The sequence below is a fragment of the Centruroides vittatus genome, unplaced genomic scaffold (genome assembly GCF_030686945.1).
Source record: "Centruroides vittatus isolate TY-2023 unplaced genomic scaffold, ASM3068694v2 contig_1033, whole genome shotgun sequence".
NCBI classification, from domain to species: Eukaryota; Metazoa; Arthropoda; class Arachnida; order Scorpiones; family Buthidae; genus Centruroides; species Centruroides vittatus.
Window position 1 is genome coordinate 685324 of NW_027120671.1, and position 137232 is coordinate 822555.

The window sequence follows — 137232 nt, forward strand, 5'->3', positions numbered from 1 at the left end:
TTTATTGATACGACATTAGTAATCATAACTTGCAGGCAGATACTAGATATTTCTGCCTTCACTTATATCTCACGAATATGTAAATAAATATGCATAAAATTTAATTTTTTACGTTAAAAATACATACAATTATTATTAATATATATATATATATTTTCTGAAATTTATTATTATTTAATGAATTTGTAGAAAACAGCTTCGTATTTTCTCTCATCTTATTAAATTTAAATGCAGATGTGCTGATAAGCAAGTGCTTTAAACATTTCGATACATCCTATCGATCCGTTTAAATTTGAATAAACGAATCGAGATTAAAATAAATTGTTTGCATTTTATTGGATTTTTATGTTAGAAATTTTTAATAAAGTTAGTCTTTTATTATTATTATTATTATTTTTGTTGTTAAAGGAAAATTTAAATAATTGCTATGCTGTTTTCTGATAACATTTGTATAGTTTGAGGGGAAAATTTGACGATAATGATTAAGTCGTAACAGGAGGAGAAAGTGTTTAAATTTCACTGTTTTCTTATAAAAAATTTGTTTTATTTTTCTCAAAAATTTCCCCGTAAATAACTCATTAAAGTACAATTATTGGGAAATCGTAATTAAGTAATTGCTCGAATATACGTAATCATAGTAAAATTATTATCAATAAAACTGATTAATCATCTACAAATATATAACAATTTTACAGCATCAGACCGCTTTTAAGTCATAAAACGTTATCATTTTCACGTGAATTAAAGGCTTTATAATAGCGCACCCCTGTATAGCGCACGAAAAAATACCTCTATAACGCGACTACTCGAGAAGTTTTAAATATGGAAATTATACGCATCGAAGAAATTAATTCAACTAATAAAAATTCTTCAAATTTTACCGAAATTCTATATATAAACCCAACTTTAAAGCAATGCTTTGATGTAATAATGATTATTGTTTTAATCGTTATAATGTTATCAATGGGATGCGCTATATCCATTAAAGAAGTAAGTTTACTGATAATTTTAATATTTAAAAAAGATATTTTGATAATTAATTATAATTTTATTAAATAAGTAAGGTAAATAAGGTAAGATAAAAATGCATTAAAATTAATTATTTAATTAAACGAATCTGTAATCTTTTAGGATTTTCTTATTTGCGAGAGATATAAGAATTAATTTTAAATAAAATTAGTAAATTATTGTATAAAAACAATATATATACTATAATAATAATGATCTGATAAATCCCATTAGCTAAAACTATCATTAAAATGTCTGAGAATTTAATTAAATGTGTTTAATTCGTTTTACAAAATATCATTTTTAAGATTTAAAAATGTTTAAATTTATGAAGAATGTAATAATATTTCTATTTATTCAAGTCAACAAATTACACATAATTTTATAATATAAATTTTAGATTAAATACAGTTGAGTTTTGATCATCTGGATACTTAACACTCCAAAATGTTTGGTAATCCGGCAGAAGCAGGGCGATCCTCCAGTGGTTCTCTTCGGTGGCCGAGTGGTTTTATCCATCTGGCCACTGAAGAGTCGTGGGTTCACGCCTCTTTACGTGTCCAACACCTAAATAGAGACCAGTTTCCCACAGAGGACTCACTTCTTTTTGGCAGATTGCCCTTCTTTTCAAATAAATCCTTAACGGAGAAGAAAGTAAAAGTATTCCAAGTAACTTTCCTCTCTATATTAACTCTAGATTTTTTGATAATCCGACACACTTCCGATTACAAGCTTATCGGATTAGCAAGATTGTATTGTACACAAATATTTAATTTAAAAAGAAAAATTATTTAATTGTGACTGGTGTTATTATGATATAGTTAAATGTTAATGAACAGGAAACACTCTGGGAAATCCTAAATGGTCGATATTGATCAATAGTTTATTATATATTTGGTCCTACAGAGAGTAATTTAGGCCATTTGTATTCATTTACGAAAGTAAAAGAATGTATAAGAAAATTTTCAAACTTTCTATAGTTATTTTTAATGAAAATTTTAACGTATGACAATAATAATCCCTCTGCGTAACATTATACTTTAAATTTAACATTTAAATAGACTGTTCAGACTTTATATTTTTTCAAAAATATTTTTATATTAACTACAAAGGCAACAGTCTTAAATAACTGAAAAATAATTTATTAAATTTATATATCAATGACTTTCAGTCTGGACTGGAAGTTCATATATAGTTAATTGGGACTCCTATCCTTAAGCTTTCCATATCTGGCCTCGACTCTCGTGTATCTAACTACTTTCTGGAGATTAACAAAGGACAGACAAACGAACGGACGACATTGGGCATTTATATGCTTGCAATTTGAACTGCAACCCATTATGCTAGAGCTAATGGATGAGTATTTTCTACATAGACTTTGGATTAAATGGGCTTTTTTGCAGGATTTTTACTAGATTATTGAAAAATTGTAAGTTTTTTTAAGAAAAGGAAAGAATTTTGAAGCTTTATTTATAGAATACTATTTGCAAATAAATTGTAAATTTTGGTTAATGCTGAGCTTATGAGATATAGCGAAACCCATCATGGCATGAAGCCCTATCTTCAAAAGAAAAAGTTATGTATACGGCAAATTAAGTTGCGTGCATAATACACTCACCATTAATATAATTCAAAGGAGAATGTAGGCTTTCTGTATGCCACAATTTAGGGCCACAACTTGTTTTTTAAATCCAGCTTTAATTCGAGTCAGATGCCATAGATTAAAACTAAAATTGAAAAGTTTAGATTAAGAAATTAACAAATATTTATATTAAAATACTAAATTAAGGTATAAAATGTGATTAAAAAAACAAACAATATATTAATAGAAAGATATACACTGCATATCTGAATATATTTTATTTTTTAAAATCGAAGACATATAAAATTGGAAATTTCGAAGATATATGAGAAGATCGAAGTTATTTTATATTAAAAGAAAATTCTGCAAATATATCTTATCTGAAAATAATAAAAAAAATGTAAAAATGAAATTTTTGAAATGATAAACTTTTATAATAAACTAGGACACATCAGAAGCAAAGATGGATGGAAAAAAAATCGTTTGATACAACAAAACTGATTTTTACATTTCATATGGTAATATATTATTCTGTAAAGAATCGATGAAGCGTGTCATTCAATATGTAAGCTTATTACATCAGATTTAATATAGAACTGCATCAAATTTGATTGTTCGGTTCGATATGTTAGAAAAATAGATCAACTCATATTTGGTGATACAATGTATGAAGTCAAGGAATAGTTGTATATGACAACTGCTTTAACTGTCACACTTATCCACTACCAGATTACCTCTTTTGGAATTATAATACACCGTATCACCACGTTTATGTTCACTACATGGTCTGATGACAACGGTGTTCGATATATGGATCAAGCAGAAAATCCAAGAACATAAATCCTATTGATAGCTTGTGCAATGCTATACAAGGATTATAAACACGAAACGTCTTAGAATCAAAGCAAAACTGGTAGAAATAATATGTTATTTATTATCGTATATTGACATCGCAATCAGTTTATTTTGTGTATTATGTAAACTAAATAAATATTAAGATGATAATAATAATTTTAATTTTTTCTAAATATTTCTCACTAAAATACAAAAATAAAGTGTGAACATTATTGGAAACATTAAATCAGAAGTTAGGAATATTATTGGTAATATCTAAATAAATAATATTGGGAACATTATTTGGAACATGTAAATAATAAGTAAGAACATTGCTTGGAACATCTAAATAATAAGAAGGAACATTGCTTGGAACATGTAAATAATAAGAAGGAACATTGCTTGGAACATCTAAATAATAAGAAGGAACATTGCTTGGAACATCTAAATAATAAGAAGGAACATTGCTTGGAACATCTAAATAATAAGAAGGAACATTGCTTGGAACATCTAAATAATAAGAAGGAACATTGCTTGGAACATCTAAATAATAAGTAAGAACATTGCTTGGAACATGTAAATAATAAGAAGGAACATTGCCTGGAACATCTAAATAATAAGAAGGAACATTGCTTGGAACATCTAAATAATAAGTAAGAACATTGCTTGGAACATGTAAATAATAAGAAGGAACATTGCTTGGAACATCTAAATAATAAGTAAGGAACATTGCTTGGAACATGTAAATAATAAGAAGGAACATTGCCTGGAACATGTAAATAATAAGAAGGAACATTGCTTGGAAGATCTAAATAATAAGTAAGAACATTGCTTGGAACATGTAAATAATAAGAAGGAACATTGCTTGGAACATCTAAATAATAAGAAGGAACATTGCTTGGAACATCTAAATAATAAGGAGGAACATTGCTTGGAACATCTAAATAATAAGTAAGGAACATTGCCTTGGAACATCTAAATAATAAGAAGGAACATTGTTGGATCATCTAAATAAAAAATGTTGGTGACATCTAAGTAAATAATATTGGAACATTTTTAACTCTAATTTATTTAATTAAATTGTATAACTTTCTTATAGCTTTTTTAATTTTTATAAATTCTATAAGTTTCTTCAACTCTAATTAAAGTATATTATTACATTAATAAGCTTTAAAATTATTTAATTTTTACTTTTAAATCATGTAAAATGATAACTTACCTTTAAAACGTTTACATTTAATGAATATAAGGAAAAAAGAACTAAAATTAACATTTAATATTCATATAAAATAAAACAGTATGTTTAAATAAGTAGATTTTTATTTAATAATCTACGAGTGTGTGAATTTAACGGAAAAATTTACTTGACAAAAATGGAATTTTGCCAAATTCTTGAATAGCCAAGATTTAATTTTCGAAATTCAATTTAACATTTATTTTTCAAATATTCTACTGATCGAAAAATTTCATTTATCTTGACCTAGTATCTAGAAAATAAAAAGAAATGCATGCGTATTTATATCCGTTTGGAGATATAAAATCCGATATAAATTAGTTTTATAACTCTAAATTATTATTTTTTAAATGTTTTAAATGATTATAAATAAATTCTGGATTAATAAACCTATATTTTATTATCGATAAATGTATTTTAAGCCGAAAACAAAATTTAATTGTAAAAGTTGTTTAAATTCTGTTGTCGATTATTCTTATATGAATGAATGCATAACAAGAATTAAACAATATAAAATGAATTTATAGTATAATAAAGCGAAATTTAAAATGTAAATCTACAATATAAAAGGTATCGACGATAAAATGCGATTAGTTTAACAATAGCAAACAATGAGAGATGATCGATGAATCAAGAATAGAAGTAAATAATACAGTAGAACTGAACGTTTTTAATTCAAATTTCTGATTAATTCGGAGTAATATTTTCTCCAGATCCTTGAATTTTCAATAGAATTAATGTAAAAAAAATTTTCTTTTTAAATCGAACGTATTTTTGGTTAATTCAAATACAATTAGGAGTAGTTTAGGAAAAATCGCCTGTAATATTGAGGGAATAATAATGTGTGTTTTAGCCAATAATGTTCAGTAATGTTGATTTGGAAATTCCAGAGTACAATATTCCGCGTGTTTCTTAGTTTAAACTAACTTAAAAATTTACTTTTTGACTTTAAAACTGTTTGTTGAGGAAGATAAAAATGTGAAGAGGCTCTCAACCCCTTAATAAACTTGAAAAAAAACCTCAACATTAAAAATTTCAAGCTTTTAAAATAAATTGTGATAATAAAAAACAATTTATTACAGTACTTTTATTACATTATTATCCCTTCAACTTCAAATTATCCAAATTCTATTGTATTAACAATAGGAACAAACAATAAGACTTGATAATATTAACAATTCTATAATTATACAACCTGTAATGATTTAGAATGATATCTGTATCATATTGTAATTTTATACAACATTAATCGTTAGAATTTACAACATTACAATTCCTGTGTTGAATTGGCGAATTGTACAACCTCGCAAATACATCGATCACTAAAGAAAACTTTTCCAATAGCCACTCACAAGACTAAGAAGCAAGTTTCTCTTGTTGATCCGATTCAATTTATCTTTGTACATGAAAAACTTAAAAGTATATTTAGAATCCCTTAACATCATACGCAGTGTAAACTGTTATGTTGTTTCCTCTAGTTTCTTTTTTTTAAATAGAAGAATCGTTACAAATGTGAAACATCTGACATTAGAATGTTTTCGTTCCAACATCAGCAAACATTTCTTATCTACTTTTATTTGTATATAAATTTAAAAAAATTCACTTTACACACGACTTAAATGATAAAAGTTAAGAAACGAGCGTTAAAATTTATATAAGACTACAAATGTTTTTGAAATTTATACTTTTATTTTTATTCATTTCTTTTTTTTCATCTCTAATTTCCTTCCTATTCTGTCGTGTTTTATTCATTTATCCATTTATTAGAATTTAAAAAAATATATTATTATTATTATTTAGTATTAAAAATTACTTGACATTAAAAATATTATTTGTTAAAACAATAAAATTAAATTAATTATTGTTTAAAAACTGATTATTTTTTCCAGAAGCGTAACCTCAAAAATCATCTTGATTATTAATCAAACAATGACTTACTGTACCTTTAATGTTTTTTTTATAGAAAATAATAATAAAAAAAGGAAAATAATGAGAATGGGACACAGAAAAAACTAATAAAAACCGACTGATGGAAAGGGATTATAAGAAAAAAGTATATATATATATATATAATCATTTTTTGAAGATATATGTTTTTAAAGAAGATATAGACTTTAACTTTTAGAAAAATAAAAGTTATCCGGCTTACAAAGATTTTTTTTTTCTATATTTATCTGACTTTTAAGACATTACATCTTTAAAATATTAAAACAATATTACTCTAAATTGACCAGTTTATAATAATTAAAACGTTAAAAAAAATTCTAGTTTAAAGTAAAGACTTCATACGCTTTAAAAAATTAAGTAAATTGCTTTTTTTAAGGTATCTTAAAGATAAAATTAAGTTAAATTATCTTATTTTCGATCTTCAATTGGATGTCATAGGATAGAAAAAAATTATTATTATTATTTTTTTCCAATTTTCCATTAACTTAAAGAAAAAAAGTTAAACAATATTTTACTGTAAAATGACTTTTTGTTCTTCATCTAAAAATTAAGAAACAGACGAGTGAAGTCAACGCACCAACGCTTTTCGATTAAAAAAGATTTTTAAAAAAAGAGAAGAAAAAGATTAAATAAAATTCTATCCAAAATAAATTTCTTGGGGAATTTTTATTTATATATGTTGTACTAGATCTTATATAAATGTGAGAATATTTAGATTTTTGAAATGTAAACTTTTCATAGCAAAATATCCTTGGGGAATCTTAAGAATGTGTTTTTTTTTATTTATTTTTTATTTTTATTTTTCCTTTCTTCCTTCCCCTTCCTCTTCTTTCTTTTTCGAAAATATTCGAATGCATTCTTCCAAATGCATTGAATGAAAAAAGGTATCAGATATTTTTATTTTCTTTTCTTTCTTAAAAATTCTACAGTAAACAGTTGAAAAATGTTTAAAAATATTTTAATTTTTTTAAATTAAACTTTATCATTTATAACACTACAAAATTCAAAAACAATTATACATTTTAAAAAACAGATCTTTATGTATATTTAATACTAGTGTTTAACGTGGTATTAAGAGGCACTTTCGCCCCCTTCCACAGTTGGGATGCTTCTGAATTTTAAGCGCTCGTAAGGTTCTAAAATTTATATATGTAATTGCCGGTAGAGTAATAAATATTAAGAAATATTCACAAATTAGAAGAAAGTAAAAATTGTCCTCGTATCTTATCCTTGTCAACACATCATGAACACTGTTGTGTTGACAGGGACAAGATACGAGGACAATTTTTACTTTTTTCTAATTTGTGAATATTCTAAAATTTAGTTTAAAGGGATTCATTAGAGCCTCCTTCTTATTAATTCCCTTTTACTTCTAATTATCTCTCGATATTTTTCCTGAAAACTCCTCTCTAAAAGTTGGGATGCAAGAAGTGTTTCTTGAATTGTCACTCTTTCAGATTCTGTATGTAATTTTTTTTTTTTTTTTGTAGTATTTGCTTATTTATTTTATACTTTTTGTCAGTTATAAAATATATTATTAAAATTTTACTTCTTTAATAATTTTTTAAGCTATATTCATTTCTAATTATCACTCAATATTTATCATAAAAGTCCTCTCGTAGAGGTGGGGTGGTTCTTAAATACGCCGATATTCTTTGTTTATTTTATACTTTATGTTAATTATCTTTTTATATTTAACACATTATTAACCTGTTTGATTTAATAAATTCTTTTTTAACTTAGTTTATTTACTTTAAATTATATTATTTGTTTAATAAAAGCTGTTTTTTAGAGTCGAAGTTTATCTTAAGTTCGAAAAAATGTATAATATTACGTGATGAAACATTTCCAGATAAGGAATGAAAAATAAATTAATATTTACGTCATTTTATTCAATGTTTTTAGTCCAACGAAACTAAAATTATCCAATGATTTTAGTATTAATCTATAAAGTTAGGAAGAAAAGAGAGAGAGAGGGGAAAAAAATTTAATGACTTAAATCCTATTAAGGATAGATTGACAACTCATTAATATGAGAAAAATATGTTTACTTGTTAATTTTGTTGATCTTAACATATAAACTACAGCCATTACTAATCTGTTTTGATAAATTACAAGAGAGCGATAACTAATAAAAATTGTTTAACGACTTTAAAGATGAATTGATAATAATAACGAGCAATTTTAATTTATGGAAAAATTATCCTGTAATAAAGAATTTACGTCCAATTTTCTTAATATATATATATATTTAATTGTGGTTATAGAAACTTATTTTAAATCTTATTTAACGTACTGTACTACGTAACTTCGATTTGTCAATATTCACTTTTACTTAATTAAGTAGGATTTTTTTTAAATAATAAAATACTCAAAAATAATACCGTATATAAGTATAAATATTTCATTAAAGAATCTTCTAAAGTTAATAAATATTCAGGATTTAAAAACTAGATTTATCCTCGAAAGGTTGAAAGTCAAATTTATCCACATACGTTAAAGGTTAATTTGATATTACAGGGAAATTTTCCTGAATTGTGATAATGGTTTTTAAATGATTAAAATTGAAGGCAAGTATATAGAATACTTTATTAAATATTTTACGTAATTTACAGTAAAACCTGTCTAAACCGGACTCGTGCGGTACCGAATATTTTTTCCAGTTATGTCTCCGTTTTATTCAGGTTCCATTTCAAACAGGTTTTACTATACAGCACCGAGTTTCGTATGGAAAGTTTATAGAAGTACAGTACAACTAGAGTCTGAGTAAACAGGAAACGTACTGAAGATCAAATTGTAAAATGACAAACTGAATTAAAGATAAATAATAAAATCACTTATGAGTTATATGAAGTTACAAAGATGAAAATGGAGCATGAAAATGAAATTTTAAAGGAATAAAAAAAAAAAAAAATACTGAGAATTTACTTACTTTATACATGACAAGATATTGTCTAGTATATGGAAGAGCCAAATACAATTCCTGTCATTTTTATGCGTCTATTCTTCGAATTTTTCAGTATTCCATTTGTGTGTTTGCATCTTTGTAGTTTCCACCATTCTTAACACGGCTTTCCACACATTTTTTAATATTTTTTTTATTTTTTTTTATTCAGTTTGACTTTTTAGAAGTTGCCTTTAGACGTGTTTTTATATCCGGAGGCATTTTTGATAAAATTGCCTTCAGACTTTATCCATTTCTACATGTAAAATCACATACCATATTTAGTAAGAGCTTTTTACAATAAACAGAAAAATTTCCTATTACAAGTGACTTAAAACTAAGGAAAAAGTATTTTTGTGTTTTTATTTTTGAATCCTTTATATATATATATATATATATATAAGATGAAATATCAACTATATAAATCATTCTCAATAATAATAATAATAATAATAATACAATAAAACCTGTGTAAGCCGGAATCGTACGATACCGAATATTTTTACACTTTTGACAGGTTTTGGGCAGGTTTTACTGTAATAAAATTTAATTTAATTTTGTTAGCTACTTCAATGTATATGAAAAATAAATAAAATTCGCGAAATAAAATCGAGTTTAAAATACAAAAACATGCAAAGAATTCCTTTATAGTGCAGATTTTCAACACGTTTATTACTTCAATATCTCTGATAACAAAGTAAACATCTTCTAAAGATTAATAAAATTATTATATGATCCTATTTTCAAATAGAAAAATAATAATTTCATGTTGCGAAAATTGCAAAATCTTTTGTTTAAATATAGCATATAATTATACAAAATAATCTGTTGAATTTAAATATTTATTCTTTCTTCTTTCTAATAATAATAATAATAAATGGAATTTTTATTTACTTACATAATAATTGGAAATAGAGATTATCTCGATATTCAAATTGTTTTCACTCCTCGACAATATTAAAATTTTAAATCAGTTGAAAAGAGCTGAAGTAAATTTCATTGCTGCTGTATACTAAAATAATAGAAGTTATGTAACGATTTTGAATAGTTTCTTTGTATTGTTTATAAGAGTTTTAAGTGAGATTTTATATAAAATAAATATATGTAAACAACTATTTATGCCCAACATTCTAACGAGGATACTGCTAGAGTTACAACTTCGAACATGTTTAATGTAAAATCGCTTATATTTAAAATAATTATATTTAAACAATACTTTACTTTTAATATCTTAACAGTTAATACAGAGGTACAAGTGCTATAATTATATAAATTTAGCCATGTTACGTAATCCATCAGTAACTATTAACATTTTAATATATATCTTGTAATATAACGTTTTAATATAATACATAGAATCGAAAACATGATCATAACTAAGAAATTGTATTAAATAAAGATGCTGTATTTAAATACAGTACTTTTTACCTTCAATACCATAATAAACATATTGTTACAGTTACGCAGATGCAACTAGGTTACGCAACTCTCAACTATTTACGATTTTAATTTAAAACATAACAACTAAAACTTGACCATAATTAAGAAATTTATTTAAGATCATAAAAAAATCCCTATTAATTCAATATTATAAACAAACATAAGCGTAATACAGGGAGAGAGTCAAAAATTGCTTAACACCCTTATAAATGGGCAAGGAGAAATTCTGGCATGATAAAAAGATATTATGGCTAGTGGTATAACATGTTACTATGTCAAAATGTTCAATAATATGTTTCCATGCCAAAAAGCCCATTAACAAGTTACTTTACAAACAGGAAAACATTGGTAAAATGTTTTCCTGTTCAACTCAGTTCGATTTTACAAGGATGTTAAGCAGCTTTTGATTCATCCCGTACTTCAATATCCTAACAATAATACTGTCAATGTAGCTATAACTATGTAAAACAGCGTAAAATATAAAATAGGCCTATATACTTTTTTATATTATAATAAGCTATCAAATTTGAAAACTATTCGAAAGATTTGTTACGATTGTAAAGACAACTATTGTTTCCTAGTAGATCAATATTAATTTTACAATGAAATAATAAATGATTTTCGAGATTCTCACTACTGATTGGATGAAATATATCAATGTCAGTCACAGTTCGTTTCTTTGTCAGTCGACGTTCGATATATTATCTGAATAGGTCCTTCAAAAGGGAATTGAAAAATAATTAATTTTGCCACTCTCTCACTCTCTTCAGACATAAATAAATCATAAACTCGTTATTATCTAAGTTATTAATATATGAAAATTATATCATTTTCAATGTAACATAAAGAAAAAAGAAAGGAAAGGAAAGACATTTTAAATATTTATCGAATCAAAATTTTAAATATATTATCTTATCTAAAAGTATAAAATCTTATTTAAAAATATTCACTTCTACCATTTATAAATATCATCCTGATAAAATAATATTTTCATCGGTCAATTCCAAACATAAACAGTTTCCCCCTCCCCTCTTTTTTTCTATATTGTTCTATTGTATTTATTGATTTCTGTATAAACTGTCTAGTTACAGAATTGACAAGATAAATTCGCGAAAATTTTATTTGGAGAATTTCATTAAAGTTTAATTTTTCTAACTGAATAATATAATTTCAAATACAAATCAAATAAATATAGCAATATTTTATTCGATAATTCTTTTTACATAAATCAATGTGTAAAGAGTGTGTTCTTTCGAGCAATAAATAGTTTTATCGCTGCGGTTATGTATTATTTTCCTCCTTTTTTTTATTTTTTTCTCTCCCCTTCCTTCTAGTTGTAGCATTTTCCCTGTTGTATTCATTGATTTACACTAATTACACAACTTTGACGGTTTCGTGTAATGTTTCTATCAGTTTGACCTTTTTTTATTCTTGTTTTCTTCCTTTTTTATAGTATAAAATTTCCGTTCAATTCTCTTTTAAATAAGTCAGGAAATGAAAAAAAAAGAATCAATAGAAAAATTATATGTTAAGCTTTCAAAATCAACTGCTGTAAAGAATGCGTAAGTAGTAACTTTAATCCAATTAAATATATTTACATGGTTGAGTATGTTATTTATTCTTAAATAATTAAAAAAATCTAAATGAATAAAGTGTTTATTTTAATATATTTCAGTAATTTTATTCTTAATAATTAACTAATTTTAAAAAATTCAAAAGAACATAATCAACCATAAAATACTTCAAAGAATTATTATATATTCTAATAATTTTATTAAAATACTTTACTGAAATCTTCATTTTTTTACACTAAATTCACTGAAGTCGGAATTTTTTTTACACTAAATTTACTGAAATCGGCATTTTTTTACGCTAAATTCACTGAAATCGGCATTTTTTTTACACTAAATTCACTGAAATCGGAATTTTTTTTTACGCTAAATTCACTGAAATCGGCATTTTTTTACACTAAATTCACTGAAATCGGAATTTTTTTTACACTAAATTCACTGAAATATATGTTTAACAAGTTTAATAAATGTAACGAAATAAGTATTTAATCAATTTTACTGAAATATATTGAAATTTAATTAAAATTTTTATGTAAAAAAATTATTTTATAATTTTATAGGTATTACTTCACATAAAAAAACCTATAGGAGTGAGTTGTGGTATGATCAGCCAATTTGTTTTGATGCCACTCTCTGGATTTGGATTCAGTCAAGCCTTCAAACTAAGAGCTAGTTATGCTACAGGAGTATTAGTTATTTGCTGCTGCCCGGGAGGGGTACTATCTAATACCTTTACTTATTTTTGTGATGGAGATTTGGCACTTAGGTATTTATTTAGCTCCGTAATAAAGATTAATGATAGATAAAGTAATCTTTATTTCCGTAAGACGATTTTAGAAAAAGAAGAAAAAAAGCTTTTATTGGGTTATAACGTATATATATAAAAAAAAAAAAAAAAAAAAAAAAACACTAGAATTATACACTAGAATTATACTTTAAATGCCAATAATTTATTTTTGTATTAAGATGATTTACCTATTCCTAATTCACAGTTTAAGCTGAATTATTATAATTTATATATGGGCTAGATTGTGTATAATTTCGAGAGAAAAAATAAACGATAATATACTTCTTAAACTAATTAAATTATTTAAAAAATATTTATGCAGGGTGGCCTAACTGTGTTTTCTTTTGTATGTTCCAGGCAAAGCCGGATTTAGACTCGCTGCGAATTTAAGTTATAACACGTAAGAGGAGGCCCTTGCCTTCTACTAAATAATAAAAATGTGAGGCCCTAAACGTATTTTGGTAGCGTGAGACGGTTTGTTTAGCTTGCATATAAATCCCTCCTGCTTCCGAGAACACTTGTGAATATGGATCGTGAACAGAGTTTAGAAAAATGTATTTTTGGTGGAAACGTGACAAATAATATAATTAAGTATTTAAATATTTAAATTTAAAAAAAACCAGCAATTTAATCTTTACTTTTGGGCCACCCTCTTCATTATAATTTTAAAATATTATTATTATTTTTTTTTTTAACTTCGAACTGATTTAATTATTTCAAGTGTTAAAGTTTAAAGTAATATTAATCTAATTAAGAATTATAAAAATTTAATAAATGTTAAAGAATTTAATTTATAATTTATAAAAATCAAACTGATAGTTAATAAGTTTCATGAATAATAATTAAAATTTTTACGAATATTGATGATAATATAGAAAGAGGAAAAATAAATTTTGATATTATTTAATTGCTTCTCGTAACATATTTATGTTAATAATACATAAATTAAACATTAAAACGTCATCTCACCAATTATCTTAATCACTTCTTCACTCGAATTCAATTAAATTGACTAAAAGCATATTACGGATCTACATAATATACGATTCTTTATGCAAATACATTCAATTTTGTGAATGATTTATTCCAATATTCTATAAATTTTGAATAACTAGAGCTTCCTTAATCATATTACATCTGCTAAATACATATCGACTGTCAAATTAATTTTGGATTTAATTCCGATATGTCCACTATCACGATCAGTAACAGTTATTGATCAAAGTACACTCAAGTATAACATTTAACAGTTTATTAACGGTTACACTTAATTCTCTTAGCGATTACACCAACACTTGCAGATTTATTTCGGATTAGTAAATTGCCAATTAAAACACCAAATGTTATGGCAGTAATTAATTAATATGCCGAGAATTGAATATCAGATTTCAAGTTATGGATTTCCCATTAGCTATTAAATTTGAATTTATACAAACTTTATTCAAACTTCATGAAAATGGAAACTTTTCAACTACAATAAATTATAAATATATACGTATATAAACTATACTGTACTTAAGTACATTATCCAAATATAAACTAAACTTATAAGGAAATTGTATATTTACATATATATACTAATATTTAAATTAGCTTATTTTGTATATTAATTAGATTTAAATAGTTTCAATTAAACGGTAAGTTTTTGACAGAGATAATTTTCAATTTGGAAGTTTATATGTCAATCACTTTCTCATAATTTCATTTACATTTCAGTTTACTGTTTGCTGATGACAGTTGCAATTTACTAAAATAATTTAGCATTTACATCGAATATAGATAGAGCTTTAACATGTATAATAATACAATCAAACCTCTGAACAACGGCCACTGGACACACATAAAAATGGCGGCTGTTCGGAAATAGCCTTTGTAAGGAGGTTATTTTTGTAATTTATTTTAACAAAATGGCTGTTATTTAAAGGTTGCCGGTGTTGGGAGGTGTCCGTTGTATGGAGGCTATTTTTGTATGCATTTTTGTTGAGGAAACAAAAACATTCTCTAAGAAACTGTTTACAGGTTAACAATGTTGGCAGATGACTGTAATTTAATTTCCTATAAAATTCTATATAGAATATTAACTCTGTGAGGCAAATAAAATTAATATTTTAAATTTGCATCTTCCTTAACGAATCCTCCTCTTTTTTTTTTTTTTTTTTTTAATCAATAAAGTTAAGCTGGTTTAAGTAAGTTTAATTCTTTCAAATTTATTTTAATTTAACAAAAATATTTATTTTAAAAATTTTAAAACTTTCTAAATCTTAGAAGAATATGTTTAAAGTAGTATTTTCGAAAGTTTTCTATTAAAAAATAATAATAATAATAATAATTTTTTAAAACTTTTGCATGTGGATATTTACATTAGATGTGATGTAGAACAGTACTTTTATATTTCTGAAAATTCTATTTTCTACAGCGTTACGATGACGACAGCGAGTACATTATTAGCTTTAGGTTTTCTACCATTGAATATGTGGATTTATGGCCAAAATTTAGAAACGGATAATTTAATCATCCCCTACGATAAAATTGCACTGTCTCTGGTTTACATTGCATCTCCGGTATTGGTTGGAATGCTGTTACGTTGGAAAGTCCGAAGAATCGCTTATTACGTCACAAAGGTAATAAATGATCCATTAAAAGATTAATATTGTTAATAAATTAGCCGAATTGATTAAAATTTACAATCGATTAATTGTTACTAGTTTCAAGAGATGGCGCCACGAAACAGTTATAACTAATTGATTATTATTAAGATTTATTGTTAATAAATCATTATTTCTCAGTAATTAATTATTATATTCATAAATGAATAGTATAACACATTTTATTTATATTTACTTAATTATCAACTTTAATAATTGTTTAGACATTTTATGTAGAAATAAAAAAGATTAATTTGATTTGTTTCCATGAGTAAATTAAGTCAATTTAACCAAAATTTGAAATTATATATTTAATTTACAATTAGGAAATATCCGTTAAACCTATATAACGTCCCAAACAAACAATATACAAAAAAACAAGCTAAAAATACACATAAAAAGACAAAAATTTATGAATTATAAAGCATAAATTAACACGATTTTATTCATTATTAATTAATAAAATAATATTCTAAATTATATAAAATTTTAACGATTTTTTTCGGTATAAATAAATATGTAATATTTTTAGTAATAAGTTTACTGGTTGAATTTTTAAAATAATTGAAGGAATATTCCAACACGTTTCAATCAAAGTCTCATTCATATGTATAAGAATCATTGCATGATCACACACGTTTTCCTTCTATCAATAATCCTTCAATTTTATCCTGAGGGACCATCATCTTGACTGAAGAGTTCTCCAAATCGAATCTTTCTTTGATTTAGCAACCGTTATAATATGACAAAGGAAACTATTCAATGTCACGTACCGAGTCGTTGTTTGATCAATCAACAATATTATTTGCGGTTAATACACTCATCCGAATTAAATAACTAAAAGGTTTTAATTATTCTACAAAATAAAAGGAAATAGTAAAATAAGTTAATTTATTTAATGTATTTAATTAATTTTCAGAATAATACATTTGATTTATTCGATTTTTCTCTTTTAGTTCGGAAGTTATAGTGGTATAGGTTTAGTTTTTTTCTGCATTATTTTACAAATCGTCATGTTTCCGTCCATGTTCGATTTAGTGCCTTGGAAATTATATCTTGCTGTTGTGTTACTGCCAACATTGGGACTAGGTATCGGTTACGGTTTGGCTGCAATTTTTCGTCAATCTCTACCAGCAAGAAAGACTATAGCCTACGAATGTGGATTACAGAACGTTCCTTTGGCACTTAACATCATTTCCATATCTTTCAAGCATCACGTAAGTTTAAATATTAATTAATTAACAATTATAATAGAATATTCTTTCGTAAGTTTTATTAAACTAGTAACTAAAAATTATCGTGTTAATGTTAGAATATAAAAATAAGCAGGAAGAATTCTGAATGACTCCCTTGGTAATTGTACTTATGGGAGTTTAGCAGGAAAACATTGATACCACGGCTTTATTTTTCAGATCTTTTTTCATTCCTCGAAATATATATATATATATATAGAAGCATCTAAGTAGATAAACAAGAGTGTAAAATTCGCGTAAGATTTCCGTTCTAGTGTATAAGTCTGCACTTTCTTTCCTTTTTTTATTATTAGTGTGGCGTCAACGACGATACATGACTTGACAAATTCAGCAGTTTATTTCCCAGGCCTAAAGGCATTCAGTAGAATGTTTCATCTTGAATGTATTCGATCTGCCGCATTAGCAATTCCGGAAATTGAATGTCCCTTCCGATTTCTCGCAGTCGATCAATTCAGCACTTTCCATAGTTCGTTGGACGTCCGGTAGAGGGAAATAGTACGATTGGTCAAGCAAAGATGCTGACTTGTCAAATCAAAATTAAATTTTTCCTATAATGACTCAATTAATTAAATTTATAATTTAATAAAGTCGACGATACCTCTTTCGTATTACTGATATCTTAATGCTGTTGTAACTTATCGAATCGAGAAACAATTCTTTCGACTAGTACCGCAGATAATTCTAGACAAGAAGACATGATTCATGGTTGCAATATGTTTCCTGCTCTTGTTTATTGCACTAGACACAACCGCCGAGACAATGAAAACATATGAAGGGATCTGTAGGTGGTTAACTTGTCTTCTTGAACAAGTAAAATAATATCTTGATACTTCATGAAAATTTAATTCTTGTGTATTATCTTTATTCGCTCTAATAAATCAATAAATTGTAATTTTATTAATTTATTGATTAACTTAAATATTAAATTTATTAATTAAAATATTAAGTTGTAATATATATTAATAAGTTTAGTAACTTTAAAAATAAATAAATAAAAAAATTCTTAATAAACAAATTATTTTAAAAGTTAAAACATGTTAAGAGCCAAATTACCTTGTACGAAATTTATTTTCCTCTTTATTTATTAGCAACAAGTAGAAATCGTTGTATTTCCATCTCTGTATGGCTTCTCTATGGTGACTTCAGCGAGTATAGCGTGCGTATTTTATCAATGTTACAAAAAATGGATACAGACAAAAAAAGTGGAAGAAAAAGGTAAAAGAAAAAATACTTAAGAGTGTTAAAACATAAAATATAAACGTATAATATAGATACTTACCTAGTTTATTGATAGCTTATTTTATATCCTTTGTTGCATCCATTTCCATTAATCTTTTTTTTTATTGTTTAAATGTTTCACTTGGGGTTCATTCCTCACTCGAATGTGTTGAACTTTTTGCTCGACTAAGAGCCTTTCACTAATCGTTAGCCTTGAATGTAACATTTTGACGTCATCCTGGATATAAGTTAAAAGCTATCACACATGTCTCTGACAAGTAGAGATGCAATGTGTCTGAGAATTTTATCGAAAGGAAAATAGTGATTTCCTTTTACTCTCTCGCATCTCACGTATCTTCCATTATGTTATAAAAAGTAGAAAAAAATGAGAAAAATGCATATTATCAAGCGAAATTCTGAAAGCGTAATCAGGTTTCTTAATCCAACAGAATTTAAAGCAACATATTGTTTACTTAAATATAAATATTCATAATTTAAAGCTCTGCTTTAATTATTCGTTTAAGTTTACGCTTCGGTAAATTTTTTTTAAATCTGCGCGATATTTAATAAATACAAAAATCTTAAATAATTCATAGCTTGAAGTATGACCTGCCAAGTATAAAGTTATTGGAAAGGAAGAAAAATTCCATTAATATGAAGTGAAATTTTATTAGTAAATTAAATAATTGTCGCCTTCGCTTAATAAAGTTATCGGTTGATATAATCTACGTCAAGTTGACAATAGATGAGATGATGTTTCTAGATATGAGAAGGTGTAGATTTAATCTGAGATAAATACACTCATTCGTTTAAGTCGAGGAATTGTAGCCTCAGGACAATCAATATCTTATACTTGATAATTCTATAGACTCACACTAAATACTTTTCAAATATAAGTTTCAAATCGAGTTATCCGTTAATTTAATAATTATCATTAGTAGTAAAGAAATTGTAGAATAATTATACGTTTCACCTTTCTAATATAAGAATCGATCCGATAAAATTATAATAAGTTAGAAAAGTATAAATGAAACAAATTAAAATGATCTTATTAACATAGGTAGTTCGACTAACTGGAGATAAACTAAGATACAACGTCGTATTCGTTTGTGATTTTAATTAACGTGATTGGCTAATAGATTATTTTAAATTAACCAATCAGAGTAATGAAATTTACAATTTGAATTCATATCACAACTCTATATTTTCGATTAGTTTAACTTATTTAATTAAATATCATTTAAATTTAGTGCATGCATGAGGTTAGATTTTAAATATTTAAAAGGATAATAATTTTGTAATAAATATATTTTACTGAATTTAACAATAATAATAAAAAATACAATATACGTACAGATTTTTATTATCTTCCGTTTCATATTTTTGTAAACTTAGTGCAAAATTTATTACTTAATAAATATTCATAGCAACGGTTTGATAATTCAAATTCGATCGTTTTAATTATAGAATTTCAAAACACATCAATGAATAATAATAATTATCTTACATGGAAACGAACACAGCTTTAAACAATTTATTATTACTGCATGCATTGATAAGGATACAAAGATAGCTTTTCGAGTTAGTCTCACTGAATAATTTATAATATTAAAACTACTTAAACCGTAGCTACACTAGTATCATTTATGAAATATCATAACAGTTTCGCTCGCTTTCATAAATTTTCATGACGAAAAAAACAGGATAAAAAGTTTTGCATATTGAGAAGTAAATACAGGAAAGGAAAAACCATTAGCTTTATTGGCTTGATTGATATCTTCAACAGTCCCGAATTTGATCGGTTTGGAAAGTTTTTTAAGAAAGATCTTGAAAACTATTATTGAAAAAACTTTATTTGTTCTACCTTAGTGTGCAGACTGTTATCTCATTTTTACAGAAACGGTTTCGTTTAAACAGCTAAGAATTTATACAGTATCCAACGCTGTCGTAACACATAAAAAATGGTATACGACTTAAAGACTCAACTGTAAAAACTTTAGCAATTGTATCCAAATTTATGTTAAAATTTATATTAGCCCTTTCTTTAAAAAAAAATTCTTTCTTCTGTATTTTTACAAAATATTCGTCATTTAGACTGCAGTAAAAATTTCCTTTCTTATTCGAATGCGTTAAAAATTATTTCTGTATCAATAGAAAAGCTAAAGTTGGAAATTTCGCAGAACATTTTCAACAGAGCGTGAAATTGCGATATGGAGAGGTATCAACAGCATTAAATGTGCAAAGCAGACATTTTAAAGAAAGTTAAAAATTTACAGTTGTTGATTTTAACGCCTAAAAATAATATATATAGATTATTTTCAGCTATAAAAATTTATATGCATATATAAAATCCAAGATTTATAAAATTGCCGAAAGTTATTCTAATTCATCACAGATGAATTACTTCTCTTGTTTCACTTAAAAGAAATTAAATAATTATAAATGGAATAATTATTCTGATTTAAAAAAAGGAACAATTCTTATTAAAATTCCTTAAAAACATCATTAAATTGTTATTTTTTTAAATTAATTATTCTGCTTGTTATTTTAAGCTTATATATTTTAATATTCCCTACACAATTTATAAAACTTAAAAATTGTTTCTAGTAATTCTGCATAGAATAGGAGATTATATATTGATTTATTTATAAGAAAATAATATATAAATATATCTGTATTTTTTTTAAATTAATAAAATTCAATTCCTGTAAAAAGCGTTGAATAAATAAATATATTTAATAATATAAAATTTCAATTTTATATTATTAAAACCTTGTCTAAAAATTGAAAAAAATTAAATATAGTAAATATAAACTACAATAAAATTTTATTTAATATTTAACTTAGGATTTATTTATTGTATAAAAGATAAAATATAAAAAAACTAAAGAATAAATAATGGAAAATAAATTGATTTAATTTTAATTTATTACAATAAAGCGTTCGATAATACATACATAAAAACACGTTTAATATACAGTAAACAATTTTTTAATATATAAATATGTATACTTTTACTTATTTTAATTAAATTTAATAATAATACTTTATATACTAAACCTCTATACTAAATGGTTGAGTTGTAACTTGATACGGAATTATTAATTTATAAAAATAATATCAAGTGAAAATTAAGATAGAATAAATATAGAATATTCATTTTTATAAAGTGAAGTTGGAGTGTGATTTTGACACTTATTAATTTAACGATAATATTGATTTTTAATGATAGCTTATGCGAAACGAATTTATTAACTCGACAAAGTTTCTCCTCACTTATGTGTATAAGAATAACATCAGATTGAAAAATAATGTTTTGAATTAATTTAATTTTAATAATATATTTATTTTGTATATAATAATATTTTTTTATTTACGTGATAAGTAATACAAGTTAAAATTATTAAGGAATTAACAATATTGGTAAATTAATTAAAAGCCTAGTTAATTGTATTTTTGTTAAGTAAAGAGGTTTATAAAAAAAACGTATTTTTTAATATAATAATATTATCAGCATCAACTCCTGTTTAATATCCTTCAGAGAGTTCAGGTTAAAAAAAAAACAAACGAATTACCCAAGATTAATCTCCAATTTGCAATTCTTCTGTAGATTTTTAGGATTGTATGCCATATTAGCTATAATATATACTGTCGAACCTTTAAACAGCGACCATTTTAACAAAATAAATAATAGCCAACACCGAACAACAGCCAATTTTTATGTTCCTGTCCTTTGTTTACAGGTTTGATTGTTTATTAATGTTGATATAACACCATACACTTTAGAAACGCCTTTAATATATTCTCGTATCATTAAAGGATTAAATAATAATACTAAACTAGTTAAAAGCTTAATTAACTATATAATATTATTATAATAATTTCATAGACTTATTCTCATATTCACAATATTTTGATGAATTATCTAGCAACACGTCAGACATCAAAATGAATCAATCTCTCTTAGGATCAGTCATTCAGCTAATCGGATTTATTTATAGCCTTATAACTAAACTCAATTTTTTCTTGTCATTAAAGAGTATAGATTCCTTCAATTATATCTATAAATGAAGAATCACTCCAGTCATTGATACTGGAAACTTATATCGTATCTTAGTAAATACGTTTATAAACGTATAGAAATTAAGATTAACGCGTAGATTTAAGCTGAAAAATAAAATTTAATTAAAGTAATTTTGTATTCATTTACTATATTCAACAATAAACAGTTTCAATTTTCATTTAAAAAAAATAATTCTTTTCTTTTATGTCCTTTTATCTATATTAAACTTTTGCTTATAATTTATTTTCTTTTATATTTTTTGCTTATTTACTAATTTGTAAATATATATACAGTATTGTTTAATAAAATTAAAAGCTCTACATTTACGTGAAATGTTAAAACAATTCTTTACTTCAAACAAATTATTTCTCGTCACAAAAACAACTTAAATATATAATTTTTAAGATAAAAAAAATACCCTGATATATATTTATGAATTACTTAAAGCGTTTTTTATGTTAATTTAATTATCTTTGAAATTTTTCTTTTCTTAAAATTAATAAGGCTTTTTCATTGTTCTTGAGAGATGTAGAATAAAAAAAAAAATTACTACTGTAAAGCATTACTTATACCATTATTAAAATGTCCAGATGATAAATTAATCTTTATAATTGGCATATTTCTTTTTAAGAAAAATGAACTTTTATATAGTTTTTCAGCAAAACACGTTATTATAAATAATCACTTGTTAATAAATTATTAAATTAATATAAGAATTAAGAGCCACTCTTCATACACTGACTCATTTCACATGCATGACTTTAATCATTCTCATTTGTGGTAAAATATCTTTATCATCTAAACTATCATCTAAATTTTACATCAAAATGTAATAAATTTTAAAGATTTGTTCTCACAATCTCAATAATTGAATCCGCTGATTGAAACAACAAAATTTAAATTTAAATTGTTTATTTAAATTATGTTGTTTCTATCATCATTATCGCGTGATTAAATTTACAAAATACGAAAGTTTATAGTTTATACAACAAGATAATTAGAAATTATATTAATTTCTAAATCTATTATTTAAACATAATGTTAATGAAATTTGTTAAATTTATTGTGACAAATTTTTTTTCCCTGTTTTCCTCACGTGATTAGTGATAATGATAATACTTTTTCCTTTAGTTACGATCCTTTTATAAAATATCCTCTTCTTTTATAGTGAAAATAAATCTATAGTAAGTATAAACAACTTAGAATCTTCTATGATCCATACTTTCATAAAAGAGAAATCATTTTATGACTTTTTCAAACCCTCCCCATCTTTTTTTTTTAACAATATCCATTCAAGAAGAGGTTGCGACCCTATGGAAAAAAAGTAGCATATGAATCGAAAATTCATCGATTAGTTTCATATGGTTCTAAAGATAGCTGGCACACCTCACCCTTATTTATTATCCGTGCTTTAAAACTGTTTTAAACAGGAAACTATTCTGAATTTTCTTCTCTAATGTGTCACCTCCGAAACAACGATCCTCTTTTTTCCACTTTACGACATACTTGCGTTTAGAGCTGGACCAGTAGCATCGGCTTTTGGATTATTTACTAGAGTTAATGGTCATAAAACACCTCTAGCTTCTTTCTCTTAAAATTAGTATTAACATTTGTTACGATTTCTATTCCTACATTTATTATAGATAGAATTTTTTCCTGTTTTTTTTTTCTCTAGAACAGAAAACTGGAAACGTCTACCATATAAGAGCTAAATAATAAACATCTTCACAATGCCGGGCTGAAATTTTTAATCATATTCTTAATTTATTTAATTTAAAATATATGCTCTCAATCTCAAATTATTAGTGATTTACCGCTGTATATATCATACTTTTCCTAAGAACAACAGAGTCGTACCGGTCCGGGTTTTTGAATTGCTCGTCCCTAAGCTTTTCTTGACTTTTTATGTATCTAACTCAGTTTTCGAGATTCAGAAAGAACAGACAACCAGACAGACAGACAGAAAGACGATAGTGGGAATTTATAAGTCTACATTTTTTTTTTTTTTTTTTTTCAAATAGAATTCCAATCAATAATATTACGAATTATGTTCGTTTTTATTAATTATTTTTTCTTTGCTTTAATGCTTTTTGCCCCTTTCTTTATTTAGTTTCTAAATGTGTTGGTGTGTATTTTTGTGGTTGTATTGAAATTTTAAATGGGGCAAATTCTAACTGATCTTCTTTCCCTTCACGTTTTTTGTTTGTTTTTTCTAACATTTTGAGATCTGTACTAACATTCCTTTCTTCGTGGAAACTCTTCAAAACTTTTCGATCAATGAACAATGATGTATTGATCTCGAAACAGAGTAAATGCTCGATTCGACTTACTGTATACATGAATATGAAAATACCTATTAGAATTTGTTTGAAGAAATTTATTATTTTTTAAATAATATTTACATAATTACAATATAAATTTAATCAATCAAATTTAAAAATAAAATAAATTTTATTTCTCTTATCAATTTTGATCTCCGAATCCAATTTATAGTGTCATTTATTTATTTTTGATTTCTTATATTTTTATATATAGAAATTTTTATTTTTATTTGTCTTTTCTATACAAAACAAGGTAAATTTTTAGGACGAGAAGATTATAAAATGATCAGTTTTTTAAATAATATTTTTACTTAAAAATAATTATAAATAAAAAATAAATTGATTAGATATTCTAATTAGGTTTCCAGAAAGTAAACTTTATTTTTTTTATTTTGATTATAAAATATATATTTTAATATAATCAATATATTTTAATAAATTAAATTTAATATAGAGTTTTTAATATTTTTTGGCGAATAAAGTATTCTAGCCATACACAATTTTTTAATAAATGATCTAAGATGTTACTTTTTATCAATGGCTTTTTTTTTTTCCTCCTTGCTTAATCTGTAACTGTTCGAGCAAAGATCATTGTTCTATCAGCACACAAAGATGCTTCTATCGATTGTCTTTGCAATTAACGTTTCTGTATAGTTTAATAACGTCACTTGATGCTTTCAGACATTGCAGATGCTGAAGATGTAATTAAGGAGTTTATTCCTAAGACCAAGGAGAATGGAGTGATGTTGGAAACGTCCACACAAATATCTGATCATTCACAATTATATTAAGTGAAGTTTACAAATAAAGTACCTGAAAGTCGAAATATTTCACTAGTTGATAGAATTATTATAATTCTAAATAATTAATGTTGAATGTTCTTAAACGTGTTAGCTCTTTGTAACTTATGTGTTGGATTAAACTAATATTTACTTAAGGAGGATTTCAATGTAAATTAAAATATTTTTATTTTCTCTTATTTGGAATAAATGAATTTTTTTTAAAAAATTGCTTATTTTTCCCTTATTTTCATTTATTAATTCATAAAACTCAGTTTCAGTAAGTTAACATTTATTCCGTGAATAATTAATTCTTAAATAAGAAAAACAAAATACATAAATTCAAATATTTATCTATTAAATTATTAATATATTAAATAAAATTATTTTTATTTAGATAAATAAATAAATAAATAATTTATTAATTTTGAAAATTTAAATGAATTATTTAATGCGATTTTAGTATATGTCTATTATTATATATAATATGTTGAGAAGGGTTCATAAAGTTGTAAATTAAGCCAGGATTTATAGTTGGTAGAATCTGGGCTGGAAACATACCATCTGCTTCATCCTCTAACTGTAAAGGGCTATTTGTCTCTCCAAAATAGTCAGATAAACTATCTCTGCGACCAAAACATAGAAGTTTATACTCTACTAATAACTTTCGTGCTTTTGGTGGAATATAACGGTACTCAGTTTCCTCTTATAATCATAATTCTCGTTAACTCCAACGTTTGAACATGCATTAAAATGCCTGGAAAATATTAAGATAATTTATATATTTATATATATATTTTGATATCCAAAATCAAGAACAATAATTATAAAATCTACATAACAATATAACGAATATTTATTTATTTTTAACCAGATAAGAATTTAAAAAGTTGAAAATTGTGTTTAAGCAGTTATTTTAAGCTATTAATACTCTTTTTCCCCTTTATCGAATTCTTTTCTAAATTCAATAACGTGCTTATTGTGGAAGTATCCCAAACTTTCTTTATTAAATTTTGTATGTGAGACAAAAGCCCATTATTCCAAATAATTTATTTTGTAGACTATTTTTAATACTTCTTTCGTTAAACTTATTTAATAGATATAAATCGATAACAATTTACTATATATATACGAAGAAAAATTTCGATAACAGTAACACAGAATTGATATTGTTGCTACTTTATTTATATTTCTAATATCTTAACTTATATATATATATATATATATTATTTTTACATGTCATATTATGTTTATTATTCATATAAATTTTATATTATCTTCGTTTCCACGTAAAATATAAAAAAAATATATTAATTTAATTTAGTGATACATAACACTTTCTATTCTTTCTTCCTTGTTCTTCAGAATTTTTTAACTTATATCTTATTACTTTTTGTTTATGTTTACGAAAATATAATACATATCAAACTTTAAAAATTTGTAGACAAATGAATATATTTATGAACGTATTTATTAAATTCGCTATCTCTTTTTTTTAACTATAAAAAAGCAATTTTCAACGTGTAATTTATCTTTCTACTTAAAAAAAAACAATTGTTACATTAAAAAAAACAACTCTCAATAAAATTTAATAAAATTAAAATATCATTTCTAAATTAAGTAAATTTTTATATCAAATACTTTTATCATTTATGTATATATATATATATATATTCTATTTTTTCTCTTCCTTATTGTAATTCTAACCGGAAAAAACACTCAAAAGTAAAGCAAAGTGATGCTGCTTATTTAATAAACCAACACGAAAAAATGGAATTTATAATAATAATAATTCTAGTTTCTCTCCGATATATTTTTTTATACTTATTCCTTTATATAAATCGGATTTCATCCTTTTCTAGAGTATTTTTTTCCTTTATAACCGCTTTGTAGTATAAAGAAAAATCTGGATGAGGCTTTCTTCCACCTGAGTAAAACTACTTTCCTTTTCCTACTGTTTTTAAGAATGGAATAATATCATCAATACTTCCTGCGAAAATGGTAGGAATGACTATCATTAACTATCGGCATATTGTCAGAGAACGAGTGCTTCTAAATAAGATTATACACTTGATAGAAAAATTTATTTAAAAAAGAAAAAAAATATAATAATAATAAATAAAATAATAAAGTTTTGCTGATGTTTCAAAAATAATGATAGATTTTCTTTGTTGCATCCCGATACAAAATGATGCAACCCATTTTCAATTTACTCAATTAAATTCTTATCTTGATTCTAATTTTACTTTTATTATGATTTAATGTTGTTTATTTAAAGTAATTTTAATTTCTAATACTTATCCTTAGCGTAATTCATTATTAAATTATATAATTCACCCTCTTGCTCTACCTTCTCTTTATCTTTCACTCTTTCTTCATCCTTGATCCGCTATAAAGCTCTATACTATTCCTTTAAATATATTTATTAATTGTATATAAAGTAATTCATCTTCCTAATATTATAATGAATTACTATTTAAATTATAATTACAGTATTAGAAATTAACATGAAATAAATTTAATTGTTATCAATTTTGCTAATTATATAAGTTGTAAAAAAAGTAAGGAAAGTTTTAATAAATTAAATTTAATTAATAAGCTAAACGTTTTTGTTAATTACAATTTAAAAAATACGAGAATTAATAGTTAATTACGGTTTTATAAGAAGCATTATCATAAACTTAATTATATTCAATTACACTTAATTATAATACCAGAAAAAAAAATGCAAACTTAACGATTAAATAAAAGTTAAAATAAGTATAAAATTAATTATATTTTATATTTCCTCCCCCCGTTTAATTTGCATTATAATAAAGAAATTGATTACAATTATATTTTATTCTAATTACAATAATATAAAAAGATGTTTACTGTAAATTTCTTTTAGTTAAATTTAATCGTAATTCATTTCTTTTAATTATAATTAAAAAAGAAATAAATAAATTGAATTTATTTATTGCTTTTCTTATACATACAAGTTTTATTTAACTCCATTTACAATGCAGATTTGAATTAGCGTAATTTTCTGTAATTTATTTCATGAAATGTGGATCATTTTATTCATTTTTTAATTTAAAAATTGAATAAGAAAGAATGTTATTAAGTAACTTTCCACAAGTAAATATTGCACAAAATAGATTTACTTAGAACCATATATATATATATAGATATATATATATAGGTATGTATATATATATATTTCGAAAAACGGAAATCGATTTAGAAGCAGAAATTCCAATTTTCTTTCTGTGGATGGCGCAAGGTCATTTCATATCCTGATGACGATGGGATTCTTGCATGCCATAATAAACTAACAATAAACAAAAATAGTAACACGATGATACTATAAAATAGTTAGATTTGCTAACGATATTGTAAAATCATTCTATATTGAATCGTATAAATCATTTTTTAAAAAAAACCGTTAAAACGTCAAAAATTCTTCCAAATTAATAATAAATCAAAACGATTTTTTAAATATTTTTCCTCTTATAAACAAAAAACATGCATTGGTTTCGTCACAATACGCCATTACGTCAATTTGACGTCATTTTACACTTCACTGTAATAAAAAATGACGTAAGCTATTCTGGCAAAACGAATGGATCTAAAATCTCGTGTATAATTTTTGTTCCTTTTAAATGAATCTAAACACTTGAGATTTCTAGAATGAACTGCAAATATTGAAAAGTAGGACATACAGACGTTGAAAAAAATAACAGAACAAGATTACATTTTTTACTCAGACGTATTTTTTCGCTTCTATACTTCAGAATATGGTAAATTCAAAGATATTTTTTTCGATTTTCAAAAAAAGGACTATTTGAAAGAGCCATCAGTAGCTCAGATCCACCAAGAATTTAGAGAAGGCTCGATAATTCTATACATGTATCGCGAGCCACAAATTCAATATCTTACGAAGTTTAAATCCGTGTGAAAGAAAAAATCGATAGACCATTTAAGAAATATATTTTTAACAAATAAATTATATATATATGCTATATAATTTTAAAATTATCTATTATTTAAATTTTTAAAAAAAATTAATAATAATAATTTTAATGCGATGTTTTTAGTTTGTTAGTTGTATTATCTGACTTTCGTTTTATACAATTTAAGTAGAAACGAAACGTATTCATTTATTTACAACTAAGTAAATAGCATAAATACTGAATCATAGAAGTAATTCGGAAAAAGAAATTCTTAAATTATATATTTATTTAGAAATTTTCTGATTCTTTGACAGTTTGATACGAACTTTAATATGATTTTTTTTCACATTTAAAATGTCAATGATTGAATTCTGTAAACAAATAACATAAAAACAATTTTTTTATTGTTTACTTTATGAAAAAAATATTTACATGGTTTTTTTTTACTTTTTTGTATAAAAAAAACAAATTTATTCAGATTTTCTGTAAAGATAAATTTAAAAATAAAAGAGTAATCAACAAATTGCATCTAACCAACTTAAACATAACTGTTCTAGCTCTAAGTAATAGATAGTAATTGGCATTTTAATAAGGTTTTTCTATGCTATCTTTTAATTTATCACAAAAATAACCAAGAGAAAAAAAGATTTTTATGGTTCTTTTCTTAATGTGTCATATAATTACAACAAAGTAAAGTTTTTCTTACGTCCCTCTGAGAATTGTTCACATTCGATTAAACAGTAAGAATGTAATTTTTCTCTTAATTTTAATTTGCTGATTACGAAATTTTTTAACCATTTAATGTATTATTATTCAATTTATGAAAATATTTAACAGAAAAAGCCATTATATATATATTCTTTTACACTCGAGATCAAATACAATTTGACTAATTTGTTTTTTATCCATACAAAAATGTATTTTTGATAAGAATTTTTTAAAAATATTATACTCATTATTATATGTCAGTTGTAGGGGATTATATTAATAAATATCGAGTAAATTAATTTGCAATGTAATTAATTACAATGCTTTTAAAGAATTATTTCATTATAATTATGATTAAAATGAAATTAATTATATATCGTTTATAATTGTAAATATCACGATAGTGATTTATTTACTTACTTAACATATTCTGACTTATCTGTTTGTATATGAAAATAAGAATTCCTGCCACTAACAGAGTTTTATGAGTTAATCTATGTCGTAATAACAGACATTAAAAGTCATTTACATTATTTTAAAAAAATTTAAAAACAAAGTGTAATATTAAGCACTTGTTAATGGCTAACAATAATAGAAACAATAGATGCATGGGATTAAATTAAAGAAATTTTCAAATTTAATTTAAAATTCTCTTATTTTATCACATTTATTAGAAATAAAATGGATAAATTATCATAAAGCTAAAAAGATAGCTTCTAGAAATACATTTACAATGATTAAATCATTTTGATAAAGGCTTTACAGCAATATTTGATGGTGTTAATGCCATTTTTATAATTAATCTATCTTATGTAATATATACATCAAGGATTAATTACGAAAATAATTGAATATTCTTATTAAGTTACAGACAGACACAGAATTAAAGTTTTAAATTTACGATATATAAAGACCTTTTAATAGAAAATTAATTTTAAATTATATAAATATTGTATTAATTAAATGAATATAATAATTTTGGAAGATAACAGAAGAGATAAATTTAAATAATATATGCAATTTTATGGTCTAAACGTGATTTGCTTAAATATATTTACGTCTATTTTGAAAAGGATTAGTTAAGATATTGTAACGTCAAAATTGATCAGTTGAAACAATGAAAAATAAAGGAAAAAAATACGTAAATTTCAGATTTTCTTTACTTTTCCTCAAACAATTATCGTTAAGAACACCAATCAATTTTCATGAAACTATATTTTTAATGTATCTTACGTAAATCACAGAGGACTACCTATTTTCAAAAGAATGTTATTATTATTATTATTATTATTTTATTTAACATCCTAAAATAAATTCTATTTATTTTTAATAGTGATAATTATAAAACTTAGTTTCTTTTATAAATTTATAAAACAATTTTATTATATAATTTCATTTTGCTTTTTATGTCCTTAAAAGCATTTTAAATGAAGCCATACAAAAACATGTAGCAATCAAGATGTTCTTTGTTAAGAATAAAGAAAAACAAGTAGAAATAAACTTTCTTGCAACAGAATTCATATTATTTCAGCAAAAAACAAATTTAATTGGTACGAAACTGTAATCACACCCTACTCCCAAAACTCAACTTTTTCAGTATGAAAGAAGTTTTTTAGTAGCACCCAGCTGTGAAACAAACTGTAAAAAGAAAAAAATATATATATATACTGCTTTCAGGAAAAAGACTGATGTTCTCATTATAACTGTAAGTAAACGTAAGCCTTACTTTTTTCAAAAGGAACAAATTTCATGTGTTTGTTTAGGAGAATTTTATTTTATGACATTGTTTATCGAATCTCAATGCTTAGAGTTGAATAAATTCTGAACAATAAATAATTTTTTTCCAGTTTAATAAGGATTGTTAATCCCCTTAAGTTTCATTAATAAATACAAAATATATAATGACTATTTAATAAGATTTGCTCCTATCTCTAATTAAAAGAGATGCTCTAAACTTGGAAGATGAGGATATCAAATTTTTCAGACAATTACTACATCTTACTAAATTACATTAGCGTGTAATTTGGATATCAGAAGAAAACTAGAAGTAGACAATATGGTGGATAACATTAAATCCTTCCAGATAAAATGGAAAGAATCTGTAATTAGAGTGCTTATCGAAATTGGCCTTTGGATATAAATCTCTGGAAAGAGAGATGGATGTGGACCCTCGCTAAAGTAGGTCAAGAACATTCTAAATATAAATGGAGACTTAACCAGAATTGTTGATGAAGCAGATGATGATGAAGATAAGACTTGTCCATAGTTTCTTCAACTCAATATGCAATCTCACCTCAAACAAGTCACAAAATATGGATTCTTTCAAATAAAATAGCAATAATTTTATATACTATTTGTCAATTTAAGTAAATTTGCTTACTCTAGTGTAAAAATTACATTATAAAAAGCACGGTTCACATTTAATTCACACGAATTTTTCACAAAATTAACTCATAAAATATTAAATTAATAAAAATTCATTTTTTTGATTGAATGAGTGTGACATAAAATAGATTTTTTTTAAAAAAACTGATTAAAGAAGTAATTTAATAAAATAATATTTACTATTTTATAAAATCCAGGAGTGTGATTTAAAGGTTTGGTTCGAATAATAATAAAATTAACTTTATTTATAAATTCAATTATAATAAATTCCCATATTGAAATATATTAAATTATTCGAACGATTTTTTGATTTTTAAAGTTTCTTAATTAAAAATTAGATGTCAAAATACGTTAAAATAATAATAATAATTAAATGAATGCTGCATGTTTTTGTATAAACAATCATCCAACTTCCAACATAGCATCAATTGACGGAATTATTTAAAAATGTACACGTTGTATACATTAAAATTCCATAATTTTATGCTTATTAAAACTTAAAATTTATAAATGAATAAAAATCACATTGAATATGTTTTTTTTTTAAATATATAAGTTAGAATATTAAATTTTCATTTGCCATTTTTACCATATAAAGAAATGTTTTAAAAAAGCATTTTATTTGAAATTCTGGCATGTTTTAAGACAATGGAACTGAATAATTTTATGTTAAGATAAATAGTTAAAAAGGAACTAACATATCATTCAGAGAACCATTTACTCAAGAGTCGATCAATCATTTTTTTATTATTATTTTCCCTTTTTTTTCCCTTTTCCTTAAAATAATGTTTACCTCAAAGTAAATCCTACTTTATATAAGAGAAAGGAAATTATTTCTGTTTCTCTCTTACATACAAACAAAATCAAATTTGAACTTTAACTTTATTTTCTCGTTTATTTTTAAATTAAAAAAAAAATACTTAAAAACTTTTAAAACTTAATAGCATTTAAATTTAATTTTATTAATTCAAGTTGTTTAAGGGGGGTTCTGATAAAATATTTATTAAAACAGAGCTCTTAAAAATTATTTTGTTTATTCGTTTCCCTTGGTTTAGATTTAAGTACACGTGTATATTTAATTTATAAGCATGTACTGTACTTGATTATTTAATTTTATAAACATGCAAGTCTTTAATTATAAATTTTTAAACCTTAATTTTACTATCCTACATATTTTTATACAATTATATAAAATATCAAAAGACATAAATAAAGAAATTAATTAAATCTATACTTAAAATAATTTCTGTACGAGAAATATTGTACAGGCATTCCTTTAATTATATTACATATAACACAAAGCATGTATAATTAATTCTACTGTAATTAGCATATAAATATTGTTATGCAAATATGTAACATATATACCATAGCATAGCTTAATATATATTGTATATAAATATATGATTTAAATAATTAGCATGTAAATAGATCTAAACTTGTAAGGGAATTTTTTTTTGGAAGGGAAACTTCTTAAAGAGCAGACAATATTATATTCGTTCTTCCAATTGGCTGCACGTAAAGTTAAGTAACAATAATTACAATTTCGGATATGAGAATCAAGTTTCGATTGGTTGAATCTATATATACTATCGCTTCATTTCCTATCGCGTTACAACTCATAGAGGAAGCGATAAGTTATTACTATGCATGCAATTTTCTAAGCTTTCAAATCAAATTTCCCATTTCTAATTATACTTATAATTTAAAGAAATATAGGCCCTATATCACCAATTTTTTTTATCAATTTAAACACGTTAAATTAACCACAATGAAACGAAATTCCCCCATTAAATAAGATAAACAAACAAAAATAATTAATTATAATGATTAAGAATCGCTGTCCAGATGATATAATGTGAAGCTAATTTGAAGATATTAGCCTCTTATAATTGGAGATGATATTGAACCTCTATAATTGGTATCGTGTATACATGCGTATGAATTACATAGGCTAGATTGAAGATGTTATATATATATAAATTTAATTATATTAATACGTTTAATAGCGAAAATTATAACCTTGCGACATCTGTAACAGCGTGTTTCTTATAAGAAACATGGAAATTGAAATTTAAAATTATAAATATTAGAGAATTACACTAAAATTTATTAAAATATATTAACCATTTAAGAAAATTGTAATTTATAATTAAGATATAATTGATAAAATTTTGAATTGAATTGATTAAAACCTGAATATTCTTTCATAACGTCTTCGTATTTAAATAGGCGTTTATCTTAACAACGTTTTGCATTCATTTGTACAGTTTAATTCAAATTTAAATAATGAAATTTACAGCTAATTATGGAATCTATTATAGCAATTTCCATTAAAAAATATAATGTTAAATAATTGTAATAGTTAATTAACTGTTAATAATATTATTATATATTTTTTCCATAATGTATGTAAGTAAATGTTAATCTCTCAGTTGTCTACTTTTTATGCCCTGTATGCACTACAAGGGCTTTTTTTCTCCCGTAACCATCGTGAGTTCGGCCAGGCCACAATAAACAGTGGCAAAAGGGGAAGTTGCCTGGGGCCCCACCATTAGACCAATCTTTTATAAAAAATATTTCCCGAAAAAATTCCCCGGTAGAGAAATGTCTGGAGTCATCACTATACATGGAGCATCCTAATTCAAATTTACCTGAGCTCCATGAAGCTATAACGCGCCACTGACGAGGACCACAACATCTTCAGCATAGAACGTTCAAGAAAAATTTCTGGGGATTTGCCGCACAAATTCGATCCTGGAAAGGGACGGGTTTGGAGAGAGTGCGCAGCTACACCCTCTTCTAGGGTTTTTCTCAAATAAAGCCGGGTACTTTAGGTAGTAAAAATTATATAAGGCTTGTATTGTTCCCTCTCTGAATGCTTTCTGGATCCTCTATTAATCTTGAATCCCTCAGAGCAGCAGGCTGATGCCTTAGCCACTCTACCAAATTCATCCTTATAATATGTATTTTTGTCTTATATAATAAAATTATATTATTATTATTATTGAAAAATTTTAAAATGTTTCAACATCAAATTCTTGTTACATCTTTTAAAAAATAAATTTAAAGAATATAGTTTTATATCTGAATAAATGCTAAAATTAACTTGATACACAAAGTTGATTTTGAATTATTATTATTATTTATAAATTTATTAATTACAACACAGAAACTTATCATCCTTTACTTAAAGGAAGTTATAACATTTGATAAGATAAATGAAAGTTATAACGAATTTTAACGTATGTGAATTGCACATGTTATTTGGATTTATATACTTTGGTCAAAGAGTGACCATATAAATAAAATTTGTTGCTTCTAACCGATCGAACACCACTCCTAAAAATTCATTATTTGTCATTCATCTTTATTAATTTTGACACTGTTCAGTAGAAAATTGTTGTAAGACCAAGTTTATCTTGCTTATAACGAAAATAACCGCAGGCCATCATCGTTACATTGAATCAAACGAAGAATATAGACTATCGTAGACTTAAAACCAACAAATAATTCCCCAGAAAACGAAGGGAAAAAAATTATCATTAATAAAGTTATTAAACAAGATAGAAACTCGAGAGAATTGGGAATAACTTTAAATATATTAAGGAATAGATTTTTAATTTGAGACATAAAATACTGTGAAAGATCGGGTCAAACTTAAATGTCATCAATAGAAGCCGTTAATAGCACATTACTGTTCTTGATAATGGAAGCTAAACAATCAAGTTCTAACATTAAGATACATTCTTGGTTATTCTCACTAATAAGAAAGAATATTTCATCACGTAAATAACAATTTATTTATCTTATAGATGAAAAATATACAGTAAAACTTGCTTAAGGTGACCAGTTTGAGCTTGTCTCTTTAGCAGGTTTCACTGTAATTAATAAAAATTTAGCTAACAAATAATTTATATGTAGAGTATGGTGAAACCTGTCTAAAACGGAACCTGCGTAAAAGGGGAAAAATTCTCCGAAACGGAGCGATTTTCTATGTTTAAAAATACCTGCCAAACTGGTAAAAATGTACCGTGCGATTCCGGTTTACACAGGTTTTACTGTATATAAATTCTAATTATAATACAGGATCAATTATTAAATTTTCGGTAGATAAATTATTTAAAATATTTATTTTATTCGCATAAGTTTAATTACTAAAATAAAAATTCCACTTTTGAGAATAATTACTTTTCGTTCTCGATAATTAATTATCAAACTTAACAATTTTTACTTTAAAACTTTCCATTTCAAGTATTATATATATATATAACATAAGTATTAGCAGTTAATTAAACTTAAAAAATTAATTATATAAACAATATTTATTATCTTAATAATTCGTTTTAATTACGATTAACTTGTATATTTATGATATTCAAATTATAAAAATAATTATTTATGATAATATTCTGATGTATACGAGTCTTGTAAATGGCCCTTTATCAATAAGTGCTTGGCCCTTATGTAACCTTTCACACAGAGCAAGGGCCATAACATGTTATGGAAATAAAGGTTACATAGTACAAGTGTCTTCGTGGAATTCTTCGGGCCAATTATTTATTAATGAAGGAGCCATACAAGTCTCGGGTTTATAAGAATATTATTAAACTTCGAGATATATTTAAAATGCGATTCAATTATTTAAAAAACAGCGCTTAAATTTGTACGTTTATTGATTGAATTACGATTCTTTATCGCTTGGTTTCAAAATAATTTTTAATATATAAATTTTCTTATAAATAAAAGAAAAAATAATAAGCTTATAAATTTAATTAAAATCTAGAAATAATAATGATAAAAAATACGTAAAAAATGCTTTAAAAAACTAATTTTTTTTACTCTATTGTTTAGTGATGAATATTCGATTGATCGCATTAAAATATTTTTATTTTTTTTGAAAAAAATTACAATTTTTAATATATTTTATCTTAAGGGAAACATATAGATGAGAGAATTTTTCCAAAAAAAAGAAAATAGAAATTGTTTATTTGCTACATTTTCATATCGGATGCTTGAAGGGATCATCTACTTTTTCACTGTTTTAATTTTCATATTTTTTTCCCTATTCAATCATTCCACTCAAAATAATAAAAAATAATAATAAATAAACAAACAAATAAATAACAGAACTTTTATAGGCAAACGTAACTGTTTTCGTATTCCATTGATAAACATTATAAAATAATTCTGAAAGGAAACAAAGTATAAAAGTTAATATATAAATAATTATTTTCGTGTATCATTTATCAGTAAAATAAATTCATTTATTATTATATAATTTGTTTGCATATTTTAAATTTATATATTTTATTATTTTCTTGAAGAAATTTCCTTTAAAAAGTTAATTTATTTTTACATATATATATATATATTTTTTTTTTAATGTAAAATTTTATATATTTTATTAAATATTCGCTTATAAATTTAATTTTTTTTATTTTCCTATCCCTGCTTCGAATTTTTCTTAATTTAATTATATATAAAAGAGAGAGAGAGAGAGATTTAAAGTTTACATTAAATTAATTTCCAATCTCTAGCTTATTACCGTAAAATAAGTTATATATTAAAATATCGATTATTGTTTACACGTTCGAGATAATTATCCCTGTTAAATCATAATTATCCAAATCCTTTACTTGGCACCAAACTTTGTTGGTTTCGTTCAACTTGTAATTAAGCATTTTTCCTTCTTCTAAATGGAAATTAATGTTGGTAAGTAAAACAAATATTAAATAAAAATAAACATTTAATTAAGTTTTCTCGTCATCAGGTTTATACTAATTTCTTTTAATATATAAACATACACACCTTCTTTTTTGTATAAATCCAATTTAATTTTCCTTTAGGTGTTAAAACAATCAATTCTTTAGTATATTTCCGTGACCGATGCTATTAAACTGCGAATTATATTACGTTAAGGGACCGTCGAGAGGCGGAAGCTAGGGATTTTTCCCCAAGTTCGAAGAAAACTTAAGTTCCTACCCCAATAAAAGACTGTTATTATTAATAAAGAAACATTTCATGTATTTTATTTATTTAAAAAATATGACAATAGAGCATTCTAATGGACCCAGGCCCCATACAACTCGCGTAAATATGAGAGATTATAGGCTAATTTACAAAGAAACAAGCTTTAGTGTTTGGTATTTTGTCAGATTAATTTATTTATAGCACTATAAGATTTAAATTATAATCTCTATAGATCATAATTATTTAGAATGTAATGTGAATTTACTATAAACACATTCTAAAGATTTATAGGAAGACGTATAGCTTTGCTTATATTGATAGGGTGCAGTATATATATATCAAATATATATATTTTTCTCACATTTATGGAGTTATTTATTGAAGTTATAGGCTATCAAATTTACTAAGCATTTAATTTAATATATTTTAAAGTCGTAATATAATTAATACTATTAATATTTAAATATTTGATCTATATCTAGTATACACTTTTATAAGAGGGAATAATATCTTTTATGATTGAATCAACGTAACTTTTCAATGTTTAAATCGTATTTTCTTAATTAATTATTCAGATTTAACTATAATTGTGTATTAAATATCTAAAAATATAAATTTATCTGAATAATTTTGTTAGTAAATTGTTAATCTACATTTAAATTTTGCATAATTTGTAATAAATCAGCGTAAAATAACTTTCCCACGAATTAAACTAACTCATGAATGATGTATTACTTAAAAATATTGACGTGTATTTAATATAATAACTATTAAATAATAATCTATAGAATTCTACATAATATATTACAGAAAAATAAAGTTATATATATATATATTCTAGTTTATTTTTCGCTCGAAAATATAGCAATATATATATATATATATATGATACATTAAAAAATCAATAGCATATCGACAATACAAATTGCAAATAAAAGTGCATAAGAATGAAATATTTATAAATCAGGTATTAAATATTAAGTGAAAACAAACATATTTATATAAAATAACATTTTCAAACATAATTCAACCATTAAATTTTGAAATAAATATTAAAATATTGAAAGAAAATATCTACTTCACCACTGCAGTTTGCAATAAGCACTTCACTATCTCGTTGTGGGGTGTTGCATATTTCTTTCCTTTCTACTCACATAAAATAAGTAGAGACATAAAAAAATGTCTATTAATAAAAATAAAATTTTATATTTTTTCTTCTTCCGTAATAAAAGTTTTTTTAGATGTTCTTTTAAATGCTACGTCATATTTCTTTTTTAAAAAAAACAAAGTTCAAGTGTAGTGGGGAGTGTAATGTAGGGAGGAAACTTCTTATATCAAGGAAAGGTAATCAAGAACAGCATCTACACAGAGTAATATTCATTTATATAAATAAAAATACTCTGTAGACTCATTTAACCATTTATACTGAAAGGCAGAACAATCATCAAAATCATACTTCGTCGATAAAAATTTTTAATATCGAAATTCATAACAATATTTATCAGTTTAATAACTCTCGTTTATTATTATTGTCCTTTCCTTATTATTATTTTTTAACATTCCTAAACGTTATTACTTACAATAAATATTGTCTAGACATTTATTATAAATGACTTTCGGAAATTAATTACTATAAAGAAAGTGAAACTTGTACATTAACAGAATTTAAAGTAAAATTCTCTTTATTTCTCTTAATTATAATCACTTCTTAATTAACTGTATCAATTAGTTTTATTTGAAAGATGAATTAAACTGTGTTATTTATTTATTTATTTATTTTTTTCCTTATTATTTTGTATACATAATCGATTTTTTAAAAAAGTTTTTAATTAATATGCAAATTTTGTTATTAAATATAATAACTGTTTTTGAAACTAGATAATTATATTATCTATTTTTTTTTTTTAATTTATTATATTTCAATATCGTTAAGCTTATGAAAAGTTTCACACGTCGAAACGTAAATTTGTGTTTTTCTTCGTTGTTTTATCAGTAAAAAAATATTAATTAATTAATTATTTGATCTTAATTTATTTTTTAAATTTTTAATTGACTATTTTAGCTTATTGAAGATTATTTAAAACGGTTTTTTAAAATGTGAAAACAATTTAAAAATTAAGACAAAAATATGTAACAATATCAAATTCATTTGTGATGAATGAAAATGCAAGTATAAAATTACTTAAATCGCTGGAAAAATGATTAAAAATAACGAACAAAAAATTCATTTCTGCGTGAAAATCTTTCTTTAATACAGTTTTAAACATTCTTCCAAGTAGAATATAATTGTGTAAGTATCAGTTAAGTATTCTTCTATCACGCTATTTTTTAAAAATATTTTTCCATTTAAAAAAATAAATTAATTTTTTCTAATATTTTACGCACAATTCTCGGTTATTAACGCTCTTTAATTATTTATTTAATGCATTAATACACCCATGAGTTTGATTAAACAGAGAAGAACAACATAACAAAAGTGTAATTGAACTAATTTATTTTAAAAATCAGAAGATAGATAAAAATCTGTATTTACTTTTCTAAATGCTTCCTTCCTGTAAAATGTGGTCATTTGGAAAAAAGGAAGGAAAACCAGAAAAAAGAAAATTAAAAAAAAAGAAAGAAATTCCTTCTACAATATTCTTTCAATTCGAGACGGGATTTGCAATAAAACTCGGTAGTTCATCCACCTGAGTAACATACAGTGTGTTTGCCCAGAAATGTTTGCCATAGATGATGACTCCCGCGGGGAACACAACAAGACTGAGCATAGAAGTGAGCCATAGGCAGTATGTAAATATAGAGAACCATTAAGATAATAGATCTGCCAGGCTAACAAGAGTAGCTAAGCAATGCGCTTGTTGACTGACTACGAGTAAAGTGTCGTATCTTACGCTACAGGATAATGACTATTGTCTTGTTACCAAATGATCACAAAGTTTGAACACGGACCGCATTCAATCGCTTATTTTTCGGTTGTTAAACGATTTTTCAAATCTTGTAAGTTGAATGATGTACGTGTTTAATTAAAGAGTTGTTTCTTTGCTTGTTTCTTTATATATTTAAAATGACAAGATTAATATAATAAAATTATTGTCAGCTTTCCGTTCTTAGAGATGAATATAAATCACTTTTATAAATTTGTAACTATGCTACAGCTTCTCTCTCTCTCCTCTGTATGAGCTTTGTTTTCTCTTATGAATGTTTTGTGCTGTGGATTTTTACGTCCGAATGACAAATTACATCTAACGTATCATTTTTTTCCTTTTGTATTTTCATCCATAAAATACTTAATATGAATTTTGTACATTGTACACTGGTAAAAAATAAATTATTTTTTTGTTTTAATTTCTATAAAACAATCTCTCTAATGTCACACCATATTAATTTCTTATTTAACAATTAAATTTACTAAATTAACTAATGATTTAAATTATAGCTTTATAGTTACGGTGTTAATAATTTGTAATTTTAACTTATTAAAATTATAATTAATTATATACGAACGGTTCCGAATTAATCCGCAATTTTAGTTAAAAATAATAATAATAATAATAATGTCGTTAAATTATATACTCTTTTTTAAATTTCCATTTAAAATTTGGCGAAAAGGAATTAAATTATTGTTTCATTTAATTACAATTTTTAAATTTTGAGTCACCTTAATATTAAAAAATAATATATTTTATAATTTATTTTTAAAAATTCCGAAATTTTTTTTTTTTAAATTCGAAATACATTTTTAACATTCTAATAATGTGTATTTTTTGTATTTTTTTACAAAAAAAATATACAAAAATATCCAAACAAACAGATTTTCCTTTCCTCTCGGATTTATGCACGTTTTCTTTTTTTCTTCTTGTAAAGGAATTTTTGATTTCTTTCTAATGTACAGTAGAATATTAGTATAAAAAATAAAGAAGGAAAGAATATATATGTAAAAAAATTATGTAGTCGAGAAAATAAAAAAAGGAAGAAGAAGAAGAGTAACACTAGTTTTTCACCATCCGATTTATTCGCTACATAGTATGACATCTGTCAACTTCACATCTGTTCAAAGTAGGATTTTGCCGAAAAGTTGTCAACTTCCCACGCCACACGTCATTTTGTCGCTACAAGCTTCTCTTTTGTCTCTTTGGTAATACACGCCAGCAAAAATAAGAACATTTAAGATAAGAAGAGAACAACCGATAGCAATTGTGACACTCAAAGCAGTCGTATAGCGAGTTGGTTCACTTGTTACTGCAATAGAATCGGAGACAGGATTTCCACTCGTCAGGCTCTCTGTACTTGTTTCCAATACTGAGTAACTCGTTTCTGTTGCTGGACTGCTTGGCACGTAATAACTGACAGTTGGTGTTGCATCTGTGCTACCAGGAGAGCGTACTGTATCATCGGATGGTGCACGTCTCACTATTCCATCGTATGTTTCTTGATTGTCGTGATCCTCTAGCAAATGATGCTGGGGTTCGGATCCACTAGCTTTATGCAATTTTGGAATTAACGATAGCCAAAATGATAAGCGGTGAGCGTGGTAGTGATCCCGAACTTTTGATTTTGTTGCTGGAAAAAATAAAAATAAAAAATAAAAATAAAATGTATGAGAAAAATAAGAAAAAAAAAATGTTTTTAAGTTTTAGTTACTTCTAAACAAACTAGACACAATCCCGAATTAATGGCGTATTTGCATATCGTTAGCTTTGAAAATTCGTGATCTAGCTACTTAAACATAGCTCTTCCTTTTACTATTTTACTTTCGACTTCTACAGTTGAAGTTTGAATCTTTGATGTGTCAATGTTTGAATTTAGATATCCGAAAGATTTTTATATTCAGAAGGAATTTAATATATATACATACATATCTTTTTCCTTCTGCAATACAGAAATATTCACTTTGAATTCTTTACTACTTTACAATAAGAAATGGGAGCAATAACCAATATTAAATTTTAATAATAATGATTTTAAATCTTTTATACATTTTTAAACTATTTTATAATTTTATCGATTTAAAAATCTCAGAAAGTGGAGAAAAGAAAGAAACAGAGCTGAGTCGCAAAAATACTGAATATTGTTTTCGTTTCCTTGTGCATTGTAAAGAATTCAAAACGAATTATCAATTTCTTTGTTTTTTTTCCATTCTTATCGAAGTAAGGAAAATATGCATAAGTTAAATCAAGAAGTAGCCTATACAAATCATACGTCAAACAGAGATTTATATAAGGCTTAAACACACACACACATATATATATATATATATTCTATATATTCTTCTTAAAACTTTCGATTTTTTTAAACGTAGATACAACAATTTACAATTCTAATAAATTGAATAGCTAAACAGGGGAATTTTGCATATTTAACAAAATGTAAATTGCCTTGGAAAATAGAAAAGAAGTGGACCGATTTTAACAATTCGATCTGTATTGACTTGGAGACACGAAATAGATAAATAAGTAAAAAATAAAATACAGGGATCGAAATAATATTATTTCAGTATTCTGGATTTTTTTGTATCTAAGAAATAGGATCATAAACAGTAGTATATTCCACTTGTGCGAACAGATTTATGAAGGGAGAAAAATATTGCTATGTATTATTATCTATCTATCCTCACCGTTTCTAAGGATGCTTCCCCCTTTTCTTTATATATATAGCTTATATTTTTACACCCAGGATAATCCATTATATCAACACCTGGCATTTTTCTAACGGTCGTCCTTATCAATAACTAACAATAACGTTAGTAATTTATTTTACGGGATAATTTTATATAAAGGTAAAGGTCATTTTAGTCGCTTCGACACCATTTCTATAACAATAACGTAGTTAAAAATTGAAGGCAAAACGACGTGAAGATGAAAAGTTAAAAATATTCCATGCTGTAAAACAAAGAAGATCGTATCAACGGAGCCGTAAAAATAGCTGATACATTAAATTATTTTTCCGTAAATTAAACATTAATTATCGATATCCATTCACACTATTCAATAATGAGTTTAACGCAGTTTGTATAACCGTACATTAAGCAATGGGGGTATTTATCAGGCGACAAACAATGACAACTGATATTTAATGTCGGTTAATATATTATTTTGCCACGTTTCAGTCAATTAACAATAATGAAGTAGCAACTGCAATGTAATTACATTTACAACTGCAAGGAATTCAAACAGAACCAAATCATCTGTTTTCAGAAAAGACGACATGTAATATCATTCCGGAAAGAAGAGGACAAATAAATTAAATCCGTCTAGTTCTCTGCATTTAGAGAGAATAATATATTAAGTTAAAAGAAAGAAAAACTTGTTAAATTTTCTCTGTTTCCGCCCCCCTATTCTTGACTACTACTCATAAACTTGAATATTTCATTATTTTATTCCGAACAGAAATATTGATTTTGATAAGCCGCTTCATTTCTGTACGAAATCCTGAAATAATAAACAAGCTCTTGTTCTTTCTACTTATTATAGATCATAATTCCTCATAAATTACGACTAAACAGTTTCAAATTGTTAGAGTTTCTATAAATAAAAGAAGAAAAAAAGTTTTAAGTTTCGAGCTTTCTACTTTTACTAAAAATTAGAGCTTTCGTTTATTATTATTATTCTTTTTTCCTCTATTGGGAATTCTTAAGCTCAGAGAAAGTTCGATGTAATTTCGAATAAAATTCATTAATATACATAATAAAACTTTCTGATTTTTCTGTTTTAACTGTTTTATAACTCTTATCAAATTCTCTATTTTTATTCTTTTCTTATTTAAGATTTTGTTTATGTGCAATTTAAGCGTGAGAATGAATGGAGTAATTCGTATTGATGCATACAAAAATCATTGTTTCTTCATGAAAACAAAGCTCTAGGAGATCGTAATTTGACAGAATTGTTAGAGTTTAAATTGAAAAAGTTAAAAACAATTGCAAAATTTAATAACGATACGTTATTTAATATTTTGGGAGTAAAAATTTATCCTTATTCAACTGAAAATTCTACTTTTTTGCAGTTTTCTTCTTCTTCTTCTTCTTCTTCTTAGATAACTTTCTATCGAACGACTAAAATTCCTACATTATGCACATTTAAATAAATTTATTGATCGTATTTTAATATTTTTAACTGTAAAAATATAGAAATGTGTTTCTGATAAGTATAGGCTATCAATATCTTTAATATCACCTTCAAATTGAATAGCTCCAATACAGATGTGTATATAAACTCACTGTTTTTATATAAAACTTTAAAAATAAAGGAAAACTGTGAATGATTATAATTTAAATTAAGAAATAAACTTTAAAATATCAGTATATATATATTCAATTTTAAATGTTTATAAAGAATTTACTAACATTAAAACTTACTGTTAAAAAATACACGTTACATTTTTCCTATCTTAGGATTTTCTATCTAAAAATACTACATTAAAATTATGTAGTTTTAATAAAATTTATTGATTTTATACTAGAAAAAAGTTATACTTTTCCTGTGTTTTCTCATTTTAATGCTTTTATAACTCTTATAAAACGGTACACATATGTTTTTGATGTATGTATCTGCAATCTCAGCATTCGATTGGACATAACATAGTTTCGGTGTTGATGTGTGCACAAAGTCACTGTTTTCACGTAAAAAAAGCTCTTAAACTCAAAGTATCGTCAGAAAGAATAAAGTATCAGCAGTTCCATATTCTCATTTTATTCTTCGGGCAATAAAGTACAACAGAATGGAAGGGTCAATAAATAGAATCAATAGGTTCATCAACATCAAAATATTCTAGAATAAAACTTTATAGAAAGTGTTTTTTGACGCCCATTAAAGAAACTATTAATTAAAATTGTTTTTTAACTTTAGTATTAAAGTACTTTTTAGGTTGAAAAAAATAAAATACTTTATTATTTTTAATTCTTGGTGATCGAAATTCATTAAAGATTTTGATGTTAAATAAAATTAAATTTTTATTTTATTTATGAGCAACAACATTAATTATGTTTAAGTAAAAACAGCTTGAAATATAAAATATGCCGGCGAAAAGGGGAAAAAATGTGATTACCTTACCGTTAAAAAATATATAAATTAATTGCTTTTTCAGAAAGACTTTTTTGAGCTTTCCTGTCAACGTGTCAATTAACACTTAAGTAGACAATGTTTCTTTATTAATACTTAACTTTAAAAGCATTTTTACTCACCTAATGACATATATTTTTGTTGTAGATCTTTATACTGAGGCCAATATAAAGGTCCTTTGCCTTTATCGCTCGAATATTCTTGAGCATCTCCATTAACGTCTCTGAAAGTAAACATAAGAATGTAATAAATCAACTTTAAACGAGTTCTATATTTATAACCTTACCCAGTTTTGGCGAAATTAGTCCAATATGACATAACAGTCTCCGATAATGTCACTTCCGAGCGACTATAATCGGACTTGAAATGAGCAAGATTTCCCACGAGTGGAGCACCAAAAATATAAGGAACTTCTTCTCCATGGATACAACCCGAATCGTTATAGTAATCTCCTTTCTCTGTCTGATGAGTGAAGACGTAATAAAATGTTCTACCTATTCCTGACGAGTGAAAATTAACAGTTTCGGATAGTGACGAAACAATCAGAGCATCGCTCATGGCATCGGCTGTGGATAATAACGTGTCCATAGGTTCTTGTTTAGGTTTTGTCCAATCGGTGTATTCATTAACGACTGTTAAAAATATCTCCTGTAGATGATAACTAAAAAGATTCCTTACTAACGTTCGTAGTATTCTGTCTCGTCTTTTGGTATCGATTCCCGATCGCTCTTCTGTAGAGGAGAACCCAAAATACCATTCTATTCGACACACACCAGCCATCATATCGTACTGACCATATAAATTTCCTGGAGACGACATACTAGCAATCGGTACGCTAGGTACCACCACACCATCAACAGTAGGTCCAAACGATGTCAAGTGATCGGGTACAGTGAACGTACTTTGCATAATATCTGCTATAGGTCTTTGTCTTAAACATTCTAAAAGAGTCCTTTTCTCTTCCATTGGACATCCTAACTGTTTTACTAAGAACTTAGTATACGTATGAGCCTCTGTAGCGACCGCCCACGGGCTTAATGCTGATCCACTTTGCATGATTGCTCTCTGGAACAGACCTAAAAACATTTATACAACTCTTACAGATATCTCGAACCGTTATTAATATTTTGAAAAGAAAGATATCTAACCTTTTGTCATAGGTGATATCATCAATAGATTAACGCAAGCTGCACCGTGCCCGTGGCCAAATATGGTCACATTACTGTTATCGCCACCAAATCCTCCAATATTTTCTTGAATCCAATGAAGTGCGGCCACCTGATCCATAAGACCGTAGTTCCCACGAGAAGTACTGTCTAAGGCAGGAAGGAACCCTGTGTCGGTGATACTTATTGGATAAATTCTATCGAAACTTTATTAAGTATATCGAAAAATGTCAAGAAAAAAATATGATAAGACTATAAACTTTTGACTTCTAGCGAACTTCTCAAAAAATTCAAAAACGTAAATTGAATCAAACTTTAGCTTTTAGACTAGCATTATATTATGTAAGTGAGAAATAGTACATCAATCTGTCAAGCATTTCTTCTCATTATGGTTGAATAAATCTTAAATATATTGCTAGCTAACCTGAAACGATGCCACATTCTCTAAAATTATCGGTCCACTGGATCGCAATTCAATTCTGGCTACTATAGAATGGATGTTGAATGCATAAGCCAACCTTCCTTTGTAAGTTAGATGCGAAGTGAATAGCGTTTCAATTTCTTATACTGGATAAATCGCTCGAAGCAAGTTATCGATTTAGTAACAGAAAGGTTAAAAATTTCTTTAAATATAGAACTTCACATTATTCAAATTCATATTTAGTTATGAGGAAGGGAAGGTTGCGAGTCGAAAGCTTTGCATTTCTAGCATAAATCGTGACTTAACCCAGGCGAAAGTAAATTAATTTCCAAACGCAATAAATAAAAAAACAAATTTAAAAAAGAAATAATTCTTCTCTCAGTATCTTTTTCAATTTGCTCGTCAGTTTTCGTGATTACTATCTGATTCCTTTTTGCTACTACAGGAATAATCTTACGTAATTTATACGCGGTAGAGTTTATTTTAACATCCTTCCTATGTTATATTACACGCGATCAATATGTCACTTGCAGTTGCGTTTGGCTATTGTTGACAGATACTGTCCTAGTTTTGTAAATAACACTTTTTGAGAAGCAAATTTATTCTGTCGAAACTTTACTTGAAACTTCCAAAAAAGAAAAAAAAAATAGTCAGTCAATGTCTTTGGGAAATCTCTTATTCCCTGCTGATCATTTTTTCTGGATAAGTTAACTTAGAATTGCAGATTGTTTTGATATTCAAAGTAACGAAGGGTCAGGTATATAAGAAAGATGATATAGTTTCTATTTAGTTCGTCTTATCTAAAAAGAAAAAAATATTTTTGTATATATATATAATTTTTCGTCAGGACGTAATCATCTCTTAAGATAAACTTTACGCAACAATAACTCTGGAAAGTGTAATGGGAACGAAATGAAGTAAAAAAATTTCTTATGAATATATAAGCAGTCCTTTGTGTCAAATGTAAGATACATTTTTAACCTGTTTCAAATTTTAACGAAATACAGTTGGAGATATTATTTTCTCGACGATAATTGGTGGATTTATAAAAGTGGGCGGATGTACATTTCCTTCTAACAGTTTTTCCAACCAATAGTTTTTAAGCTAATAATTTTCACGCCAATTCCTAATAAAATCTATCGTATTTAATATCTGTAATAAAAAGCAGGGGACGTAAAATCATAAACGAATTTTTCCGCTGTCTAAAATTTCTCAAAACTTTAATTTTATCGTAATATATATTATCTAAGAAATAATTAAATTAATTTATTTTTCTGATAGACTTTTTTTTAATAAATAACTTACCCAAAACTCCTAGACGAAAATTGATTGTGACTACTACGACAGATCCAAAACTAGCCAGGATGCTACCATCGTATGGATTCCCAGAATTCCATTCGTAAGATTCGCCGTGGATGTACACCATGACAGGTAATTTGGATTTGCCTTCCTTAACTGAAAACATTTAAAATAAATTAGCTTTATGTTTAAATAATCCAGTATACAAATTATTTCAATTAGCTTTGAATGACTTTCTCGAATTAATTCTATCCGAAGTTCATTTATACTTCAAGATGTTTGAATGAATCGAATGATTTTATTGCTTAATTAGTAAACTTGGAGTGTCGTGATTGTTTCCTACACGAAAATTCTCACTGATATCACTTGGATTTACAAGTAAAATAAAAAAAACTTATATGTAAATAAAAATAGTCAAACGTTACAGATTCGTAATTATGGCTTAAATGAGTAAAAATATTCATTTGGAATTCACTTTTTCCTCCCCTCTTCTTTTTTATTTTATTTTATTTTTTCGTTCGCCTTCGGAAGAGAATTTAATCAGGAATGGAATCGTGTAGCAGAGCGGGACAAAAGATGTAAAAAGAAAAATATATAGAAAAATATCAATCTAGCAATATCAAAAGTTTTAATTTCATCCGGATCAATATAATGTTTTCTTAACTTTTTCCATACTTATATAAATATAACGGCAAGTAATTAATAAATTTAAATTAATATGATTGATAGATACGGATTCCTTCTTAAATGTGTAATTATGATAACTTTAAAACTCATTTTTAAGTATGTGTTATTGTTTCAAAATTCTATCCTCTATAATTAAATTTTCCATCTTTAAAAAGAACAGTGATCATTCTTCACGACTCAAAGAATTATTATTATTATTATTATTATTATTATTATTAAAATGGATTTTAAAGGAATTTCTACTCAATACTTTATTATCCCAAAGAATTCTAACACAATACTTCTCCCCCAAAAATATATATATTTAAAAAAGAATCCACGTTTTCGACATGTAAAAATTAACTTAATCAATAAATTCTTTCATGATAGAACTAATTGAAAATATTAGAAAAAAAAGAAATTAACCCAGATAGATCTACTCCAATGAGAACATCAATGTTAAAGATTCTTTTCCAATGTTAATAACAGCTTTAGAACTGGGAACATTTTCCATTGAATGGTTGCATTTTCCTAATGGATTTCGGTGACTAATGCCCTAATCTGTGTGGAATGAGACGTTGGTTTGCAATACGATTTTAACTTTAATCAAAAACCCTTATTGGAATTCAAACCGAGAAAAATACTCGTTTAAATATAGTAACAAGTGATTTCCCTATCATTATTCATTCAAAGGAAGTCACTCTTATTGTATCAGAGAGAAAAGAAAATAGAAAGTTTCAAATTTATGACCGTTTAGTAGTTCCTAAACTTGAAGAAATTGTTATATATATATTATTAAAAGTGAAGTGAGCTATAGATATCTTTCGTAATGTTAAAATTCTTCATACAACAATAAATATATATATATATATATTTTTTTTTTTCTTTAAAATTCTGAAAAACATATTGCAATATAAAGTTTAAATAATTAATATCCAATATCATAGAATTTTTATTTTATTTTTCCTGAGAATATTTTTACCTCTTTCGAGCAAACAAAACATTTTGAACGTTTTATTACTTCGGCAGCTGGGAAAAAAGGAAAAGATCCAGCTGCAGAAACTATATTATCTCTTTTTAAATTACAAGAAGGAACAGGATTTTATTGACTAAGGTTATAAGCGTAAGGAGTGAATGAATATTAATACTAATATCATCACTACTTATCGATTTTTCGATCTAACAAATAAAGGAGGGCAAAAGTTTCAATGAGTTCTATGCCAATAATAAAAATTTTTATTAGTAATATTATGAAATTTACTAGCATTTTTACAAATTAATTCGGATTTTACTCCTACTTGGACCAATTAAGAAACATTTGCACTTAATTAATCCTATCATTAAGTACTTTCAGCCATTTTAATTTTTAATTATTTAAAATAAAATTTTACCTTAATTAATCGAATAAATGAGTGATTTTAATTTTTATTTCCGTTGTAATGAAGTGTTAATTTGTGATAGTCATACTGCTTTAACTCGTTATTATTATCATCAATGATGATGATGATGATAATGCTTTTTTACTTAATAGAAAAAGTAATAGATTCCCGTAAGAGTTAGATTAGGGAAAGGAAAATAGATTTTTGTTTGATGATGAATAAATAAAATGTATTTATCATCATGGAAGCCATCAAATAAAAATTTATCATTATCAAGATTTTCCTTTAATGATAAATTTTTGCAGATTATTATTATACCCGAAGCATTTCATCGATCTATAAAAATGATTTATCATCATCAAATTTATTTATATGATATCATTGAAGATCATATTGAAGATGTTAATAATATTTTTGCTTATTTATTATTTAAAAAATGATATATATTCTTGTTGAGAGTTATATAAACCAAGTTTATGATTTATTTGTGCATTATCGTTTGAAACTTTTAAAATAATTTTACTTTTATCATAGAGAATAAACAAATAAAAACAATATAAATTTAAATAATGCATTATCAATATACTTAGTTATTATTTATGTAATAAGGAAAAACGTATTTTGTTCATTCAGATAATGTTTTTGTTTATTTGAGAAGAAAATATGTTATTTACAAGAGTGCTATTTATATAAATAGCACTCCTGTATATATCAGATTGGATGATGTTAAAGTGCTTTCCTTTCTCAATATTGATGATACTAAAATTCAAACTTTATGTAAATAATTCTTCTATTTCATAATATTCAATGATAATGATGATGATGATGATGATAAGAAATCATACAGATGATGCTCTTGTTTCTTGATACAACATATCATAATAATTCAGATCACGTGTGTAAACATAATGCTTCTGTTTCGTAGTATAAATGATGCTTTATATTATTAGTATTGGATGATAACTGATATTTTCTTTATACAGGTATCGCTTTGTTTGTTCATACAGATGATGATATGCATTATTTAAACTGATAATGCTTTTATCTCATCTTATAGATGATTTCGTTTGTTCATACAGATGATGTTGTAGCTTATTTATAAGGAGGTAATTCTTATTTTATAGAGATGATGCTTCCGTTTGCTTCTACAGTCGATGCTTTAGTTTATTTATAACATCGTTGCTGCAGTTTGTTGGTAGGAACCGTGCTTTACTTTGCAGATGCAAGTTTTTGCTAGAAGCTACTGTCATACCTGAATAATTAATCTTGTTGAATACTCTATAAGGGATAATGCGCTTGGATTACCTTTCAAGTCCATCAGTTTTGATTTGTGAAATTGCTGGACCAACATTATCGATAGTTCTAAAAACCAAAATCATTTATCTCTTCTGTTTCTTTTTTCTTTATTTCTTATCTCCTTTTTTTCCAAAGTTTGCAAAAGTTATTATAGGAGTTAAATAGCTTTAATATCTATACAGTTAATTAAAAGTTTTGTTTGTCATTTTGTTTTAACGATCGCTTTCAAAAGATCAATCGTTATTTTCTGATTTATATGATCAATACGTTAAACCTTAACTTCTTGTGATTTATTTCTTTAACAGTATAAAAATTCTATTAGATTCTTCTTTATTTTTTTTTATACTTTATTTTTCCTTTCTATATTCTTCTTTAAATGGAAGACGAATGATGATTTTTTAACTTTCAGTATGTTTTATTCCATATAAAATAGAATCGAAGCCAAGTTTCGAGAATAATTTTTATATTAAAATTAAATTTTTTTAATAAATCAAAAAAATATATATTTTTTTTTAAACAACATTTTAAAAGTTATAAATATATTAAAAATTTCATTCTGTTACTAAGAAGGCAAGAAAAATTAAGTAATATTTTTGCTGAAGAAAGATGAAATGTTTAAAATTCTTAATCTAAGGATTAAACTAATCGTGTCTTCATTTTTTCTTCTTTCTTTTAAATAAGCAAAAATTCTAGAAATGTAGAAAAAGAAAATTTTCGAAATAAGCAGAAATTCTAGAAAATTAGATTAAGAAAAGATTTAGAAAGCTAAGATTAGAAAGGGATTAACGAAAATCTACTAGAGATTAAGATTTGATTAGTAGAAAATTTGATTTATTTAATCTGATTGATATTTGCTTATTTTTTTTTCTTTTATATGTAATGAAAGAGCTAAACAGCTTTGATGTCAGCATAATTTTTTTTACCTTATGTCAGATGAAAGAACGTAATTAAGAAGAGTTAACAAAATTTATTCCTGAAAAAATTAAAGTTCGAATTTTATTAAAACTGTTATTAAATTTTATATAAAGTTCGTTTTTTTCCTTCTGAAAAAAAATACTTAAAAACTTTTAATAACAAGAAATTCTCTTTTAAATTTAAATATAAGATGTAATTAATAATAAATTCATTCAAATAAATGAAGCTTATGTTGAATTTATCTCGTTATTAAAACTGTTATGACTTAAAATTTTCCTGATAAACTATTTTAACTCTGTTATTTATACTCTGATAAATAACCAAGAAAGAATTCTTTTCTTGGTTATTTTTTTTTAACTTTTTAATATAAATATCGGTTTACAGCCTAACAACTAGAACTTATCCTTTCTTTAATCCTTTTTAATGAGTTAAATATATATATTTAACTCATTAATACAGCGTAGGGAGAGGGAGAGAGAGAGGCTATATTTGTAGAGAGAAATTATTTTCGGTTTATAAAGGAGGTTAAAAAAAAAACACTTTACTTTCTAATTATCTTTCTTATTTAAATACAGGATAGTATTATCGTACAATATTTGCATTGGAAATTTAAAAATATACAGTAAAACCTGTGTAAGCCGGAGGTTTTTCCAGTTTACACAAGTTTTAGTGTATATTTCCGATTCAACAGGTTTAACTTAACACAGAAAATCTCTGTGTTCCTAAGAATTTTTCCCGTTTAGGCAGGTTTCCGTTTTATAAAGGTTCCGTTTTGGATAGGTTTTACTGTACAGTACTTAGATTTATACAGTTGAACTGCAATAACGGCCCTCTAAACCCTTTGTTCCTGACAGTTAGGTGTTTGACAACATCAACTACTTATGTATAATTTATTATTAATTAATAATAAATTATATAAATTATTATTTTGTATGGCATAATATTATAGATTTATATCGATTAAAATAAACTTTTTATAAAATATTTTAAAAATTCGGGTGTTATTAATCAAATAATAGCCTGATTAAGCATAGAAAATTTGATTAATTTCCGATATTTTTATAAAGTAATTGCGTAAAATAACAATAATTTCTTGTGTAAGAAAGCATTCTAGCTACGAAATTTGTGTAAATTTCGAAATATTTTAGTAATAATTTTAATACGTAAAATAGAATTAAGTAGTAAGGTGTTTATAAACATTAAGAGTTAAACGGTTTTAAAATAAATTAGCAATTATAGCGAAGGAGAATAAGTTAATACTCTGCATAATTCTTAAGTGGATGATCTTAGATATGTTGATAATTTATCTGAATAAATAAAAAAAAGATATCTTCTTTCAGAGGCAGTATTGGTATAGATATAAGATGGATCAATAACCAGTAATGCCACTTCACAGAACTATCTAGAGGGTCTAGACATTATCCAAAGAGGTAACATTGAACCTAATCATTACATTTATCGAACCATTGCTAGGTCAACGACGAAACTCCAAGTAAAATGAACGAATTTTTTTTTTTTAATACTGGATATATAGTGTATAGTAATGCTACCTTGATAGCGAACTATAACGGAAAAAATACTTAATAAGAAAAAAATAACATTCTCGGTTATCTTATTGATGACATATCAGATATTGGAAAACGACTAAAGCTGTATTGGAGTGCTTCTACTTTCAGAAAGTTTTACGGAAGTTCACAAAAGAAATTTTTCCTTTATCTTCTACTGACATGTAAACCTTTTGTGGTATCCATTTGCAAGAGTTGTACCCATTTAAAGTAGATAAATAATGATAAATTTAAAAAAATAATCAAAAACAATTGCAAAAACGCAACAAAGATGTGATTTTTTCCCCTCCGTTTTAGAAAAGTTTCTTCTTTCATTATCAAAACTTTCTTGAAATCGAAAGTTTGGCATGAAGCTATTGCGCCCTCTTTTTTCTTCTTTTTCTAAAATGCTGTCTTAACTCGCAAGAAAGGAAGAAGATAAATAAATAAAAAAATCAGTGATAAAACGTTTTACCCAAATGTTATTCCCATTCACAAATAAAAAAAATAAAATAAAATAAATAAGAATCTTTATTCTGCGTTTTGCATTTTCATCAATTGTTTGTGTCTTTATTTTAACTCATTTCCCATTTTTCTTTTTTTTTCTGGAAAAACTAAAAAATAAAAAAGAATTTCTTCGTAAATTTTAAGCCTATTTCTCATTTCATTCTGTTGGAATAATAATATAATTTTAAATTTCAAATAGAAGTATGATACGAAAGCGACAAGATAAGGTACAATATGTAACAATCATTGTCTTTTTTTTTTTTTTGATATTGTTTTCTGATTGACAGATATTTTTATTTAGATATTATTTTTCAAAATTCCAATTCTGTTTTTCCCGTATCTAGAAAAATATATAAAATTTTCAATACATTTTTATTAAAGTTATTTATCGACGAAAGAAAAAAATATATATATATATATTAAATAAAATTCGGGAAATTCTTTTTCTGTCAAGTTCTTTTAAATATAAATAAAAAGGTATATATAAAAAAATTAAAATAATAAAGGATAGACTGCTATAGTACTTTGTCTCCTTTATACTTTCCAAACTGGAAAAGATATTTATAGACTAAAATTTAACCTGGCTATTGGAATTTAAAAATTTCTAGGATTTTTTTCGATTCTTTTTCTCGGAGTAAATCAACTGACAATTCCTTTAGGGTAATATAAAAAAAAAAAAAAAGTAAACTTAGAAAAGAGGACACTTAAAATTTTCGAGAACGATTTGTAGATTAATCATATCTAGTCTTTTACTTTTTTACAGCGTTTAATGCAGAAATATTGCATCATTGCATCCTTTCCAGGTAAATCAGTCATTCGATGCTTTTCCTTTCTTTGTGGAGTATTTCTATTGGAAAAATGAGGCTCTTTGGGAAAAGTGGCTTGGCAAAATGTGGTTGGTATGTTATTTTTGGAAAAATGCCCATTGGGGAAAAGGATTGAGAAGGAGTTGATGAAAGTAGCTTTGTTAAAACCGTGCAAATGCTATGTTTTATAATTAATTTTTTTAATACTCTATCTTGTAGCTTACTAAATTTCTTTTATATATTATTTTTATAAAATTAAAAACGTTAAAAAAGTTAATATCGTGTTACTCACTTTACATCGTATCTAATTGCGATCTATACTAAGACAAAGTATATATAGGCCTATACATATTTATTTTTTTTATTATTATTATCATTATAGAGTTTGTTTAAAAAAAAAACAACCTCGATAATTATAAAGACACTTCTCTCTATTAAAGCAATTGTAACGATTCTAATCAGCTTTAGTAAAACAAAGAAAATTCTTAAGTACACAATACTTTTGATAAAATTGTTTAATTAGTTGTTCAAACTCAGAAAATTAAAGCGATCTGATTGATGTATTTATTCTTTCTACTTTTTTCCTTTGTCTCATTTATTTACAATTACTTAATTTTTAATGAAAGTAATTTGATATACAAAATTTATTCATAGATATTAACTGTAAAAGCATACATTATTATTTTTAAAAAAGCCAGTAATCCAAAGAACAACGTAAGTCAAAAGCACAACATTCCATCTGTCATCTGATTAAATTTAACTTATCCAAACAAGAAATATTAAAAGATTTTTACAAAGCAACTTTTATAAGTACAAATTTTTTTCGATTATTATTTATTTAATCTCCGAACATGAAGAATTTATTAATAAGCTTTTTTTCCGTAAGAATCTATCGATTGTCAAAGGAAAGTAACAGATCAAGTCACAATCAGACAACTTCATCGATTCATACGGTCTATACTACGGTAAATTGCATGCAATTGTAAACTGAAAAAAAGCAGATAAAAAAAGAAAGCAGAAAATCTACTGAAAATACACATAGGCCTATCGGTTTACATCCCTTGGCGTCAAAACTTATCATTGCTAGATATAATCGTCTTAAAACGACTTTGGAATTGGAATAACTGTTGTTAAAAGTATTTTATTTAATGATTTGTCTTTTTTCCCCTTCTTTCTGTATAAACTTTGAGAGATAAATAAAGAAAAAATAACATTTAAGGATAAATTTCAATTCTCTTTGTGAATTATAACTTTCTAAAGTTTATGTTAATATAAAGAATAAAATATATATATATATATATATGCATTTTCTACCTTATAATGTTTTGAATAAGAGAAAAAAAACTGTATTAAATCAATTCTAAAAAAATAATAAAAATAAAAATTCAAAAAACCAGAAAAAAGAAATAAAGTTTTCTTCGTTTTTATTGTCTTTTTTATAATTTTTTTTCCTTTCGATTTTATTTTGAGAATTGCCTAAAGACAAGGTCTCAAGAATTTGATTTACGCAAAAGTAAAAATTAAATATATAAATTCTTTACTTCCTTTTTTCCCTTACTTATTAATAATTTATATTAAGTTTCTTTGTGCATTAAAATATTTTATTAGTTAAATAACGTATATCCACTTTAAATAATTAATCAAGTGTGTTTTAAATTGTAAATTTTATCTGTAAAATTCGTAAATTTAATTTCTAGAATCGAATTTTTTTTTCTTTTTAATTTTGCATTCTTCTCAAATTTGCGATAATTTTCAATCAGAGTTTTAGGTTAATAATTAAATTTGGATTTCAATTAAATATTTAAATATATAACAGAAATTCTGAGTTCGTTTAAATTAAATTTTTAATTTTTATTATTACTTTTATATATATTTATGCATTTATTTGATTACTACACAAATCATTTTGATCGTTTAAATTACATAACGCAAGTTTAAATGGATTTAACGAAATTTTGTTACATTTTCATTTTAAAATTAAAAACTGCCTACAATTCGTTTTAACCAATTAAGCACTCTGTCAGTTTGATTAAATTATTTATTATCTATCAATCAACATTGAAGTACTTACGCTGATTGGTCAGTAATAAAAGATCTAAGCTCTGATTCGTTAATTAAGTAAACGTCGTCGACACTTAAAGTTATTGGTCATATTTTATTGAATTTAGCACGTGATTTTATTATTATTTTTTTAATTTAAAATTGATCTCTCTATTTTTTTTTTTTTTTGTTTCGTTTTTCGAACTTTTAGATATTTAATTAATTCCCTGCTCGTGTTTCTGTTTAAGATATTTAAATTTATGCGCCGATTTCTATTATCTTAACATATTATTTTAGACGTTCAGTCAGTTTAATTCTGTTATTTCAAAAATATTTTAAATGAAGTAAAAATATATGAGACAACATCTGGTTTCGACATCCAAACGATGGGCCGTTTCCAAATGTTTCTTTTATTTTGCAAATGCCTCGGTGATGAGTATTAAGCTATTAAACGTTTAACAGTTTGTGACGATTACTCTGGGAATAATCAATGATAAGAGTAGTAAATCTGTTTGTTGTTTTCGATAAGTCGTAAGCATACTTTATACATAATACAATTGATGTATCAATCCATAAAAAAGAAAACAAATAAAAAACTAACATTATTAATGGCATTGAAAATGTAACTTGGCAGCATGCCTGTGTATTCTAACCAGAATTGTGAAGACAACTGTTTCAGTAGGAAATATCTTTTACCATGTTTTCTGTTTTTCTGACTAAATCATATTAGATTATATGGTGTTGATAGATTTAGCCTTATCTGTCAATACCCATTACTGTTAATGGCCAGCAAGAAAACCGAAACATTTTTATTTACTTATTGTACAATATCGTTAATTTGACTTTTCTTACTTTTATTTTATTTAGTCAATAAAATAAATTCTTTAAAATAAATTAATAATTATACCATTAAACGATTATCACAATAAGAAACATCAGTTTCAAACTTAACCAATTAGAGAAGTGAAAAAAATAAGAACTCGACTATTAACGCCCATCATTTTAACTAAACCAATTAGATTGTTTTATAACAATACCACAGCTACGTAAGGGACCAATCAGCGCAAAGGAAAATATTATATTTCAAGAATGCTTTCTTGGAGATGATTGGTTTGTTAGTGAAAGATTTAATTAAGATTATTATTTATTATTTTATTTTTTAAAGAAAATATTTTAGTGATTATCTTTAATGTTGTTTTCTTATTTAAACATTTATGATTAACAGCGTAAACGTTGAATGATGCATAATAAGAACATTAAGGACAAATCGAAAATTTTAATTACCGCCTTTTAAGTGTTTTGCTAAACATCATTCAAGAAACGGTACAATTTAAGCAATATTTTAAGATAAATTAGCCATTTAACTACTTTACTCTTTTCATTTTGTCAGAATTATAAATTATATATTTAAGCCCATACGAAATAACTAATATCTGTGAAAAAAAGTTGACCAAATTTAAAGCAATATAAACTTTAATTTCAAGCATTATAATTCTTCTAAACACTTCTGACAAGCTAGTTACTTAAGCACAATACGTTCTTTACAATTAACTCTTTAAAATTGATCCTTACACAAACAATTAATTCGATTACACATTATTCAATTTAAAAGTTTAAAAATTCCATTTAAATAAAATTAAATAAAGTCTTTCCTCTTGATGGTGTCTACACTGAATAAAATTCAAAAGAAGTTGCTTTTGTTTTTTTTTTACCACCATTTTTCCACATTTAAATAAATTATTTAAACTTTCCTATTTTTACAATTGATGTTTATAAGTTGTATGCATTTGTACTGTACTGTACGTGTATATAATTTTATATTTCACTTATAAACAAGATTTAATGCTTTTATAAATCATATAAACATAAGGGACTATAGAGAAAAATTTTTTTAAAAAGTAAGGAAAAATTTAAAATAATAAAAATTAACGCATAAATTACTAAAGTATTTAGAGGTTTTTATTTAAAATTCATCTCTTTTAAATCAAGAATGCATTTTTATATGAGAAAAATACTTTCATTCTTTTCCTGAAACTAAAATTTTCATCATAAAACTTCACTTTGAGCTAATTTACGCTTTTTAATTAATCCTGTAATTGAAACAATTTACAACTTAGTTGAAAGACTTTCGAACTTTTTTCTTTAAAAAAAAAATGTTTCCATTTGTTTTTAAAGTGCTTTCAGTAGCCAAAAGAATTTTTATTTTTTATTTTTTTCTCTTTTCTTTTTTCCTTTTAATTCTTGAAAGAAACAAAATTTAACATCAACTTTTTAAATAAATTAATTTTATTTTAAAAAATCAAACAGAATTGATTTAACAGAAATTTAAATTAATTAATATGCTACGGATCTATATAAAGTTTTAATTTAATTTCCTTTTTTTTTTTGTTTTAAATGTTGAAAGTATTCTAATTCGATCTGTATTTTACAGAAAATATTCTTCCATAGAAATATTGAAATAAAATAATAGTAATAATAAAAAAAACTAACTGGATTTATCTATTTGATCTACTCTGCAACGATTCTTAAACCGTGAAAGCTAGGATAGGGTCCATTTTTGTCATAAAATTTGCATAATTACTTTTAGTTCGGGAATGAAACATATACATTTTAATTAAAGTATCCCCCCCTTTTGCATTTCCTTATACCAAATAAAATTTACCATTTCTCATTCAGGCACGAGCTGTTTCTAAACACGTATAGCTTTACATCCGCTTGAAGAAGGATTAGTTTATTTGTTTAAGAAAGAAAAAGAAAAAAAAGAAAAATTAAAAATTAATTAAACGTTCATTTGCTTAACATTTGTAAAAATTTCGTTACGTACGGGAAATGCCTCGGAAGAGCGAAACTGTAATGGTTCCAAGAGTTAAGTTAGCGTTACTTTTCTGGCGATTAACATTTACATGCAGCTTTACTTGTCATCTAGAGGTTATAAGCCGAAAAGAGATAACATAAATTTCTTACAAAATGGAAGTGAATTTCCTACTATCACGCTCCATTGTACATAAGTATTACAGATAGATCTAAGTGCTAAAATACGACGCATATTACGACCGCCATTTGAAAGGTCGTTGGCCGGCACAGAACTGACATTGTCCCACAGAAGTACAATGGCTGCCAAGATATCAATAATTCAAGATATTTCTGCAAGAAATCTGACGATGTGAGGTATTTTGGACACAGCAGTTTATCTACTGTAAGCAGAATCTCAAGCTTGGTTGGTTAAGCTTCATTCGTATCGCTTTATGCACGAGAAATATCCCATTGAAAATATCAGCTTGTTTTATTGTTATATATAAAGAAAATCTCAAAAATGTTTATTCTGTTTTCAAAATTTATGTTATGAGATACTTTTATGCGTTTAACACTACGAGAAACCAATAAATTTAATCTTTGATTCAGAATATAATATAAATATTTGTACATTTTCCCTTTTCTTTATTTTTTATTTGATTGATCTACAAATGTTAACGATGCTCTTTTCTTACTTTTTTTTAATCCATTAATGCTGTTATAAACGATGTCATCCAGCTCTAGAAATTTATTCTGAGTTCTTTTTCTATCAGATTTTGTTGGAACAACTTTTATTTTGTCAAATGAACCGAGAAAATGTGAATGGCACAAAAGCCAATATCGGTCAAGTGAGTCCTGAGAAAGAAAACACCTTCATTCCATTTTAAGTTTTCTCCATGTATAGGATTTTATATAATAGGATTTGAAAACTGTACGCAACAAATCTAATACAAATATGCTGTATATATATATATATATAAGTCACATATTCGTGTGTGTTCGTGTATAAACACAAAATACATAACTATAACACTTCTAAAATAGAATTGAATACTAAAAAGCTACTCAATTTTTATACAAAATAGCAACGAAATAGCCATTTCTTTCTGTTTATTTTAAAAGTTCTAACTTATAAATCATTGTATAAATTTAAATAAATTTAAAATATATAATAATTATATAATAAATGAAACATAATAATATTAAATAAATTTATCAATTTATTTATTTTATTGCTATAAAACTGGATTTACACCGAAAATAAAGATCAGACTTTTTTGGTGTGTGTGTATATGTGTATATGTGTGTGTGAAGGATCTACTAAAGATTGTCCAAGTAACATTACCAGCTATCAACTTTTTCCAGGCCGGTATAAACCATAAACTATAGTTTCGAAAACTACTTGGAAGTATGCTTATATCACCAGCCGAAAAGTACTCTTATAGGAAACCAGTTCAGCAGTATCAGAACCAATTTCTTATTTTCCAATATATTCCATTCTAGAAACGAATTCAAACTACTTTAAAAAATTTTGCATCGAACCGATATTTTTCTCCATACGAATCCTCCATACTAAATTTAACATTATCGCTAGCCGATACCCCACAACAGAACTTGGACTAAGCTATATAATAAAATTGGAAATGGAAACTAGTTAGTTTGAAGACGTATTGGCTATTAAACTACTCCAGTTGCATTGTATTGATTAGAGAAAATCTATTTTATCTGACTAAGTTTAAAGAAAAATAAACTCGAGTTTTTGTTTGCATTTTAGTCTGCTGGATAAAAGGTCACAATAGATTTTTCCTCTTTTTTTTTATTACAATTCATTCGATATGTAAACTACTTGTAAATAAATTAACTCGCTAATTAAATAAAATAGCTCTACATATTTACTTTCGTTATGCCATTTTCTTGTTATTTATCATAAATTTAAAGAGATATTTACTTTCACTATGCTATTTTCTAGTTATTTATCATAAGTTTAAATCTTCATATTTGAATAACATTTCAAAAAATATTGTTTACATATTTCCTAACATTATATTCTTGTATCGTTAAAAACTGCTCTTATAAAACATATTATATAGCATATTTACTAAACTAACAGACGTTATCCTGTATAATTTCTCTTTTTCTTAAAAGATTTTTAAAGCAAATTTTCTGCAAAATGAAATTTTCTTTTATAATTTGTTATCGTCGTAAATATAAACGAACATTTACTAGACTTATCATTGTAAAATTGTAATTTTTTTCTCTTGTTTTTTTAAATAAAATTAAAATAAATTTAAGTAATAAAATAAACAAAAAAGAAGCTTTTTCTCTGTTTCGTTTCGTAAACAGAAACGAAAGAAAAAAATTATATATATATATACAATAATAAATGTAATTTTATTTTCGTAGAAACTAGCTACTGGATTTTGGTTATAAATAATAAAATATGTTCGAAAACAAAAAAAAAAATTTAAGTAATTTAAACAATGGCAAGTTAGCTGTCAATTAGAGTTGTTTAGAGACAACGAGATGTTCCAAGTAAAAAAGTAAAAAAATATAACAAAAATGTTTTTTCTTTTGTCTGTTCGATGACACAAAATCGATGTTGTGTTTCGTTCCTATTAATATAACACCAAATATTAACGAAGGAAAACAAGAATAAAGAACTCGGTGAACAAATAACACTGAACTAGATTCTTTATATTTTATTTTCTATTTTTTCCCCCCTCCTGTATATATATATATTGTTATTGTAGAGAAAAATTAATCACTTGTAATAAATTACACGCACTAAATTTTTTACGAGTATTGCTTCTCCTAACAACCGCAACTACACAATTTTGAAATATATCTAATAGAAAAATTTCATTTTTCTTTGTTTAAAACACGGGTAAAGTATTAATAAATCATTAACTGTTAAATCTTTTACAACATTTTAAACATGTCAAGTAATAGACAGCTAATCAATTAACTGTTAGAAGGATGGGCATTAATATGTCATGAAGTGAGGCCTTCCTCGATCAGGTATAATGCTTATGTATAAAGCACGAAATAATGCATTTCGTAAACTGTTTCGACCCGTCTAAACGAGCTTCACACTTCTCACGTTAAGTCGATAATTCGTTTTGTCAGTGCTTCGGATTTCTAACAATTCACACGCTTAAACCGCTTCTATACAACTTCACCCCCCCCTCTCTCTCACTGAATTAATTCTTTAATTTTATCATTCTTCTAAGGAAATTACGAAAACTAACGCGTTCAAACCGTAAGTAGAAAGTTCAAAATTTTTTAAATAAATTAAGCATCGATATAGGAACTTAAATGATAAATTATTAAATTTATTTCTTTAATGAATCGTTAAAAATAAATGCGATAAAACGTTACAATCAGTATCAGTGGTTCGCATCGTAATACGCGAGATACAAATCAAATTGTTTTTGCATCTTTCTTTTATCTGATTGGTTCGTTTCACTAATCGCGCCTTTAAATCAATTACATTAAGGAAATTTCAAATTATCTAAGTTTGTGTTTGACTTTGTAAGCTCCGGATGCTCATATTTGAAGAGACGACGTCGTTTCTTCCCCTCTTCTCTCATTTATTGCACTTCTTAAACGACTCAACTTGTGAAACACGAACGAGAAAACCGTAAAATATTCTTTAAGGTATATAACTCTTTAAGATATCTCATTAGTGATGATTAAACTCATCACTAACCAAGATGGCGCGCGTGATATTAAAATATTTCTTCTCGGTAATAAAATTAACATGTCTTTCCTTCACTGTATCGATTATATATTATTAAAGCTATCAGTTCTGCTTCGTGTGCCAATCGTAAATTTATAGAAGTTAAAGTATTAAAAAAAATAATAATAAAAAAAGTTCTAGATGCGGTTAAATTAATTTCATTTCTGATGAATATTGAAATGATTAAAATAGAAAAGTAAGAATTAATTTAAGAAAAAATATATATAGATATTGCTTGCTTTTGCTGGGAAGGAAATTGTTTCCTTATTATTAACTTTGAGTTATATTTTGACATGATTCCCGTTGTCAGTTCTTTAACAAACGAAACTGTGTGAACTGTATCGATTTCCAATAAAGGCTTAAACTTCTGTTGGGGTAGTTTTTGCGAAAAGCTTTGCACTCGGATCGACCATATGGAGAAAGTAATCACTGCAGATGAATTTCGTGTATTGTGAAATTATCCTTAAGTGAAGTATGAAAAAAGAAATCTTCCAGTCTAAATTGAATAAGAAGAAAACTTGATTGCGTTCATCTCAAAGAGTTAATTACGTAAAACGATAGAAATTCCACAAAAACATTTGTTTTCGTTTATCTTCGTCTTGAAAATATTTTACTTTTTTTATTATTATTTCTTCTTTCTTTTCTATAAATATATTCTTACTTAATACTTTATAAAATGCTTTCAACGCTATACGTTCTTGATCTTTAATAGAAACACGTGTTAGTGACTAATCCAATTTATATTTAAATAGCCTTTTTACTGCAAAGTTCAGTTGTTTTGTTCGTCTTTTAAAGGCATCATTTTCAAGTTAACACCTCTATAATAGTGAGAAGGATCGTTAGAGACAGTCTTTTGCTGAAAAGTATTCTCTTTTCAACTAAAATCTCCGCGCTAACAGGGAAGCTTGCTCTCTTCTTTTTTTTTTCTGTAGTGAAGAGACAGACGACAAAGTTCTGAATGCCAGCTGAAATTTTAAAGAGAGAAAAAAACAAGAAAACGTGACATTAAAGTGAAAGACTTTAGAGGAAAGTACTTAGTCTTATTGAGGCTGCTTCTATAGTGGATATGTAACAATGACAACAAAGAACTGCGAAATATACGAAATATATTAAAAAGCACAACGTCGAAGCGTGGTGAAAGAATGTCATCATTGTCTCTTATTCTTTAATATAATTTTCCAGTTAGGGAGAGAAAAATTAACAAAATTATAACAAATATCGAATATAATTAGCATATTAAATATTTGACTACGTTCGGAGCGGAATCATGTTTTTATTAGTCTTGTTTGTTCAGGCTGATGATCGATCGTCATCGTACACTTCTCACAAACTTCTGCCTTGTGTGTGTGTGTGTGTGTGCGCGCGTGTGTGTGTGTGTGCAGCAAACAGATTCAGATTCTAGCCAATACTGTTCGCCAAATGAGACACAAAAGTCGAGATCACGTCAACCTACTGTCATCACCCCCGACGCAATTCTTTTTTTTCAGAATGAAAGACGTGCTTGGCATCGAACGACACTTTTCGATTGTCGATAGATAATGACAGTGTCAAAGTACGCTCTTATTCAACACGTGTAAAGATTCGATCATAATTTGCATTTCTCGATAAAAGTTGTTTGTATGAATAACGAGTGGCCATTTTTATTTTTTCCTCCCTCCAATCAGATTATAACAACTTCTTTTCTTTAAATAACTTTTAGCTTTCTTCCTTGGTATATGAATATCGGAATTTTTAAAACATTCATTGATTCGTCCATTCGTTTTTCATCGCCTTAACTTATAACTTTTACACGAAATTCTAAATATCCTGGCATTAGTCTTTTTTCATTTCTTTCTCTCTTTTTTTTTTTGTACAAAATAAAATAAAATTATATTTTAAAAAATTCTTTATGTAATCGATAAATAAATTACGGAAAATATATAAGTTATTTTTAGTCATTTTAAGCGACTTTAAAATTAATTATAATGTATTAAAAACTAGAAAAATTAATTCGTAAAAATTATAAAAATGTTTATTTATTCGCGAAGAAATTTTTCAACGATAAAAATTCCTTAAAATATTTATTTTTTATCATTAAAACTTCTTTTAAATAAAATAATAATAATAATGAATGAAAAATATTAAAAGTAAGAAATTACTTAAAAATTCCTTTAAATTAAATAAATTTAAATCATGTAAATTACGTTTAAATACTATCTTCACTATAAATTCATTACAATTAAAAATATATATACTTTTTAAAATTTAAAATTTTAAAAATATTTAAATTAATTTTTTAAAATTATTAAAAACTGAATTTTTAATTAATACAGTGATTTAAGAATCGGTATACGATTTGTAATATTTAAAAGTGATAAATAAAAAAAATCGATATTTATTTATATTTTTTGTGGATGTATATCACCTTACCTGATGCGGGAGTATAGATGTTGAGATAGAGACAATCTTCACTCTGATTGACTAGATAAGGTAGCAGACGTCGAAGATATTGGAGACGACCCCAAGGCATCCTGCGAAGAGCCTCTGTCTCATTGGTAATATCCGGAAGACGTTGAGGGCATACAGAACCGAAGTGGTCTGCATTTTTTACATTCTTCCAATGGGGAGGTGTAACCGGTGGCATGAACCGTAAAGAACCTACAGGTGCACTTGCATACGGAATACCCAAAAATACTTCAACCGGTTTAAGTGGACGATTGGGAAAAGTCACAATGGTGCCACGTAGTGCACCATACTTGGTGATCACCTCACGAGTACTCGGGCGCCTATCTGTGAGCACGTGTATTTTGAGAGAACAGATGACGCACAGCAGACACACAGTATTAGTTATTGATTTCATAACTACGGCTTACTTTAGTCATATGTGACTTATATGAAGATTAATAATGTTTCTAGTTATAGTCTACCATTTCTTCGTTGTCTTTATATTGTCCGCGGGTCACGGGGACCTGTTTCTCTTCTCGTCATGTGGCATCGAGTCACACCGTAGTCTAACTACTTAGCTGCAGGTCCCATCTCTTGTCATCGATGATGAATTGCCGAGTCTGTCATTCTCCACTTTATCGCTCACTGGACACGGACTCTGCACCTCGACTCCACTCGGGAATGGTTCTCCAGTACGCAGGCGTAGCTGTCTTTGGCTACATCCACTCCCTCCCCAGGAGTGAGGCTATCGCATAGAGAGTAGTTAGGAGGTAATGTTATCTTGTCTGCAACATCCAGCATTTTTAGAATGGTTATTAAAGACAAACTCTGCAACATAATGATGATGGCCGAAAAACGAAAAACCCTTCTCTAAAGATAAAAAAAAAAATAATAATAATAAAAGGAAAAATAATTTCAAAAATGTGTATCTTAAACGTTCGATGATACGTTCTATCGCACGACTTTAAAATATTCTTTTATTTTTCGGCATAAAAATCGTTTCATTTAAACTTTTCTACAGTTTCTGACGTAGAGAATGCCACCAGTATTCATTATATATGTACAACTTAAGTGTTAAATTCTTGTAATGCTTCATTAGAGACTTGCCAAACAATTACTGCGCGAATTATTAATGAATGGAATACATTAAAAATATAAAAGGTAATTTACAGGATTTTAGCAACGTTCATAAAATTCATACCATAATTAATTGATACGTGTAATTAATTTATATAAGTAATAAAACGTGATTTTTAATACGAATTTCTTAAAGAAATTTCATTTTAAAAAGAAATTGCTCTTGTGATCCTTACGCATCCTTCCGGCCCAATTTATTTTTTGAGCTTTCAACACGTAAGATCGAATTGAAAACGAATGGTAATCACGTCAAATGATGGATAAAATATTCGTAAATTGAACAAGAATTGTAAAAGAAATTTTCTGCCAGAGAAATTCTTGCTTTTCTGCATTAAATTGTCGATTTATAATGAAGCTGTACTGATGATGCGGTTATCCGCTCGCATTTCCTGATAGCCGCATTTCATCGTGTTCTCTATCAGATTTGACAGCTTTGGTTACAGTCATGTTTGATGCAAAGAGGGATTTTAAATAGACAAGTGATATATGACCATTATAATGGTTTAAATTATCTCTTTTGTCGAGAAATTTCGTCTTTACCAAATAAAAAGATGCGATCGAGATAGCGATGCCCTAAGTAAATGTTTTTCTCTTATTTCCTACGGTATGTAATAATCGTATAGTTATAAATTATTGATCGTAAAATCGTGTTTGTGTGCGCTTTTTTTTACACAGAAAATAATTCATTTCGGTTTTTTATAACTGTTAAAACTAATCGATTAGATATTAAACTTTTTATTTTATAATTTTTTACTGGTTTTCTAACGCCGCTTATACCTTTTATGACTTATCTTTTTATTTGTTTTATGTATCTTATTCCTTAAATTTACTTTTTATTATTAAATTCATTTATTATATTTTAGTTTAATAATCCATTTTACTTATTCATATAAAATTTAATTAAAAAATTATTTAGGTATAATCAAAAATATTGATCTTTTTAGAGCATAAAAATATTCTAAAAGCATTCATTTTTTAACTATATTTTTTAATTCTTAATGAAAACCGTTGAAAGAAAAAACATTTAAGATTACCTTTTTGTTTATTTATTTAGTCTTGATCTTTAACGTACAACTTCATGTAACAAGTTGATTTAGGAATTTCTGTAAGAGTTTTCCAAACAAAATGCAGTTGGCACATGGACAGGCATTTTGATTCCTAACATCACTTCAAAGTAATCTTTTCTAAGCTTTTCCATTTCGGGAAGGCATTAAAGATACCAAATATCAATCAATTTTACTTCATAGCACACAAAGGCATATATCGATGCCTATAAACAATGCATTCAAAAGATTATAGTAAAAATTCGATACTACTACTTTAAATCTTTCATCTTGGTAAAGTAAATACGTTAATTAATGAAAAATGTGATATTTATATTCGTGTCAACTTTCGAATTGAAGTAATTCAACAGTCCTTTGATGTTTCTTTCCTCTTCTTCAACGTTTTCTCACCCCCTCTTCTTTAATTTATTAATACTTAAAATACATTTATCAAAGTAAAAATTAAAGAAATATTAAGTCAGTTAAAGTTTTATAAAATTAAAGAAGTTAATAAAAGAAAACAAACACTTATAATTCATCAAAAAGTTGTACTGTACTGTACAAGTAATTTTATGTTTGATTTTTTTTTTAATATTATATCAAACAATAATTTTCTCTAATTTCTTACACTTGTAAAGTTTTTAAACTTTATAATATAACTATTGTGTCGACAATATCTTTACATACCGCATAATACCTTTATGTTCCCTTCAGTTGCCGTTATTAAGAGGTTTAATTGTATTTTTATAAATGATCACCTGTTGAATGCAATTTTAACACCTATTCCTATACGTTTATATATTTATCCTTTTGGAATGTATTTAAGAAAAAAATTATTACAATTTAAACTGTAGAGAATTTTTAGGTTATTATGATCTTAATACCCCGAAAATTTGAAATGAAACTTTGTTGTTGATGAAAAACTTTCTTTAAACAAAAGATTTTATAATGTAAATTATCATAAACGGTGTAAATGTTTACAGATTATCCAAAAGTTAATGGGTATTTATTTATTTATTTATTTATTATTAAACACTTTTATTTAATTCTATTTGTATCATGTCCTAGAATCTTGCGACTCAAATTTCGTCCACTTCTAATTAATGTAGAAGGCTGAAACTTTGAGGACATACATAGGTCCGATGACTGCATTTTAAGCTAATAGTTTTATGGATGGACCCACCTCTACCTTCCTCACTCGAAAATTCGATAAGCATGAGCAAAGGTAGAATGTGTGTGTTTGTGTGTAAATGTATTGTAGTGATGTATATGGTGGGGGTGTATGGTTATACCCCGCCATCCTCTACCCCCTTTGTGTAATTATTTTAAGATATTTATTAATTTACAAGTTTAATTATCGATACATAAATAAAATTATTATATAATGTTAATTAGTAATATACAATATATAAATAATTAATAATCGATTTAATTATTTATATATTTATTTATCCTCGCATACAGAAATAGTTGTTAAAACTGTAAATTCTAATAGTTTAATAATTATTTAACTATAAGTAACATAATTAATAGTTAAATTATATACAGTCGAACCTCTAAACGGCGGCCATTTTTGTTCCTGTCAGTGGCCGTTGTTCACAGGTTTTACTGTATGTATTGATATATAATTGTCTTTAATATACTTAAAAAATTAAAGTTATCATTGGTGTATAAATTTAAAATTAAGAATTTTCTTAATACTTAATAATAATTGTTTAATTTAATTCATTTATGTAATGAAAATAAAAATTAATTATCTTAAAATATTTTATAAATTTCAATAGAATTAATCAATTTATCGATTGTTTTTATTAAATTATATCTAAAATAATTAATTTTAAAGCCAATAAATCAATTTACTTGATAAAAATAATTGATGAGTTTATTAATAAATAAATATTTTTAATTTAAAAATATTTATTAAGAACGAAAAATTTATTTAAAAAATAAAAAAATAAATTAAGAATTGCTTTATATCCCGCGATGATATTGAATTTTTAATTAATTTATATATTAAATTTTATATATATTTTAAAAAATTCGACGGATCATATCGATGCTGCATGGACTGATTATTTCCTCTTCTCTTTCAGGAATTGCCAGCGTATTTTTATAAATGAAGAATTTAATTAAAAAGAATAAATAAATAACATGAATTCACCTGAAAATCTATTATATTTTGTCATATTATAGTACATAACGTATGACATTTTTATCATTGATCACCATGTAAAACGAGTTACTTGATTTTCGGATCTAGCAGCGTTATATGATATAGAAATTATTATCTGATGTCCACATTTCCATCAGATTTCATATAATTCGTGTAGCCCTATCTAATATCTTTATACGGAATTTATTTCCTGTCACATCTTTTATATTATTAAGGTTTAAATTACATAAAATATATTTTTCTTTCGTCTTTGTATCCTTGGTTAAATATATTGTAAACAAACTGTTCAGCTGTTTGTTTACTTTTTGGTTTATTTAGCGTTGTGGCAAATTAATCTTTAAGTTATAAATCTGTATAACCTCAGTTATAAAAACATATTAAATAATTTAAATTTGACGTAAATTATTACGTGTAATAGTTACGTTGGCAGCAGGTAAGGAAGAAAAAGAAAGATAAATATAATATCATCTGTATGTTCTTGACTAAAAGTAGTATTAAAGAGAAACCAAAGTTTTGATATTTGATTCCTTCTTCGATCCAACAAATAACAAGATGTCTACGTAAAAAAGTGTTGTTTTTTTCTCATCTCTTCTTTAAAAATTTCAAATCTATTCAGAATACAATTTCAAAACATATTTTTACCGAGATATTTTTAAAACCTTTATACGGTAGAATACACAAAACATCTGATGTTTTATTTTATAAAATATAAAAGAAGTATATTCTAAAATTTACTTGAAGTGTATAAAATAACAACAACAACAAAAAAAAGAAAAGAAAAAACTTACAAATTCTGAATTTTTTTTTATCTTCACTGTATGATTTTTCTTCTTCTTCTTCTTTTTTTCTTAATTTAAAGATTTTTGAAAGTTTCTTCTGTGATTTTATACAAATAATATAAAGCTTCTGTAGATTTTCTACTGTTTTGTTGTTATTAAAATAGAGATTAACTTGTAAAGAATTTTAAAAAAAAAACATTATATCTTGTGTAAGACTCCGTAACATATAAATCCTATTATTTAAACGTATACTTTTTTTTATTTTTATATATTATAATTGGGTGTTTGTTTCATTTTTAATGTGTGGATGGCTTATTTGGCTCGTTGGGCATGCATCTTTCGTATACAAGATAAAGATTATTCCAATTTAAAAAACAATAAATATTAGCTTCAAGATAGAGAATTCAGAAAGGAAAATATAATTGCGCCATTCGATAGACTATTAAAGTACTTTTATAGTATTTTTATTGCTATAATAGATGTTATTTTAAGGTGTACAATAGCAAATTCCTGTGTTCCAATTAACACTATAATCCTCTTATAATTGTTCCTATTATTACGTGTTTATATGAACATTGTCTGATATAATAATCTATATCACTATTGTCTGTATACACATATAAGTTATATATTATATTATACTGTATATACACGCATACAAGAAAGTTTTACGCTATTGTTTAATATAAATTATGTTAATTTCGCTCTATATGTCTATAATAAACAGTAGATTATAAACTCAAATACACTAAACTATATAGTTAAATTGTTTTATATTATTAATTACGTTATAAATAATTTAAGTAAAGGTTATTATTTATTTCAATATATTAAATTTTTCGTTTAAATACTTTAAAGACACTTTATATCGATTCTTAAATTCTTAAATGAAACTTTCACTTAATTAATTAATAGAAGAATAATCAAATTGTCGTGTTTATGGACGTAATATAATTATAATTATTATTATTATTTAATTAAATAAGAATAATTTACTTTAAACGCTATAAAATTGAATTTTTTTTTTAATTTTTAACTGCAACTTTAATTACATTTTATTAAATTAATTTTTAATGCTTTCTTTTCTCGATTTTTCTGATATTTTCTGTTGCATTTCATTTATTAAAAGACGAATTATATAATAAATTTTAAGCTTTTTCTTTTCTAGTATTCTCTACGCGAAAATATTAAACAATAGCGTAAACAATCAATATCCAGTTGGATTTTCTTGGTTACGCTTCATATTTTACTGTATAATTCTTATAGTAATTACTTTAATATTGTTAACTAACACTTGAAATCCAATAATCTGTTTAAACTTACTTCAGTGTTGGAGTAATCACATCCAAACATGTTATTCGATAGAAATGACGTATAAGTAAAAATGGCGACAGGAAACAACGTGCTAGAAAGATTAATGGACTAGTCGATTTAATCCCAGTAGTCCAATGCCAGTTGTAGAAACGTCTACAACTTAATCAAAGATTCGGTTTGTAATTTACGTTTTGAAGAATTGTCATTTAAATGCATATATTCATGTTTAATTCACTCAGAAAAAGGAAATCATCCTGTTTAATATATCATCTATTAGCATTTAATTTAGTTTAAAGCCAATTAAATTTTATTTAATTGTACTAAAGTCGAATTAAATTTTTAAAATTCATTTTTTTTAAATAGAAAATAATAATTTAATAACTTTTACGTTATTTATTTCCTAATAAATTAGTAAAGTAATTAACATAATTTATATTTCTTATTTATTTATTATAATAAATTAAGGGAATAAATTAATGTTTTATTCGTTTATTACATTATTAATTTTAATTATTTATAATAAAGGAGGAAAATTAAAAATAATAAATAAAAATTATATAGATAATTCCTCTACCGAAAATGATTGTTTATTTTAGTTTTAAATATTTATTATAGTTTTTTTAAAAAAAAATCATCATCCTCTTGTATACTTTTATATTTTTAACGTAGTTTAAACCATTATTTAAACGTAAAAAAAAACGAATTAATTAATTTTTTATGGTCAAATTTTTTACATTTTTCTTAAGTTTCGTTTATGTTTTCTCGAATAATTTTTAATTAATTATAAAATAAGAATTAAATTTAAAAAAAAAAACACAATCAAATTTATACTTTCATAATTCTAAAACCTTGTCTTTATATATTTATTCTGCTTTAAATCAAACACGGTTTGTCAAACATATTATAAATCCTTTTATATAAAATTTTTGTATGTTATATATATATATATATATATATAATCCGAAGAACAAACTGTTACATAACACTTGCATTATTTAATACTTGTTTTGATCATTCTCCTGTATTTAAAAAAAAATTTGATAAATAGGCCTATATATATAATATATATATATATATACAAATGGGGATCTTATAAGACAATACAACAGAGTTTCAAATCTTTTTACTTTCATTTCAATACAATACTAAAATACGGTTTAATCAAGCCAAATTCCTGATATTGAAATTAATCTTGTCAAATTTTGGAGAGACAATATTCGGGTTTTTGCGTTCTGTTCGGGGGAGGATTCGGAGTTCTTATATCAGGTTGAGAACGCTGTTGGGCGGAGAGGAAGGTTGTGAATTACATTTTTTTTGTATTTTTTTGTCTTTTTTTTAAATTCCCGGCTGCTGGTCTCTGGTTGTTCCAACGTACGAATACACAGACACGGAGATAGCAAGGCACATACTGTACAAAGGATCGCACGGCAGAAGCAACACAAGACACCTGTAAAAAAAGAGAGAAAGAGAGAGAGAAATATTAAAAAAGAATTGATATCGAATCGGCAAATCTTTTTATACTATATTCATATATTTTATATAGAAAACACCGTATGTTATTTTGTACTCAGATCCAAATCGCATCGCTCTATCATCGTTATATAAGCATCCCATACAATATATTAGATGTTGAGTGATATCCGAGAATGAAAATCCATCTGACATTGTAAACAAAGCAATTTTCTTGTTGAGAGTGGCAGTTACTCCACTTATCATTCAGAATACTACCGAGAATGACTTCCAGCAACATCACCTATGTAAGAACAGATTCACTTACAGATAGCTAGGGTATCTAATAAGAATGGACATAGTTATTCGAACCATCTTCATATATATCATAGCTAATATTATGGTGAAGAGAGATGGTTATGCAGCATTTTCCTTTACTGCAGTTTCATAAATAATCGTGAAAATATTTCCTACTTTAATACGTATAGATAAATAAATATATAATCTACAAAATGTTAAATTATCATAATAATAATAATTAATATCCTATCGATGTAAATTAAAGGTGATAAATTTACTTAATTCTTTATACTTCTATGTCTTTAAATATTGTTTATATATATATTATCCACGTATCTTATTTATAAACAATGTCTGAGTGGATAATATATAAACAAAAGTGATAAATTTTCTCTTCTATTTATTTAATAAAAAGATAATATTACGAAAATAAAAATACCAGTAAATTGAGATAATTTAAAGTAAAAATTGTCATTGGTTATTGCCATAAAAATAAGTTTTAGTGTTGTTATCCAACGACATTCGATCCAGAGAAACAAATCAATGTTTATCCTAGTGTCATAAAGGGAAAAAAAACAAGGGAAAAAAGGGAGAGAATTCTGACAAATCGTTTAAAATCAAAAACATGAATTGAAAACAAAGTACCGTTTTAGTAAAATCTTTAAGCAACAATTGTGCTATTCTTTATGACGTAGAAGAAGCCGAGTAAATACAATACAAAGATTTATACTAAAGTACATTATGGATCAAAAGTTACTCGAATTACCTTAAAAGAATTTTAACAATGTTGACCTTTAGTATTTTGAAAGCAAATAAAAATTGAATTATAGCCTGTATATGCTATACAAAAATCAATAAAATGCCCCATATATATCATTTCTAACTTTTTATATTCAATTTTCAACTTCTCGTGAATTTTTCCTGCTTGTTTCTTTTTTTTTATTACTTTCTAAAACAAAGACACCCTATACCATTTAAAGCATTAATTATCTCGAGTGCATTTAATAAAAAATAAGTCTAAAATGATCTTGTGCGATGTCAGGAAAAAAAAATTCCTCTCGTAAATCAACAACAAGAGTAATACGTGTTTACAAATCATACTTCACTATTTTCTATTATCAATATCTGTTAAGGTCCTTTATTAAAAAAAATAACGGGGAAAAAACACAATAAATAATCTATGTTAATCTTATAAGATGATCAAACCGAGAATTTTATGTATCTACACTTTTAAACTACTGTAAATAAATCATTTGCTGTAGAAGTTCCCTTGCCTTATCTACCAAACGACTCGGTAAGGCTCTGAACTAATAAAATATTTTAAGACACTTTTACTATATCTTCTTCTTATAGAGGATCTTGTTGTTGAAAAGATACAGCACATAAATTACTATAGAGAAAGTCTTGTTTACAAAAAGAAAAAAAACAAAGGCACTTTATAAAATGATTGTCATTATCTACGTATATTAAAAGAATATTTTAATTAAAATAAAATACTGTGTATGGAATTTTTATCGTTTACTGTTTATGAAAAATGTCCTTACCCCTCTGCAAATTTGAAACTAACTTCTGCAACGCTTCTATGTTACAAGTCTCTTTGTCTCCAGTCGATGCTTCCTATTACACAGTAGTTTCCTGCCTCGTATCCTTGAAGTGCCTAAAAAATAAAGAAGAAATATCCTAATTCAGGATTAAGTTAGTCAACCATAAAACACACAAACGGAAGACAATATCTTCAAAGGATATCTTTCGAGATAAAGATCAACATTTGTTTACTAGCAATATAAAGTTGAACTTATATTGAAAAATAAATTTGTTATCCTTTCAACATTTTCTTTATTTATTTAATAAATATTTAATTATATAATTTATATTATAATTAAAATTATAACAGCATTAAAAATCAAAGAAATTTTACTTAAAACAAATAAATAATAATAATAAAATTGTAAATAATTTTGATTTATTATGAAAAAGTTTGAATTAAATTTTAAGAGATTTTTCAAAGTTAATTAATAAATTAAAAAGAAACAGGTGCACATGAAATAATAAACAGGTGTAAGAAGTAAATAAAAAATTAATTTAAGTCGTAATAAACAGAAATTATAATGGGAAAAAAAATTAAAATGAACTTTCTATGGTAATAAACAGAGAAAAATTAATTTATATGTCAATAAAAGAAAAAAAAAAGAAAATTTGGAAAAATAAATGTTGATAGATGAATTTGTAAATAAACGAGAAAAATATTAATTAAGTTTATATGTTTATAAATAAATAAACAAACTAGAAACGAACTCAAATTATTTTTATATAATAAATTTTAAAAAAAAAGTCGAATTAAAAAATAATTTTAATAAATATATAAAGAAGCAGGACTTTAAAAAATTATAAAGTATGATAATAATTAAGTTAAAGAGAAACAAGTTAAGGAAAAGTAATTAAGTTTATTTCTTAAAATAGAATTATATTTATTATAATTACTAAACATTAATTAAATTTTTTTTCTTCTCTTTAGTTTAAAAATTAATTTATTTTCCTGTTAGTTTAATGCGGATTTAAACTAATAAATGTTCTAAATTAAATTTTAAAATATTTAATTCTTTTAAAGGATTTTTCAATTAATACTTTTCAAACTATTGTACAGTACTAAAGACTTTATTTAAATTATTAAATATATTAATTATTTAACATTAGACTTAACTCCAAGACATAAAACTATCAAGATTCAATCTTTTAATACCTTTTTAGTATGCATGCTTATAATTGATTTTCTCTTTCACATTCTGGTGCATATTATCAATTATAAATATTAATATATATTTATTTATAAGGAGAATTTTCTTTAATTTCTATATATTTCTTTGAATAATAACAATAATAATAATTATTATTATTATTATAGAAATATTGAAGAACAAACTTGATGATTATTTATTTATTTCTTTACTTTCACAAGAATAATAAACGTCTTTTTATTGTTCATATCGATTGGAAAAATTTAATATCCACAAGCAATATAATTTATATTTTACTTCATTTATTGTTAAAATAAAATAGGAAGGGGAAGAAAAAAATCGAATTGACTTTCTTCGATTAATTACATCTTTGGGATTTTTGCAACAATGAAGAAAATCACATGCCATTATCCACTCTTTTGCCGACTCATTACTTTGTCCATTAAGTGAGCGCGTATAAATGATTGCTAACATTGCTCAATAATAAATTGTAGTCCGACATACACCAGAAAGTGAATGAAAGCAAGCAACCTCCTATAGAAAGAAAATGAGAAATGAACGAGAAAGGGGACAATACATATTGAAGGCAATGCATTTCTCTCATAACTAGAAGTAACTTACAAATTTTATATGATAATAATTTAAGTCATTTGTTTATATATATTCGATTAATATTTGAAATATATCCGTCCTTTTTATGAATATAATCTTCATTTATACTGACGAATTTCAATTGATTATAGCTCTAAAGTTCCTGTTCTGTTAATAATTTTGTCTATTTTCCTATGTGAAATACTCTTTTAAGTTTCTTATTCACTGATAAGATACGATAATATCATTTTATTTTCGTTAGTTTATTATGTAACTGTTAATTTTCAATTTATAAACATATATATATATATATGTATATAACTTAAAAAGACTGTGTTTTATATGTCCAGGTGAGTATGAAACAAACTAAATTTAAAGTAAACATTGAACAGACATTGTTTAATATTTAGAACAAGAAGATATTTAGAATTTTCTACAAAATTAATTAAATTAATTGCATTTTTCTAGTCATTTCAGTCTTTATAACGGTTAACCGACGTCTGGACCACCTCGGTGTTTATATATATATTTAAGTTATTTATTAGTTAATTTAATTATTTCCTAATGAGCCAGTAAGAAAAAAACATTATTATCTTATAATACTATCCAATCTGTTCGGTCTTTTTTACGATGCACCAGCTGAGTTTGCTTATTTGCAGCCAGTCTCTAAAGGATACCTATAGGCCAAGTAAAGCATGTCAACAAAAAGAAAGGGAGAAAAAATAAAACCTGTTCCAGTTCAATCAAGTTAAATACCTTAAGTGTATTCAGCACTAAAAGAAACAAACATATTGTTTTCTTCTAGTGTACCGTGTGTGTGTTTTTTCTTTTCTTTTCCTTTATACGTTTATCATTAATTTTAATTGAACGTGTTTGTTTATTTTAAAGTTTTATACTATGTATACACAGGTAGTCTACTTAACTACTTATTAAGGACTGAGTAGAAGTATAATAGTTAAATTAAATTAGTTGTAATTGAAGGTACATAGATTTTTGGCTTATTTATATCCAGATATTCTTTGTTCGTTTATTCTAAGTGGCTCATAAAATAACTTAATGTCTCTTTACTTAGTTGTAAAATGAAATAATAGAAGTACTTTGCGATGATTTCATGAGTAAGTAGGTAACTCATAAATTATAATTAAATGTAATGATTTAGTAAAGGGAAAAATAAATGTCTTATATAAGAACAGGTTATATTTCTTATTTAAATTAAACTGAATGATTTTTATGTAGAATTTTTTATGGAAATTGGTTAGTTTTATTTGTCTTTTTAAAATATAATTTTATGTGCAGTAAAATAAGAAATATATATATATATATGTGTGTGTGTGTGTGTGTGTGTGTGTGTGTGTGTGTTTAATTAAACAAATTACCTAATAAACATATTTGAATAACTCTCTCCATCCATTTTGGAATGAATATATTTTTAAATAAATATTTTCATCAAAAATCTTTAATAAAGAATTGGAAACACAAAAGTCTTTAGTAAATATCTTAATTAAGTTAATTATTTATTTATCAGAAATAAAAAATAAACTTACAGAAAAATTACATCAAAATTTCGAAAGAACAAAGTTACTGTAACAAACATCGTTAAGTAAATCTTTTTTTTTAAATGAAAAATTAGCTACAAAATATATATTATGCATCTGAGAAAGTTTATAATAAATATATTTAACAAGATCTAATTATAAACTTAGTCTTTAATAAACATATTTAAGGAAAAAAAAATGAGGAGGAAACAATTTGCAAGATGTTACTTTAGTAAAGTTTCAATGAATATCACAAAACATATTTCCATATTAATTGTTACTAGTTATACTTTGATGTCAAATAACTTATACATTGTCGTAATTAATTTAAATAATTATCCCAGGATAGCGCTAATTGATAGAAATTAAATTATGTAATTTTCTAACGAAATTTATAGTAAATTAATCCAATTTTTCTGGCACAAAACGCAATTTATATCATTCGTAAAACGCCATGTGTTTAACGAGTCTTTATCCAAAAATGTCCTAAAATGTCGCGTACATTCTTCGCATCGTTGTATGTCGAATTTGAGATCGAATTTGATTTAATTAGCCTCATATTTCTACTAGAAGTATGAGTGAAATTGCTAAATTTGCCATTAATTCGTTTCGGTTGTTTGACGATACTTTAACGTTAATGTCTCGGAGGAGGATTGGATCTTGGCAGTGCTTTTTTTTGTTATTATTGTTTTTTAAAGGTTTTTCTTTGTGTTTTAGCGTTTAAATGACGCCAATAAAAATGTCACGTACTCACACTCGCAATTCCTGGCCACCCTGCCATTCTGGAGCTAGCATCCGAGGTCCTGGATAAGGCAGAAGTGGTTGGGCTTCTGGTAAAGCTTCTTTCGGTGACGCCGAAGCGACTTTTGGGGACATCCTCTGTGGCAGAGGATTCCCCTTTTGGGAAGGGGACGGCAAAGGGGATGGATAATCTTGAGCTAAAGGATACTGCCCTACGTGGGTAGGAAGGGCCATTGTAGGGTTTTTCGTGGGAACTTCCAGTATCATATCTCCTTCGTTCGGTCTTCTCACCTATACGAAGAATTAAAAGAGTTTATTTTTATTAACTTTTATATGTAATTATTTTATTGTAAAACTCAGTTCTATTAGAAAGGGATCATTAAATGTGAACCATTCCGAGAAAGAACTTAATGCGAATAGGAGCAACATTCCATTAACTCGCTCCATAAAAAAAGTTATTTCGCCGCATTGGATTCGTAATCTTATCGTTTCAATCGTGGTTCATAACCTCTAGTCTCTTGTGGAGCATGAATGTCGAGGTTTTTTCCGACATAGACGATCTGAATTACCCAAACTCCAGAAGAAATGTCAGTCTACGCGTGTTGTGTCTTATCTCTTTCATCACACGTCGACAGAAACCTTGATATCAAAGCATTCCACCAAACTTAACATTGCATACTCGGCAGATTTCTCCCTTTATACAGTTTTTTCCTTCTAAGTAAGGGAAACTGTATCAGTTTAATAAGCATAAAACATATTTTAAATTCACTTTTTTATTTATATCCTTCTCCTCTTGCATTTTTCATCATACCAAATACATTTATCTAACTCTCAAAGACGAGAATATGCAAATCAATTTTCTTCCATGGTGTATTTGATATTTCGTATCGTTTATAAATAAATATATATATATAAATTTTTGTTTAAATTAATATTTTACAAGATATTATAAAGAAATTACCTGATAATTTCTTTTCCACATATTTGTATCGAGTTTGTTTTTATCCCTCTGGTAGTAAACCCCTGCGAAGATGAGTACATTGAGCACCAAAAGGGAACATCCTATGGCAATAGTGACACTGAGGGCAGTCGAATAAGCTCCTTGCTGCATCATCACGGATAAAGAATCAGTCAAGTTGGTAGACGAAGTGATGGTTGCATGCTTATCTTGGTTGTTAGACAATGATGTTGTTGACGTACTCAGTTCCATTTCTCCACTGTTGTTTCCGAGCCCTGGAGAACTAGTGTGGGATACAGTATCTACAGAGGGGGAAATTGTCGATGATAAAGAAACTTTTCTAATGATCTGACGTACTTCGCCATCGTACATGTCTAGGTTGTGGTGGTCTTCCAGTAAATGATGCTCTAAAGGAACATCAGCATCCGGCGGATCATGAAGTTTTGGAATCAAATTAAGCCAAAATGAAAGACGATGAGCATGATAATGGTCGCGAATTTTAGGTTTCGGACCTGTAACGATAATTATACATTAATCGCTAATCATAAAATTCATTAGCAAAACGACTAGCATGCAGAAAATATATATATATATATATATTTTCCCCCCTTCCTTTTCTTCCTCCTCTTCTCTATGTTAAATAAATATTTTACTAAAATTAAGTTTTAAAATCAAAATATGGCTTTTATTTGCTTTTAATATTTTTAGAAAATAGGATAAAGAGAAAAACCATCAATTTATTTGAGGCTTAGTGAAACTAAGATAGCAGTTTATAAAAGCTGCTATCAGTCAATTCTGTTTGAAGACTTAAGACTTCCTTATAATTGAAAAGACAAAAATGGATTGAAAGCTTCTAAACTATTACTTTAAAGGATAAAAAGTCAAAATAAAAAATGACGAAAATATTTTTATAAAGGGGGGGAAAAACTCAATTTATTAAAAGAGAAAGGGGAAATTCCAGTAAATATATATATAAAATTCTTTTTGAATTTGTCGAGAGTCTTAAATGAAAAGATAACGTTATATGAAGAGGGGGGCTTACTTTTCCAAAAGAACTATTTTCGTGACTTCACCCAACTTACTTTAATTATTTATTCAACACAAACAGTTATTAGTCTTAAATGCTGCCTTTTAAGTACAGTACATTCATTATTCAAAGCTTTGTGCTCCTGTTGTATATAATTTTACACGATACTTATACAATACAAACTTGTAGGGTAATACGAGGTCAACGGATGTTGTAACTGGACGATATAATTTTAAAACTTTTCGAAATAATCCAACACTAGAAAAATAGCTGACATATAGCGAGTGAAGCTACTTAATCATAATCTAGCATCTTATATCGTGGCCATTCATCAAAAAAAAGAAAGAAAAGATGATTTGTCTGTAATAAAATACTTCGTACGAAATTTCTGACTTTGAATTAAGCTTTTTTAATAAATTTTTGTTTCTGTTTTTTAATGCATTAGTCTCTCTCTCTCTCTCTCTCTCTCTCTCTCCTTTGCCAGGAAAATAGGGTAAGAGGCTATTAAGACAAATTAATATTTAAAATATTTTTAAATGAAATTTTCTTAAATTATAATTTTAATAATTGAATTTAAAACGATGTTATTTTTATAAAAATAAAAATAAATTTTTAAATTATTATCGTAACTCGTAAAAATAAATGTATTTATATAGGCCTATATATATATAAGATACTTTTTACGTGATTAAAATTGATAATTTTGCATAATTTAAAGCGAAAAATTATTATGGAAGATATAATATTTATCCTCTAAAAATGTCTTTACTGCATTTTACAGTATATTAATAATCTCGTAATTAATTTACTGCTACTCTGTTATAGTGAATTAAATGCTTAATTATCCACTTAACAACTAATAAAAGCATTAAATGAGTTTAGTAATATTCTAGTCAACAACTTTATGTAAAAAGAGTAAGCCATAAAGTAAGGAAGAAAAAAAAATTAAATATATGTATAAAAAAACTTTAAGTTTTATCTTCTAGAAGCCTTTACTTTCTTTATGTATATACACACATCCCCATAAAGAAAAATCTTACTTATACAAAAACCTATTATCTAAATTTATAATTAATGCTATTTATAACCAAATTAAATGGATATTTATAATAAAAAAGCATGTAAAAAGAGTACAGAGTAATTAAAAAGCGATTATTCTTACACAGCGATCACTTATGAAAGGACATATATCATAGTGATTTATAGAACTGGCCGCTGTAACATATTTTAAATGATAAAATTAACTATCTTTGTGGAAGATTATTTTATAACCTACGATAATAATAATAATAAATAACTTTGGAATTTGTTATTTTATCCCATCCGGTAATTTTCACTCCAAATCCTTTACTTTTATAATAAGTTTATGTCTTCGGTACTAAGTAGGAACCTACTGAACAATCAGTAAATTTTCCCAAGAGGCGTGAACTCGAGTATAAACTAAGAAGAAAATAAGGGCATTCAAATGGTAACCATTCCTTTTAACAACGAGATAAAATTGATGCAATTACAACTTACTAATCTATCATTAAGAGAATTAAACGCTATTATTCTTAACACAAGCGAACCATTTTTCTTCGCACGCATCGTACTGTTTATGCATTTTTACAGTGGAAAACTAGCAAAATCAATTAAAATAAAATGTTAGAATTAAATGCGAGAAGACACATTTTTATATATAATTCAAAATGATCTCGTAATATTTAATTAAAAAATATATATATTACAGGCATTTAGTGTTTAATTATTATTATTTTTTCATTCTTTTTCTATCCTCCAAATCGAAGTTTTCAACCATAAAAATAAATTTCATTAACGTGTTTTCTTTTGTACGAATAAAAATCAAAGAATAAAATTCACTAAAATCCCGTTGTAAAGTCAAATGTACAATAAAAAATAATTATAATAATAAGGAAAAAAAAATAATAAGTGTTTTACGAAGATATTTATATTGATAAATCGTTCTGTAAATAGATCATATTCGAGGAAAAAAAATAATAATGATGATAAAATAAATTAAGATAATAATGTGCATTTAAATTTTAAATTAATATATTATTACATAATAAAATATATATATATATATAACTTTATTTCACTATTAAATAATTTAAATGTAATAAAATTTGATTGTTTTAGAGAATTTTTTAATCATTATTTTCTAACATAAAATTCGAAATTATCGACTTAAAAATTGCTTTAAAAATATTAAATAATAATAATAATAATCGAAATTAAAATGTTTATGAATTTAAATTATTATCGAAGTTTTTTTTTATTCTTAAAAAAATATTATTATAATTAAATTATGCCAGATAGTTAAATTAAGCATTAATCGAAATTTTTACGTAAAGTAAGGAAAAAAAACGTAAAGATTAATTATAATTAATTAAAAATGTCAATTCATATAATTACAAATAATATATATATATATATTTTAAGTTTAGAAGACATTTAATATTTATTTTTAGACGTGATAATACATCTTAAATGTATTACTGATAAATGAAAGATCGCTTATCGTTTACGCGCGATTTAAAAAAAAACTGCGAAACTTTTAAACTCTGTGGTTTATACTGTAAAAAAAAAAAATGTTTAAAAATATCACAGTTAATATCTATTTCTTCTTCAATTTATAGAAATAAAAAGAAAGTTTATATCACTACTTTTAACAGCTTTAAAAAAAAATGCAAATGTATATTTTATTAATACATTTCTTAATTAAATCGTTAAAAGTTATTTTTTTTTAAAAATCTTTAATTACTTATTTTAAAAAATTAGATAAAAAATTGTATTTTGTTTTTTTTAGTTAAAAAATATATAAAATTATAACTTAATTTAACTTTTAAACATATAATAAATTAAAGTTTTATATATATAAAAAAATCGTATTTTAATCTATTATTCGATTTAAACTATCGGCATAAATCTTTATTTTATTTTATTTTATTTCTTTTAAACGAAAATTGTATTTTGTCATGAACAAAGCTCTTTCTTGGAAGATTAAAAAATAAAAAAATAAATTTTCTAAACTAACTTTTTGTTTTCATCTTGAATAAATCAAAAAATAAAAAAAAAATGAATTGAATTTATTCCGGATTTCTCTTTATATTTTCCATATTTTTATAATAAATCGATAACTGATAAAGAAATTTAAAAATAAATTATCATTATTATATAATTAACATCATTAAAATTGTATAAAGATTATTTAATAATTTATATAAATAAATAAAATAATATATGTATTAATAATATGTATTAATTATTATTCGAAAGGTTTATCATTTAATTTATAATATTTATTTTATTCTATTTTACTGGAGAAATTTATTTAAATGTATAGAAAAATATTTGCTGGTAGTAAATAAACACTGCGAATTTTTATAGTGTATATAAGAATTGTACGCATTTATAAGGCTTATATTTAAATATTTTACTGTTTAAATTCCTCGCACTTGTTATTAAATTTATGTTTTAATTAGGTATATTGTTTGCATCAATTAAAAATTGTACTAAAGAGCTAATTTAATTATGTATATATGTATATACATATTAAGGTCTAGTAATTATATTTATTATATTTAATATATAAAAAAGCAAATATAATAAATAAATTTTTTTAAAAAAAGATGTATAATCTAACTCTATGAATGACGACTTTAGGGACACACACTACACATGTCTAAATAGGAAAAAAGAATGACTCAACATAATGAATAAAACATATCTCTTGAATAAATTAAATAATTTCACAAATGTTCTGCTAAAAAATTTAAAAAATTACGTGAGAACTAATTTCCTTCTCTCAAGAAAAAATTTAAAAAATAATAATAATAATAAAAAAGACGGATCAATATTTATTTAAAAAATCTTTTATGTCGAGCATATTAAAAATAAAAACACGAGTAATCTGATATCAAAGTAATTGTTTTTCCCCTCCTTGACAAATTTCTAATCAAGGAAAAAGAAAACAAATCAATTTATTAAGTAATAATTTCGTAAATATAATCAAAAACAGTGTTTGACTTGTAGAAGATTCGGTGTCGTAACAATAAAAATAAAGAAGAGATTCAAAAAATAAATACTATTTTATAAAAATGGAGACAAATATCTACCAAACTTCAAACCTTTTCTAATATCATGAATATAGTAAAGGAATACTACATAAATTTTTCGAATTCTACCTTTTGTTTTTTTACGTCAGTGGAAACCTTTTATTTGAATATGTTCACGTTTTTTTTTATAAATAAAATTTTTGTTCACGTTTTATAAAAGCACGCTTTTAACATTGTACTGTATACATTTATACGCGTACACGTCTACAATATAAAATATTTTTTGTGTTATTATACTTTATTGTCTTTTTTTTAAAACTTCTTTCGTCATAGATATTGACAGTTTTTCTGTTGTCAAAAAAAAAGAAAGAAATATATCAATTATATCCCGATGTCAGTTATTATCGAATATAATTTTTCATTTTGTTAACTGCTAATCTGTTCTTTTTTACAGTAACATTTCCTATTTTCTTTACCATTCGATGTGGAAAATAAAATTAAAATTTTTTAATAATAAAAAAATAATCATTTTAAATGTAAAAAGAAACCTTGTGAATATTAATAAAATATTGCTTAAAATTTTTAAGTATTTTTTTTTTTCAGTATATATACAATACACTAGGATAAATACTAGTAGAGTTATAGGAGAAATATGGAGATATTATACGGCCTAACACTACCATTTTGCCTACAGCTAGAAGAGGATTTAAATTTATTGTAGTTCTAAGTTATTATGTATGAGGTCCTTCACCTTTCAACAAAATAATAATGAATTTAGAAGCGTAAAGATGTAGTCTCATAGCGCGGAGGTTTTAAGTTGTAGCTTGTGTAAATCCATCTTTGCCTATAGGCTACGGTCCTTATTATCGGTTATTGTCATTTATATATTGTTAAGTATTATTACATTTTATCAAACGTAAGGATAACGGAGCATTATTTAAATAAATGAATAATGATCGAAATCCGTATTTAATGCCCTTATGGGAAACAAAGTAAACACACATTCTGTCAATAATCACTTAACAGTCAATGGAAATCAATGACTACAAACGTACATATTCAAATGAAGATTGCGTTAAGTAACCTTTCAGTTTAGATTTGTATATAATTAATCAATTATTTAAAAATTCTTTAAGAAATAAAACTCTTTTCAACCGACTTAATTTTCTCTCTCTTCTATTGTAAATTTAAATTTTAAATTAGTTTAACTTCCTTTCTAATCATTACCACATTTAATGTTTATAAAATTAAATTAATTCCAGGTGTGCTTTTCCTTGCCTTTATATACATACATAAATATATATTTTACATGGATAAGAAATTTAAGACAAAAGGATTTCCTTCAATCAATTATTGATATTTTAATTTATCATATTGATATGGAATTAAATTAAGTTGAAAACGTTTAACGATTTTTAAAATATTTCCTATATATATAGCCTATATATTCGAAAAATGGAGAATTTAAATTAAATATTGAAAAACAATTTATCACAAAATATAGGCCTATCATTTTACTATCACAAACTTTAAGTAATTATTTTATGATTTTGGTTGATATTTTGTCTTCTATAGTCTATTATCCTTCTTATATACAGCCATTTTTTTTTATGGCATTGATTGAATGAGAAGAGAATTTAAAATATCTCTAAAACTAAATTAAATTTTAAAAGTTTAATTTAATTATTATATAAAATAAAATATATATTTTTTACCAATATATAAATACTGTTGGTGTACAGAATTGTACATGGGCCAAGTTAATTTTTCAGATCTTACTTTCTCTCTTTCATCAATTGAATCTTCTTCTATTGAGAAATAATTTGGATCTCTAAAGGAAAAAATAAATAAATAAATAAATAATGAGTTAAAAATATATATTATACTTATGATTATACTTTTTTCAATTTTTAAAGACTAGATAATTAAATTATTTAAAATTTAATTGATTTTTTTTAATTCTCCCTCCATTTTTTTAATTATTTAATTTCTAAAAGTGTTCTTAGTTTAACATGTTTTTAATCATCCATCTAGAAATCAATTTTTAAAATAAAACAAATTGTTTTGGAAGAAAAAATTGGTTATTTTCATTGCATCCATTTTCTTTAAACAGATGCTCTCCTTTTATTTATTTATTTATTTTATTTTTATTGATCTCTTAATAGAAAATCACAGATTTCCCCAGTTAAAATATTTTTTTTTAAAAAAGGAACAATAATAATAATAATAATAATAAAGCAGGCAAACATTTTTCATTGACATTTTTCTTAAGCAAACATCTACTAGTAATAAAATAAAATTTTAAAGTATTTATAAATGTATAAATATATTCATTTTGAATTTTATCTAATTCAAAAGATTGATGTTTATTTGGAATTTTCTTAAATATATTAAACAGATATCTTTCGAACAGTACAACAAAAATCAATAATAGAAAATTTTATCTGGTGTGATAATTTCATAAAGTTTTATTATTATTATTATAATTATTGATATAAATATTATTTTTCTCCAAAAATTAAAAAAAATTAACGTACATCATCTACCAAAAATAAAAAAATAATAAAAAAAAGAAAACTAGGAAAGGAAGAAGAGGAAAAGATAGAAAAGAAAAAAAAAAAATGTCTTTGTGAAGGAATTGCTGGTAGCATTTGGTCAGGGTAAGGTCATTAACCCAATAAAAATCATTGTAAGAAATTTCCTATAAAAATTTTTATTAACATTTTATAAGCTCGGAAACGGTTCCTAACTTGTCAAAAGTAAATTTTAATAAAAGAATAAATTTCTGATAACATCTTTGTATTGGACTGACATGGTCAATGCATTAACGTTTTCAATTGACTTTTCTATGGGGAATAGATATATTTATCGGGTTTCCTTTTCTTCTTCCTTTCCTTTTTTATTATTATTATATATATATATTTTATTCTTTTTAACTTTCAATTTCATTTTTAAACTAAAATATATTTCTAGTTATCAATTTCATATAAGCCTAGAGGAACAATCTCTTCTCTTGTCTCTCTAATTTCATTTTTGTTCTATAGAAAATAATTGAAAAATTTCGGTAAAATCATAGAATAGAAAGAAGGAAAATATATATATATATATATTAATGATCTTTTTTTAATGCTTTGTACACTATTATTTATTAATAATGTTAGATTTAATAGGAGGATAGGAGGGAAAAAAAAACATTATTATTTATGTTATGATAAGATTTAAGAAAATCGGTAACTTTCTCTGTATTTTTAAAATAAGATTTTACTTGAAATATTTACTGTATTTGAGTTATAGCTTATTTTAGAAAATAAATATACTTATTTCTGAATCTCATAAAGTTTCTAAAGTAGAAAACATGGTAAGTTTTTAAGCATTTAGCCTTTGATGTGATTTGTTTTCACCATCCTCTGAAAACATCTGTTTCTCAGCTTAGATTGTTGGAAAGATCCTAACGTAATTTAGAACAGTAATCAGATAAAACTGGAAGAAAAGACATTCTCCGAGGTTTTTGAGAAGAAAAAAAACAAAACAACAGTTGAAAAGACCTTTCCACAAAGACCATTCACTGATTTTATTTTTCAATGTGTAATTTCAATTTAAATATTATCAATGAGAATTAAATATTTTTTTTCCTTGTTTTTTTAGGAAATGTTAAATATATTTAAGTGTCACTAACAGGTTTTATACGTTTTAAAATATTAATGTACAAAATATTTGTATAATTAATTGCGTATTATACACAATATCACGTAAACTATTGTTTAATGATTCTATAAGTGATTGTATAGAAGCAAATAGAGATTTGTGCCAAATACAAATCAATTGAGTTGATTTATGTTTTGTATATTGAGCTATTTAGTAATGTTTATGCAAAATTTAATTATACTAAACATTTCACTTAATTGATAAATATTTGCATTTGTCCTATAAATATTTATAACTGTAAATAGATTTTTTTTTTAATACGGTAAGCCCACTTTAACGTATAAGTACCCAAAATTAGCAAGATAATGTTATAAATATTTTATAATATTAAAAGTATAATTAAGCTAAACCTCGATTAAATTATATTAATATAATTTTTATGAATATGTGAACTTTGTCTCAGCTGAATACGAATTATTTATTTTTTTTATAAAATATTAATAGAATTTAATACAGAAATATCTTACATTTTTCAAACATTTTCATTACGTTACGTAAAGAATGAATTAATTACATTAAGAGCGACACATTTTCGTTTTATTAAATTAAGTTATTTAATTTGTCTTTGATGTTATGTATCATTTAAAATTAAAATTTAATATAAAATTTGTTTTTTTTTTTAAAGGAAAAGTTGATATTATAAATTTTATAATGACTCTCTTCATTTTCTTATACACCTAAGAAACAGCCTTAAGCAAGTTTATCCTTTAGATGAGTGAAGATAAAAGAAGTCTTCATTCGCTTTATCTCCACTTTTCTGCAAGATGGTTTTGAAAACTAAAGATTGTCGTGTATATTATATGGTGAATCTGTTTAGAATAGCTAAACAGCCAACAATGTTCTTTCAGATTCCTATCATGTTATATCATGTTGAATTTTTTGTACGTTAGCAAAAACTAATAAACGTTGGCTTATGCACCATCAGCATTCTTATTTAAGAAAAAAAAAGAAAAAAAGAAAAAGAACTTTATCGTTGATCCTAACGACTGATCAGATAGAATTTTTTAAAGATTTTTGTTCAAATTTTACAGTGATAAATATGAATGAAGATGAAAACATATATAAATTCTTTTTTCTTTATATACTGATTTTAAAATTACATTATTGACTATCAGTTTCGATTGGTTGTAGTGACGATTTAATATTCTATAGGTTACGCTTATAAATCGCGTAGAATAGATTCCTGCATGATTTACAGGGGACAATTTTATCTATCGTTACCGATATTTTTGATTTACTTTGCTGGAGGAAAAAAAAAAGGTAATATTCCTTTATTTTATTCATACATTATTCTATCTTAGTTCCAGTTTGATCCTCAATTTTGTTTCTCTTAAACATAACATCCTAATATTGGGTCAAAGAAAATTCTGCTTAATCTCTGATACAGTGGGTCTAATTAGTTTACTTCTCATCTTATCGATCAGTGAGATAAAAGTAATAGTATCGTTCATATTAAATTCGATATTACTATAAAAAATATCTTTTATTTATTATATTCTTATCGATATATAGAATCTATAAGCACTGTACTGTACATGCGAGCAATTTATTCATATTTTAAAGTAATTATCAAAGTTATTGATCGCCATCGAAGTCTTAAGAATTCAAATATTCATTACTGCTTTTGTAAATAATTTGGTTTAATTACGTCTAAAATTCTTATAAATCTGTAAAATATAAATTTAACACTGCGCAAATCGTGTTTTCTCACGTAAAATTGCTGTAAATATTCGTTAATACCAAGCTATATTAACGTGTATATTTTTTAATTTGTAATTTAAACTGTAAGATATTTATTTATTCCATCTCTTTTATCCTTTTTACTTATAAAAATTAACATAAGAAACGCATTAAAGATGAGGAAACATCTCCCATAAATCCCATTCAGCAATATCAAAATCTGTTCACAACTCCATAAAAATAATTAGCTAAATTTATTTAATTATCCTCAGATAACATTCTTTTATACCAGTATATCTTTAAATAATTTAATTATACTAACAAATAATTTCGGTGTTTATTAAATTTACTCACCCATACTTAGCGAAATTAAGCCAATATGACATAATTGTTTCTGATAAACTAACTTCGTTCTCGGTATAGTTCTGTGGAAAATGAGTCATAGTACCGATTAATGGAGAACCAAAGACGTAAGGCAGTTCTTCACCGTGAATACATCCGAATCCGTAACGATAATCACCTTCTTCCGTCTTGTAATTGAATACATATAAATACGTTGGCGTAGTTATAAATGAATGAAGATTACCGACTTTTATGACTGGTGCCACGATTAATGCATCACCCAATGCATCAGCCGTGGCTTCTAATGTACTAATTGGATGTGGAACCGATCGAGTCCAATCTGTATATTCGTTTACGATTGTTAGAAAAGTTTGCTGTAGATGATAACTGAAAACGTTGCGCACCAAAGTTCTTAGCATGCGATCACGTCGATTACTTTCAATGCCATTCTTGGCTTCTTTGGAGGAAAATTGAAAATAAGCTTCGACTCTATTAACACCCAGTAGGAGATCGTAATTAGCAAACAAACTCTTGGCATCTTCCATAATTAATAAAGGTTCGTTGGGTATGACTACACCGTCGACTGTTGGACCGAATGCTGTTAGATAATCTGGAATGGCCAAAGATACTTTCATGATGTCGGATACCGAACGGTGTCTTAGACAATCCAACAATGCGAGTTTCTCGTGAGTGGGGCAATGTAACTGTTCGGCTAATCGATGAGTGTAAAGTAAAGGCTCTTTGGCTATTGCCCAAGGACTCAATGCAGAACCGCTCTGCATAATAGCTCTTTGGAATAGACCTGTCGGTAAACAAAACAAAATAGGTAAATGCATTAAACTATCGATTAACTAATGGGGATAAAATAATAAGAATCTAGCGGATAAAACAATGATTCTGATATTATTAATGTTTACTTTATCGCTATTAGTACAGCAACTATGTTAATTACGTATTAATATTTATTAAATGAGAAAAATAATTGTATTCGGTACTTTGATTCTCTAGAACAATTTTTTGTTTTAAATTCATTAATTATGAATGAACGTATCAATTTTAATAAATTTTACATTTATAATTAAGTTTGCTTTTATTAAATTAAATAATAATAATAATAATAATAATTGCTTCGCTTATTTCTAGCAGTAAACAAATAAATAAATAACAAAATACTTTAAAATTTTTTATCAATTTAAAGTCGATTATTATTTATTTTATTATACGAATTATAATCCTATATTTTTACAAAAAGTTAAAATAAATAATAATTAAATTATAACAACAACAACAACATTATAAAACTCTTATGGGATAAACAATTGGGTCTATTATTAAACGTCGCAGACAAATAAAAACAGAATAAATCTTTTAAATATTGATAAGATATCTGGAGATAATGAATAATGTTATTAAATATTACGCCTTTTATTCAATATAATTATTAATTGATAGAGAGTAAATATATATGAAACAGGATAAACAATAGTGTACTATGGTTAAATATAATCACTTCTCCTAAAACGATTTCCTTTAGAAAAGGAGAAAGTTACTTTAGATAGGAGTTGGCAGCTGTCAATTAAATCCTTGTAGCCTGTAACGTATCTAATATAGAGATTGGCGTAGGCAGGTATGACATTTTGTCAAATTTAGCTATTACATAAAAAGCAGAATATACAATATAATATGTATTTTTCTCTGCCACTTCAGTAGAATAAGAATCACAGGTCAGGATACCAGAAGAGACTTTTATCTCTTGAGTCACAATTTAATATTTATAGGTATTGAATATTTTATGGTCCTAAATGTTTTTTCTAACGCATTAGTCACTTTATCCATTCGAAATTTTCTATTATATCTTTCCATAAAGTTAATAAATATTAAATAGAGTATTTATATAAAAAAGTAAAAAAGGAAGAGCAGTACAAGTAGTAGAAAAATTAAATCCATCATTATTTTTTATATTTAACTAAACTACTTTTATTTCGTTATAAATAATTTACATTATTATAAGAGACGGATGAAGAATAGAGAATCATTTCAATTTTTTGTTATTTTATTTTAAGATTATATATATATATATATATTTGATAATAATAATAAAACGTTATTGTTTGGTAGGAGAAAAGAAGAGGAGTTTTATGTATATATTCTTTACTTATTTTAATAATATAATAAGAAAGCTTGATTCTTCTTTTAGATGATTTCTTATGAATAGTTTTTTACCTTTTTAATATTTTAACATTTTTATACATAACATCTAAGTTACTCTTCCGGAACTTATTCACATTTTTCATCAGGATATTCGTCAATCTCAAATCTTTGACATTTCTTGTCATCCAGAAACGTATTTTTCCTGTGCACCTTTGACATTTTTGGAAATATAATTTAAATGCGTTTCATACAATTTATATAGGCCTATATATATTTAATTTATTTTATTTTTAAAATAAATAATAATAACAATACCTTATAAATTTTTCCTATTTTTAATACCTTTATTATATATGTATGTATGTTATATATATATATATATATATTATGAACGTTCTACTCTATATTAGTTTACACATTAAAATTTATGAGTTGACTTATATATTTTTTTATTTTATTTCCTTTTCTTTTCGTGGGGGAATGTTTATTTTTTGAACTTTTTCACAACGTATTCGAGATATTTAAAAGTATAAAGCGCTCGATAGTTAAAAGAAGCTTATGAGAAAGTGTGGCTTTCTAAATAATGTCAATACATTAATTAAACTGCTGACCCTTAATGTAAACAACTCTAAATTTAAACCAGTGTTTGGGTTGTCGTCAGTTTAAGACGTAACTGTTGATTAATTAGCTGGAAAAACTAATAATCCGAGCAAATGTGTCCTGAAAATCACCGATAAAGACGTGTTCAATACCTCACTGGATATTTTTTTTTATATCCTTAGCAAATTAATTAATTTTAAGTGTTTTAATTGGAAATAAAATTTGTAAATAATTATAAAATTAGCTTTTGTTATAACCGCAACATTTTTAATAAGCATACTTCTCCTCTGTACTGTACAGTACGTATAAATTTATTAATTAAAAGACGAAAACAGGTATCTCTAGTGGTTCAATATATGCAAATTAATACATTACAACATTTTCGATATCGATTTTTCTTCCTATTTCCATCCATTAATCTATTGCATATACATATATATATGTGTGTGTGTGTGTTGAGAAAGAGAGAATTTCGGTATTAATATATCGACGTTGTACCTCGCATAACTTATTAATTAATTTTATTATCAATTAAGAACGAATTGTTATGATTTATTTACCCTTAGCCATTGGTGATATCATAAGTAAATTCACACAAGCTGCACCATAACCCTGTCCAAATATCGTAACGTTATTGGCATCTCCACCGAATTCTCCGATATTTTCTTGGATCCAGTGAAGAGCTGCAACTTGATCCATAAGACCATAATTGCCTCGAGATGATCCATCTAGAGCGGGAAGAAAACCTTGGAAGGAACAAAATATCGTTAAATGGAATAAAATCCTTATTTTCTATCATCACGTTTTAAATCTATCACTTATAAAAATAAAAGTAGAAAGAGTAACGAAATCATAAAAGAAGTAAAAAATAAAAATTTTACTTTTGTTTTTACAATATCAATTTAATTTTTATTATATAGATAAACTTTAATAAGTAAAAAAATAAAATGAAACATTATTTTTTTTTGCTATTTAACAACAGAAAATTGTCATTTTTAATCTAAGAAACATGATTTTCTATTTAAAATAATTTAATCTGAGGTATGGATAGATTAAAGAAAGACTTCAACTACTCTAAAGAAATAGAACACAATCGATTTTCACTCAAAAAAATATTTTATTCTCACTATCTTTTTTTTTTCTTCTTTTCTCGTTTCTTTATACAGAAATTAAGAATAGAATGTAAGAGACTTACCTAGAACACCCAATCTGTAGTTTATGGTTACAACCACAACAGAACCAAAACTAGCTAGAACGCTACCATCGTAAGGATTTCCAGAATTCCATTCGTAGGATTCACCATGGATATACACCATAACAGGTAATCTAATAGGTTCTCGTCCCACTAGAAAAAAACAAACGTATATAATATATACAGTATATATTTTGTGAGTAACTTTACGATGTTAAAGCTCAAAAGCAAACCATCTACGGTTTATTTAATAATGTTTATAAGAATTGTCGCTGGTAACAATAGTATCAGTCATAACTCATCATTAGGTTGAAATTTTATAAGGCAATATGGCAGGGAATAAATATATTTATTTTTACTTGAGTAGAGTGAATGACCATGAAGTGATATGCATTGAGGGTAATTCTCTGTAGGAAACTTCTACCCGACTAGTGATAAGATACTACATTCATTCAATAATGTAGTGGTCGCCTGCACATTTTTATATGGCTCTCCAATCTGAAAGAAACCATTACTTTCTTCCTCTTTGTACTGATATTCTTGTAAAGTCAACATTTTCGGACTGTCTGCTTCGAATTTTTCAGTTTAATTTTTTCCCCCTTTTTTTCCTGATTTTTTTTATTTTATAATATGCAATTCAACAAAATGTAATGTCTTATAGTTGCTATAAATAAGCATATTTTTCTAACAAAATAACTAATAACAAGAATATATTTTTATAATTTTTAGTTCGAATATAAAACATTTTTTTCATTGTTTTATGCGTTTTTATATTCCAATTCGATATAAAAAAAAAAAGAAATTTTCTATTTTAGAATGTGTAACAGCTTTTCTATAAAAATTTCTATCGAATTTTTATTTTTTTCTGGAAGAGTAAATAACATCCTTGGGTAAAATTTCTGTTTTACAGTGCAAAACATTCAATATAAATTTTTTTCCCTTGTCGAATATATAGAAATTCTTTTAAAAATTTCACGTTAAAGTGTCATATTATATCTATTAAATATCTATTTTAATATATAATCTACGCCATTTTTAAAAATTTGATAATGATAGAATATCATCGACGATAGAAGAAAAATGTTTAAATATTCGAAATTTAATTCACCTAGCCTATTTTTTTCTTTTTTAAAGGAAAAAGAATAAATCTCAACTTAAATTTGCAAATTTTTTTTCATAAAAATATCAATAATTCCAACCTTCGATTTCGAAAATTACAATTCTAGTATCGCTTTCTATTAAGAGACAAAATGATTTTCCTGACTTTTAGTATAAGGGTTTTCCATTTGGCTACGTTTTACATTTTCCAGCCAACAAACCTGATTTATTTTATAATATGCTAGAGTTACCAGGAAATGCCAGACACAAGTAGCAGTCATAAAAGTTAGTCATCTATAGTAATCCTAGTTTTCATCGCTACTCTGTAATGAACTTCCGCGTATCTTTGTCAATCTTTGATGTTCCTAATTAACTATGTTACTTGTCTTTGAATGTTTCCTTATTTACAAGAAAGGAAATATCGATTTCTTGCTCATTTTGAAACATCCGTTTCAAAATAAAATTCTTAGTAGAGTCTCTCAAATAATTTATAAAATAGATAAACATAGAAATGTAGAGTACGCTTTAGAGACATTTTGGGGATTTAAGACCCTCGAGGACATACTTTAAATGTTTGAAATCTTATATTAACTCCAGATATAATTTATAATCTGGTATTTATAATGAAAATCCTCCAAATATTATCATTTAGAGTGAAGTATTCGCCAATTGGGAATCTGTCGAGGGGGTGTGATCCTACATCACCTTCTCCTAAAGGATTACACTATTGGGAACAGGAAACATTTCCGACTTGTAAACTACAGTTATTGTTCATGTAAAGCTTAAAGTAACATTGTATTAATAACACTATTCTCAATTAATATGCCTTTTATTACTGTGATCAATCGATACTCTATCCTTCCATTACTAATATTAACCATTACGAAATTATCTTCCGAGTGAAAACTTTTTAAATCAAAAAATAGGCCTTTTGTGTGTAATTTTGAAGCTTTACAATATTAAAAAGTTTACAATTCGCAATATTAAGTAATTATTTTTTGGTATAAAATAATCGTTAGAACCTAACTCGAGTGGATTTTCATTTTCAATATTACTTAGATTATCATAAAGATTAAACAGTCTACAGATCCCAAAGCTTTAAGTGTTTCTTTTCCAATTTCTGTATTTTTCATACTCATTATTACGCAGTAGCCTTATAACAACTTCAACATGTCTCTTGAGTCTATTATTTTTCTCCTCAGTATAAAGTCAAGCATTGTTTTGACATCCTTACAGATAAGAAATATAAATTCTACTTTTATCTTTTCCACTTTAAGGAAACAAGATATTAATAATATAAATTTTACATTCTAATTTTTTTCATACACATTATTAGATAGAATATATACATATATATATTTATATTTTTTAAACATACATAAATAAGCAAACATATCTACATATAAGATCGATTTAGAAACAATGTAACAAGCAGAAAAGCATTGAAATACATATATTTAAGTTTATATATAACTTATTTAAATTTATATTCAGCCTCTAAGAAGTTTAACTCGTAAAAATCGCATAATTATATTATATATATTATTCGTAATTAATAATTAAGCTTACAAGTATAACTGAAATAAAAAATAGTTAATGATAATCGATATTTTTAATTAGCGATTTATTTTTATCCTATTGGAAAACTGTATCGTTACCTAAGAATAGAATTCACGATACCGATATTACAATATTTATTTCCGAAAAAATGAATTCATCTTTAGGTATTGCTTTCTAAATTAAACTTGGAAACAACTTCAAAAAAAAAAAAAACATTCAAAAATCAGAAATTAATCTGAAAAATTTATTTTTTTTTAAATATGTTTCTATAAATACAGAATTTTTTGGTCCCTTAAACAACGTTTAATATTATTCTGAAATTCAACGTAGTGTTAAAAATTATGTTTATACAGAATTCTGTTATGTAAAACAATGAATTGTGAATATCTATAACAACATTGAAGAAGATAATAGGGAAAAAATTAAATATAAACATATTTATTACGTTTATAAATATAAATATAAGTCGTTCATTGTGATATACGTACGATATTGAGCATTAACAATTTTTAAACGATAATTGGTTGAGGGAAAAGAATTGAAAACATAGCTCCGCCTTTTCTTATTTCTTTAACCAATCGTCGTTTAATTGTTTACATCACATACTCAATGTTTGTTCTTTTGATTGAGATAATTTTTACGTCAATTTTACGTCATCTTTGAGTTTTATAATGAGAAATTATAAAGTATGGTCAAGTTTACGTAGAAATGTATACTATCTCAACCAATCAAACGAGGCGTTAGTTAAGGGGTATATCAATATTAATTGCAGAAATTCCAATTTCATTAAAGTTTTTTATTTAATTTATCTCTTTGTTTTCAAATTTTTATGTTTACTTCTGGTTTATTCTGTGTAAATAAAAGAAAAACATGAAAAATTACATTTATAAATACAGCAAATATATATATACTTTTTTTATACAAACTACTTAAACAAATTCCTTTTAGAAAAATAATTTATATTTTTCAATAAAAACAGTTTTTTTTTCTTTCTTTTAATTTAATTTCAAAATTTGTTTAGAAACAACACGAACAATAAACACGAATATCTCAAATTAGATACGCTTTAAACATTTTAAATTCGGATATAAATTTAAATAACTTATATAATAAGGTAATTTAATATATTTAAGAAATTCAGAACTTTATATAAGATCTTACTCTAATTATAGAAATTTTTAAATTACAAAATAAAAAATAATTGTCGTAAAAAAATCTAAAGTAGAACTTTTATTACCAGTTTAACGTGGAGAAAAAGGCGAAGAAGAAGAAAAAGAATAGATTTTTCTTTTTTCTTTTTTAATCGTGAAATGATTACAAGCCAATACAAATTTATGTGGAAAATGTAAATTTTTCTGCAGTAAAATAAAAGTTGAAGTATCTATAATTAAAAGCTAATCAATAGCCCTCTCCCGAAATAGACTCGGGAGTTCAATGATATTTCCTTTTCCTTAAAACTCCACCTTTTATCGATGAAGAACGTGGGAAGTCAACAGACGTTTTAGAAATGTTGGCAAGCTTGTATCAAAACATGCCTGACTAGACCAAACGAACACTACTTATATTGATAGCATTTGAAGCAGTTCAAACATTTGATTGATGATTATGATTGTAGTTGAAGCGTACTATTTCCATCTGTTCTTATGCCAAGTTGCATTACCTCATTTTCATAAGTTTTCGAAGACCAATTATGAATTAAACCGCGTTAGAGATTTTCTGATTCAAGAACTATACAATACTCTGTCTATTATTCACTCATGACAAACTACCTTTTAGAACAATGTGACCACGACAGCGTTTTCAACAACTATGATTATATCTCTTCTATCTTAATTACGGGAATTTTCCCAGAAAATGGAAAATGACTAATGTTTTAATACAGATATATGTGTGTGTGTACAGTGTATAACTGACAAAAGTTTCAAAATATATAGATGGAAACATAGTCGAAGAGATTTTTCATTGATTAAATCGTAGTTAATTCGGTTTCGAATAAACTAAACTAACTTAAATGACGTTTAAAATGTTCACTTGATCCTAGAATCATTTCTGAAAGTAATTTAAAACCAAATTGTTAATTAGCCAGCTCCCTTTATGGTTGAATCTATGTCATGCGACAATTAAGATGGCTTCCACTTTTCTAAACTGACAGATTTTCTCTAATGAAACGTCACATCGGAACATTAGCTAGCGAAGGGATTATGAATGTATCCTATTGCTCAATTATAATAAGTTGAAGGCAAGCTTATTACCGAGAGTACGTTTTTTTTATCGTATGGTTCCTCTACAAATAATTTGTATCCGTTGCAATATCGATTACGAAGTCTAGACGAGATAATTACTATAAGTCTAAGCGTATGTCTGTATCTCTCGGTGCTTCATAATTATTGATAAATAAAGAAAATTGCAATTTCATCAGTTGTCTTCTACAAAATATCCACGACAGAAAAACTCTATCGCTTTTTCCTCTCTTTAAAATAAACATTAACGTCTAGAAATGAGCCAAAATGTTAACTTTATATACCTTTCCTCCTATAAATTTCTTCACAAATACTGTAAATTCATAGCCATTGAAGGAAAATTAGCCATTGAAAATAATTATTTTCATCAGTTAAGTTTACTAGAACATTGAGAAAAATTATTACCTATTTTTTTTCATCTCTCTCTTTCTCTCCCTCTCTCTTTTTTCATTTAAATTTAGTGGAGCTTTCTAAAAATAATCTAAACTTGTATTTAAAACGGAAGATAATTATGAAATTGCTATTTAGAGTACAAAAAGATAATTAAATAAGAAAATTACATTTCCATAAGTTATCTTCTTAAATCAATATTATTCAGTGGAAAAATTTTGCTTAAATTTAATTCATATTCTTTTAAAATTATGGAAAGGAAAAAGAAATTTTTAGCAATTTTCTCCACTTAGATCTACCGAAACAATATTGAAAAGATACTTTTGTGTAAATTTAATAAAATTATATATAACTTACTAATTTTTTTAAATTAATAATACCGTTTTTGTTATTGTTTGTTTAATATATTAGATTAGAAGTTTGGAAGAAGATTAGATTAGAAGATTACAAGTTTGAAGTTTCAGATTAAACTAGAAACTTTGGATTATTAAAGATGTCGCGCGGTTAAGAACAATATAATTCTCCAATTATCTCGTTGTTTATTAAAATTGTTACAATAGAGGACAATTTCTTGTTATCAGGATAAAAAAGAAGTTGTTGAAAATTCTACAAAATAAATTTTAAAATATTAATAAACATTTCTCAAACCTTTTATTAATTGATTTACAGTTAAACACTTTCCCATCTTTATATAAAAGAACAATAAAGAAAATAAATTATTATTATGTTTTTTTTTTATTAGATTAAGCATAAAGTTCAACTTACTTTAACTTCACAGTTATTTATATTTTTATTATTTATCCCGAGGAAATATTATTTTTTTATAAAAAAAAAAGCAGCAACTTTGAGCAATATATAATACACCTTTTCATTTAGGAAAAACTGCAAGAGCACTATTGAAAATGTCGAGTTTCCTTATTGAGAACAATCTCACTTAACAATGAATGAGGTGGAAAAGAATTGTTTTTTGAAGAAAGAATCGATTCTATTTATGCTGCAGGTGACGATATTTTGATATTTCTCATGATATTCACAATCTCTTTTGATTTAATGAGGCAAGTACTGATTGACAGAGACAGAATAATACTTCTACTCTATTTGACCACGTGTAAGCTTGAATTTTTTAATCTATTTTTTTCTGTTTCGTGAATATCAAGTTTATTTATTGTGATATCCTTCAACGACACTCGACACTTTCCACACTTAAAAGTATTACCTCTCACATTTTATGCAGAAAATCAAGTGTTCAATATTAAAATCATTAACGTTGAGTATCTCTTCAGGAGAGTGATTATCAATACAATAATTTAATTTTAAAGTGTTAATAACTTTATTAAATGTATAATAATAATAATAATAATAATATAAAATGTTTAAAAATATTATTTATTAAATTAGATAAAAATTAATTCTTGTAATTAAATTTCATATCCGTTTCGAGTAACGTATTATGAGAATTTTCTTCTTTTTCCTCCATTTTTTTTTTTTGGAGCCAGGTTTTCAGTTTTCGTAAACAAGTTTGGATTAAATCTCTACAATTAATTTTCTGATAAAATCACCTAATTTTTTTCTATTAATGAATCGGATTTCCTAAAATATATTATAGTAAATTAATGAGTTTTTGCGTTAAAAAAAAGAGATTAATTATCCTAAACTTTTAAAAATGGATTATTGGAAAAACTATAAAAATTTCTAATTCATATTAAAGATGCTTAAAGTTCAATATAATCATTTAAGTACCATAAGTAGCAAAAGTAGAAATAAGAAAAAAAAAAGTAGAAAAAATAAAATTGAAAATAAGTCGCACGTTATATCTACTTCTAATTGAAATATATACTACTGGAAGCAATTGAAGCAAGGAGACTGAGGGATGATCAAAACATCATCTGACAGTTATCTGACGTGTATAAATCGAATCATTGCCTATACCAACAGCCTTCTGGCCATGAAGATGACGTGATCTGAACATGTTATGGAGAAAAGCGCAAAACTCAATGATAGAATTTTGATCTTCGAAAATATTTTTTCGTATGAAATGAAAAAAAAAATCAATTCTCCATTTTATCTCCCGGTGTTGGTTATTGTTATCATTTTTTATTTTATTCTATTATTGATAAGTATAGATTTTCTATTACACTATACTTATCCTTAACTTTCGATACAGGAGTACTGTAGAAAAGAATATAAAGTATTTCCTGTATTTTTCATTATATATACTTTTAATTTTTTTTTAATTCTTCTGTGTCATTTTTCTTTCCGATATATATTGTACCAACAAAGAAATTCATTAACAATAAAAAACTAACCTTTATTATGTTAGTAAATGACTATTCTTAATGTTGATGGGTGAATATCATTCTTCGTTTAACCTTTTAACTTAACTGATAATGCACTTTTCTTTTGTATTCTTATCATTCCTGGTATCGTTATCTCGGTAAAATATCCCCGAAAGTTTCATTTCTTCTCCTTCCAACAAATTACATGTTGAAGCTAAAAAGATTTTTCACTCCCTCCCAACCTTTAAAGTCAAAGCTATTCAACATTTTTCTGCCCAGTTAAAAATCCTTAAAGTTTACAAAAAAAAAGTAAAATAAAAAAAAGAGATAGATCTCATCCATTACTCGAAACCTATTTCTCATGAATGTCGTGTGTATATATATATATATCTTTCTTCTTTAAAAGACTTGAATAAAAAGTATATCCCCAAGGTGAGATAAATTCACTTTTGTAATCTCAGATTTCCGTTTCATGCTGATTAGTTTGTCAATGTCTACTAATTTTTGGGATTTTGTATAAAGATACATTTCCACAACGCCTGCAAAATCCTCTAGAAGAAAAATAATCCCTTTTTCTTCCTACTATTGACGCGTGACTATCATTCTGACGTTGGGATATAAAAAAAGAGGATTAGTTTTGATTTCTGACAAGCGTGTCACGATATCCTACTAAGTTCTTTTCCGCTACTTTTATTTTATTTTATTTTATTTTTTGCATACGAATAGATGAATAGTCAATTAATTGGTAGAAAACAAATTAAGAAAGTGATCGCTTAATGTCTTGCTGAATTAATCACTTCTGGCTTTGCACAGTTTGTTTTCTTTCTTTTCTTTTAATTATTGCCTATTCATTGCTATCAGTCTGATTATATTTATAAGCCACATACAAAATTAAGCATCTGGAAAACTGTTTTCGTTTATCTTTAAAATAATTTTATATCTTTTAAACATGTTTTTTTAATGTAAAATTTGATTCTAAATAATAAAAAAATTAAGTTTTAATGATCAAAACGTTTAAAGAAGTTTCATTTTTTTAATGTTTAGCGTGTGGACTTTTTGAAAAATCCGAAGATCAAAACTTGATCTTCCTCTCTCAAATATTTTCTTCTTCTTTTTTATTTTTTTAACTGGAAGTATCAGTAAAAAGTTTATTCTGTTTTTTTCCCTTTCGGTTCTTTCCTCTAACAGTTAAATCTTGATTTTACTTTTTGTAATATTTCTCTTTCCGTTCGTTCAATAGATCGATGTGTTCAATCAGTATGCCAGAGACTGAATGTCCTGTTTGGTGACCTCCTAGGTTAGCAGACAAGCAAACAAGGATATCTTGGCATAAGAAATGACCAAAATCGAATCTGAAAGAGAATGTTTCTAAAATTGAAAATACCATTTATATTATTATGTATCAAACGACGTTCACACAACAATGGATAATGCATAATGTAAATAAACTCAGATACGGTTAATGTTGTTACTGAAAAATTAATGTTATTTAACGTTATAAATATTTCCCTTTATATATAAATATATATCACGTAGTGTATATATATATATATATATATATTCTTTTTTTTATAAAATATTACGTCATTTATTTTATAAATTTTATGTTTTTAGATATATATATTTTTAGGAAATTATGGCTACGTTTTTAAAAGTATTTATGCTGTATATTTTTAAAAATTATTGTTATTTATGGCTATAAATTTGATTAATAAGTGGCTATAAAAATATTATCGATTATTATATAAATTATATAACGTATTTTATTATAAATTTTGCTATATTTCTACATAAACGAAATCTATTTTATCGTCGTATAAGATGTATTTAACAACGAAAAATTCGATTAAATTTAGAGAAATAATCGACAGTTTTCATTTAAATTACAATTTAAAATAAAAATTTATGGTTCAATACAGTAAATAACGTTGTTTTATGGAAGAAATATTTAATTTTCATCTGTATTATCATTTACATTAATTACACGTACAAACAAATGTCAACATTTATTCTTGAAGGTAAATAAACGTGTAAGGGTTTTATTTACCTTTGGTATAAAGGGTTATAAATGGTATAAAGGGTTATAAAAAGTTTTCATTTATAATATATTTAATTATTTTTTAATTTAGTCAACACTCCTTTAAAAAAAATGTGTTTATAATATCAAATTTTAATTTACAGAAAAACAAATAAATATATTAAACAAATGTTATTTAAGAAGGGAAAAACTTTTATACCATTACTCATTTATTATAACATCGTTATCTTTACTTTATATCTCTTCTATTATTTTACGTCATTACAGTCAAAATGTCGCCATTAAAAAGCCTTCCATACACTAAAAGTTTCAAGAACATCCATCATTAATTATTTTTTTTCTATATTCCAAGTTTACACAAAAGTGTGAGAGAGTTATCAAAACATAATCGAATTGATGATTCAGGGAGAAAAAATTATATAAAAAAAAATTAAAAAAGAAAAAAAAAGATGAACGAGATAAATCATTCAAATTTTTTCTTTCATATTCTTTCTCTTGTACAATCAGTCCTATTAACTCAACTCGCAGATGAAAGAATTATGAATGGAGAATACAACAAATTATCTAGTCTTTTCGATTTTTCTGTACTTCTTGTAGGTACAGGATGGAAGATCGGTCTTTGTATCGCTTTCAATATGAATATTCTAATGAATCACAGCAAGGCGTGTCGTTATCTGATGCTTGGCTAAAGTGACGAGAAATGCCGAATTAATCCTGTTGTTGTGCAGCTGTTGGCCTCTGGAAAGATGCCAGGTGAAGAATCCTCACGCTAGGATGTGTCTTCTTGCTGCTTGATATCGATTCGTTGCCGCCTACTCTCCTTTCTTGGTAGAAATCTTATGGCGGGTAGGACCATGTTGCCAATTGACGCTTCGATCCATTGCTTGGCATATATCAAGAAATTTTCATTTTTCTTATGCCACATGACATCCCTTTGTCTTTTAGAATGAAAACTTTATCAGTTTCTTTGATCAGTACCAATTTTTTTACGATCCTGTAATATACTGAAAGCTCTAAAAAGTATTACTACTTTCTTTTCAGAAAGAGGAAAAAAGCGTTTAGACCCTTAAAATTCTTTCTAAAAATCGATAAAGATTTCTTTTATAATGTCGAAAGTCTTTAGAGAGATAAAATTATCAAAAAAAATTTTTTTTTAATTTTATAAATAGAATTTTTCTTCTTTTATTTTTTTAAATAATAAATTTATTATTATTATTATTATTATTATTACATCGGTTTGTGTTGATATAACGAATACATATATACATAAAATGTATTTATATATCAACATGTTTATTATTAATTATCTCGATTACTAGTTGGATTCATTATGGTCTAATTGGTTATTAAGATAATTTTACATTTTGGTAATTAAATTTTAAAAGCCGTAAATTATACTTTAAGTTTTCGATAATAATTATTAAATTACTAGAAACTATCGTTTTGGATATTTCTTGTTAAGCGTAAATATCTTCGTCGTGGGAGAGATGATAGAAAATACAAGAGAAACCGTGCGCTAAAGAGGCAATTAGTACATTACGGTGTTTAGATTTAAGTTTACCCATACGTTATTTCGAATCTACATAAGAATTTAAAAAATAATAATAAAAAATTAAATGTGAACGAATAATTTGTTCAAAATCATCAGAGATATTTATTTCTTTTTTTTTTCTTCTTTTAAATTTCCTTTTATAAAAGAAAATTTATGATGATAATGCGTACGTAATGAACTTCTTTTAAAGAGGAGAATCATCCGAATAGAACTGATACACTTAATCATCTTTACGGAATAAAAAAACGAGAAAATTTACTTAAGATAAAACTTCTGAGTTGCATGATAGGCAGAAGATTTCTTCAATGCTAGAAAGGATTTCTGGAGTACTTAGATACCTTCAATAATTGGAATTTACTCTCATGGGGAGATGTTGAGAGATTACTGCAGACAAGAAATCCTTCTCTGAGAAATTATGCAAATATCTCAGCTGATATAAAAAGCTTACAAAAGGCAAGAATTTTAACTTGAAATGAATATTATATATATATATATAAGTATAAACTATATATACGTATATATATATAAGTTATAAATATATATATATACACATACATAATGATAATATTCTTCTTCAATAAATATAACTGCAATGAATATCAATGTTCACGTATAGTAGCGAGCTTTTAAGCAGCTCATTCTTCTGAAAATGGATGGACGAGTTTCCATGTCAAATGATTGGAAATATTCAAATGTATCTTTTCCAACAACAATATACTTTTTTCATTTTTTTTTCTTTTTTCGTTTTCTTTTCACGGCTAGAATTCGATCTTTAACTATTAATGCTACACCTCGATTTTTCATGAAAAATACCGGAATTTCTTCTGTCTCATCTTGTTTAAAAGCTTTTCTATACTTAAATGTTATTGTTTGCCAAAATTACCCACTTTCTATCTAATGTTCGGATATAAAAATAAACATGGCTTCTATTCCATTTATATACCAAAAACTTTTATTAAGTGTAAAATATTTTATTGTCGGTAAAATACAGAAAAGTTTTTTTTCTTTTAACTTAAAGGGTGAATTTTATTGCATTTTCTGTTTTTATCTGTCGAAAATTATCAAAAGAAAATTTTTCTAATTTTTTTCTAATTTCATTTTTTTTAATTTTATTTTAATTTTTTTCTCCTTTTTATATTTTTATTTTTTAATCTGTAAAGACAAAATTATTGCAGCGTACATAAATCGTCTTTTAAAGAAAGTCGAACAGATGGTCTAAGATGTAATTAACTTAAAAAAAATAGATTAATGATAAGATGCGAGAAAAATTTTTAAATAATTCAAATAAACAAAAGTACGCCCGTAAATTTTTATTAAACATTCATTTTTCTGCGACTCGAAAAGCACTTTCTCATCTCACATAGATTCTATAAATCATAGTCACCCTCAATACCCGGGGCTAAGATAGGGGGAAAAAATTCAAGTGCTCCACGAGAAGTGGAAGATACATAAATTTACCTAGAATTTTCAGCAAAATGAAACTATATAATAATATTTTATATAAATTAAATTAAAGTTTTTCTGTAGAACATTCATTCTTTATGATTTTCCAGGCTTTAGGAATTAAATTTATAGTTTTTGGTTACTTAAATTACACAGATTAACAACTGTTAAACTGACAAAAGTCTACTTTACACAGACTAAATATAAGGCTGGTATATATACAGTATATATTCTATTACATATATTTCTGTCAGCATAAAGTCTTGTACGCATGAATGCTATTTTCGACACTCGTGCTATATACAGATAAGCCTCTAGAGATCAGTCGTCACACTTCTACTGATGTGTACAGGACCACAACAACTTGCCATATCCTTAACTAAACACATCCCAAGCGGTCTAGATTTATTTTCCATGTACTCCATTAAGGTAAGGCTTTATTAAATGTTAAATAACACGGCAAGTTATTTTCTATGCGCTCGGTAACTTTAACAGTGATATCCACTTTCATTAGTTTTCTAAGCATACATTCATCAAATCTAAATCTATTGAAATTATATTATTAAATCTACGATAAGATATAATTATTCGGTTAAACCCTCCTTTCTATTTCCAAATGCAAATTCAATGGATAGGTATTAGACAGATATACAATTACAGGAATGATTTTAGATCCCTTCGATGCAGCAATGAAAGCCATTGTTTCCGTCAGTAGTATTGATGTTAAGGACTGTACGTACATGTCATATATTGCAACGATCTCTATCGGTTCACTCTCTTTGACAGATAATGTGCACTTTGTGGATTTCCTGCATGCACAAGAGAATAGCATCGAGGTATATAGTGGCTAGCTTGGCAATCGCTAAAAGATCCTTTTGAAGACGTCGTTTTCTAAGACGCAGGCGCTATCTTCGTAGAAAATGTTTGATCGACCAATTTTCACTCCCTCTGCATATCCTCTCACATTTATTTATTTTTTATATACATATATTTTTTTTCACTCCGTGCTGTTTGTTTCTTTTACATTCACAACAAATTCTGCATTCTGAAAAGATGTTGTGTTGCGTGAAAACAATTAGAATTTTCTAACCTTCTTAAAATGCATTAACTTATCATTTATTATTAAAATAGTACATAATTAACTTAATTTAATATTCTTCAAATCTCCTAGAATTTTAAATTAATTTCCATCTTTATTAGTTTCATCCCGTTTTATTTTTTTTTCAAAGTTCATTTATAAAAAAAAATGATTAGGAGCTTTTTCCCGAGTTTTGTTTAACTTGATGAAAAATTAAAATTTCAATTTAAGCTTTAGAGATAAATTCAGTGATCAAGTTAGACGTTTTTCCTATTAGATTGTCGAGGACCAATTAACCATTCTCTTCTTTAGTTGCCAAGGAACTATTATCTAGTGACCATATCCTCCTAATTGGCAGGCCATAGTTGCAGGAAAAAAAAATAAGAAAAATAAAAAAAAAGGACAGAGAAAGGACGTTAACTTCCAACTGTCGTTCTCTTTAACTACTTTTAGTTCTTCTTAATATGTAATTTTAGTTTTTCCCTTGATTAGATTATCTATATCATTCTTTTTCAATGGAAATTATTTCATACCTTCTATCAGACATTTTATTACATTGTCTCTCATACAGGACCAAGATAAAATTTGGTTATTATAGTTTTAACGATTAAAAAAGGAAACTTAAAAGGAGCCATTTGTAATTCACCATTCAATTTTTAACGAGATTTAACATTAAAATACATACATACATGTATATATTATTATTATTATTATTTTATCTTATCTCTTTACCTCATTTTAACTCTCCATTTTTTTATTTTTTTTATTTATTTAGAGCAGTTTATGAAATTAAAATTTACATAAACTTACCTGAATAATATTTTCATATATGCTAATTTAGAGCTAAAGAATTGATTATTATGTTTAGTAGAGATTAGAAAAAAAAATTTTTTTTAAGAAACTGATTGTGTTTAAAAAAATGAAAAGTAAAAGTAAAAAAAAAATTAAAAGTGAAAATAAAAAAATAAATTAAAAAAAGTGAAAGTTATGAAACTGATTATATTCTAGGAATAAAAATAGAAAACTTATGAAATTGATTATTTAAAAAAAAATGAAAATAAGAGAAAAATAGAAAGAATTGTGAAATTGATCATTCTTCAAAATAAAATAAAATAAAATAAATAAAATAAAAAAATAAAATGAAATAAAATAAAAAAATAAAATAAAAACTTGTTTATTTTTATTTGTAAAACATAATCAGCTTCATACAAATTATTTCCTTTTTTGATTTCATAGTAAACATTGCTACAAAATTCGATTTCTTGTAATAAAAAAATAAAATAAAATAAAAATACTATTTAGAAATAAATTTACTTGTTAATATATTAAAAAAAAATAAATAAATAAATTTATAGAAAATTTCGGTAATTTTAAATTATCATAAATTAAATCTGTAACATTCAACTACGTTATCACGTTTCCACTTCAAGGAAATTTATACACAAAAATTATCTAATTTTTGTTCATTTTTAAGTATATATATATATATATATATATATATATATTTAAATGTGGCTATAAAATTTGAATTACTTTAATAAAATAGAAATATATTTTATTATACTAATTTATTGTAGAATTTGAATAGAAATTGTATCAAAATATTTCAATTATCATAAATTAATTGTAATTTATGTATAAAAATTATTTAATTTTAATTTTTAATTTTTGAAAAGAAATATTTAAAATCATAATTATTATTAATTTTACAAGAATTTGAAAATTTCATTCACAGAAAAAGCGTATTGATTAAATACATTTAATTATTTGATTGATTTTAATAATAATAATAATAATTACGATTTTAAAATATATTATTTATTATAGAATTTACTGAAATTTGTCTATAATTTTAAATTATGGTAAATTACATTTAACGATGTAAAACCACGTTTCTACTTCAAGATAATTTATATATAAAAATTATAATGATTTTTTTACGTGTAGATTTAATTACACATTTTTAATTTTAAAATAAAATATTTAAAATTATAATTATTATTAATTTTACACAACATTTAAACTTTGAAAATACCAGACCTTGTTTACAAAAGAAAGAATTTTAAGCAAATGCCTTTAACGGCAACTATAAAATTTAATTTCTTTTAATAAAAATTAAATTAAATTTAAAATAATAATAATAATAATATTTGGAAATAAATTATTTGCTAATTTATTTTAAAAATTTAACAAGAATCACGAGTAAAAGAAATTTGTTTATAATATAATATTATTATAAATTGTATTTCAATTAAATTACCTTATATCTACTTCTGGATAATTTTCATACATAAAAATTAACTTTAATATTATTTATAAACATAATTTTAATTTTCTAATTTTAAAAAAAAATATTTTAAAATTTAAAAATATAAATTATTTATTGATTTATTACGAAAAATTTACAAGAAACGATACACGAAATTTTCAACGTGTTTATATTTATAATTTAAAATTACCATAAATGAAATCGATAATATAACTTTCGAGGTCATAATCACGCTTCTAAAACTTGATTTATACATTAATTTATATTTTATATGTAGATTTAATTATAATTTTTAATCATAAATGTATACCCCACGTTGCTTGGGCTTTTGAGGAGGAAATTGGTGAAGAGGGAGGATGACAAAAACAATGGTTTTTATTAACTAAAATTGACCCGAGTATTTACAATAATTAAACTACAAAACACAGAAATTTGCTCCGGCTTACATTAAGAGGGGATAGGGTAGGCTATAAGGGTAATTGGGATGGGGACCACACAGTATTTTTCCTAGGATGTCGAAGAATATTCTTGGCAAATTTCGTACGGATACGTTTAATGGTTTGGAACCCTTTATCTAACATACATACATATTTTGACTTTTATATATACAGAGATAGATTTTCCAAGTTTCCTTTACAAAAGACTGTAATTTTACAAATAGTTTTTATGGTTTAAATATTTTTAAATTAAAAAAAAAACACGAAAATTGAATTTATAAAATAAAATACTTTATTTTTTTTTACTCGAATTTATTTTGAAAAATTTTTAATGAAAATTATAATTTAAAGCGAATAAAACGGTTCTTTTTGACTCTAAAAATTGAAATTCTTTAAACCTAGGTGAAATTACGTGAAAGAAATTTAGTACAGATGACGAAATGATTTAACCACGTTATATTCTATAAATTATATTTTTATAAACCATAAAATAATTGCATTTTATAACGCGTAAAATTTCACATATTCAACTTTTAAAATTATAAAATAATTATAATTTAAAAGGTGTAAAATTGAACAATAATGAAAATTTATTTTTATTGGCCCATCACTCGTCTTATAACATATAATATAAAGCCGTAAAATTCCTAAGTATTAATTTAAAAATTAAATTTCGTTACAAAGTACACATTTAAATTCTCTTTCAGGTAAACTAGAATATATATAAAAACTAATAAAGAATTTAGTTGAAATATTTTTCAATTAAACCAATTAACATCGTAGATATAATTAATTAAAACATTCGTCTTTTGATATTCCCTTAGAAACGTGAGAACTTGACACGTCTACTTATTTTCAACACGTATTTTTTTTTTTTTTTTTCCTTTGCTTTTACTGTACTAGAAGACAAATAAATATCCTAAATCGTAATTAAAATTTAATATAATTAACACTTTATTATATGCCTTTGGTATAAAATTATGAGAATTGCTTATCTATGAATACTTTAAGGTGTGAAGATAATAAAGTAATTCTTTAATGGATTCGTTCCATTTTAAAAAAAAGGAAAGAAAAATATTTTAATTAAAAATAAACTACACAAGTATAAATTCTTTTGTAATTGTTAAATGTCTGAAATTCTTGAAACACAAATTCATTCTAGATATCAGTTCCCTTCGGTTAATAATTTATTTAATTGTATATATAGATCCTTGTTATACATTATAAGAGAAAACTAAAGCTGTGTTTTCTCTTATGAGTCCTTTATTTTACTAAACTAAATTCCTTTTTTTTTTCCTTAAATAAAATTCATAAAATTTAATACAATCAATTTGATTTAAGCTTTATTTATTAAGAGTTTATGAATATTTATGAAAATATCTTGTTAATGACTTTATCTAAATATTTCATCCATAAACAAGTTAGTTTGGGGATCTATAAAATGAAATTCTCAAGAGTGCTTTTCGTATGTATGCTTCATACCTCGATACTTAATAGTTTGTAATTTGTTTTCCTTGGCTTTAAGAAAGATAAATCAACCTAACTCTAACCATCTGAATAACTTTTATATCCGTAATTTTAACTTTGAATATCATAGCCTTGGGTAGTTTTGAAGTTTTGATAATAGTCATAGTGACATTAGCTCTCAATCAAATTTTGTCAAACAGTAAGTAGCTCGAGAAGTTTTTTTATTATTATTTTCATTTGGAAGATTTTATAGTGAAATTCTTTGAAATTTTAAGTGTATTATTTCTTTTCCTTTTTCTACTTCACACGAATGAAGTAAAGAAAAATTAGATTTTTACACGAAAATAAATCACTTTTAACGTATCTTCCTTCATCAACAAAAATGGTATAATCTATGAATATAGATTTCAGATACAATCTAAGAAAGTGGGTTCCTTTGATATAGATTTCAGGTATCCTTCAAGATTATTGACTCCCTAATATAGATTAGAGTTGCACTCAAAGATACTTTTGATGTAAATTCCAGGTAATCTTCAAAAGAAGAAGAAGAAGAAGAAGAAGAAAACAACGTATAGATTGCTACATGTGTGTATAATACATGACAAGATTTTTATTTATTATTTATTTATTTAAAGTCTTTCAAGTGCGCTTTCTTGTTATCACAATATTATTGAATAGGCAAGCTTCAAACGTTCAGTCTTTGAAAGGAGATTTGTTAGAAGCCATTTTCTAGGCATGTTTTTTTTTAGTTTTCAATTATAGGCCCTACTCGAAACAGACAAGAAATTCATCCAAAAATATGTATATTTTAGGAATAACCTACAAAAAAAAAATCTAACAGAACAGATTCTTAGCTTACGAAGCCATTAATCTTCCCATCAAATTTTATCCGCCATGACATTTAGTTTCAAAATTGTCGATAAGATAGGCAAACAGGTAAGCTCATTTTTAAAGCGTTTCCCATACCAGAACGAATAACATGCCTCGGTATATGAAAAGTAATAAAAATTGTATTATCACCCAAGGAAAAAAACATATTTATAAAGTCATAAAGTATGCTATTCTGTATTCTTTCATGTAAGGCGCACTTTTTATATATCCAATACATATTATGATACAACGGGAAAAAGCATGCAAAAAATTTTATTTTCTGTCTTTTTTTTTACGAAAATATTATGCAGAAAATAAAACATCATACGCTTCTTCTTAAAAGCAAAGTAAAATCCTGTTCGGAATGAAAACTGAATATGGAATCTTATTGTGGTCGATATTTTTGGTTGCTTAGCTTTGTTTACAACAACTAAGGAACATATATATATATATATAAAGCTAAGATTTTTAGCTACATAAAGGAAGTAAAAACAGCATCTTGTATAGGAAAGGCACTTAAAATAATAAGCATAAAATTCGATCAATCTTATAGTTCAACTCGATATTCATCTTCCACAGATATGAATTACTTATTTATCTGCTTGCCCGAAATATATTTTATAAGCCAATTTTTTTATATTTTTTTAAACTAAAGACAAGTCTATTTTTATCTTTATAGAAGTAATTGATTTCTTCCTACAGTTTTACATTAAACGATTCTTTCTTTTTTCTTCTTTAATTTAAAATTATCTGTTTAATTTCTTAGTCACACTCTTACTTCTTTTATCAAATCTTAATAGAAATATTTCTTCTTAAAATTATTAAAATAAAAAATTAAAAAAATTTTCCATTTCGAACAGAAAATTCCGTTAAAGATAAAATTATTTTACATAAAAAAATAAGATTTTAACAATTTTAAATCTAAATGATTTCATGTACGGTTACTTCATCATTTAGTATTTTAAATCTAAATGAAAATTAAATATATTTTTTTAAAATATTAATAATATTCTACGGTTAAATTAATAGGGGAAAAAAGGCAGCAATTCTTCTCTACTTTCTTTAAAAAAATAATAGTAATAATTAATAATAAAGCTCAAATTTATTTATAAAATAATATTAACCGATCTTCGCTACTAAAATATTTACCATTTCATAATAATAATAATAATAATAATATGAATATGAATAATAGCTGCTGGGTAAATAGTATTTTACATATTTCTTCATTGATATTTTCCTCCATTTTTTAACCTTGATATAAAATAAATGTTGTAGTTATTTTTTCGATTTAAATTTTATGCCTGAAAATCAATAAATATATTAAAATTCATGTATGAAAAATCAAAGATCTGTAAACACTTTTATATTTATGTCGACATTAAAAATATATAAATTTGGTTTCCGATATTCATACATAATTATTTTTATCGAAAAATCAGTATTGTTATAACAACAATTAAATCAAGTACAAGTTAATATCTGTTAATAAAGCTGTCAATTTGGTGATAGTATTAATGGCTCTAGTTAAATTCCTAAGATTATTAATGTAGACGAAAATTCCTTATTGCTTTATAGATCGAAGCATGATAGGAAGACGGAAAGGGGGGAAAAAATCGAAAGATGGAAGAAAACTTTAGGAAATACTGCTAGCCATTCTTCACATTCCTTTAAGTCTGGAATCGAAGTCTCAGTGGAAAACAAAAGAAAGCACTACAGAAGACAAATACTACCTGTAACTATACTTTGTTCACTGCACGGACGTTTAGGACCCAATCTTTCAGAAGGAACAAACACGGCAAACTAAGGTCAAAATGAACGACCGATGTTGAAGCTCACGGGTATAATATAAACCCAACAAGAGATAAATTAGGCAATCGCCATCCCTTTTGTTATCGTCTCTATCCCAATAGAACGACATTTCCAACGACTGAATAACGCTACCTTATGTATATATCGGGTTTTACATCCCCCCTTCTCGTAAGTTTTTCTTGCACGCTTCTATCTTTTTTGAATGTAATAATGTTATGTGAATATTCTCTTTGATATTATATATTCACTAGCAACTGTCTAAATAATTGATTTATCGTATATTGTCACTTGACATTCTCCGAATTATTATACGTGCAAAAGACGTATAACGTGAAGAATATTTTGTGGCATCTGCGAGCTTTTTTTTTTACGATTTTAAAGGCACATACTATATATAAAGGTGGCCTTAATTCTATCTTTAAAATTCTTGCTACTGTGTAAGATTATCGTTAGTTAAGAAAATCTGATAGAAAGTAATAAAAAGAAAATACGTTTAATCAGATTAGAGGTTAGTTTTCGTTAATTTTTTATTATTACAGCCGAAAATTAAGTTATAGATCGTGTCTACTTCGAAGCTCCGTAAATATTGGCTTGTGTGTGTGTATATATATATGTAAATATGTTTTTATTGTCGTTTAATATATTCACATAGGAAAATTCTTTTGTAGTATCGATTGGGTTTTACAATATGTTTATCACGTTCGATTTTACTTTGAATATTATAAGTAGAGATAAAAGTATGGGATTTTTTTCGTTATTTCTTTTTTCTGATGATGAAATATGCCTACTTACCCATCAACAGAAAGGATAGATATGTTTGTGACTATAAAATCGATCTATTCCTTTAGTCGATGACGAGCAACAAGTTCCAAATGTCGAACTCTTTTATGAAACCTATGATATCGTAAAGCGTGTTTCTATCGAATAATATTTTTGTAAAAATACATTATGTTCTGTTTCTCACTTGCCCGAAACAAAACGACAATCCAACATCATCACTCAATGTCACAGAACTTCATAAAATACTGTTTTTATACGGTATAAAAACAGCCTGCAGTATACTAGAGATGTCTTTTTTCCTTATTTTTGCTAAGAAGAGGTTCGATTTGCAATGGTCATCGTTAATATTTGTCAAAAATCTTCTTTGCTTCTACGTCTTTCCTCCTATTCTAAACTTACTTTTTATTTTATTCTATTATTATTATTTTTTTAAAGTAACTTAAAAAGAATAAAAGTAATATATATATATATATATATATTTACAGTGAAAGATTTTACAGTAAAAGATTATAAACTCTTACGGTTGTGTTTAAGAAAATTATTATTATAATTAAATGCAAAGCTTATATCGATCAAGGGATTTTATAATATTCCGTCTACACGCGTTAACTTGTTAGTATAATCAGATGAGAGGATAAAAATGTATATATTTATTTATATTTGACCATTAGAAGTGGTATTTTGATTAATTAGCGATGGTCACGCAGAAATGTTGCTTGTTCGTGTCACGTTAAAGATGAACGCTATTGTGGATAGGAAATTTTTCCCTCAATGAAAGAAATTTTCCTTAATTGGATTCTTAAATCGATTTACTGAAAACGTTAAACAATGTAGATAACAAGCAAACTTTTCAAATCTTATATCTGCTTTTCTTTTCTGCTGCTTATTTATATTTACCGTACAATGGGCGATGGCAAAACATTAATTCGAAGCAGGTAATAAAGTTAATGCCGCTTCGGGAGTATACCAGTAAATAGAAACAAGATAAAAATGTAAGAAAGAAGCTGTGTACTCACCTACTGCTGGAGCATAAATGTTGAGATAGAGACAATCTTCACTCTGGTTGACAAGATAAGGTAGAAGTCTGCGAAGATACTGTAGACGACCGGAAGGCATCCTACGTAGAGCTTCCGTTTCATTAGTAATATCCGGAAGACGTTGAGGACAGACGGAACCGAACTGGTCCGCATTCTTGACACCTTTCCAATGGGGTGGAGTAACCGGTGGCATAAACCGTAATGAGCCCACAGGTGCACTAGCATACGGAACTCCCAAAAATACTTCGACAGATTGTAATTTATGATTCGAAAGCGTTCCGATGGAACCTCGGAGAGCACCGTATTTAGTGGTCACCACACGCGAACTCAAACGATGTAGATCCGATGTGACCAATTGGTACATCTTCACCACAACCATCAATTCCAGAATGAAATGCGTCTGGACTATCATCATCGAATTTCAGCTGTTTAGTTTCCTTCTACTTTTATGTCGTATACAGTCACCAGAACGTTCCACCATAATTAACACTTATTACCAATTATATATACACATACATATATACGTGTGTTATACATATACACACAAACACACCTCATTAAAAAAACATCAGAAAAAAATTTTTTTCCTCTTCTTCTTCTTTTTTTTAGTACAACAAACAGTCATAAAAAGATTGTAAAACGTTCTCTTTTGTATAGTTCTTTTAGAAAAAGCACGAATTAAATTTTTAAAAACTGTTTTGTATGCTTAAACAAGATAGAAAATAAAACAATACCTTTCGCACTACAGCGTCATATTCGGCTTCTATCGTCTCTCAATGCACTCTGCCGTCTTATGTTGTAGAATAACGAACCAATCTGTTCGACGCATGCGTCTAACAGACGGACCTCGTTCACTGGTTAGAAAATAGGGTTGGGAAACTATTCTCAGTTTTCTTCACTACACCAAACCATTCAATTGTTAAGAGAGGGGCAGCAAAAACAAGTCTAATGCCTCGCTCTTTCTTCCATACTCCTAATATATGGTTACTCTTTAAGAATACCGAAAAATATTCAGAATAGGCCGTTATCAACACGAATTGTAAATCATTTCCACCTTCCTCCATCCATCTTTTCTATCGATTTGATTTTCGCTGACAAGATTACCGAGGAAAACACCAAATTTCTACGGATACATTCTTAATTTTAAATCCTTGCTTAAGTTCCATACTCCTGTCTTATAATTAATTTACATAAACCGGATTTATCAAATCCTGACCGTCGATTAAATTAGGATATATCCGCCAAGTAAACCTGATCCTGAGATGGTGATGAGTATCGATATCGCAATGGAGATAGGAAAAGAAGATCTAGAAGAGAAGCATGGAGTAAAAGAAGGGAATGGAGATGAATATCAATAGAAAGATGCAAACCGAATCTTTCAAGTAAAAAAAATTCTTTAAATCGGTTTTTAAAAAAATAAGATAAAGGAAATAAACACGATAAAACAGAAAAATGCCAGATAAGAATCAATAGAATAAATAAGAAAAGATTAATTTCTTTAAAAACCGAGATATCGAAGGATACCTAAGAGGAAAATCAAGAAAAAATTACCTATATATACATATATATATATAAGATGAAAGATATATATCATTTTGGCATCTTAAAAATATCTTGTTTAATCTTAAGAATGCGTAATCCTATTAAATAATTACGTTTTAATACCTAGGAAAACGGTTAAATTAGATCAAGTCGAGTTACAGAAAGTCTCGTAAAAAGAAAAACGAGTGGAAAAATGATAGCAGACACTCCTTAATAACAATTACTCAACCCAAATATCAAGTTAAAGAAAGATAAATTTCCGACAAGAAATAAACTGACGAAATAGGGGGTTATTATCTCATTATCTAAAAATCAATAATAATTTTACTAAACGTATACGTGTGTTAAATGTAATCTATTTACGCCTTAAATTCGAATATAATTTTATAAATTAAAGGTTAAAAATTCCTTCTTCTTCTTCTTCTTTTTTTTAAAATACATTCTATAAATATTTGAGAGCTTTTTTTTCGGACGTCTTATTTTATCGAGTCATGAATTACAACGAAGATCTCTTCTTTGGCTTCTGGAGTCGATGTAAAGAGGTGATGATTTAGAGAGAACGTTGAAAGATCGGGCAACAAGACAATAGAGCATTGGACAGCCGGAGGATGAACAACCACCACTTTAAATCGTTGTCAAACTTTCCCCATGGCAAACAGCCATCTCGACCTATCTATAGTCCCCGCAGGGAGTATTAAGAAATATTTCTTTTACCTTAAATTTCGCGTACATTATTCAGGAAAACGTTATGAGAACGTAAGCATCTACGTCACAAATCTTTCCTGTGATATTTTATTAAATAATTAAATGCGTTATACATTATTGAGCGTTAATTATTCGTAAAGAAAACCCTTTAAACAGTGTTAACATATCGTTAAAAATGGATACACGCCATTAAATGGTTAGCTTTTTTTTTCAATAATAATTTTTTCTATAAAAAAATATTGCTTTAAGCAGATTACAATTAATAATTCATCGCTAAATTATTATGTATATTTTTTTAACTAAAAAATATATTTAAATAACTCTTACTTTAAAAATAAAAATAGAGAATTGTATTTTTAGTAAAAATAATCTGAGATAAATTCATTTATATTATGCCAATACAGCTATTTATAATTATTCAGAAAAAATATATAAGAAAGAAAGGAAAAAAAGATAGAAAAGAATAATAATAATAATAAAAAAACATTATCATTTTACATTACTAAATTTCTCTCTTCAAATTAAAAATAGCAATATAATTGAGTGATTTAATAAAACATTTTTTTTTTTTTTGCTCTCTAAAAATTATTCCTCTTACAAATTAGTTAATAATTTATCACTTAAATTTCTAATGTAAAAATAATATTAAAAGGAAAAAATTTTTTTAAAAATTAACTCTTAGGGAAAAAATACAGATTATTATTATTTTTTGAATAAATAAGGAACGTGATACAAAATAAATTCTTATCAAATATAATAAAAGCATTCATTAAATTATTCATTGTAATCATTCAACAGAGAAAACATCTTCTAATGATAACGTATTGTTTTACAGATAAGTTATGCGTATAAAAACAGAAAACAATTTTATTTAATATATATAAAATATAAACAATAAAACTGACAAATTCAATAAAAGGAATTGTTTTAATAAACACTAAAAAAAAACAATTCTTTTGTTTATAAATTTTGTCATCCATCACCATTCAAATCCCAATTGTAAAAAGTATATTTTTCGCTTTATATTAAAGTAATAATAATTACTATTTTTTAAAAATATAATTTTAAATATATAAGAAACACGATGCATAATCAATTTATAAAGTAAATATCGAAAAATTGATAAATTCAATTTTCTACATTTTAATAGTGGTGAAGTATGCAATTAAATACTTATAATGAGATTAAAGAGATTATTAAAGTTGTGAGAACAAAATTAATCAATCTTTCAATCTCGATCGTTAAAGATTACTTAAATTTTCTTTAAAAGAATTTTAAAATTGAAACAGTAGGATATCATCAAAGGAAAATTGTAACTCTTTAATGCATAAAAGATTAAAATAAAGAAAGGGAAAAAAAAAATTATATTCTACTGAAAATCATACCGTAATATTTTTCTTAACTGAATAAATGCGAGACAATGGAAACAAACGAAATTCCCTGGAGAATAACGTTTACGCACAAAATGGATAGAAAGAATGGGGGAGAAAAAGTACTTTCTTTGTTGGTAACAATAAGACTAGATAAAGAATAAATTGTTCTTTTAGTTCCTTACTAACATGCCTGCTTTATAACCAATGTAATCATTCCTTATCCATCAATAAATATAAGTTTAAAGAACTTTTAAAGTTTCAAAATAAAAAATAAAGTATTTCGTCCATTGATTTTCGAGACTTGTTTTCTAAGTTGTTTGAAAATTTTTCTTAAGAACTTGACATGGTTCGGTCTGCAGCATCGTTTAATTTCGTTTTCACTTAAGTAGATTTCGAGAAAACTTTTCTTTCTCCATAGACAAGCGTTGCGAGTAAGAGATGTTGTTAGTGTGACGTTCTTCGTAAAGGCGGAGAGATTCGACCAGTCTTAGAATATTTCACGATTTTAAAAGAACAAGTTGACACTCTTATTCCATTTTCAGTCTGAAGAAAATGTTAGAAGATCGACGGTTTCAGACAGTAAGTAAGAGGTCGTCAGTTCTACACGTCATGAGGATGATCCGCTGAGACCATTAGAGTGCATTACGATCTATTGTTGCCCATGCATTTTTTTCCCTTCTGTTCTGAGCTTTCTTGTTTCCCAACTTCACCACAGTTCCGGTAATTTCTTTTTAAAACGGATTAGTTGGCTTTCTGTAATAAAATTCCGCGCGGAAACCTAAATCCTATTCTACTTTTTAATATTCATCCTTATTTACAACGTCTTTTATAAGAGGTTAAATGGGGATTCGTATAAAAATTTACATAACCGTAGCTACTAGATAATATCTCTTTTTTTTTTTTATTTGTATATTTGTGATTATATATATATACACTTATGAAACTTAGCTGCAAGGACTCCTCATCTTAGGCTATTGTAGAGATGGATCATAGCTTCAATTCAGAGTAGACTGTCTACAGCATCACGGGAAGTACAGTATAATTTGAAAAGAATCGATCTGATTATGAAAATCAAATTACTCCTCTGATCAGTTACAGTTCTGTTGAAGGACGTTCAGGAAAATCAATATCACATACTAAGAGATTATATCTTTTTACATTCGTGATTATTCTTGAATTTCTCTCGAAATTAAGACTTAAAAAATAAAGGAAAAATATTAGAATGGAAGGGGAAAAAGTCGAGATTAAAGTTTAATTCAAGAACGAAGAATAAACGAGCAAATTTTAATAAAATTTAACTAAGAAAAGTTATGATTTTTGTTCAAAGATTAAACGAGACTACATGAAGAAAATAAACATAATTAAAAAATAAAATAAAACAAATTTGAAATTTTTAAATAAACCTTTCTGAAAAGTTAATCTAACCAAAAAACCAAAAAAATAAAATAAAATAAAATTATATTAATAATTAAATTTGATTATAAAATTTCTCACATAGCCTATTCTTTTTGAAACTATTCCACTTCATAAATTGAGATGTTTCCTTCCAATCGAGTGATTTCCGAATTACCGCATTTCTATTTGTCTTTCATTATTTACTTTCTTGTCTCAGCCGTAGCTTCGGTTCCAGTAAGAGAATTAGTACAAGTCTTACTTGATGCGTGTCAGGAAAGGCGTACTCAAATTACATAGACCTGAGCACAGACAATGTCCAACTATCCCTCGGTCGTTCGTTTACTGTCAGGCCATTCGATGACATTATCACAATCCAACCATCACAACATTAACGTTCCTGACGCACTTTGTAGATTTAATTCCGTTCGTGACCGTTCCACTACCTGTACCAATGTTTTTTTGCTTGTTTTTTTACCATCAATTCCCTGGAGGAAGATAAATAAAAATCATTATGGCATTCTTTACTTCTATTGCTCTCTCTCTTTTACTCTTTTATATCAATTTTATCTTCCATTCAAAGCTACAAACCCGAAATTATTAATAGAATTATTTAAATTTATCATTTGCCTCAGACCATCGTCTCTTTTATTCTCTTTGGTATAAAGCTACTACTCATCTGCATATCAGTTTATCGCCTTAAGTGGATTTCTCTCAAATGGTAGTTTCATTTAAAATTTTAATGCGTACTGATTGAGTGCTGAAGGTGCTCAATTGGTCTTTAGTTTCCTTTGAAAGTTGGGACAAATTTTAAATCGCGATATTATTAATATTTTGCCATCTTTTATAATTATTTAAATACATTATCGACGGCTCTAAGTAAGTAATTTTTACTCTTTTTTTCTTTGGTAATATTTTTTATTCTCATTTTCTGTTGTTGTTGAAGCTTTCTCTTCTCTTCTATTTTTATTTTTTCTTCTCCTTTCTTCGTTGTAAAGGTTGTTAAAGGTAAACCTCAGCTATTCAATTCATTGATGAGATACTAAACACAAACCCGGACTATAAAACAATTTTTCATTAAAGTAGTTTAAAAAGAACATAAAATACATCATCCAAAAGATAAAAAAAACCAAGAAAGATCAGCTTCGAAATTTTCGCATGCAAATTCCTTCATTATAAATACATATAATTGATTTGTTTAAGTAAGAATAGAGAAAGACGAGACAGTAGTTTCTCTTTATAAGGCGATAGGAAATTATCATCATATCGAGTTCTCGTAAAAGTACTTCTTCTATAATATTAGAAGTAATTTGTTCGTTTATTAGATGACAGCACTGTATGACATTGTCATGATTAAGTATGTTTTCTTTTTATTTTAGCAATGTACTAAAAACAGCCATCTTTCTTCTTGACACTAATGCCGGTATTACAGACCACGTGGGAGCAAAGAGGTCAAGTTTCTAGCTACCAGATTCTACACATTTCACTGTCCCTAGCGAGTGAAATAAAATATGACTAGTATAAAGTTAGAGGAAATTTCAACGCGTGTGATAAATTTATAGCGAATCTGATGAAGTATTTTTACTTTCAACTGGTGAATTCCGTAATTACAGAAACACACAAGCATATATAAGCCGGTAAAGGATAATGGCCAGATCTGTTTTATTTATTTATCTTCCTTTATTAAATTCGGAAAAATTTATTTAAAAAATAAATTTAAATAAAAAAAAAAGGAAAGAGATCTTGAAAAATTTCATATTCAGTTAAGTATATAAACAAGCTAAAGTTAAATAAAATTTAAGTATCCCCTTTCTTTGTCACGTAATGTAAATACAGATTATTAAGCATCGCATGATTAAACAAGGAGACGGAAAAATCTTTTAAAATTATCTCGCGGGATGATTATTTTTAAATGAATTTTATCGCTTAATAAAGCGCTTGAATTTAGGTTTCAAATTTACTAAAAGATAAATTATAAACTGAGTATTTTAAACGTTTATCTTTACCTCCAGCTACCCCGTTAAAACACGATCTAGTGACAATTTTTAATTATATTCAATTAAAATTTAAATTAAATTAATAATAATAATAATACATTTAATAAATTTCATAACAATTTATTTTCTGTTAATAAAATTACCAACTTAAGTTTTCAGGTTGAATTATCGTAAAAATAAGAATCTTCTCTCATTATATATATATTAAAAATCACTTTATATGTTAAAAAAAAAAAAAAAAGATTAAAACTAATAATGCAGATAACAGGTGTTTTGGTAGCTAACAAGTATCTAAACTCTTGATATTTTTATATGTCATCATAAATAACAACCCAGCTCATATAATATTTATTAAACAGTATCAATTTCGAGTTATGTTCTATAAAACACAAGTTTCAGTTATAATTATTGCTTCGTTTCAACACCATCAAAATTTATGCATTAAGATAAGCTTTTCCTCTTTTTTTTTTTTCTTCTTAATTTTTATTTTTATTTTGAATTTATTTTTATTTTTAAACTTTGCAAAGCATCTTCAAAGTTCTGTTATCTTACGTTTGATCTACTTTTAAGTACTGCTTTTATTAAAATTAACCGACTTAAAAAAAAAGAAAGTTTTAATTTAGAGATTATAATCGTTTATTATTAAAGTAACTTAAGTTTATTTAACTTTTGACAAATTTTTATTATATTTAAAATAAATATAGACATCTTTTGTTAGAATCTTGTAAGGATTATAATTAATGAAAGATCGGTATGTTCACGTTTTCTTAATTATAAAGGTATTTTCCTCTCTTTTCTTTACTTACTTTTTTTTATATTATTATTATTATTATTATTATTTTATCTTTTCTTTTGGCCATCTTTTCTTTATTTTCTGAATTTTTTTTATGGGGAATATCTTCAAAGATTCGATAAAAAAAATTTTTTTAAGTCAATTTGCCTATTCTTTTACTTGAATTAATCAATTAAATTAATAATTAAAGTTAAATGAACTTGATTTAAATACGATCATAATCCATCATTAACTGTAAATTTAATGACCATTTCATTATCGATTATTTTTGATTATATTTATATCCCCGTCTAATACTGATTCATAATCTGATCATGTATTTCACTAATTAAATCTTAATTATATATAAATAAAATATATATTTTACCATTTTTTTCTCTTTTAAAATTTTTATTATTATTATTATTATTATTATTATTTTTTATTTTAAATGTTAAACTAGAAAGATTCGATTTCAATTCTCGATCAACCATTAATCCTGATTCAATTTCTAGAGTAAAAGTAGGTTGCTATCTACCGAGTTCCTTACTCTCAAATTCCATAAAACTTAGCTCGGTTCAACTTCCTAATATCGTAAAATATATAGAAAATGTTCCAAAGATCAAGTAATATAATCTGTAAAGAGAAAGAGTTTGATAAGAAACACTTTCCAACATTTACTTTCAAACCTGTTAATGGTATATATTGTACCTTTTTTTTTTCTTCTCCTCCTCCTCCTCTTCCCCCTCTCTTTCTCTCTCTCTCTCTCTCTCTCTCTTCTTCTTCTTCTTCTTTCCGGAAAATTTTCCTTCTTAAAAAAGTAGCAAGAAATAAATGCTCGTGATTTGTCTTAAGGTTTCAAACCGTCAAGTTTCTAGAGAATACTGATCGATTATAGAGCTACGCTGTTCGTAGCAGCTGCATGAATTAATCATCAATAGCCCAATACTGTTGTAGCGCCATTAAATAAAAGTCGTTTAAAAGAAACTAATGTTTGGTAGCAAACTTCTAAGTATTATTTCTACAAATTACCTTCGTTCTATAAATATATATCCAAAGTTCGATTTATAAAAAGGGAGAAAGAAAATAAACAAACAATATATATATATAACTGATTAAAGAAGTAGGTTCGAGATGCAATTAAGAGAGTTTCTAGTAGTAAATTAACAAATAGGTTCTCTTGTAAAAAAACATGACCTAGATCTTTTCTTAAGATTCAATCGCCTTTAATTTAACCATAGTTGCATAAAAGATGTTTATTTTATTTAAGAATTCGTTATTTTAAATTCTTACGATCCTCTTCTATACATTTTAGCATCCTCATCAATTAAACTCAATAATTTCCGCCATCTTGAACGTATAAACAAGCTGGTTCTTAACTCTTTATATTCTTTTTTTTAAATCATTCGTCCATTATTATTGTAGAAAATTATAAAATAATACTAAAAATAGTTCTCATAAATTGTTTTGCTAATCTCTTTATACCTTGGTTTCATTTTAAAATTAAGAAATATGCTATCGCGTGTGTAGATGTAACAATACTCATTCGTTATAAGATTTTAAATTGATGGAGATTATTTACAAGAAGCAATAAACTTACAGCCAGATAAATTATGTAAAAATATAATTATTCAATTTATCAAAAGGTTTATTTTTAAATAATTTTATAAAAATCTTCTTTCTTTTTTTGTTTTTTTTTAATTTTTCCTTCTAATGTAAATGTTATTTACATTATGTTTATATTGAAATTAACAATTTGAATTTCTTAAATACACCATCTTAATGTTGATATATTGTTAAGTAAACTTATTTAAATGATGTTTTATAATTTAAATGTTGTATTTAAGAAACTGAATTGTTAAATTATGCATAATAATTGTAACAGTAAATAAAGTCAAGTCTTTGTTAATTGTAATTATGTTTAAAAATATTGTTGATAACATTTTAAATAATGTTTGATAATACAGTAATTACAATTTATTATAGACAATGTCACTGTATAAATTTATAAATTGTAACTTTCTGTAAACAGAATCCTTCGTATAATCCTTTAAGAGTCTATAGAAAGTTTATATGAAGGACTGTATAAAGAGTACACATATTCTTTTGTTAAAAGATTAATAAATAAATTACAAATTTATCGAATGTTTTCATTAATTAAATTTATATAATTGCATTTTTACAAAAGAAAATGAATCGAGCATTTATTCATTATTACAATTATTTATATAAGAGCTTGGTAATTCAATTTCTTCAATACATCCAATTCATTAAAAATATATTTAATTATTAATATATAAAGTAAAATGGAGGCATTTGGAGATAATGAATTTTAAAAATAAAGCATTTAAAACTAAAAACAAGTTCTCAACAATATCTCAAATCTCATTAAATCTAATTGTGAAACATCTTATTTAGTTATATATATATATATATATATATAATTACTATAATTTATTCATGATTATGCAATTATTATACATGTAAACGCTGTAATATGTAGGAAAATGTTTATATAATTTACTACAATAAATGATATGATAATACAAGTTTATGTTAAAACAAATTTTAATCGAATTAATCTAAAATTTAAATCGATTTAACTCAAAACAATTATAATAATAATAATAAACAAGAGATGATGATAAATTCTTGAGATTTTTATCATAATATTTCTTAATTCATTGCTTTCCTTGTAACTTAAACTTATTGCAAACATAATTAATTTCGGCAATATTATATCCCTGTTTAGGGTAATCGATTCCTTTATTGTGACGTACAAATATCATAATAGTGAATAATGTGTATTTATAATAATGGTTTTAAGTTACACAAAAGGTAAATAGATTCATAAATAAGATGTATTAAAGTTGTTAAACCAGTAAAAAAAAAAAAAATTTAATTATAATAAACAATTTTATGAAAATAGCGAGCACAAACATTATTCAGGCTTTATTACAAATGTAACAAATCGATACACGTGTCTATATATGTGTATAAATGTGTGTACATAAACTATATTTAAAAAGAAAAAAATAAAAAAATTAAAAATTTATTTTCATATATAAAAATTCAATACATTTAGAATATGTAATTCGAATGCTATTTTCTAAAATAGCCTCCATTATTATTCAGGAAAAGAGATAGAAATTGTTATATCATGAAAGAAAATCGTATTTATGATATCAAATTTATCATGTTATCTGTAAAATGATAATGCAAAATTTTCTATTGTATCCTCTGTTTACCCCCACAGAGTGAGAGAGGGGGGAGAGAAGATCTATATGACTAAAAATAATTGATATACTAGAAGGTAGTAGTCGTATCGATTGTTATGTCTTCTTTTTTTTTAAAAAAAAAAGAACTCTTTAAATAACAGTTTGTAAAATATGCACTTACAGCATCGCCTGTAGAATTAATTAATTTTCCGTAACAAAGTTAAAATAATGCGTGTTTGTTCAAGTACAATACATCCTACTTTTGAAGTAATTTTTGCGAGAGATGAAGGAAAAAAAAAAATTTGTTCATTATTGATATTAATTTAAAATTCTAAAATTAACCGTAATCTATTATATAAATAGTTTTTTAAAGTAATTGTTAGTGAATTATTACGGGGAAAACAATTGTTTATTTTCATGTTTTTAAATAAATAAAGTTATTTTAGGTCAGAAATGATTTATTTTATAATTTTCTAAGCTGAATAAATATAATTATTAAACTTTATTTAAAAGTTAAATATATTTTTCCACATTTAAGAAAGAAAGAAAGAAATTCTGATAGTTTTAATAGAGGTGAACGTTAAAAACTCTCGTACATCATCCTTAAAAATGATGATATAAATCACATTAATTCCAACTTCTCGATTACGTACATTTAGTATCGTGTATCACAGTTAACATCATCAAATTATCATAACTTAAAATAGGAGAATGGAACGAGGAGGCTATCATATTCACACTAGTTTCATTTAACTATTGCATTTTGTGGCGTGCGAGACAGTAAAGGTTGTGTGATCAAATTAGTTGAGAAGCAGTACTAGTTGTCCACCCCAATTAGTTAGCTGTACTCACTCACTTCTGGAGTGAATAAGGTGTCAGTAACTGCATCTTGTCTTGTCACAGTACGACTGATACATTAGCTAGCGCTATGGATGATTTGAGAAACTAAGAATCCTACTCAATAACAAGCGGCTCGGTTCAATCATTTAATGATGAAATAAATCAAGGGATTTGTTCGTTTATCTGTTTGTCGAAAACTGCACAAATCACTTATAACCACACACATCAACCGCATTACTCGAAAGTAAATTCACTAAATCTCGACTATCACACCAGAATAAAAATAAAACAGAGCATCCGAGGTGTAATAATAATCATGTATACGTCAATGTAATATAATACACTCAATTAAATTTATATATTAATCTTTAGTAAAGATGTAGCTTAGAATATAAAACTGAAATATTTATATTTTATCTCACCGTATTTATATTTAATCGATCGAAATTAATTACACCAACAACCATTCTAACAATGGATAAATTATGCAGTAATTTTTATATAATTAATATCCTAAAAGATATAGTAAATTTAAATATATTTGCATAATTATAAATTAAATATAAGAAAATTATAAAATAATTTTATTCCCACGCTATTTCTATACGGTTATTTTACCTATTTTTATTATTATCGTCATTTTCGCGTTGGAAAATTGCAGAGGGAGAGTTTTATGTGCGTATGACGTGCGACAAGTCCCAAGGTACCACCTATCTGTCTATAGTGTCAGCCTCTCTGCTGTTATTGCAGCAACCTCAATAAATCTTCTACCAGACACTCGGTTAGCTTGTCCTCACAGAAAGAGAAAGCGAGTACCTTTCGACGCGATATATAAAAGTGAAACCTTTCCCCTTCCCATTTTTTTCTTCTCTTACCTTCTTCTATTTTATTTTTTTTTTTTTATTTTGAAAAAGTACTTAAAGGTTTCTGGTTCATTGAAAACAAGAATATTGCAGAATCCTCTCATTTCTTCACTGTGTAACAACTCGAGTGTAAAACTCTCAATTTCATTTATTACTAGTAAAAGAAAAATAATAATAATAATAATTTTAATAGTATTTTAATGAAATTATATAATAAAACAATATAACTTACGTTAGGTAATAATAATTCTTTTGGTATCGGTATTGGAAAGAAAATTATTTAATAAATATTGATGTTAGAATAAATATACAACTATTTCCCATTAGAGATGATGTTATGCATTTCTATTTCCTCCTACTTTCCAGTTGGTTTGTTCATATCTAGCTTAAATTTTGAGATTTGTATTATATTGAATTATCATAATATTAAATTTGAATATGACATTAATTCTATGTGAAATTTGAATTCAACACTTTGTGTTTAAAATCATCCATTACATTTCTATAACAAAAATATTATTACAATTGATGAATACATTTTAATACCAGGAGTCTACACTTATATATTATTTACCTTCAAGAATAATTTCTGAATAGAATTCCTTTTAAGATAAAAAAAAAGAAAATGTATAATAATATATCCTGTAATTCTAGTTTTAAAATGAACTTTTTTCCTTTAAAAAACATATACAAAAAGTTTTTTTTTAATGTTGAAGTCGTAATGTACATTGAATTCTTTCACATAAACTCATTCTGAATTTTATCTATATATATCTTTCATCATAAAATTCTTTTATCCATTAAAAAAATAAGGATAAAAGAATAAAATTTCAAACAAATATCACCATAAAAGGACGTGTTTACTTAAATGCTTCGCTGAAGACTAAGACGGGGGGGCCGAGAAAGCATACAAAATAAAATTCGATTTATTCTATAGTAAAAATATTTTATTCCGTTTTCTATATATAATTTTTTCCTTGCTTTAATTTAGTATATATACGTATTTTTATAAAGCAAATTTTCTTTTTCGTTCTCTCTTATTTATTTATTTTTTATATTGTTTAAAGCGAGTACAGTACATTATTTGACTTCGTAAAGTTCTTTCGGCACACCATACGAACATTTTTGAAAGATTGCACACGAAAATTTACCATATTTTTCCTCGTGTAATATTTTTGCCCTTTTAGGGAACTGTCAGAACAATAAATCTATAATCTAATAAAAGAAAAAAGAAAAAAAAGAAAACGAGAGAATCGATCTTAACTATAATTTGATATCTGGGATATTTTTTTATTCTTTTAACCAAACAAAAAAAAAGTTATAGCATTTAATTCCTTTCTCACCTATTTTAGAAAATAATAATTATAAAAATATAAATAAATAAAAAAAAATTATACATTAAATTCAGTTTTTATCATCGTAATTTACTTTTAAAATGTAAAAATTTTATTCATTTCCGTGTTTTTTTCAAGTTATAAATTGAAGTTTTATCACGTATTAGCGAGAAACATGTTAAAAATTTATTTGTTTTTTCTTTTTAAACCATTATTATTTTTTAATATTTGTCTTAATGAATATATATATTAGTTAAATAAACATTAAATGAAAAACAACTTAATAATTTTACAAGGTTTAAGTAAGCAAAACTTTACGCTTTTCTTCTTCTTCATTAGAATTAAATCCCGAATTTTAATCACAACGAAGGAGCAGACATTAAAAAAAAAAAATAAAATAAAAATAAAACTTCGTATATAAAGTTTTAAGGAAGATATATTATTAAATTTTTAGGTTAATGTAACTCTTGGAGCCAAGATGGCGGCTCGTCTCTGATTCCAGCAAGGTAACTGTGGGACGCACGTTCTAACCTAACCTATTCTAATAATTCGGTTGCTAATAATTATGGTAATTTATTAGAATAGGTTAGGTTAGGTTAGAACGTGCATCCCACTGTTTCCTTGCTGGAATCAGAGACGAGCCGCCATCTTGGCACCAAGGGTTACATTAACCAATCTTTTAAAATAATTTCTCACTGTACCAATCGAACAATTTCGCTATATAAATTCTCCAATTTGTCGTAGAGAAATTCCCGATTTCGTTGTAAGAAAATATGAAATTTCTTCACTTCAATATTAATTTAATATATATATATATACATCAGAAGATTGCCGGAAAAATTTTTCTTTATGAAGAAACTATTAACACTAGATAAAAGATGTAACTAGAAGTGATTTTTGAAAAGATTTTAATTATCGAATTACCTATTGGACAGACAGATTCTTCTATTTACTCTCGGCAAACAGAACATCAGTAGTTAGTTCAATTTTATCTTAATTAAGTATAACTAAAGTTTGAAAATTCCTCAAATAAAATTCAATTATTTACAATATTTTTACGAATAATTAAAACATTCCATGCTTCGGGTTATATATGTATAATTTTTTTTTCTATCTTTATCGCATTACAGATGATTAATAATATTTCTCTTCGGCACGACAACTAAATTTTACGTAAGAAAACCTCATCGTAAGCAGTAAAATTCTTTATATAAATTCTAACAGAAATAAGAAGAGAGAGAGGGAGAGAAAAAGGAGAGCCGGGAGGGGGGTAGGAAAAAAGATTTCACAGTTTGCAATGAGCTTCCTTGTTACTTTTTGTGTGATTTTTCTTGGTTTGTAATTTTACCGTTTGGGATTAGATACTATATTTCTTTTTGTAAACTTCACCTTATTTTATTTTTTTTTTTTTTAAAGGTTTCCTATTTGGAGTGAGCCTTTAAGTTGAAATAAGTATAGAAGCTCATCTCAAATAGCAAAACCTAACTTAAAAAAACCTATTATATTATATATATTTATAAAAAAAAAAGAAAGACATACGAAGACTAAAAAACCTTAATAATATATAAAGGGAAAAAAATAAATTAAAATGTCCAGAACATATTTTTTAATACAAAAAGTAAATTATTTAAAACGGGGGAGAAGAATTCATTCAACTAAGCATAAAGATTAAATATATATATTATTTATTATTATTTTTCACCTTGTTAAATATATATATATATATATATATATATATATCTCGATTTATTTATAAATTATTCGTCCATGAAAAACGTTAAAATGAAACAAAAAATAATAATAAAAGTAGTTTAAATTTTCGATTAAATTTTCTTCCTTACACGACATAGTTAAGAAAATTTGATAGTGTAGCCTCTGGAGCCCTTAAATTTTCAGCCTTTAGGCTTCATTTTTTTTTTTTTTTTTTTTTTAATAACTTTCTTCGCTAACAGATATTAACGACTGTTTATCTGTTATATAAAAATATGGAAATTTTTTTAATTAATTAATAATAATTTCAATTAGTTAAGCACGCTTTTAAATATTTAAATTTAGTCTTTTAAACAGAGATTTTTTATGCCTTCCGTGTTGTTATGAACATTATCGTACGAAACTGGTGTAGACCAACCCACGTGATACTTTTAATTAAATTAAAAGGAATTAAAAGATTTTAATTATTTCTGCAACAATTAAACGTTTTCCTACTACTTTTATTACCATTATTATAAAAATATTTACATTTTATTTAAAAATTTGCTATTATTTTAAAATAGAACCTTTGCCATTTTCACTTATATATATGTGATTTTCTTGATCGAAGTTATATTATTATTATTATTATTATTATTATTATTGGGAATCAAATAAACACGAATTTATTTTTGTATGAAATAAATAACCAAATTTCTCGAAGGAATTAAAACAAAAATAAATAAAGGAAACGAGAGAAAGGAAAATCATTATCCCAACGCAAATAAATATTCATGTTGTAAAAATAATAATAATAATATTATTTAAATTTCATTTTTAGATAGTAAAACGAACGTTTCGTTTATTGGTTCATAAAAAACAATTTTTATGACAATTTTCTCTATCCTTTTCTTCTTTTAGAGATGTGATCATGCCATTCATAACATGCATCCCGTTCTCTTGAATTAAATTTGTATCTCCGATGCAGGATTTATATCTGGATTGTTCCAGCTATAAAAATGATTTCGCTTGGGATTTTGATACATAAATCCACTAAAAATTCTCGTGATGCTCAAGAAGCATGAATTAGGAAAAAATTCTTCTCTTACGGATCATTGAACGTCGATCAAAATTTCTCTCTTACTAAATTTTTAACTGGAAAATATATACAAATTAAATAACTGAAGTAAACAAAGTGCCATACAAAGGGAGCACGATGGACATCATGATGATGTCATCGTAACAAATATATTTATATAAATATATGTATCCATATATCTTTAAAGAATATATATTACGTGTAGGAGGTTTTATTTTTAAAACATTTTTATTTATATTTTTTAAAACAATACGAAAACTCTTCCATTTTTTATTTCGGTTCTTGCCCGTTTGGCATGCAAAAAATATGATACCGAAATTGAAAATGTAACGTTTAATATAATAAAATATATAAATAATAAAGAAAATTTTCCAAACTGAATTTAGCAGAAACGTTTATAATCGAGTAAAACTATATATAATAATTTATAAACCCAACTTGGATACATTTCTCCCTTAAATATATGAGTAATGTTTATTTACTATCAATGCTTTTCAGAGATTAAAATTTGTAAAAGAAAATTTAAAACTTTTATAAAAATTTCGTCTTTTTCGTTATATGCTTTATTTTACATGTAAAAAAAGAAAATTCGTATATTTTTTTTTTTAAAGAGGAAGTTGTTGGAGGCAACATACAATACATTATGACGAGTATTTAAGAGCGCAGTGTAGTTATTGTAACTATTTTAAGAGATTGTAAAGTGAATCCCAAGTAAAGCGGGCCTTCTGTTGTGATGTAAATACGGAACTTAGATGATAGAGGACGAAAGAGCATTAATTACCAGGCGAACTTTCACAGTAGTAGCAGTTAACGACGATAGCGGGGAAGATAAAGGACGACCTTATTGCACTATCAGGAACCAGTGAATATCAAAA

The 137232-nt window shown here is 25.6% G+C and overlaps 3 protein-coding genes across 5 annotated transcripts; 1 reads left to right on the forward strand and 2 right to left on the reverse strand.

Annotated features, from left to right (window-relative positions):
• The first annotated feature begins 810 nt into the window (after positions 1 to 810).
• On the forward strand, positions 811 to 25776 carry LOC136968449 (ileal sodium/bile acid cotransporter-like). Its single transcript, XM_067262452.1, has 6 exons — positions 811 to 990; positions 13121 to 13326; positions 15764 to 15968; positions 16949 to 17209; positions 18334 to 18460; positions 25529 to 25776. Exons 1-6 carry the CDS (start codon positions 823 to 825, stop codon positions 25636 to 25638), a joined length of 1077 nt encoding a protein of 358 aa, XP_067118553.1. The 5' UTR covers positions 811 to 822; the 3' UTR covers positions 25639 to 25776.
• Positions 25777 to 42620: 16844 nt separating this feature from the next.
• On the reverse strand, positions 42621 to 68342 carry LOC136968433 (neuroligin-4, X-linked-like). Its single transcript, XM_067262451.1, has 6 exons — positions 67662 to 68342; positions 49574 to 49723; positions 47830 to 48015; positions 46968 to 47757; positions 46804 to 46904; positions 42621 to 43187 (listed from the first exon to the last, which is right to left on the reverse strand). Exons 1-6 carry the CDS (start codon positions 68089 to 68091, stop codon positions 42706 to 42708), a joined length of 2139 nt encoding a protein of 712 aa, XP_067118552.1. The 5' UTR covers positions 68092 to 68342; the 3' UTR covers positions 42621 to 42705.
• A 6887-nt stretch (positions 68343 to 75229) lies between these two features.
• LOC136968517 (neuroligin-4, X-linked-like) lies at positions 75230 to 120550 on the reverse strand. Of its 3 annotated transcripts, none has more exons than XM_067262496.1 (9): positions 119513 to 120550; positions 97190 to 97339; positions 96555 to 96740; positions 93256 to 94045; positions 89232 to 89347; positions 82435 to 82943; positions 81487 to 81764; positions 77416 to 77528; positions 75230 to 75569 (listed from the first exon to the last, which is right to left on the reverse strand). In XM_067262496.1, exons 1-8 carry the CDS (start codon positions 119946 to 119948, stop codon positions 77492 to 77494), a joined length of 2502 nt encoding a protein of 833 aa, XP_067118597.1. In that variant the 5' UTR covers positions 119949 to 120550; the 3' UTR covers positions 75230 to 75569; positions 77416 to 77491. The 3 variants fall into 3 exon arrangements, with proteins under 3 accessions (XP_067118597.1, XP_067118604.1, XP_067118610.1); XM_067262503.1 differs by having other exon boundaries at positions 75551 to 75569; positions 81483 to 81764; XM_067262509.1 differs by lacking the exon at positions 75230 to 75569 and adding an exon at positions 78612 to 78654 and having other exon boundaries at positions 77482 to 77528; positions 81682 to 81764.
• Between the last annotated feature and the right edge of the window lie 16682 nt (positions 120551 to 137232).

Coding starts and splice junctions, on each gene's coding strand:
- LOC136968449 (XM_067262452.1), top strand. CDS start 823: ATGGAAATTATACGCATCGAAGAAATTAATTCAACTAATAAAAATTCT. Junction 991..13,120: donor GCGCTATATCCATTAAAGAA/GTAAGTTTACTG, acceptor ATAATTTTATAG/GTATTACTTCACATAAAAAA. Junction 18,461..25,528: donor AAAAAAAGTGGAAGAAAAAG/GTAAAAGAAAAA, acceptor TGATGCTTTCAG/ACATTGCAGATGCTGAAGAT.
- LOC136968433 (XM_067262451.1), bottom strand. CDS start 68,091: ATGAAATCAATAACTAATACTGTGTGTCTGCTGTGCGTCATCTGTTCT. Junction 49,724..67,661: donor CATCTATACTCCCGCATCAG/GTAAGGTGATAT, acceptor AAATGTTTTCAG/TTAAGGAAGGCAAATCCAAA. Junction 48,016..49,573: donor TTTTCGTCTAGGAGTTTTGG/GTAAGTTATTTA, acceptor TCACCGACACAG/GGTTCCTTCCTGCCTTAGAC.
- LOC136968517 (XM_067262496.1), bottom strand. CDS start 119,948: ATGATGATAGTCCAGACGCATTTCATTCTGGAATTGATGGTTGTGGTG. Junction 97,340..119,512: donor CATTTATGCTCCAGCAGTAG/GTGAGTACACAG, acceptor GTTTTTTTCTAG/TGGGACGAGAACCTATTAGA. Junction 96,741..97,189: donor CTACAGATTGGGTGTTCTAG/GTAAGTCTCTTA, acceptor GTTCCTTCCAAG/GTTTTCTTCCCGCTCTAGAT.